At 47.2% G+C, this 144,179-nt stretch overlaps 2 protein-coding genes across 5 annotated transcripts; one reads left to right on the top strand and one right to left on the bottom strand.

Annotated features, from left to right (window-relative positions):
- Positions 1 to 50,443: 50,443 nt before the first annotated feature.
- On the bottom strand, positions 50,444 to 103,939 carry METTL6 (methyltransferase 6, tRNA N3-cytidine). Of its 4 annotated transcripts, none has more exons than XM_073569189.1 (6): positions 103,802 to 103,939; positions 84,886 to 85,196; positions 80,359 to 80,493; positions 64,855 to 65,025; positions 63,526 to 63,667; positions 50,444 to 50,645 (listed from the first exon to the last, which is right to left on the bottom strand). In XM_073569189.1, exons 2-6 carry the CDS (start codon positions 85,183 to 85,185, stop codon positions 50,506 to 50,508), a joined length of 888 nt encoding a protein of 295 aa, XP_073425290.1. In that variant the 5' UTR covers positions 85,186 to 85,196; positions 103,802 to 103,939; the 3' UTR covers positions 50,444 to 50,505. The 4 variants fall into 4 exon arrangements, with proteins under 4 accessions (XP_073425290.1, XP_073425281.1, XP_073425272.1 ...); XM_073569180.1 differs by lacking the exon at positions 103,802 to 103,939 and adding an exon at positions 103,558 to 103,724; XM_073569171.1 differs by lacking the exon at positions 103,802 to 103,939 and adding an exon at positions 102,927 to 103,131.
- On the top strand, positions 103,831 to 143,967 carry EAF1 (ELL associated factor 1). Its single transcript, XM_073569201.1, has 6 exons — positions 103,831 to 103,963; positions 107,533 to 107,627; positions 111,261 to 111,397; positions 116,706 to 116,869; positions 133,196 to 133,411; positions 143,556 to 143,967. The coding sequence occupies exons 1-6, from the start codon at positions 103,858 to 103,860 to the stop codon at positions 143,600 to 143,602; spliced, it is 765 nt and encodes a 254-aa protein (XP_073425302.1). The 5' UTR covers positions 103,831 to 103,857; the 3' UTR covers positions 143,603 to 143,967.
- Positions 143,968 to 144,179: the final 212 nt, after the last annotated feature.

Here is a 144,179-nt window from a genome sequence, read left to right as displayed (position 1 = left end):
CCCTTATCCTCTAGTCACTTTTGTCACAGCTGTGCCATCGAGCCTGTCACATAGCGCTCAGATATTCATTGGGCCTCACACAATCCAAAAGTGTCCAGTGTCCAAAAGTGTATGCAGAGATTCAAAATCTCCCTTATCCTCTAGTCACTTTTGTCACAGCTGTGCCATCGAGCCTGTCACATAGCACTCAGATATTCATTGGGCCTCACACAATCCAAAAGTGTCCAGTGTCCAAAAGTGTGTGCAGAGATTCAAAATCTCCCTTATCCTCTAGTCACTTTTGTCACAGCTGTGCCATCGAGCCTGTCACATAGCGCTCAGATATTCATTGGGCCTCACACAATCCAAAAGTGTCCAGTGTCCAAAAGTGTATGCAGAGATTCAAAATCTCCCTTATCCTCTAGTCACTTTTGTCACAGCTGTGCCATCGAGCCTGTCACATAGCGCTCAGATATTCATTGGGCCTCACACAATGCAAAAGTGTCCAGTGTCCAAAAGTGTGTGCAGAGATTCAAAATCTCCCTTATCCTCTAGTCACTTTTGTCACAGCTGTGCCATCGAGCCTGTCACATAGCGCTCAGATATTCATTGGGCCTCACACAATCCAAAAGTGTCCAGTGTCCAAAAGTGTGTGCAGAGATTCAAAATCTCCCTTATCCTCTAGTCACTTTTGTCACAGCTGTGCCATCGAGCCTGTCACATAGCGCTCAGATATTCATTGGGCCTCACACAATCCAAAAGTGTCCAGTGTCCAAAAGTGTGTGCAGAGATTCAAAATCTCCCTTATCCTCTAGTCACTTTTGTCACAGCTGTGCCATCGAGCCTGTCACATAGCGCTCAGATATTCATTGGGCCTCACACAATCCAAAAGTGTCCAGTGTCCAAAAGTGTGTGCAGAGATTCAAAATCTCCCTTATCCTCTAGTCACTTTTGTCACAGCTGTGCCATCGACCCTGTCACATAGCGCTCAGATATTCATTGGGCCTCACACAATCCAAAAGTGTCCAGTGTCCAAAAGTGTGTGCAGAGATTCAAAATCTCCCTTATCCTCTAGTCACTTTTGTCACAGCTGTGCCATCGAGCCTGTCACATAGCGCTCAGATATTCATTGGGCCTCACACAATCCAAAAGTGTCCAGTGTCCAAAAGTGTGTGCAGAGATTCAAAATCTCCCTTATCCTCTAGTCACTTTTGTCACAGCTGTGCCATCGAGCCTGTCACATAGCGCTCAGATATTCATTGGGCCTCACACAATCCAAAAGTGTCCAGTGTCCAAAAGTGTGTGCAGAGATTCAAAATCTCCCTTATCCTCTAGTCACTTTTGTCACAGCTGTGCCATCGAGCCTGTCACATAGAGCTCAGATATTCATTGGGCCTCACACAATCCAAAAGTGTCCAGTGTCCAAAAGTGTGTGCAGAGATTCAAAATCTCCCTTATCCTCTAGTCACTTTTGTCACAGCTGTGCCATCGAGCCTGTCACATAGCGCTCAGATATTCATTGGGCCTCACACAATCCAAAAGTGTCCAGTGTCCAAAAGTGTGTGCAGAGAGTCAAAATCTCCCTTATCCTCTAGTCACTTTTGTCACAGCTGTGCCATCGAGCCTGTCACATAGCGCTCAGATATTCATTGGGCCTCACACAATCCAAAAGTGTCCAGTGTCCAAAAGTGTGTGCAGAGATTCAAAATCTCCCTTATCCTCTAGTCACTTTTGTCACAGCTGTGCCATCGAGCCTGTCACATAGCGCTCAGATATTCATTGTGCCTCACACAATCCAAAAGTGTACAGTGTCCACAAGTGTGTGCAGAAATTCAAAATCTCCTCTGTCCTATAGACACCTTGTACCTTGTTTTACATTACTATATAGTTTGTTGGATTTTGTCTACATTTCTACCAAAAATGAGGAAGGCTGGTGGAAGAGGCCGTGGAATTGGGCGGGGGTTGGCAGCTGGTAATGATGGTGTTGGTGGTGGATCTGATGGTAGTGGCAAGAGCAAAATAGGACCGAATGCAGGAGGTGCTGAGCCTGCGTCATCGTCTGGCTACATAAGGCCTCGAACGCTTAGTTTTCTAGGAGTTGGCAAACCGCTTTTAAAGCCAGAGCATCAGGAAAAAGTTTTGTCTTACATTGCTGACTCAGCCTCCAGCTCTATCGCCTCCTCTTCTTCAGTTGTAAAAAGTAAAAGCACTGAGTCGTCATTGGAGGCTCATGTTCATGAACCACACCTTTCCTTATGTCCTTCACCCCAACCAAGATTGAAGGATGACGCAGGCCATACTACTGATTACTCCATGGAGCTGTTTTCACATACCATGCCTGGATTATCAAGTCAAATGGTGAATTACCCAGGCCAAGATGAATCTGACATGGAGTGCACTGATGTACAGCCACTGATGGATGATTCTGCTGGTACATTCACTCAGAGCACTACATTGTCCTCGCAGTGTACAGAGCCAGATTCTGACCCTGATGAGACTCAGGTGCCCCTTCTCGCACACTATACCACCATACACGGTGACACAGAGGAAGGTGCACATGACATAGAAGAGGAGGTGATGGATGACCCTGTTGTTGACCCAGATTGGCATCCATTGGGGGAAGAGGGTGCTGCTTCCAATAGCTCAGATGAGGAGCATCCACAGCAGACATCGACATCGCAACAGCTGTTATCTGGCAGGCCCGGAGCACTCCAAAGACAGGTTCCAAACATCAAAAGAGTTGCTGGACAGCTTGTCCAGAGGGTCAAAAGATCACAGCATGCTAGGCCGCAAAATGTCTGCCAAAGTAGGAAGAGTGCAGTGTGGCACTTTTTTGACCAAAATCCTCATGATCAGGCCAAGGTTATCTGTAAGAAGTGCGCAAAGACCTTTAGCCGAGGGAAAAATCTGAAAAATTTGAATACCAGTTGCATGCTTAGACATTTAACCAGCATGCACTTGCAAGCATGGACACAACACCAAACCTCAAGTGCCACATGTGCAACTGATCACAGCGAAGGTAGTCAGCAACGCTACATTGTTTCCCCCACTGTAAGCCCACCGGTTAGCACCGCAGCAAATGTTGAGGTGTCGTTGCAAGGCCACAGCAGTCAGGGAATCCCACTGTTATATCAACGAAAGACTGATTCTAGGCCATCAGAAAGAACACCAACTCCATCACCATCATCAACCCTCTCTCAGTCCGCCCTGTCCACCGCTACTTCCACCATATGCAGCTCTCAAGTCCAGCTCACCCTCCCAGACACTATGAGTAGGTCAAGAAAGTACTCAGTCTCTCATCCGCGTACACTGGGTTTGAACGCCCACATTGCCAAACTAATCTCGTTTGAGATGATGCCCTATCGGTTGGTGGAAAGCACAGCTTTCCACGAACTCATGGCCTATGCAGTACCACGCTATGACCTACCCAGTCGCCACTTCTTCTCTCGCAAAGCCATCCCAGCCCTCCACCATCATGTGAAAGACCGCATTGTCCATGCACTCAAGCAGTCAGTGAGCGGAAAGGTGCACCTCACAACTGATGCATGGTCCAGTTGGCATGGCCAGGGCCGTTACGTGTCCATCACTGCGCACTGGGTTAATGTGGTGGATGCAGGGTCCACAGGGGACAGCGGTGGTGGGACAGTGCTGCCTAGCCCACGGTATAGAAAACAGTTGGCTGTAGGCGTTCGACCCTCCTCCTCCTCCAGAAGCGAAAGCTCGTCCACAGAGCGCAGTCGTACGAGCACTCCATCTGCAGCTGCCACTGTTGCACACGATGTGTCCCCCTATCGAGCAGCTAGTGGAAAGCGTCAGCAGGCTGTGTTGCAGATGATGTGTTTGGGCAACAGACACACCGCCGAGGTGCTGGCCGCGTACTTGAAGCGACAAACCGAGTCATGGCTGGGCAGTGTACATCTTGAGGCAGGCAAGGTAGTTAGTGATAACGGCCGTAATTTTGTGGCAGCCATAGCCCTTTCAAAACTCAGCCATATACCTTGCTTGGCTCACACCTTGAACCTGGTGGTGCAGTGCTTCCTCAAAAATTATCCGGAGTTAACAGCCCTGCTCCAGAAGGTGCGAAGACTGTGCGCGCACATCCGCCGGTCGCCTGTACACTCCGTTCGTATGCAGAAGCTGCAGCGATTGCTCCACCTTCCCAACCACCGCCTCATTATCGACATTGCAACAAGGTGGAACTCCACCCTGCACATGGTGGAGCGGCTGTGCGAGCAGAGGCAGGCCATAATGCATTTGTGGGAGGATACACGGCCAGGCACTTTGAGAGCAGACATGGAGTTGACAGGTGTGCAGTGGTCGAAGCTGAAAGACCTTTGTAAAGTCCTTCAGTGTTTTGAGGAATGCACACGGCTGGTAAGCGCAGACGACGCCATCCTAAGCATGAGCATCCCACTTATGCGTCTGCTCATGCAAACTTTGATGCACCTTAAGGAGCAGGCGTCTGCAGCCAATGTTGAGGAGGAGGAAGAGGAGGAGGGAATCCTTGATGACATTCAGCCATTGTCTGCTCAGGGACCTCTCCTGGACGAGGTGGAGGAAGAAGAGGAGGAGGAGGATGATGATGGGGATGATTACTTAGGGGAGGAGGATGCATCTCGTGGGGCAAGTGAAAATGTTCGCGTGGCAAGGTCTGGTACAGGGTTTGTGCATGACTGGAGGGATGTGGATTTGCCAGAAAGTGCTCCTCCAACCAGCACTCGCAGTGCATCATTGACACCGGAAACATTGGCCCACATGTCAGATTATGCCTTGCAGATCCTAAAAAGGGACCCACGCATTGCCAAAATGATGAACGATGACGACTACTGGTTGGCCAGCATCCTGGATCCACGCTATAAAGGCAAATTACAAAACATCATGCCACAGGAGAACCTTGACCTAATATTGGCTAATAAACAAGCAACTCTGGTAAATCGGTTGCTTGAGGCATTCCCAGCACACAGCAGCGGTGATGGTTCTCACACGAGCCGTACGGGCCGGGGGCAGCTTGGCAGAGGTGTTCGTGGTGCACACAGCAGAAGTGGCGTTGGAGACAGGGGTTTCATGACAATGTTGTGGACTGATTTTTCAAATACCGCTCACACAACTGGTAATACTGCATCGATGGAAAGTGACAGGAGACAGCAGTTGTCAACTATGGTTACAAACTACTTTTCCTCCCATATCGATGTTCTCCCACACAGGTCATTCCCCTTTGACTATTGGGCCGCTAAACTGGACACCTGGCCTGAATTGGCCCAATATGCCTTACAGGAGCTCGCTTGCCCAGCTGCAAGTGTGCTATCGGAAAGAGTCTTCAGTGCAGCTGGATCAATCCTGACAGAAAAAAGGACCCGTCTGTCAACCCAAAATGTGGATGATCTAACCTTCATTAAAATGAACCATGCATGGGTTTCCAAGGATTTTGTCCCACCTTCCCCTGATGACACATAGGGTGACAGAAAAATGGCTTGCTTTGGTCCACCTCTTCCTGGGACTTCACCTATTTCGCCTTTTGCATCAGCTGAATGTCCAACATCAACATATGCCACTTTCTAAAACTCCCTAACTGTGCTGCCTCCCCCCCATGGCCGGGGTCACCACCTAGCGCATGACACCGTGCGAGTGCCGTTGCCCTGGACAGGTGGGTAGGCCGACTCTTGGGCGCGGGCACTGGCACAGGGTCCCTCATAGTGCAATCAAGTGTCTCTGACGGTGGTGGTGCACACCCGCCGTCAGACACACCACTGTACTATGAGGGGCCCAGTGCCAGTACCGACGCCCACGAGTGGGCCCCCCTTGCTTGGGCAGGGCCCCAGCATTTGCAATCTTTACCTCTCCCTGCTCCTCCGCTGTGTAATCTGGGCCGTCAAATCCATACTGTGCCTGACACCGTCTGAGCCTGCCTCCTGATGTATAGACATATATTTTGAATGTGTACGCTATCCATACATGTTATCCGGGGATACGGTACCCTTTCTAACCTTTGTGCAATCACGTGCAATCCATACTGGGCCTAACACCGTCTGAGCCTGCCTCCTGAGACATATATTTTGAATGTGTACGCTATCCATACATGTTATCCGGGGATACGGTACCCTTTCTAACCTTTGTGCAATCACGTGCAATCCATACTGGGCCTAACACCGTCTGAGCCTGCCTCCTGAGACATATATTTTGAATGTGTACGCTATCCATACATGTTATCCGGGGATACGGTACCCTTTCTAACCTTTGTGCAATCACGTGCAATCCATACTGGGCCTAACACCGTCTGAGCCTGCCTCCTGAGACATATATTTTGAATGTGTACGCTATCCATACATGTTATGCGGGGATACGGTACCCTTTCTAACCTTTGTGCAATCACGTGCAATCCATACTGGGCCTAACACCGTCTGAGCCTGCCTCCTGAGACATATATTTTGAATGTGTACGCTATCCATACATGTTATCCGGGGATACGGTACCCTTTCTCACCTTTGTGCAATCACGTGTAATCCATACTGGGCGTGAGAACGGCTGGCGAGCTGTCAAGCAAGCTACAGCACCTGTGGTTTGCACACGTAAGTTTTTCATTTTTTCAGGAATGACGGTTAGGCCTAATTCCGGAACTGCGGTTGACCTGCACTTACTGGGAAATCATTGTTCGCGGGTAATAATTGTAATCAGTGATCCCCATCACTAACGTTGTTCAGCGGGTTATCTGCACCTGTAAGCGACAAACGCTGGCCTTTTCAGTGTAGCGCACATGCAGCCACGGACATGTAAGGGCATGACACACCAGTTATTGGCCAATCTCATGTGCCAGAGCCTCACGTGTCCCTCTAGTAAGCCGGACTCGGACCGCGGGGCATGACGGAGTCTCGTTCGTTAACGGAATTAAGCTTGCAATGTGTGCATCTGTTCTGTAGCTGGCATGGTTGAGGTTTCCCAGGTGGAGTCGAATTTAACTGTAGGCTCCACTCCTGGTGGTGCCCTTCTGGACATTCCTTTAAGGTTCAGCTTTGCAACCATACTGCCCACGTAAAACAAACACTTTGCCTTCATGAACGCTGTTTGGAGGGTCATGACTCGTGGGAATAACGCCACCCAATCAGTTAACCTGCTAGAGAGATCCTTCGTTGCTCCCAAGCATGACATCACACTCCCTAGGAAGAAGGTAATGCCACTGTGGCGACCGTACTCCTGGGGGCGACACAAGTGCACTGATGCCCAGCCACTGCTCCATGAATCTGCTGGTACATTGACCCAGACCACTACATTACCCTCGCACGCTACCCGGCCTGAATCTGACCCTGATGAAACTCAGGTTACCCTTCCCATATACAGTTCCATCTTACACGGTGGCAAAGAGGAAGCTGCAGATGAAAGTGCAGGTTCGGCCCACCCGCCATCAGACACACCACCGTACTATCAGGGGCCCTGTGCCAGTGCCGTCGCCAACGAGTGGGCCCCCCCTGCTTGCCCAGGATCACAGCACTTGCAAAGTTGAAATACTGTGCAGTGAGTTGGAAGATGGGGACGACGAGGAGTCTAGACTAGTACAGGGATTCCCTAGCGAGGAGACTTATTTGATTGTTTTCAATGTTGGGACAGCAATTTTTGGGGAGCACTATACTCTGGAGAATGATAGATGGGGCCCACCATACACTGGAACATTCCAAAGGTGGACATCAGACACTGGAGCAGCATTTACAGGGCCCATTATACACTAGAGCATTAGAAATGGGGCCCATTATGTTTGGAGCATTATTTAGGCCCATAAGACAGTGGAGCTTCATCCATGGGGACCAACATATACTGTAGCATTATGTGGAGCTCATCATATACTGTTTCAAACATTATATGGGACCAATGATTCTGTATGGAGAAATAGATGGGCCTCGTCATGAGATGTAAAAAGTGAAGTATTTTTCATTGTACTATACGGCTATTTCTCTGCCGTATCGGAGCATGATGAGTTGTGGCATGTGTTAAAGGGGCGCTCTTTCGCCCAGGGCACATGAAAACCTGGAGCCAGCCCTCCCCCCCCACAACTTTAGCCAAATAACCCCCATTTTTCAGTGTGTAACTTGTATTATGAAGTTAATTAAGGTTGACAAGCTTAAGTAAGAAGAATTGATGCTTTTGGCATTCAAATGGGCACTGTAGGTGTGTTTCCTGTCCTCCTCTCACTGCCGACTTTTATTCCCCATTGACTTACATTGGGTTTCGTGTTTCGGGACGACCCCGACTTTTCCCTATAATCGGACGATCTTGCTCGACCCGACTTTTGGAAAAGTCGGGTTTCACGAAACGAAACGCGACCCTAAAAAACCAAAAGTCGCTCAACTCTAATTACTACCTTTATGCATTATTTGCAGTTTATTTTTTACTTTTTATTTCAGGATATTTGTGCTTTTTGTTTTCTCTGGTTAATGGTCATGTGTTAATATGCACTTACATTGTGCATACACAATTAATTTACTTTCTCAGTTCAGACTCGAGTTTTTTATTCATTTCATTGTGCATTTGTGGTGCCCCTGAGGCTCAGTCGCCACAGAGGTACTGCACCTTCTCCTAAGGTGTGGTGTCCCACCATCCAGGTAAGTTGGGGGCTCCTGACCACGCTCCAACACTCGCACCCCACACAATAGAGTAGTTCAGCAAAACCACATTGCGGCTCCTTGCTTAGGCTGTGTGCACACGCTGCGGATTTTGCTGCGGTTCCGCAGCGGTTTTGGCCGCTGCGGACCCGCAGCAGTTTTTGCTGCGGTGTACAGTACAATGATTCCCTATGGGAATCAAAAACCGCAGTGCAGACGGTGCGGAATTTTCCGCAGAGCAATCCGCAGGTAAAACCGCAGGTCTTTTGACCTGGCGTCACAAACTATTCCATTAACTACATTTCACCATTCCCATCTTCCTATTACTTGGGCGCCCAGGGCCATGGTCCGGGTCACCGCTGCTGTGATACATCCCACTGATACCGGCCCGGTACCGAGTACCCCACAGCCCTGGATTATCTGCGGTTTTCAATCCGCAGAAAGAATTGACATGTCAATTCTTTCTGCGGATTCTCCTGCGGTTTGCCATCTCCTCCATTGAGGAGATGAAAAACCGCAGGGCAAAACCGCAGAGCAATCCGCAGGTAAAACCGCAGGTCTTTTGACCTGCGGTTTCACCTGCGGATTGTACAAAATCCGCGCGGATGAATCCGCACCTTTTCCGCAGCGTGTGCACACAGCCTTAGAGAGAAGCAGAGCACCTTTGGTGGTTCCCTGCTTGGAACACTAAACGGGAGGTGGGTGGAGTTGAGAATACACATAAAAGAGCGGGAAGGTTTTAGGATTAGGAGTCAGTCAGTCAGTCAGATGGGAAGTCTGAGAGAGGAAGCCACTCGGAGAGGAGTGGGGATCCCTGGAAGAGGGATGGAGGAAGGAGTGCTGCAGCTGCTTCAGTGATCTGAGCCAGCTGGCACGGGAAAGGAAAGAAGGAGAAAGACATTGAACCGAAGCCTGAGCTTCCATAGGAGGGAAAGACAAGTACGGAACGTAGGAGTGAAAAGGAACACAGAGGACGTGGGTTAGAGGAAGAACCCTGCCTAGAAGTTCTAAGCGCAAGGCCGGGGCCTGGTCCCCGAGGTTGTATGGACACTAATGGTTCTGCAGCAGACACCGGTGGAGTAGTGGGCTGTAAATGCACTACTCCCATCTAAGGCTTGGGGGCACAACAGCAATTTGGATAGAGAACCCGGACTCAGGAGTAGAGTCCCCGAAGCAGGCTACAGCTGTCTTCCGTACAAGTAGAGTTCTTAGGTACATCTGTCAGGAGGAACTCCAGTGTAACTCAGTACTAGGAGATCTTCACACTTAAAGGCGCTATAGTGGAGACATTCAGAATAGGCACATAAGTTGGCGGAGTGTTGGAAGGGAGCATTCCATCTTGCCTGGAGGTTGACTGAGTCCCTGACCCGGAGGACACGGCACAGAAGCGGGCACTACAGACTGTGAGTAAAGCTTTGGAACTACATGCCCTGGTGTCCTCCATTCCTTCCTGTGTCCGTCCGCCTGGCACTGCTACATCCCCTGCGCCAAACACTACACCATCTAAGTGTCTCTTCACCTATCCTGCCCTGGGGCAACAGCCCTGCGTGTGGAAGGCTATAACATCATTGCTGCACCACACCATCTGTCCCGGAGGATCTGTCTGCAGCGTCGGCTTAACACCTCTCTTGCCGAACACCACAGGTGGCGTCACAAACTATTCCATTAACTACATTTCACCATTCCCATCTTCCTATTACTTGGGCGCCCAGGGCCATGGTCCGGGTCACCGCTGCTGTGATACATCCCACTGATACCGGCCCGGTACCGAGTACCCCACAGCCCTGGGAGGGTGACCCAACTTGGCATCACGAACAAGATGACGAGACCCGATGCCATCGGGTTCTGTGCGCTTAAGATTTGTTGGACTTAAAACTTTTGAGAATGTACAGAAGACCCAATTTAATACACTGCAAAATGAACATTAAAAATGGCCGTTAGCGTGGAGAAGGGCGTGACGAGATGGGAGGTCCTAGGAAAAGACCGCGAACAGTCTTGGGCCTCCCCTGCCTGAATTACTATGTGACAGCAACATGGCCCTCCCGAGGGGTTCGTTTACTGGCTTGGTATGGAGGCGTTGGAAGAAGACGCCGCCCCAAGAAGGAGGGGCAGAAGCCAGTGGCGGGAAAGGGGCCGAGAGAGGAGAGAGTAGAACGCCAGAATGCCATGATGGAAAGAGAAAAGAAGACAGAATAACGGGGGGGAGGAGAAGCCACTCGCCCCCAGGCCGCCTCTGCGGAGGCTGCGACCGCTGATACACCCTTTGCAGCGGTCGCCACCACCTCACAACCGATGTTGCCATTGGGTGAGTCCCATCCGGAGGAGATATATGAGGGCTCTGGAGCAGAATGGAGGGCCGGGACCGAGTCCCCGTCTGGACCGGGTGCGGTTGCACTGGCCTCCACCAACGACCCCGGCCGAAACCGGTCTTGCCCCTGCCCAAATCCAACTGCGGTCCACCCCATCAACAACTCCGGGAGTTGCGGCTGCCACTGTCCACTACCAGGTGCCGGGACTGGAACCTCGCCTGGAGGCACAAGGTACGACCACCGCCCCCGACCTGACCCTAGACTTGGGAATGGAGCCCACAAATAGAAATGGCCCAAATGACCTCCGCCGGCAGCCCCAGGCTGCAGTGCTGCCAGCCGAGGTCTCGATGGACACTGAAGTATCGGATTCCGAGGAACCAGCGACAGCGCCGGCTGAGTCACCAACAGCAGCAGAGGTGCCATCGGTGGTAGCGGATATGCCATCCCCGCAGGCAGTAGACATTTCCATGGCCCTTTCAATTACCCCTACCAGTCCCTATCTCTCCCTGTGGGTGGCGGAGTACATGCGCTTAGCAAGTAACCAGCAACAGGATGAAGACACCCAAAGCATCACATCTGGTAGCAGTTCCCAATCATCAGCTTCCAGAACCCCAAGAGGGGCCCACCAACATTAAAGGAAGTATCTACAACATAACTCTCGTTACCCAGGAGGGTATTTGCACAGTTGTGCCATTGTTTTCTATTTTTGTACCAGTTTTCCTATTTTTGGTTATCATGCCCTAGGTTACTTTTCCAGTGTTGCCCTGTTTTGTTGGCAGCCTTTCCATTGAACTAAGGAGATCATGAACGCTGAATGGTCCAGAACTGCAGTTGTAAATAGTTGCGCCTCTTTAGGTGCCCTCTCTTGGTTTTACATAGAACACTTTGCGAAGATAACGTCTACCTCATTTGGAGCATGACTCCAATCAAAGGACACTGCAAGACATCCCGGCTGGGAGCAGTGGCCAGCACTTACAAGAATTATTGAAAAGTTTAATGTGAAGTATTTGATAATGATGTGTCTTATGAGAGTAAATGGCTTTTATATATAGAATGTTTAAATAAAGAGATAAGAGATTTGGATAGAGAATAATAAAGAATTGAAAATGTAGATGATGAACCAGGCACCACGGTTGTCACTCAGAGTTAAGAGAAAAGAAATGTGTTGATGAAGAATACTGAAGTGGTAGTGAGTAACAGACAATAGCACTTTGAATTAAGTATTGTATAGAAAATTGCACTTTTGACTTAGGATTTTAGATAGTTAATTAAGAATTGTTTGCAACGTTCAAGAATGAGTGCCTCTCACATTGGGAAGTTTAGTATAAGAAATGTTTATTCAGCATTACAAAAAATGTTGTAAGTTCCTGTATTATCAACTTTGTTTACCTTGCAGCCCGCAGACGTGCTGTGTTTAATGGGGGGGTATGTGGCGCCCTTGAGGCTCAGTCGCCACAGAGGTACTGCACCTTCTCCTAAGGTGTGGTGTCCCACCATCCAGGTAAGTTGGGGGCTCCTGACCACGCTCCAACACTCGCACCCCACACAATAGAGTAGTTCAGCAAAACCACATTGCGGCTCCTTGCTTAGAGAGAAGCAGAGCACCTTTGGTGGTTCCCTGCTTGGAACACTAAACGTGCTGGGAGGTGGGTGGAGTTGAGAATACACATAAAAGAGCAGGAAGGTTTTAGGATTAGGAGTCAGTCAGTCAGACGGGGAGTCTGAGAGAGGAAGCCACTCGGAGAGGAGTGGGGATCCCTGGAAGAGGGATGGAGGAAGGAGTGCTGCAGCTGCCTCAGTGATCTGAGCCAGCTGGCATGGGAAAGGAAAGTCGGAGAAAGACATTGAACCGAAGCCTGAGCTTCCATAGGAGGGAAAGACAAGTACGGAACGTAGGAGCGAAAAGGAACACAGTGGACGTGGGTTAGAGGAAGAACCCTGCCTAGAAGTTCTAAGCACAAGGCCGGGGCCCGGTCCCCGAGGTTGTATGGACACTAATGGTTCTGCAGCAGACACCGGTGGAGTAGTGGGCTGTAAATGCACTACTCCCATCTAAGGCTTGGAGGCACAACAGCAATTTGGATAGAGAGCCGGGACTCAGGAGTAGAGAGTCCGCGACGCAGGCTACAGCTGTCTGCCGTTCAAGTAGAGTTCTTGGGAACATCCTTCAGGAGGAACTCCAGTGTAACTCAGTACTAGGAGATCTTCACACTTAAAGGCGCTATAGTGGAGACGTTCAGAATAGGCACATAAGTTGGCGGAGTGTTGGAAGGGAGCATTCCATCTTGCCTGGAGGTTGACTGAGTCCCAGACTGTGAGTAAAGCTTTGGAACTACATGCCCTGGTGTCCTCCATTCTTTCCTGCGTCCGTCCGCCTGGCACTGCTACATCCCCTGCGCCAAACACTACACCATCTAAGTGTCTCTTCACCTATCCTGCCCTGGGACAACAGCTCTGCCTGTGGAGGGCTATAACATCATTGCTGCACCACACCATCTGTCCCGGAGGATCTGTCTGCAGCGTCGGCTTAACACCTCTCTTGCCGAACACCACAGGTGGCGTCACAAACTATTCCATTAACTACATTTCACCATTCACATCTTCCTATTACTTGGGCACCCAGGGCCACAGTCCGGGTCACTGCTGCTGTGACACATCCCACTGATACCGGCCCGGTACCGAGTACCCCACAGCCCTGGGAGGGCGACCCACATTCAGTGCATATAAGGGTGTGACCGCCCTCTTTCTGAGCTGGAAAAGCCATCCAGTCTGGCCTATGCTTTTACTAGTGGGTCAGTCCCTCGATCCTTGTTCACATTCAAGTCACTTGGCAAGTGAAAAGGTTTTAAATACTAGAGTAGGACTGTCCCACAAGGGTTGCCGTGACGTGGCGGGATGGCTTGTACATTATTTTGATCAAAATTATGTTTACGAAATACCCTTATTATTATTATTACCTTTATTTTTTACTTTTTATTTCAGGATATTTGTGCATTTTGATTTTTGTTTTCTCTGGTTAATGGTCATGTGTTAATATGCACTTACATTGTGCATACACATTAATTTACTTTCTCAGTTCAGACTCCACAGTTTTTTATTCATTTCATTGTGCATTCAGTGCATATAAGGCTATGTGCACACGCTGCTGATTGGTCTGCGGATTTTTTATTTGCGGAACCGCAGGTAAAATCGCAGGTAAAATGACCTGCGGTTTTACCTGCGGATTGGCCTGCGGTTTTCCCTGCGGTTTATCACCTCTACAATGGAGGAGATGGTAAACTGCAGCAGAATCCGCAGAAAAGAATTGACATGTCATTTCTTTCTGCGGATTCAAAAGCGCAGCTTTTCCGCAGTTAAAAATCCGCAGCATGTGCACAGAAAATTGTAAATCCCATAGGATAACATGCTATTGTACACTGCCTGCAGAACTGCTGCAGTTCTGCTGCGGCCAAAACTGCAGCGGACCCACAGCAAAAACCGCAGCGTGTGCACATAGCCTTAGGGTGTGACCGCCCTCTTTCTGAGCTGGGAAAGCCATCCAGTCTGGCCTCTTCTTTTACTAGTGGGTCAGTCCCTCGATCCTTGTTCACATTCACGTCACTTGGCAAGTGAAAAGGTTTTAAATGCTAGAGTAGGACTGTCCCACAAGGGTTGCCGTGACGTGGCGGGATGGCTTGTACATTATTTTGATCAAAATTATGTTTACTAAATACCCTTATTATTATTATTAGCTTTATGCATCATTTGCAGTTTATTTTTTACTTTTTATTTCAGGATATTTGTGCTTTTTCATTTCATTTTCCGATACCCGTAGTGACTCCATTTTTCGTGATCTTGAGTGAGGGCTTATTTTTTGCGCGCTGAGCTGACGTTTTTAATGATACAATTTTGGTGCAGATGCAATCTTTTGATCGCCCGTTATTGCATTTTAATGTAAAAAAAACCCTTAATTCTGGTGTTTTTACATTTTTTTTCTCGCCACACCTTTAAGCGACCAGGTAATAATTTTTTTTTTTTTTTTTTTTTATAGATCTGACAATTCTGAACGCGGCAATACTAAACTTGTGTATATTTGACTTTTTTATTGCTTTATTTTGAATGGGGCGATAGGGGGGTGACTTGAACTTTTATAAATATTTTTTAAAACTTTTTTTTACTTTTGGCATGCCTCAATAGTCCCCATGGGAGGCTAGAAGCTGCCATAACCCGATCGGCACTGCTACATAGAGACGATGGTCAGATCGCCTCTATGTAGTAGAATTACTTGCTATGAGCACCAACCACCGGGTGTCGCTCACAGCTAGTCAGCAGTGACAACCATAGAGGTCTCCAGGAGACCTCAGGTTGTCATGCCAACCCACCGGTGACCTGCGATCACGTGACGGGGGTCACCGGTGGGCGGATTTACGGCCCTATGGCTGAAGGCGCGCGTTAAATGCCTCTGTCAGAGTTTGACAACAGCATTTAACGGGTTAGTAGCCACAGGTGGCTCGCGATACCACCCACGACAATTCCGGGCACATGTCAGCTGCTCAAAACAGCTGACATGTCCCAAGAAAGATGTGGGCTTGTGGGCTCACAACCAGAGCCCAGATCAAAGGGAGAGTATCCGACATGGGTGTACTTTTATGCCCAACGCTGGAAAGGGATTAAAATGCTATGTGGTGAGGAAAACTAACACTGCACATCACCCTGAAAACACAATGCCCATCGTCAAACACGATGGTGGCAGCATCATGCTGTAAGAATGCTTTTCTTCAGCAGGGATACAGATTCTGGTCAGAGTTGATGAGAAGATGGATGGAGCTAAATACAGGGAAAGCCTTGAGGAAAACCTGTTGGAGGCTACAAAAGACTTGAGACTGGGGAGTAAGTTCACTTTCTAGCAGGACAACATCCCTAATCATACTGCCAAATCTACAATGGAATGGTTTAAATCACAGCATATTCAGGTATGAGAATGGCCCCATCACAGTCCAGACCTAAATCTCATTGAGAATCTGTAGCAAGACTTGAAAATTGATGTTCACAGACATCTCCATCCAATCTCACTGAGCTAGAGCAAGTTTGCAAAGATGAAAAAGCAAACATTTCAGCCTTTAGATGTGCAAAACTGGTACAGACATGCCCAAAAGACTTGCAGCAGTAATTGCAGTGAAAGGTTGTCCTACAAAGTATTGACTCAAGGGGGCTTTAAAAAAATGCACGTCACAATTTTCAGATTTAGATTTTTGATATATTCTCAAAACCATGTATTTTTTCCTTTACAATTTTATAAATGCTTACTACTTAATGTTAGTATATTACAATAAAACACTTGTAAGTTTGTGGGTATAAAGTGGGTATAAAGTGAAAAAATGTGGAAAAGTTCACAGGGTAGGAAAACATTTTGTATGCAATATATATATATATGTATATAGATATATATAAGTGTGTGTAAAGGTATATGTATTTAGCTTCTTTGTGTATCAGCAGGAAAAAATCTTATGAACAAAGACATAATTAAAGTCTAAATTGCATTAAATCCTAGAATGATATGCTAGTTAGAGGCTAATAAGCAGTTACTAACCAGACAATTATGATAATAATAATCTCTTTATTATAAATAGCACCAACATATTCTGCAGGGCTTTACAGTCTTTTTGCACACATTATCATCGCTGTCCCAGATGGGGTTCACAATCTACATTCCCTATCAGTATGTCTTGGGAATGTGGGAGGAAACCAGAGAACCTGGAGAAAACCCACGCAAACACAGGGAGAACGTACAAACTCCTTGCAGATGTTGTCCTGCGTGGGATTTGAACCCAGGACCCCAGCGCTGTAAGGTTATAGCACTGAGCCACCGTACTAGCCACAGATAGCAGATATGCTAGTCTAAATCTTATTAGGTCAAAAAGAGTGACATTGCTAAAGCAAAGAGGGATTTGGGTTATTGCACGGCTCAAGCAGGTGACCGGAGTTTCGGTCCAAGTGCGATCCGTAACCACATCAGATATTACTCGGACCAATGTTATTCAATGAGGCAGTGCATATGTCCAATTTTTTCCTCGGACTGTAAAAAAATCCAAGTAAACAAATTGCTGAGCCATGTATCTAATCCTATCCTGTGTGATACTGACTGCTGAGCCATGTATCTAATCCTATTCTGTTTGAACTGGAAACTGGAGGCGTTTAAAATAAAAAAACAAATCAGATGGAATGAGTGGAATTCTTGGAATGAAATTGTCCTCTCCTTTGGCACATCCTGTTTCTGAGCTGTGTATCTAACCCTATCCTGTGTGATAATGTCTGCTGAGCTGTGTATCTAACCCTATCCTGTGTGATACTGACTGCTGAGCCATGTACCTACTCCTATCATGTGTGCTACTGACTGCTCAGCCGTGTATCTAATCCTATCCTGTGTGATACTGACTGCTGAGCCATGTACCTACTCCTATCATGTGTGCTACTGACTGCTCAGCCGTGTATCTAATCCTATCCTGTGTGATACTGACTGCTGAGCCATGTATCTAATCCTATCCTGTGTGATACTGTCTGCTGAGCAGTGTATCTAATCCTATCCTGTGTGATACTGACTGCTGAGCCGTGTATCTAATCCTATTCTGTTTGAACTGGAAACTGGAGGCGTATTCTGTGTTATACTGTCTGCTGAGCCGTCTGTCTAATACTATTCTGTGTGATACTGTGTGCTGAGCTGTGTATCTATTCCTATCCTGTGTGATACTGACTGCTCAGCTGTGTATCTAATCTTATCCTGTGTGATACTGACTGCTGAGCCGTGTATCTAATCCTATCCTGTGTGATACTGACTGCTGAGCAGTGTATCTAATCCTATCCTGTGTGATACCGTCTGCTGAGCCATGTGTCTAATCCTCTCCTTTGTGATACTGACTGCTGAGCTGTGTATCTAATCCTATCCTGTGTGATACTGACTGCTGAGCAGTGTATCTAATCCTATCCTGTGTGATACGACCTTTGACACACTCAGTGCAGGAATGAATGTGTCGCATGGATTTATGTCTTTTTACATCAATTAAGGAATATTGCTCCTAAGACAGTGTGGGGGCATCACAACACATTAGGAGACCCCAATCAGAGGACTATAAAACATCCGGACTCCTTATCTATGAACTGGTCCAATATTTATGTTTCTCCCTCTCCCATAATCATAAATCTGCTTCACGTCACTTGTCTCATCTATTGCATTTTTTCTGTGCTGTCTTGTGTATAAATATGTGATTCTTCGGATTTTGTATTAGTCTAGCCTGATGAAGAGACCTGAGTAGTCTCGAAAGCTTGCAATGTATTACCATCTTTTCAGTTAGCCATTAAAAGGTATCAACTACTGAGGACTCTCAATTCTAAATATTTTTCTATCTACTGGCTAACACGGTGCAAAGATATACATCTTTCCTGTCCCACAACAGTCATTTTATCACAATCTACCTATGATTAATTATTGTTACTAATACAAGTAAAATATATTTATACTATTTGTTCTATTATGACTTCCGAGGTTTATTGAAACCATGTATATACCATACGTGCTACAGAACGGACTAAATTATTGCTCTTTATTGTGGGGATGTAATGTATGACCATTTACATTTTCTTCCTGCTATGTAAATTGAATTGTGCTGCCACCTGCTGGTTTTCCTTTTTTTGAAGATTCGCGTTTAACATGTTTGTTTTGAATGCTTAATAAAATTATGTTTTTTTATACATAAATATAGAAAAAGGGTGCAATACAGTCGTGGTGGCAGTTTAGGGAGTAAGGGCAGCTGACAGGTTCCCTTTAATGGTACATTTAGGTGCAGTCAATGCAACTTAAAGGGGCGGTCCGACGCTAATAATGATTTTCATCCTAAATGACTATAAAATTCTAATAATTTAGTGTCTTTTCTAATATGCTTTAATTGAAAAGTCCTTATTATTCCCTCTCTAATCTAACTGCTTTAGTTTTAGTTTAGCCTCTGGTCCCACAGAATGACTGGTTGCAAACATGAATGTGGCCAAGTACAGAGATATCTTGGATGAAAACCTCTTCCAGAGTGCTCTGGACCTCAGACTTGGCCGAAGGTTCACCTTCCAACAAAACAATGACCCTAAGCACACAGCTAAAATAACAAAGGAGTGGCTTCAGAAAAACTCTGTGACCATTCTTGACTGGCCCAGCTAGAGCCCTGACCTAAACCCAATTGAGCATCTCTGGAGAGACCTGAAAATGGCTGTCCACCAACATTCACCATCCAACCTGATCATGGCCGGTTTTAGGCAAAGTGGGCCCCTAGGCAAAAGTTTAAAATGGTAATCACAATTTGCCAAATGGCAACTAATCCCTAACTAAAGATCATACTAAAACATAACTTTTAATGAACACAAGAACTTTAAAAAGTCAAACAACTGTGCATTTGTCGCCAAGGAGATAATTCATAGCCATAATGTCCTTCATATCTGGTTTAGGTTCATATAAGCAACCCCCACGGCGATATTCTTATATATCATAGCATTGGCACGGCTGCTATCTAAATCCCTATTGTATGATTGCACTGCTGACTTGTTAATAAAACATTTTTCTAGACCTCCCCGACATGTTTCGTCAGCTTAACTGGCTTCATCAGGATTTAAGGCTAGACTGAGCGAGCACATGGGTGGCTGGATCTTTTAAAACCTATGGTATGATGTCATTATTGTGAGTCAAAAGTGATTGACAAATCAACATGTGAAACGTCATAACCATTCATAGCAATTCTTACAAATATATGTATACAGCTCTCCTGAAGTTTAAAGCAAAATCGCTTCATACTTATACATATTATCAAAGCTATATACCAACAAGTTAATTCATTCTCATATTATTATTATACTAAAAATTGCCTCAATAGTGACCATATGAGACGTGTTATAAACAAAACACATCATATCCAGGTATTCTGATTGGCGCTTACCGTCAATGCTTACCAATTAAATCCCATTTAGATATTCCTAACGCTGATAGGGCATCAAAGTCCTTCCGGGTGCTTTCCTCATCCCGGGGATGCATGCGCTCTCACTCCATCAGCTCACAAGAAATTGCCTCCGAAGTAGTGGGTGGCGGTTCTGGAGCCATATTTAACAGGGGAACCGCAGAAGGCTTATTATGACTTGGCGTTGTAGGACGCAAAAGAATACGCCAAGTTAAAGGCTGACATCTTGGCACGCTTAGGAGTGACTTTAACTGTCAGGTCACAACGGGTGCACCAGTAGACCTATCGTAGTGACAGACCTCCCCGATCCCAAATTTTTGACCTCCTACACCTGGTCCAAAAATGATTGCAACCTGAATCTTCTTCCCCAGCACAGATGGTGGAGACAGTTGTCATGGGCAGGTTAATACACTTCATACCAAGGACGGTGCAACCCTGGGTTGCCCAGGGAGATCCCCGTAATGCGTACCAGGTGGTCGAGAGTTCTTTGGGGAAGCGAGGGGTCTGAGCATCCAAATACTGGGGTTCCCAAAGGGTGGTGGACACCCAAAACAGGGGGGGAAGTCAGCGTCTAAGTCAGAGGCCCCTTCCAATAGTGTAATTTGTTGGAAGTGTCATACCCCAGGTCATGTAGCTGCCCATTACCACCGAGCCAATGGACTGCAGCATGGGATGGCACTGCTCATATTTTGCCTAACCCATCTGCAGTGCTGTCTCTCAACCAGATTAGGGATCGCAGACATGCCCCGTGACAGTAAACAGTGTACAAATGACTGGTCTGTAGGACTCGGGGAGTTTGGCAACCCTAGTGAGGGCCACAATTCCCCATTGGCTGATTCCTGAATAGAGGGTGGGCGTCCGCTGTATCCATGGCGACACTAAGGAATACCCTGTGTCCCAAGTGGTCATAAAAACAAACTGTGGCACCGAGTCCCATGAGGTCGGCGTGGTCAAGGACCTATTGCACCCTATTATAGTAGGTGGGACATTTCATTATTTTGGGACTTGTGGGGGAAAGGGAGGACGTCTGGTTGTCCGGACAACAGTCAGGGTGCTCCTGAAGAAACCTCGTCATAGGCTGCAGCTGACAGGTTTCCGTTTTGTGTCTGTTTGGTTTTGAGGATTAGGCAGCATTCACTGAGGCCAATGGCCCTGAGCTGGAGGAGTCTGGAGGAAACGGCCCAACTCAGAGACCTAACTCTTAAAGGGGCATTTGAAAATATAACTGTGTTAAATGGTGTGCCTCAGGAACCGGGGGGCCGACAATTGGTTCTCTCATTTTGCTGTGATTGGGGATCTGCTTTATAGAGTAACCAAGCCAAGAGGTGAGGTGATAGAGCAGTTATTGGAACCAGGGCCCTATAAACGCAGGATGTTAGACATGGCTCTTTCCCATGTGTTGGGTGGTCACCTGGGGGCAGATAAGACCCAGGACGCATTCTGCAGAGATTCTACTAGCCTGGGTGTTGCAGAGAAGTTTTGAACTATTGTTGTTCCTGTCCCACGTGCACAATCCTCTGGTCCCGTTGCCCATCATCAAGTTGCCGTTTGAGCAAATAGCAATCAAAAGGTGGGACCCTTGGTAAAGTCCGCAAGAGGACATCAATACATATTGGTGGTCCTGGATTATGCTATCCGGTACCCAGAGGCGGTACCCTTAAGAAATGCCTCCGCCAAGTGTATGTCTAAGGACCTGATCCAGATCTTCTCCTGAACTGGGCTGCCGAAGGAGATACTGATGGGCCAAGGGACCTCCTTCATGTAGAAGGTCATGAGAGAGTTGTGCAAGACCCTGCAAATTTCCCAGCTCAGAACCACAGTGTACCGCTCTCAGACTGATAGACTGGTGGATAGGTTTAACAAAACCTTGAAGGCTATGCTGAAGAAAGCAGTGGAGAAGCACGGCCAAGACTGGGACTGTTTGTTTCCTTACCTGTTGTTCTCCATCCGGGAAGTTCCCCAAGCTTCCACCGGCTTCTTCCTATTTGAACTGCTCTATGGACGACATCCTCGATGAGTCCTGGATATTGCGAAGGAGTGCTGGAAAGCTGAAACCACTCCCTATAGAAGCATGGTAGAGCATGTCACCCAGAGAGGATTTCCAACATGATGCCCATTGTGAAGATGCACCTCCTCAAGGCTCAGGAAACACAGTCGAGAGTGTATATAATAGGTCAGCCAGGGTGAGACAGTTCAACCCAGGAGATCGAGTACTTGTGCTGGTGCCCACAGTGGGACCAAATTCCTGGCCAAGTGGCAGGGTCCCTATGAGGTGGTGGTGAAAGTTGGTGATATCAAGTGCAAAGTCCACCACCCGGGGAAGTGGAAGCCCTGCCAGCTGTATCACGTGAACTTGATTAAACCGTGGCAGGACAGAGAACCCATGGAAGCTCCTTGTCTGCTGGCAAAGTCCAAAGTCAGTGCGCAGGATGTTAAGGTAGCAGACACCTTGTCCCGCTTGCAGAAGGAGCAGTGCCGTTATCAGATCTTCCAGGTTGTACGAAGGTCATAGAGTATGAGGTCCTGACGGAACCTCATGTCCCGGTCAACTTGAAGCCATGTCGAATTCCCAAAGCCCACCGAGACGTGATCTCAAAGGATGGGAAATGGATGCTGAGCCTGGGAGTCATCGAGGACTCCACGAATGGCTGGTCCAGTCCAATAGTCTTAGTGCCAAAACCAGATGTGGAATGGTGGTTTTGCAATGACTATAGGAAGCTGAACGAGGTTTCTAAGTTTGATGCTTACCCAAAGCCCCATGTCGATTAATTAATTGAGAGGATAGGGCCGGCTCGATACATTACTACTTTTGACCTCATAAAAGGATATTGGCAAGTCCTCATGTCCCAAAAAGCCAAAGAGAAGACTGCCTTTTCAATGACAGATGGCTGCTTCCAATACACTAGGATGCTATTTTGGGTTACAAGGTGCTCCAGCCACGTTCCAGAGAGCCACAGACTGTATACTAGCTCCCCACAAGAGGTACGCAGCAGCCTACCTGTGCAACATTGTAATCTTCAGACAGGATTGGGGAAGTCATCTGAGCAAGGTCCAGACGATATTTGATGCTCTACGGAAGAGCATAAACCCGAAGAAATGTGCCTTGTGAATGTAGTAAGCTAAATACTAGGGCTATGTTGTAGGCAGGGGCAAAATAAAGCCCCAGATAAATAAAGTTGAAGAGATCCAGGGTTGACCACAACCCCTCTCAAAGTAGCAGTTCAGGGCGTTCTTGGGCATTGTGGGCTATTACTGCCGCTTTATCCCAAACTTCGCCATGGTAGCTGCCTCTCTGACAGACCTCCTTAAAGGGGCAAAGTCGGCTATGGCTAAGTGGTCTCTAGAAGCTGAAATGGCCTTCCAGGAACTGAAGCTGGCCCTGTGTAAACAGCCTGTGCTGGCAGTACCCGATTTCTCCAAGGACTTTGTGGTCCAGACTGACGCGTCGGATGTCAGGCTGGGCACTGTCTTATCTCAAGAGGTTGACGGGGAAGAACAACCCATAAGGTATCTTAGCAGTAAATTGTCATCCTGCGAGAAAAATTATTCCATAGTGAATATAAGGGGGTGATTGGGTACGTCACATGCCCCCCCTTCTTGATGCTGTTCACATGTTCTAATATGGCACCTTGATGGTTATTCTTGTATTGTAATTCAAATGTATTGTGTGTTGATGTAATGTGTACTGTAATGTATTTTCCATGCCTTGTAATGTGTTGTGTATTGTGCCTTAGTTTAGGGATAGATTAGTAGGAAGTGCATGATTATAGGAGATTAGAATAGAGTGGGGCACATTAGAGTTAGAATATAGGATAGATGTAAGAGTAGGGAGATTCAGGCAGCAAAGGAGTTAAGAAGATGGGAGGGGCACAGAGCACAGCAGGGGGTGATATAGAAAGAGATACTTCCTGATTAAGGTCAATTGCAGCCTCTGGCTTCCTGCCCTGAGGGCAAGGAGCATATTGCTTATGGAACAGCCTCAGACTGAGGCTGGGTTCACACGTCACGGAACTCTCGTGGAAATTACCGCGAGAATTCCGGAATTCCATTCCGCGGGAAAATCGCATTTTAAATTCCCGCGATTTTCCCCCAGAAAAACTAGCATTTTGCAAGTGTATTTAGCTTGCAGAATTGCTAGCGTTTTCCAAGCGATCTGTAGCATCGCTTGGAGAACTGATTGACAGGTTGGTCACACTCGTCAAACATAGTGTTTGACGAGTGTGACCAACTTTTTACTATTGAGGCTGCCTATGCGGCATCAATAGTAAAAGACAGAATGTAAAAAATAATAATAAAAAAAAATATATTGTTATTCTCACCTTCCGACGTCCCGCGCAGCCTTCCCGCCTCTCTCCACGCTCCCGGTCCCAGTAATCCTTTGCGACAATTACCACGGTGACATCTGTTCTCACGGGATCGCGATGTCTCGCGGTCATGCGCGAATGACCGCGAGACTTCGCGATCCCGCGAGATCGGACGTCATCGCTCGCAAAGGCTTACTGGGACCGGGAGCGTGGAGAGAGGTGGGAAGGCTGTGCGGGACGTCGGAAGGTGAGAATAACAATATTTTTTATTTTAAATTCTATTTCTTACAGGGATATGGTACCCAAAGCCCGGAGGACAGTCTCCTCTCCTCCGGACCGTGGGTACCATCCGCAAAGGTTCTGCTTACTTTTCGCATGGTGTGCACAGCCACATGCGGAAAGTAAGCAGAACAATGCATTCCTATGGGTGCAGGATCGCCGTGATTCCGCGAAATTAATGAGCATGCTGCGTTTTTTACCGCGAAGCGATTCCGCTGCGGTAAAAACCGCAACATTAGCACAGCATTGCGGAATCCCATAGGAATGCATGGGATACTTATTTTTCACATTTTCGTGGCAAAAACGCGCGAAAATACCACCGTGGAAACGCGAAAAAAAACGGTACGTGTGAATGAGGCCTTAGAAGAGAAAGCGGTTATGGAGGAGAGGAGTCCCAGGTTATTGACCAGTGTGGACGGCAACCAGTGAACAGAGGTCAATTCAAGAAGGATTCGGGGTTTCTGACCAGGGCAGGTGGAGCTGAGAGATTGTCTCTAGCACCTCTTCCTAAGGAAGCCGGACCTGGGACTGATGGGGAACTGGTGAGCCTGGAGGAGGTGTGGAACAAAGAAAGAGCAGGAGATGGAAGAAGTTGTCAGTAGGAATCAGGTCTGTCTGAAGGACAGGGAGAGTGAGGAGATGCCACTCTGTGTGAACTGTGCTGCTGATTTGATGGATGCCTTGCTGTTTATTAAAGTTCATCTATCGGAGAAAGACCCCATCTTTGAAGTGATTTGCAGAGCCTACAAGGTAGCAGCTGAAAAGAATATGACAGAGCCTGTGAGTGTGCTGTGGTGCATGTTAGGCTAATTTCACACTTGCTTTTTTTTGCAGCGCGTTTTTCCCGCAAAAAAACGCATTGAAAAAACGCATACAAATGCTGCGTTTTTTTCAAGCATTTTTATGAGCATGCATGAAAAAAAGCAGCGTTTTTATGCGTTTGTATGCGTTTTTAGTGCGTTTTTACCGCATTTGTGTTTTTTTTCCAACATTAGGTGGCCCCTCACACTAACCCAAACCATGACTTTACTAACCCTAACCCTAACCCTAACCCTGACCCTAACCCTAACCCTGACCCTGACCCTAACCCTGACCCTAACCCTGACCCTAACCCTAACCCCGACCCTAACCCTGACCCTAACCCTAACCCTGACCCTTAACCAAACCATACTAACCCTAACCCTGACCCTAACCCTAACCCTTAACCAAACCATACTAACCCTAACCCTAACCCTAAACCCTAGCTAACCCTAACCCTAGCCCTAAACCCCCTTAACTAACCCTAACTCTAACCCAAACCCCTAAATTCCATTGTCCAACTAATGGTAAAAAAAAAACGCATGCGCAAAAAAACACATACATAAGCATGCCAATGCGCACATATGCGCACCCATAGACTTATAATGGGTGTCTTGCTGTAAAAAAACGCATTGCGTGCGCATGCGTTTTTTTGAGGCAAGTCGGACGCCCAAAAAATGCAACAGGATGCATTTTGTGCGCCCGAGCGCATACCGCAAAAAAACGCATGCGCGGAAAAACGCATACAAACGCATGTGTATGCGCACATAAGCGCATCCCATGCAAAGTATAGGAAAAAAACCGCATGCGCTTTTTAGCGCTAAAATACCGCGAAAAAAAACGCAAGTGTGAAACCAGCCTTACACATGCAATACAAGGAACTTTATTTCACTTTTCATGAGCAAGATGCCGGGGTGCTCACTGACCATTGCTTAGTGGACTCACCCATGTCTACCACCCTGGGTCACCTTGTTACATGGAGAAGAAATGTTTAGCCATCAAGTGGGTGTTGGACACTCAAAGGTACTACCTCTTAGGCAGGAAGTTCAGACTAGTGTCAGACAATACACCACAGAAGTGGATGAGGGAGAAGAAAAGGAACAATGCCCGAGTGACCAGGTGGTCCCTAGCACGTCACGATTTTAACTTCCATGTGGAGCATAGGTCAGTGAAACTGCATGGCAATGCTGATGCTCTGTCGAGAGTCCACTGTTTGTTGGCAGAAGATGACTGCTCACATATCCCTACCCCAGGGGCATGGTTTGGCAGATACAATGGAGGCCGAGTGTGTCATTCAGTGTCTGGAGCTGGAGATGTGTGGATCTCCTGTGTGTTGGGCTTTGCTAAGGCCAAAGGAACCGGTCACTATCCTGAGCAGGCGGACCCGCTATATGTTGTATGGACTTTTTATTTTATACTTTATGTTTTCACTTTTTGCTGGAAAAGGCTGTGCTTTTGTTTTTCTACCCTGAGCAGTTTATGAACTTTGAATAAACTTGCCTGGACATTTCAGCAACACCACTTCCCGTGCCTACCTCAGCCGCAGCTGAGTGAGTACAAACCTCTACAAGGGTAATAGCATTTTAAAGCTCCCTGGCCACCGCACTGACAGTCCGGTGACCAGGAGGAAATTAACTGTATGACCAGACCACATATTACCACCAGTGACAGAATAATAGCACATACAAGGAACAAATACCACGGCACCATGCCCAGACCACATATTACCACCACATGGTGACCAATAATACCACATACAAGGAACAAATACTGCCACACCATGACCAGACCACATATTACCACCAGTGACAGAATAATAGCACATACAAGCAGGGCTGCCATCAGGGCATGACAGCCCTTACTGCTGTATGGGGCCCGATGAACAGCAGTACAGAAGGGGGCCCCGCAGATCAGGGGCCCCACTCCTGTGCTTACAGTCATCGGGCCCCAAGTGCTGCATGTCATGGGGCGCCAGGCAGGCCCCAAGTGTGCGCTGTGGTTGCCGGTCGGGCCCCAAGTGAGCGCTGCAGCCGGGCCTGCAGCGCACACATCAGCAGAGCCGCCACAGCGGCCGACATCCAAAGCTACAGAAGAGCTGAAGGACCTGTGGTGATGTCATCATTACCACAGGCCTTCACCATTGATCAGCCCACCCCTGATCACATAACGATGACGTCACCACAGGTCCTTTCAGCTCAGCCTCACACAGCTGCAGCTCCAACTTCAACGCAGGAGCGAGGCCATGTAAGAAAAAAGTTTTTATTTTATTTTATTATTGAAAGGGGCAATATGTTTCCCTGGCAGAATGGAGACTCGTGGACAGGACTGGAGACACACAGGGGCAAATATGGAGAAATGGGGGCAGAATGCAAGACATGGGGGCAGCATGCAGACATGATGGGGCAGAATGCAGATATTATGGGGGCAGAATGCAAGACATGGGGCAGAATGCAAGACATGATGGGGCAGAATGCAAGACATGATGGGGCAGAATGCAAGACATGATGGGGCAGAATGCTGGACATGATGGGGCAGATTGCTGGACATGATGGGGCAGAATGCAAGACATGATGGGGCAGATTGCAAGACATGATGGGGGCAGAATGCAGAAATGATGGGGGCAGAATGCTGGACATGATGGGGGCAGAATGCAAGACATGATGGGGGCAGATTGCAAGACATGATGGGGGCAGAATGCTGGACATGATAGGGGCAGATTGCTGGACATGATGGGGCAGAATGCAAGACATGATGGGGGCAGAGTGCAAGACATGATGGGGCAGAATGCAGACATGATGGGGGCAGAATGCTGGACATGATGGGGGCAGAATGCAGGCATGATGGGGGCAGATTGCTGGACATGATGGGGGCAGAATGCTGGACATGATGGGGGCAGAATGCTGGACATGATGGGGGCAGAATGCAGGCATGATGGGGGCAGATTGCTGGACATGATGGGGGCAGAATGCTGGACATGATGGGGCAGAATGCAAGACATGATGGGGGCAGATTGCAAGACATGATGGGGGCAGAATGCTGGACATGATGGGGGCAGAATGCAGACATGATGGGGGCAGATTGCTGGACATGATGGGGGCAGATTGCTGGACATGATGGGGGCAGATTGCTGGACATGATGGGGGCAGATTGCTGGACATGATGGGGGCAGATTGCTGGACATGATGGGGGCAGAATGCAAGACATGGGGGCAGAATGCAGACATGATGGGGTCAGACTGCAAGACATGATGGGGCAGATTGCAAGACATGATGGGGGCAGAATGCAAGACATGATGGGGGCAGAATGCAAGACATGATGGGGGCAGATTGCAAGACATGATGGGGGCAGATTGCAAGACATGATGGGGGCAGAATGCTGGACATGATGGGGCAGAATGCTGGACAGGATGGGGCAGATTGATGGACATGATGGGGGCAGAATGCAGACATGATGGGGCAGAATACAGACATGATGGGGGCAGAATTCTGGACATGATTGGGGCAGAATGCAGACATGATGGGGGCAGATTGGTGGACATGATGGGGCAGAATGCTGGACATGATGGGGCAGAATGCAAGATATGATGGGGGCAGAATGCTGGACATGATGGGGCAGAATGCAAGACATGATGGGGCAGATTGCAAGACATGATGGGGCAGATTGCAAGACATGATGGGGCAGAATGCAAGACATTATGGGGCAGAATGCAAGACATGGGGCAGAATGCAGATATGGGGGCAGAATGCAAGACATGGGGCAGAATGCAAGACATGATGGGGCAGAATGCAGACATGGGAGCAGAATGCAAGACATGGGGGCAGAATGCAAGACATGATGGGGGAAGAATGCAAGACATGATGGGCGCAGAATGCAAGACATGATGGGCGCAGAATGCAAGACATGATGGGCGCAGAATGCAAGACATGATGGGCGCAGAATGCAAGACATGATGGGCGCAGAATGCAAGACATGGGGCAGAATGCAGATATGGGGGAAGAATGCAAGACATGATGGGGAAGAATGCAGACATGATGGGGCAGAATGCAAGACATGGGGGCAGAATGCAAGACATGATGGGCGCAGAATGCAAGACATGATGGGCACAGAATGCAAGACATGATGGGCGTATATATATAAAAAAAAGGGGGATGGAATCCCAATACCCAAATGGAGGAATACTGAAAACCAATAAGGCATCAATAAATTTACACAATAAATATAATTGTAATAGAGTGTCCTCAATGAAATGCAAATATAGAAATTATTGAGTATGAAATAGCGCATATCATGATGAAATATTTCAAAATGTATACTATGGTTTGACCAAAATGTATACAACATAACATGATAAGCTTAAATGGTATAGTAACAAAATAATGTACAACAAATACCAGTACTAAATAATATGAGCATACATGTTTCACTGCAGACTAGTGCCAATATGATAAAAATAAGTACACAATTACATAATGCACATTTATATACTGTAAACTAATGCCCCTCTACTAAATAATATGAGCATACATGTTTCACTGCAGACTAGTGCCAATATGATAAAAATAAGTACACAATTACATAATGCACATTTATATACTGTAAACTAATGCCACTCTATATGTACCAATGTGCTGCAAGCTAAATAGCCGTGCCATATTGTATACAATTGAGAGAGACACATGTTAAAAGATAACAATAAAGTGTACAATGCCACAATGCACTTTTATATACTATAAACTAGTGCCACTCTATATGCACCAATGTACTGCAAGCAAAATAGCCGTGCCATAATGTATACAATCATGAGAAACACATGTTCAGAAAATAGCTGTAAATACCTAATGTCTGTTAGTGCCAGGTTCCCAGTACACGTCCGACCCCGACGCGCGTTTCGGCGTTTGCCTTCATCAGATGTGATGGCAGACGCCGAAACGCGCGTCGGGGTCGGACGTGTACTGGGAACCTGGCACTAACAGACATTAGGTATTTACAGCTATTTTCTGAACATGTGTTTCTCATGATTGTATACATTATGGCACGGCTATTTTGCTTGCAGTACATTGGTGCATATAGAGTGGCACTAGTTTATAGTATATAAAAGTGCATTGTGGCATTGTACACTTTATTGTTATCTTTTTAACATGTGTCTCTCTCAATTGTATACAATATGGCACGGCTATTTAGCTTGCAGCACATTGGTACATATAGAGTGGCATTAGTTTACAGTATATAAATGTGCATTATGTAATTGTGTACTTATTTTTATCATATTGGCACTAGTCTGCAGTGAAACATGTATGCTCATATTATTTAGTAGAGGGGCATTAGTTTACAGTATATAAATGTGCATTATGTAATTGTGTACTTATTTTTATCATATTGGCACTAGTCTGCAGTGAAACATGTATGCTCATATTATTTAGTACTGGTATTTGTTGTACATTATTTTGTTACTATACCATTTAAGCTTATCATGTTATGTTGTATACATTTTGGTCAAACCATAGTATACATTTTGAAATATTTCATCATGATATGCGCTATTTCATACTCAATAATTTCTATATTTGCATTTCATTGAGGACACTCTATTACAATTATATTTATTGTGTAAATTTATTGATGCCTTATTGGTTTTCAGTATTCCTCCATTTGGGTATTGGGATTCCATCCCCCTTTTTTTATATATATACACGTATGCATATATATTTTTTGTATATGTTTTAATAATAAAATTTTGGATACTAGTTCGGTTTTCCGTAGTTTGATTTGTTTAGTTTTCCGAATTATCCTCCATCTGTCCATTGGTGTGCAGAAATTGGTTTATTACAACTAATATATTTAATCAGGATAAGCACTATCGTCTTGGAATTCTTTTTGTACTTAAGACATGATGGGCGCAGAATGCAAGACATGATGGGCGCAGAATGCAAGACATGATGGGCGCAGAATGCAAGACATGATGGGCGCAGAATGCAAGACATGATGGGTGCAGAATGCAAGACATGATGGGGGCAGAATGCAAGACATGATGGGGGCAGAATGCAAGACATGATGGCGGCAGAATCCAAGACATGATGGGGCAGATTGCTGGACATGATTGGGCAGATTGATGGACATGATGGGGCAGAATGCTGGACATGATGGGGGCAGAATGCTAGATATGGGGGCAGAATGCAGACATGATGGGGGCAGAATGCAAGACATGGGGCAGAATGCAAGACATGGGGCAGAATGCAAGACATGGGAGCAGAATGCAGATATGATGGGGGCAGAATGCAGACATGGGGGCAGAATGTGCCAGTAAGACAGGATGGGGCAGAATGTGACAGTGAGACACAGGAGGGGGCAGAAAGTGAGACATGGGGGTAGAATGCAAGACATGGGGGCAGAATGTGACAGTGAGACACAGGAGGGGGCAGAATGCGAGACATGGAGGCAGAATGTGACAGTGAGACACAGAAGGGGGCAGAATGTGAGACATGGGGACAGAATGTGACAGTGAGACACAGGAGGGGGCAGAATGTGACAGTAAGACACAGGAGGGGGGCAGAATGTGACAGTGAGACACAGGAGGGGGCAGGATGTGACAGTGAGACACAGGAGGGGGCAGAATGTGACAGTAAAGACACAGGAGGGGCAGAATACATTGGGGCAGAATGGACATGGGGCAGAATGTGACAGTAAGACACAGGAGGGGGCAGAATGTGACAGTAAGACACAGGAGGAGGCAGAATGTGACAGTAAGACACAGGAGGGGGCAGAATGTGACAGTAAGACACAGGAGAGGGCAGAATGTGACAGTGAGACGCAGGAGGGGGCAGAATGTGAGGCACCAGGGCAGAATGTGACAGTAAGACACAGGAAGGGGCAGAATGTGAAAGTAGGACACAGGAGAGGGCAGAATGTGACGGTGAGACACAGGAGGGGCAGAATGTGACAGTGAGACACAGGAGGAGGCAGAATGTGACAGTAAAACACAGGAGGGGGCAGAATATGACAGTGAGACACAGGAGGGGGCAGAATGTGAGGCACGGGGGCAGAATGTGACAGTAAGACACAGGAGGGGGCAGAATGTGAAAGTGAGACACAGGACGGGGCAGGATGGGAGACACATGGTGCAGGATCATGGGGCAGGATGGATACGATGTAGACGGGGCAGGATCGGGAGATCAGATGGGGCAGAATGGATACTCATGAGGGCAGGATGGGAGAACATATAGGGCCAGGATGGGGGATATTATTACCATAGGGGCTAATTAAGGGATATTATTACTGCAGTGATGTTTTTATTTTATTTTTTGAGGATACTGTTTTAAATGGAGGAGGCGGTCCTGTTACTGTGCAGAGTGACACTATGTCGCCTTTTTTTCTTCATGTGGTGTAGTGTAGAAATTGGGAAAAAAATAAGTAATGTGTTCTGCAAGTAGTGCTCTAGATAACTGTCTTATTTCCTGCAGAGACGAGCCCCGGCTGTAAGAGGTGTCGGAAGTCTGTGCTGGATGAAGATGAAAGACTTCACCTGGAGACATCAGTGGTGAGTCAGTGTGTTACTTATACACTGACACTATACACTGTATACCATATACAGCAGTCCTGTGTACAATGTCACCAGTGATCACTGTATTACCTGTACACAGACACTGCATACTAAGTACAGATCTCCTGTGTATAATAGCACTTATGGTGATATTAGTATTGTGTTTGTTTTATTACTGATCAGTATTGTAGTATTCAGTCACTATGTGGTGGCAGTGTTGTAGTATTCAGTCACTATGTGGTGGTAATATGTGGTCTGGTCATGGTGTAGTGGTATTTGTCCCTTGTATGTGATATTATTTGGTCACTGTGGTGGTAATATGTGGTCTGTACATCGTGTTGCGGTATTTGCTCTTTGTATGGTGTATTATAGGTCACTATGTGGTGGTAATATGGTGTCTGGTCATGGTGCAGTGGTATTTGTCTGCTGTATGTGATATTATTGGTCATTTTAAAAATTGAAAAATAGATAAAAATATACCTAAATTGTATTGGATATTTTAACAAATGTTTAATAGGTTAGAGTAGAGTAGAGTTCAGCCAAAAGAGTCCACCTTGTCGTGGTGGAGGCTTAAAAACTCTTTTGGCCAAAACAAAAGCTGCTGGTTATTTGTGTGATCTGGTGATGGAAAGTGTTAATGTGTGATTGGTGAGAAGTGGAGTTTTTCCAAGAGAGCGCGGTGGAACTGTGGACAGTTCAAGAGGTAGAGGTGGGGCTGGGTTGGAGCCTGGGTGGAGTCTCAAGGGGGCCCCGAAAATTTTGCCATTATGGGGCCCCGAAATTCCTAGTGGCAGCCCTGACTAAAACGTGCCAGCTCAGACATCAGGAAAAGAAGCGAAGTATGTAGATTAGTTAAATAAATTAGCAGGTCATCAGCAAATACAGAACACATACTCAGAACACGCTATTTTGATTCCCCGTATTTTCACAATTAACACGTATGGCCTCCATAAGATGCTCCATTATCAGGATATACAACATTGGGGAGAGGGGGCAACCTTGTCGAGTACCATTCTTTATATACTGCTCAAAAAAATAAAGGGAACACTTAACCAACACAATGTACTAGGATGTGTTCCCTTTAGTTTTTGAGCAGTATAGTAAAGGGGGCAGTTAATTTTTAGCTGGGCTGAGGGGGAGTGGTAGAGGGCTAAGATTTTTGAAGTAAATACAGTACCCAAACTGATGTGGCTTAGGGTTTGAAAGAGAGAAGACCATGAGATCCTATCAAAAGCATTTTTGGCATCAAGCGATAAGATCATTAAAGTGTGTGCATGATTAATAATATCTATTGTTTTCGAAGTGTTATCTTGTGCCTCTTTTCCTGGAACAAATCCCACCTGGTCTGGGTGTATTGAGTGAGGGAGGTGGGATTTAAGTCTATTGGCCAAAAGCTTGGCATATAATTTTAAATCTATAATTAATAAAGATATAGGCCTATAGCTACTATATGAGTTGGGATCTTTCCCTGGTTTGGGAATGACTGCAATATGTGCCATTGTGGAATGGGGAGGAAAGAAAGTAGACTCTGATATGGAATTAAATGATTGTAATATTAACGGACATAATTGTTGAAAAAATACTTTATAGAATTCTGCTGTTAATCCATCAGGTCCTGGACATTTATTGCTAGGGAGATCTCGAACAGAGGCTTCTAGTTCTTGATGTGAAAAAGAATTTTCCAGAAATGTTACTGTTTCATCCTCCAATTTTTTAGAAAGGGTTGTTGTATTAATAATTCCTGTGTGTAGGGCAGATGTAGGTAAGTTATATAGCTTTGAATAATATGAATGGAAGACAGCTGCAATTTCAGGTGTGGTATGAACCAATTTATCTTGAGTATTCTTAGTCCAAAGGTTCCTTGGAAATGAAAAGGGGGTCTTGTATATTATTTTACCGTGGACCATTCAAAGTCAAGTAACTTTTCTTGACTCCTGATACCAGGAAGGACAGCCACCATCTACCTAGCATCCCGTTCTAGGAGGTAGGCCTGGACGAAATGAAGAATCAGATGAATCTGTGGAAAGACCACTAGGTGTTATGCCGCCTGTCACGCCGCTCTCACCTGGGGCGGGACCTCAGGTCCGACGTCACCACTTCCGGTGCCACGGCCGCTCCGGGGGTCCCTTCGGGTGCACACGTGCACCTCTTGCACCTAGTCCCATGGTTTCGCTGTGTTCCAGTGCGCAAGCACGCTCTTGTCAGCTCTGTCTCCAGTCTTGTCCTCTCTTTAGTCTTGGAGGACCTGACCCGGAAGTCCAAGTGCTCATGTGCTATATCAGGCCACCTCTTCCTAAGGGAGGTGCCTGATTATTGTTCTGCTTCCTGGCTTGGTCTGTTTGGTCTTTGCTTGGCTGCGTGCTGTACTCGGGTCCTCTGCCTTGTGCTCTGTGCCTGTACTCTGCCTTTTGCTCTGTGCCTGTACTCTGCCATGCGCTCCATTCCTGTACTCTGCCTTGTCGTGCTTCCTAGCACATGATCCGTACCTACGCTTTGCTCTGTGTTCTGCCTATCCTATACTTTAGCGTGCTTCCTTGCACACTCCCTGCTTTGCCCGCTCTCGGGCGTGCTCCCCCATGCGCGCCATACGTGCTCTCATATTCTCGCCTTGCACTGTCCAGTATCTAATGCACTCCCGTATACACGTCCTGTATTCTCCTGTACCCTGCGTACTCCTGTGCCCATGCTTTGTGCACTCCTGTTTCCTGCTCACTTCCAGTTGCATCCTGCAAACACACTCATTTGTGTCTCCCGTGAGCCGGCCACCTGGTTCCAGCAGTTGTGGTACCTTACCCCCTTGGGCTTGCCCCTGACACTTCCTGTATAGGGGGTGGTCTTCACTAGGTCAGCTCGCCCTAGGTGGGTTGGTGCCATGGCCCAGAGGGTCCACTCCAGGAGTCATCACACTAGGTGTTCCTTCCTTGCCTCCAGGGCCAATTCTAAAGTAGGCCAGTGGGTTATAACAACCTTAGACAAATCCAAGCTGGATAGAAATGTTGGTAGATCTTCAGGTGAGCGCAAAAAAATGACTCTTTGGACAGACAAAGAGGGGGAAACCCCAATGAAAGGGTATGGCGTGAGAGATAAGGCATAATTCTGATAGATTTGTTTTAGTATGTAAGATTTGCCTCCCTCCTTGCAGCTTGAAGAATGGATTCTTTAATGGCATAGAAATGAACACCACAAATTATGTCCCTGGGGCAAGATTCATCCGGGTTTGGGGGGCATAGGGCTTTGTGCGCTTTATCAATTTCTATTGGGGGTCCCTGGGGGACATCTGATGAGGTTGCTGAAAATAGATAAAAGTACAAATGGGATATGTTTGATACTGATTTGGTAATCCTCTGATGTGGAGATTATTTCTCCTGTTTCTGTTTTCTAAATAATCAAGGTTTTGTTGAAGTGAGTATAATTGCTGGGACTGCTTGTATAAAGTGTCCTATAAGACCTGTACAGCTGACACATACTTCTCCTGAGTTTGGGTTATTACAACAACTCTAGAATTAAGAGGTGAGAGTTCTGACCTGAATTGTGCAAACTTCTGTTTACACTCTGCCACCACCTGAGAGGTCAGGGCTGCAATGTCACTTTTAGGCTGTGTGCCCACGTAGCGATTTGTAAGCGTTCTTGCCGCGATTTTCGGCTCGAAAACGCTGCGAAAATGTTTAAAAATCGTGTACAGAACGCCCCCCATGCATTCCTATGGCATTCCGCACATGCTGTGCTAATGCTGCGCTTTTTTCCGCGGCGGAATCGCATCGCGGAAAAAATCGCAGCATGGTCATTCTTTTGTGCGGAATCGCAAAGAATTGCCGCGATTCCGCACCCATAGGAATGCATGAGAATCGCTTACTTCCCGCATGTGGCTATGCCCACCATGCGGGAAGTTAAGCGTCTCATGTGCGGTTGGTACCTACGGTGTAGAGGAGGGAAGACTGTCCTCCAGGCCCTGGGTACCATACCCCTGTAAATAAAAGAATAAAAATAAAAAATCGGGGTATATTTACCTTCCGGCGTCACGCGCTGCATTCCCGGCCTCAGCGTTCCCAGTAATGCCTTGCGGCAAGGTCCTGTAATGACGTGGTCTCGCGAGATCGCTATAGCAACGCGAGACCAACGTTATCACAGGTCTCGCAAGGCATTACTGGGAACGCTGAGGCCGGGATGGCAGCGCGGGACGTCGGAAGGTAAATATACCCCGATTTTTTTGATTTTTTTTAGCATTTTAACATTCTATCTTTTACTATTGATGCCGCATAGGCGATCATAATCGCGGTAAAATCGTGGTGAAATCGCGCGGAAAAAAACGCTCGATTTCTGGGAAGGAGTCCAGTTTTTAGTGTCCGGAATAAAACGCTACATGGGCACATAGCCTTAGTTGGGATTGTCTGGAGAAGAGCCCGGAGATTTGCTAAGGATGCAGGTCTGTCGTCATCATCCCCATAGGTGTATTTGAGGGGTAGTCGCCTTTTTGTATGAGATTCATTTTGGGTTGTGGAGTAGCCATAGTCACAGAGGGCTGATAGTGTTGATGAACTGGTAAAATGTCCACAGCATTTAAATACAGTTAAGATGTATATCTTTGTACCGTATTAGCCAGTAGATAGAATATTTAGAATTGAGAGTCCTCAGTGGTTGATACCTTTTAATGGCTAACTGAAAAGATGGTAACATTGCAAGCTTTTGAGACTACTCAGGTCTCTGAGACCTGAGTAGTCTTGAAAGCTTGCAATGTGTTACCATATTTTCAGTTAGCCATTAAAACCTATCAACCACTGAGGACTCGCAATTCTGAATATTCTTCACAGCCAGCATTTAAAGGAATAGTGTCCACATTGTTTAAACTGTTCATGACCTCCTCAGATCTTTCTGCTGAACTTGGTGATGTGTCCCCCCCCAAGACGAGCCCGTGGACCATCTTGATGGGGAAGCAGGAAGAGTCTCAGGGCCTGCATCCACTGCTGCTCTCCCCCCATTGAAGCGTTCACACAAGCCATTGGTCTGTGGGTGATACGCACTCGATACAGGTGCTTCAACTGCATTTTCTCACAGAGAGCCTCCATTAGATGAGACATGAATTGGGTCCCTTGATTGGTAAGCATCTCCCTGGGAAATCCTACCCTTGAAAAGATGGTCACCAGTGCATCAGCCACCTTATCCGCCCTGGTTGACGACAGAGCTACTGCCTCTGGGTACTGGGTAGCGTAGTCTACCACGGTGAGAATGTATTGCTTTCCAGAGCTGTTGGGGACGGCCAGTGGGCCCACAATGTCCACCGCGATTCTCTGGAAAGGCTCCTCTATCACCGGCAAAGGGGTAAGGGGAGCCTTAAGAGCAGGCCACGCCTTACCCACTCTTTGACAGGTGGTACAGGTGCGACAGTAGTTTGTTACATCTGTCCCCATCTTGGGCCAATAGAAGTGTTGAGACAGCCGTGCCTTAGTTTTGCTGATCCCCAAGTGTCCAGCGAGTGGAATCTCATGGGCAATCTGCAACAACCCAGTTCTGAACTGATAGGGGACGACCAGCTGTCTTTCCCTAAACCACTCCTTTTGGGATTCTCCGGGTACTGTCTCGTTCCCAGTACTTTCTCGTTCCCAGAACACCCTCTCCTTATCAGGCTCGGAGGTGGGCGTCTTGGCGAGGTTTCTCAATTTCTCCAGGCTCGCATCTGAGTGCAAAGCGGCCTGGAACTCCTGGCTGGAGGTGTCAGAGACACCGCACTGAACTTGCCCACTGAGCCAGTGTGCGTGTCCTGAGTAAAGCGAAAGCGTGCTCAAAGCTACCTGTGGAGCGGGCAGCAACCGAATAGATGCGTACTTCAGAGCCGCAGGACCTGAAGCAAGTGACTGCTTGAGACGTGGCCTAAACTCCACTGAGCTAGGAGCTGCAAGACAATTCCTAGCAGAGTAACTGCGAGACAAAGTTACCCAGGGGCATAGACAGTGAGAATAGACAGGACGTAGCCAATGAGTCACACACAGAGATAGCTGCAAGGTACCAAAGGGGGCGAACAGAGAGTAGTCAGGTCACAGGCAATGAGTCATACACAGATAATAACGCAGTACAAAATCAACAGGCAAATTCACAACGGGAAACAGAGCCGGGTCAGAACCATATAAACAAGCTATAGCAACAAACAGGCACACGGGGGTCAGCACACTAGGCCAAAGGCAAAAGTATAACTGGCAGGGATTGAAGCTACCCAGGGGTTTATGAAGCTCTCCCAGAACCAGAAAGAGGCCACAATCATTAACCCCAAGTGTGCAGGTCAAAACCTGCACAGAGCTCCAGACATTAACCCCCGGTGTGCAGCTCAAAAACCTGCACTGGGATCATGACAGTACCCCCCTCTCAACGGGGGGCCTCTGGACCCCCAGTCTTCCCCGGGTACTTGGCATGGAACGCCTGAACCTGGCGATCTGCATGTACCGAGCGAGCAGGGACCCATGAGCGCTCTTCTGGTCCATATCCCTTCCAGTGGACCAGGTACTGCAATATGTCCGACCTCATACTCCAATTGACCCTCCACCAGCACTGGAGGAACAACAGTCTGAGTTCTCTTTGACAGATCCTGCTGGTTTCAACAGAGACTTATGGAACACATTAGATATTTTTAAGGAGGCGGGGAGACGCAACCTATATGCCACAGGGTTGACTATCTCCATAATCTCGTACGGACCAATGAACTTTGGTCCCAACTTAACTGATGGTACCTTTAAGTTGATGTTACGCGTGGAGAGCCAAACCTTCTCTCCCACCTGAAACATGTCTCCCGAGGCTCTCTTTTTGTCTGCAAAATATTTGTATCTCCCCTGGGCCCGAGAGATATTACGCCGGACTTCAGCCCAGAGGTTTTTAACCGTTGAACGGACCCCTCTGCTCCTGGAAAACCGGAATCCACCCGAGAAAACTCCCCAAAATGCGGATTAAAGCCATAGTTAATCAGGAATGGGGACATGTTGGTGGACTGACCCACCCGGTTGTTAAAAGCGAATTCAGCCAACGGTAACGCATCACACCAATCCTCCTGTCTGGCGGAGGTCAGACACCTGAGAATTTGTTCCAGGGATTGATTGGTGCGTTCTGTCTGACCATTGCTCTCCGGGTGATATGCCGACGAGAAGGAGAGTGACATGCCCAATTTCATACAGAACACCCTCCAAAATTTGGCCACAAACTGCACACCTCTGTCAGACACAACATTCAGGGGTACCCCATGCCATCGGACCACATGCTGCACAAACAACCTTGACAATGTTTCTGCTGAAGGTAACTGCCAAGGGAATGAAATGGGCCTGTTTAGAAAACCTATCCACCACCACCCAGATCATGGTATTGACCCTGGAAGGTGGAAGGCCAGTAATAAAATCCATGGAAAGATGAGTCCATGGCCTATCAGGAACCGGTAAAGGTATGAGTTCCCCAGCCGGTCGGTTATGCGAACTTTTGGAACGGGCACACATGCCACAAGCAGAAACAAATTCCTTGACATCGGACCTTAATGAAGGCCACCAAAAACCCCTGGCTACTGCCTCTCTAGTGGCCGTGATACCTGGATGAGCACTCAGCCTAGAATCATGAAACTCCTGCAGAAGTCTAGGCCGCAATGAATCTGGAACAAACAGTTTATCGCTTGGCCTGGTTGCCGGAGCTAGGGTCTGAACCCTTAGGATTTCTTGTTCCAACTCAGTTGAGACCCCCCCAACACCACCCCTGGGGGAAGAATGGAGGACGGCGGCTCAGGGGGAGACACTGGATCAAAACTTCTGGACAGGGCATCCGCTTTAACATTTTTGGACCCCGGTCGAAAAGTAATTGAGAACTGAAATTGTGAAAAAAAAAGTGACCAATGGGCCTGTCTAGGAGTAAGCCTCTTAGCAGATTCAAGGTATGCCAAATTTTTGTGATCCGTGACAACCGTGATAGGGTGAGCCGCCCCTTCCAAAAAGTGCCTCCATTCCTCAAACGCCAGCTTGACCTCAAGAAGTTCTCTATTGCCTACATCATAGTTTTTCTCAGCTGAAGAGAACTTCTTGGAGAAGAAGGCACAGGGTTTGAGATTGGTAAGGGTGGCCGGACCCTGGGACAGCACAGCCCCCACCCCCACTTCAGAAGCATCCACCTCCACAATGAATGGTTTGGACGGGTCAGGTTGCACCAACACCGGGGCAGACATAAAACATTTCTTAATCGCTGAGAAAGATTCCTTAGCGAGTACAGACCAATTTTTTACATCAGCTCCCTTCTGGGTAAGATCCGTGAGGGGTTTAACCACTTGTGAGAAACCTTTAATGAATCTCCGGTAATAGTTTGCAAATCCTAAGAAGCGCTGGAGCCCCTTGGGATCTCGAGGCTGAACCCAGTCAGCGATCGCCAGCACCTTCTTAGGATCCATACGAAACCCCTCACAGGACACAATCAACCCCAAAAATGACAGCTCCTGTACAAAAAACGAACATTTTTCCAATTTGGCGAACAATTGGTTCTCCCTGAGTCTCTGGAGAACTGTCTTTAGATGTTGCAAGGGAGATTGACTGTCCGGGGAAAACACCAAAATATCATCCAAATAAATAATAACAAAACGGCCTATCAGATCAGAAAACACAACATTGATGAAATTTTGGAAAATAGCGGGTGCATTAGTTAACCCAAATGGCATTACCAGGTTCTCAAAGAGTCCTTCTGATGTGAGGAATGCCGTTTTCCACTCGTCCCCTTCCCGAACCCTTATCAGATTATAGGCCCCCCGCAGATCTAACTTGGAGAACCATTGGGCCCCAGCTAACTGGTTACATAAGTCTGGGATGAGGGGAAGCGGGTAAGAGTTTCTAACCGTTATCTTGTTCAGTTCCCGAAAGTCGAGGCACGGCCGCAAACCACCATCTTTTTTCTTCACAAAGAAGAACCCTGCTGCCACAGGTGACACAAAAGGCCTGATATGCCCTTTGCGGAGACTCTCAGCTATGTACTCCTTCATGGCTTGGCGCTCAGGCCCAGACAAATTGAACAATCGAGCCTTAGGTAACTTGGCTCCGGGTACTAAATCAATGGCACAATCATATGGTCTATGTGGTGGCAGCGCCTCAGCCTCACTTTCGGAAAAAACGTCTTTGAAATCTTTCAGGTACTCCGGAATACCTTCCAGATCGACAGACAACACAGACACGGATTTAACAGCGTTAACAAGATGTCCCCGGTTACCACATTTATTATTGCATCCCCATTGAGTGATTTCCCCTGTAACCCAGTCAATGGTAGGATTATGGCGTTGAAGCCAAGGCATCCCCAGTACCAGTCCTGCAGGCAAGTTATCTAGCACCAGACAACTTAGTTTCTCCACATGAGTGTAACCCACTTTTAGAGAAAAAAGTTCAGACCTGCAACAGATACCGTCTTGGGTAAGAGGAGATGAGTCAATTGCCACAATTTTAACAGGATCGTGAAGCCTGACTGTCCCTATCTTATTAAGAGTCATAACCTTGGTATCAATCAGGTTCACAGCCGAACCGCAGTCAATAAAAGCAGTAGTCTGAACAGGACCATAACCAAGTTCCAGTTCCACCTGCAGCACCATTTTTGCACATGAGGAAAATTGTACCTGAAGGTCTGGGTAGCCTCCTCAATTACTACCCAGACCTAGTCGCTTCCCGCCATCTTGGAGGATGACGGACAGGAGGGGCAGTCCTTCTTCCAATGTCCAGATTTCCCACAATAGAAGCACAACTGCTTTTCCCGGCGGCGTCTTCTTTCCTTTCCCTCACAGGTGACAGCGCTCACCTCCATAGCCTTAGGAAGAGTCTGGGTCTCATCTCCACTGAAGAATAAGGGCGTTTCCCGTTGCATAATGCCTCTAGCCCGCAGCCTGCGATCCATGCGAACCGCTTGCACCATGGCATCCTCCAGGGAGTCAGGCGGAGGATGAAGTGCCAAAGCATCCTTCAGATGTTCACACAGGCCTCTGTGGAACAGCCCCCGAATGGCGGCATCACTCCAGGAAATCTCCGCCGCCCAACGTCTGAATTCAGTACAGAACCATTTGGCCGAGTGCTCCCCCTGACAGACACTCATCACTTTGTCCTCAGCCAACCGCAATCTATCAGGCTCATCATAAATAAGCCCTAAGGCTTCAAAAAATGCATCCACAGACATTCTCTCAGGGGCAGAAGAGGAAAGCGAGAATGCCCAGGCTTGTGGGGACCCCCTAAGCAGGGACATCACCACCCCCACCCTCTGTTTCTCATCCCCAGAGGAGCGGGGTCTCAAAGAAAAAAAAAGCTTACAGCCCTCCTTAAATGCCCTGAAATCATCCTTGTTACCAGAAAATATATCTGGCAATTTTACCGGGGATTCAGGTGGGACTAAAATGACATCTTTATTCCCCACCTGCTGGAAGCCTGCGGAAAGCACCCCCTGAACTGAGTCCTCCACCCGCCGTTGGGACTGGGCCAGAGCTTTGTGTTCCAAACTAAGCTTCTGCAGTGACTGAGTCAAGCTTTTCACCTGCTCAGATAAAGCACACATTGGGTCCATGCTGCAGAAGTGAGGAGAGAAAAAAAAATTGTAGGCCAGTTATAATGTCAGAGACACCGCACTGAACTTGCCCACTGAGCCAGTGTGCGTGTCCTGAGTAAAGCGAAAGCGTGCTCAAAGCTACCTGTGGAGCGGGCAGCAACCGAATAGATGCGTACTTCAGAGCCGCAGGACCTGAAGCACGTGACTGCTAGAGGCGTGGCCTAAACTCCACTGAGCTAGGAGCTGCAAGACAATTCCTAGCAGAGTAACTGCGAGACAAAGTTACCCAGGGGCACAGACAGTGAGAATAGACAGGACGTAGCCAATGAGTCACACACAGAGATAGCTGCAAGGTACCAAAGGGGGCGAACAGAGAGTAGTCAGGTCACAGGCAATGAGTCATACACAGATAATAACGCAGTACAAAATCAACAGGCAAACTCACAACGGGAAACAGAGCCGGGTCAGAACCATATAAACAAGCTATAGCAACAAACAGGCACACGGGGGTCAGCACACTAGGCCAAAGGCAAAAGTATAACTGGCAGGGATTGAAGCTACCCAGGGGTTTATGAAGCTCTCCCAGAACCAGAAAGAGGCCACAATCATTAACCCCAAGTGTGCAGGTCAAAACCTGCACAGAGCTCCAGACATTAACCCCCGGTGTGCAGCTCAAAAACCTGCACTGGGATCATGACAGGAGGCTGCCAGAAGTGACGTCAGGGTCCCTGCCTCACTGGGACCCTCTGGAACCTGCTCTGGGTTCACCTCTGGTTCAGTCTCTCTTGTAGCAGAAGAGGGTCCAGAAGGCAGGGCGCTACCTGCGATCTGGGCACTCTGACTGCGTGTGACAGCTGTTTCCCTGGGGATTTCTACAGTCCCACCAGTCGGTGCTGCTATGGGCTCTACCTCCCCATCCACCCCCAACACTTCAGGAGCAGTGCTACTCATGGGCCAGTTACCTTCCTCGGTGGCACTGGTCGTTTGCATGGCATCACCTCTCTCACGGTTCCCATGCACCTCCCCATTTCCTTGAGCACCGACGCTTGTTTCTGTTAGGGGTTCCTCAGCCGTCTCACTCCGCAGAGCTAAGGGACTGAGCACTTCGGTACTTGTGGACACATCTACCGTTTCAAAGGAATGGTTAACAGGTTTAGTCGGAACAGATACATCATCACCAGCATCATTCCTAGGAAAAGAAGGCTTACCAGATTTCTTTGGTACATTTACATCACCATCAGCATCATTCCTGGGGAAAGAATGGTTATTAGTTGCTTCATTAATCATCAAGGCATTAGCAGGTAACACATTCAGTTTCCAATTGTCATCATCATTATCAGGGTTAACGTTACCCTTATTATCAGATTGAGGAAGGGTGTCAGGGACGTAGTAGGCAACCATCCTCCCCAAATCAGTCCCCAATAAAACATCAGCGGGCAGGTTTTCGGATACTCCCACTTCCCTCACCCCGCTCCCAGCACCCCAATCAAGAAATACCTGGGCCACTGGCAAAGGATAGCGGGTACCCTCGATCCCGGTGACAGTCAGGGTTTTCCCCTCAATAAACTCTTCAGGGGCCGCCAGTCCAGGACGGATGAGGGTTCGTTCAGCCCCGGTGTCCTTGAGGCCTGTAGCAAAACGGGCCCCCACCTGGACGGGTTGAACGTTGTCGTCAATCCTCCCAACCACACCTCCCACCAAAACAGAGGCACTGGGCCCAGAGGCCTTGGCTGGGGGGTTCTTCTGTCTTTTCGGACAGGTGGCACTGATATGACCAGTCCTTCTGCAGTTGTGACACTGGCGACTGTCAATAGTAGGCCTGGTGTTGGCAACAGGGACAGGGCCTCCGGAGGGACGGCTGGTAGGGGCACAGGGGTTGGTTTCAGGCTTACCCCCTCTCCAGCTGGCGGTGACTGGCCTCTGTGTCTCTGGCTTCCGGTTGGCCTCATAGTTGTCAGCAATCTGCGCGGCTTTGTCCGCATTCGTTCGTTCTCGGTCCAGGATGAACTATCAGACTTCAGCTGGGCAGAGATGCAGGAACTGGTCTTTGATCATCAGGTCCCTTAGCAGCTCAAAGGAATCAACTGATAGTCTATGGATCCACTGGTCAAAGTGGGTCCTGAATCCTTGCACCACATCGTTATAACTATCGTGTGGGCCACGTTGGAGGTTCCGGAACTTTTTTTGGTATATCTCAGGGGTCAGCCGGTATTTGGCGATCAGGGCCTGCTTGATGGCATCATAGTCATCATCGTCTTCTGGCCACAGAGAAGAAAACACCTCCAGGGCTTTGCCTTTTAGCCCTGGGGTCAGATACCTGGCTCATTGGTCCTTATCCAGCCCGTACTATCTGCAGGCTTTCTCAAAGGCTCGCAGAAACGTGTCCAAGTCCCCGTCCTTTTCCTTCACGGGAAAATGCTCTAGCTGGGGTCTAGGACTCTGGGCGCTGCTGGGCTCACTGCTTCGGGCTATGGAGGGTGTTCCCCCTGCCAGAGCATCTCAAGTTCATGGGCTCTCTCGGCCTCCCGCTCGGCTCTCTGCTCCTTTCTCTCCTACGCTTGCTGGATCAGCTTCAGATGTCCATCACGGTCATCGGCAGAGAGTTCGTCCAAGGCCGCTTGCAGGTAGGGGTTCAGCCTGGCCTGGTTGCATGTGGGGCCGGCGTATGGTGGTTGGACCTCAGTTGCAGCGCCACCTCTGCTGGGGCCGGCTTCTGCGCCCGCTGGGCTCTGGGCGCTGTCCAGCTGCACCAGAGCCGCGATCAGTTGGTCTTTGTTCTTGTTCGTGGCAACAAGGCCCCGGTACGTACATATTGCAGCAAGAGTTTCCTTTCTCTGCTGCTTATACCACTCTGCTCCCATCACAGCCATGGTTGCCAAATAAAAGATAGGATAGAAAAACAAAGAGAAGGGAGGAGATACTTGCAAGTACACACAAATGTCTCAGGACTAATAACCACTAAGTCTGTTCTCCAATGATGCAGGATTCCCGCAGGAACCCTGCAGGTTTTTAGTGAGAGGAATGATTGCTCAAACCAGATCACTAATGCGCTATGATTATCCCAACGCTGCCACCAATATGTCATGATCCCCACCGCTGCCACCGGTATGTCACGGACGGGGGGCGCGACGCACTGCCGACACACGGCTATCACAGGCGCAGGGGGGCTTATCTTAGTTATCCCACCGCTGGCATCATATGATTAAAACCGCAAGCTATTCTTGCCCTAACAATTTATTGCATGGGGTTATTTTGGATGTCCCATCAGTGCTCACAATCTGCCACCAATATGTCACAATCCCACTGCTGCCACCAAATATGTCATGATCCCACCACTGACACCGGTATGTCACGGACAGGGGAATGCGACGCACTGCCAACACACGGCTATCACAGGCGCAGGGGGGCTTATCTTAGTTATCCCACCGCTGGCACCATGTGATAAAAGCAACAGCAAGCTAGTCTTGCCCTAACAATTTATCACAAGGGGGTTATTTTGGTTGTCCCACCACTGCCCACAATACTTCACAAAGCTTTTCAGTTCCACTTTGGAACTTGCAGCTCTCCGGCGCCCCCTTACCCTCAGGTCAGTCAGGGAACTACACCTGGGATAATTAGTCACCGGCCAGCTGCTTCAATGAGGTCTGGCCACCCGGCACGCTGCAGTGAGGGAATTATGAATGGTTTGGCCGCAGCCACCCAATCAGCTTATAAAACCCTTCCGTCACAGCCAGCAGTACCCGGGGCCCAGATCACATTTCGCTGCCATCAGCTATGATTCACTTAATCAATGAATTAATTAAGAGGGTCCGTAGCAAACCCCCAAATTAGTAGCAATTATCCTAAAGGTGCATAAGTTCATTTCTTAGAGCATGGAGACAGAGCTAATAAGTTTACAATTTATTCCCCAAAAGGAGGGCAGTGATTACAAAGATAAAACGATTTTACAAAGTTGAGACATTAGATATGTACAATGCAAATATAAAATAAAAGGGATTAACATAGATCAACACTTACAGTTGCTTAGATGGTCTGTGGGCTAACCATGTGGTGGGGGGAGGGGCAGCAGCCACACGTCGACCTGCATCTGGGGGGTCCTTCTGGCATCAAACCTCCTGCTCGGATGAAAGATTTATGGAAGGAAATGTCTTAAAGCTTTGGATTTGTGACATCACGAAAGGGGAAGTCTGGAGAGGGTCAGCCCCCTACTCTTGGAGTTACAATCTAACTACAAAACTTATAACTATATCTCGCAGAGGGTACCTCGTATAAACACGCACATGGTATCATTCTTTTTAGCTTGTCGAATGCAATAATTCAAAACCAAACATGCAGTAGTTATGTCACACCGTTTAGAAGGAATCCATTTCTCAGTTTCTACTGGGGCTAGAACTTAGCAAGGACCACCATAGTGAAGCCGACTCAGAGTATGCTACCTTATGCCAGTTTCATATTTGTGGCACTCACTACCGTCACATTATGGCTCCACTAATATCTCCTATTCCTGTATGCAGCCGCATGGCATGAAACAAAAGAAATCCTTTTCCTGGCTGCGCAGGGAGTGGGGAAGGGGGAGAGAGAGAGCTGCTGGCACAGGAAATATCTGGTGTAGGATGACAAACAGGCACATAGCTTGTGTGTGTGTGTGTGTAAGCTGTGGGCAAAAAGAGGATGGGGGGCAGCTATGTGACAGGCTGGCTCTCATCTGCAGTGTAACAATGGGAGATTCTGGAATGTTCCAGCGAAGCAATATCTTACTTATCATTAGACCTGAGGTGAGCAAGATTGAAAGCTCAGTGGATATATAAGGGTAAGCTGTGGGGAGGGGAGCATGAGGAGACTCCTGGTGTAGGGTATTTTGGGAACAGCTAGATGTTTCACCTAGCATAGAAATGGGGGTTCCCAACGACTGTGTGTTCCCCTGATATTGCTGGCCACCAGTTACATGATTAAAGGAATCAATCCTTTGCTCACCCCGCATCCCAGTTTGCTCCATGTCCTTCTAATTGTGTGATCCAGCGCCCTCATCAAGCGTGTCAGGGTGGGCACAGCAGGCAGCCAGCAGCTCTGACTCACCAGCGTCTCCTGCATGCTGTGTGTGACACCCTGCAGTGCTGCTGCGGCGGCCAACTTGTAATGGCACCATATCCTCAAGTTTCTGCTCAGCAGAGACTTCCGGGAACTCCCTGCTGCATGCAGGATCTCACCGGGGACCCTCTTCTCTCCTCCCGGTTACCTGGTGGTCTGAAGACTCGTTCCCGGGCTCCGGTGCAGAAACTTCACCCTGCATGCGAGCCCCTCCTGACTCCATCTGTTCCAGGGGGGATGGTGGAGACAGTACCTGGTTCGGTCTCTGTGCCCTGGTGAGGAAAGGCTCAATATCGCCCTGGAGGGATGCAGAACGGGTGGGGGACCGGGTCCTTGTCTTTCTAGCCCCTGATTTCCCATGCTGAGGTACTGGAACCAATTGCTAGGTGGATGTTCAGTCATTCCCCCGGGTGCAATATATTTTTATTTTGTGATGTAAAAAAAATATTTTTACAACTTATTATTTTACTTATTCTCACTATGGGACTGTCAGTTTGCAGTCTGATCGCTATTATAAAGCAGACACAAGACATTGCACATAATCTAACTATCTTGCGAGGGCCAGGTGTTCCGGATGTCGTCATGATGACATTGAGTCATCATGGCAATGATTGCGCCTCCGCAATGACATCGCGGTGGTGCAGGTTGGAAGGCAGAGGGGGCTCCCTCCCTCTGCCTGCCTTCTAAATATAGCGATCTATCAATATTGGTCACTGCATTTTGGGGGAGTTAAAGTACCGATACTGGGACTGAGTACAGGTTGTCAACTGTCAAAATCAATTGACTCCCGACGGCAATTGCGCCCGCTATTTTAACTATCGTTACACCGAAATAGTGGGCCATGGGCCGCACCATGCTGCCCCCGCCTGCCGTCCATCTGCCGCCACTCGCATCCCTTGGCTGTAGACAGCAGTGAATACATTGGTGGCGAACGGTGCCGCTGGCTCCATCTTCCACCAATCAGCATGTGAGACAGCTGACGCGATGACGGGGTTTCAGGGACAGGAACAAGGCGAGTATGTTCTTTTTGCATGTGAATGGGATATTTGTACGTATATAGGGGGTTGTGTGGGGCTCATACTGTACATAAAGGCTAAGTGGGGCTCATGCTGTATGCAAGAGGCTACATGGGCCACATGCTGTATATCAGAGCCTAGTAAATATGCAGTGGATTCACAGTGTGTGTTCTTAGACTCGGCTACAAGGGGCACATGCTATACGTGGGAGGCTACGTGAGGCACATTCTGGACATGGGACGCTACGTGGAGGCTCACACTGTATATATGAGGCTATGTGGGGGCTCATACTCTATTTAAGAGGCTATGTGGGGGTTTGTCCTGTATACAGGAGGCTATGTGGGGCCTCTTGTGATATATAAGGGGCTGTGTGTGGGATCATATGGTATGGAGGGGGATGTTAGCATACTTAATTCTGCTCAATAATAAAATTTGAGTGTCCTCAGTGGTTGATACTATCTTTTTAGTTAGCCGAAAAAAGTTAACGATTTTCAAACTTTCAAGACTACTCAGATCTCTTCATGAGGCATAGTATAACACAAAATCTGAAGAGTCACATATTTATGCTCAATAGGACACAGATATAATGCAATTGATAACACAACGTGAAGCAGAACTATACATATGGGACAGGGAGAAAACAGTTGTGGCCATAGATATTTGAACATTTCATAGATAAGGAGTGTGAAAGTTTTGCCCTGTGATTAACGTTTGGTCCATGATTGTGATGCACCCAAATGGTCTGAGGAACATATTCCTTAGTTGACATAGAAAGGCAAATCAATGTGACACATTCATTCCTGCACTGAGTGTGTCAAAGGTTTATACTTTCAAATTTTTCTGCCTCTCTGAGATTTGAAATTACCGTAACTTTTAATACCAGTAATTTAATGTCCACGATGCTGTGATCAAGGATTCAATATTAAATCATACAATTATTATTAATTACTTTACATCATGTTAATACTAAGAGCAGAATTAATTATAGCCTAATAGTTCGGCCCTCGACAACAGTCTTGGTCTCGCAAGACCCCTTAGGGAAAATTAATTGCCCACCTCTGTATTGACAATATAAGATTTTATTTTTTTTTAAATTTACATAAAATTCCCAGACAAGCAGCAATCACTCAGGTTTATGAAATTTGCTCTGAACGAAAACCCGAGGCACACAGAGGCCTTCCTTCTTGTTGACAGTCTCTCGCAGCACGTACTCATTGGACACTTCCTTGTACCCGGCTTTTGTGAAAAGAAGTTGCAAGTATTCTGAAATAAAGAGAACAACAAGAGACAATTATGTAACATATAACTTCTCATTTTCTAAATAATAAAATATTTACAGCCAATACTTCTCTTTTTCTGAGGCTATGTATATGCATGATGCCTTTGTTTTTTGGGACAAGTAAACTTTGATATAATCAGAAAAAAAATTGAAAAATGTGTGATCATTTTTTTTTTACAAAGACAGCCATATAAAGATCTTGACGTTAATAAAGGCATTTAAAGGTACTGTGTGGATTGTTCTAAATAGATCTATTTTAAACCTCTAAGCACCAGGTCAGATTTTGCTCTTTTTTTTCCATCCCTCATATTCCAAGAGTGATGTCATTTTAATTTTTTCATAAATATACCTACAAGAGGGCTTGATTTTTTTGCAGGAAGAGATGTATTTGCAAAACCTTTATTTACATGAACTATATAATGTACTGAAACCTGTATAAACAATTTTTGTGGGGTGAAATAAAAACTTTATTTTTTGATTTTATAGAGATGTGTGTGTTTGTTTTTTTTGTGGGGGGGATATGTAATTCTTATCAGTGTCAATTTAAGTTACATAAAACTCAAATTTTCTTTTTTATGACATTTACCATGTGGAATACAATAAATAAAATATTTAAGTAGTTTTAGACTTCTATGGACACAGCAATACGAATAAATGTTTCTATTTTTGTAAATGTTTTTAATTAACAAATAGGTAAAGGGGATAAAAAAGACATAACTTTGAATTAAGTCCACCTATGGGGTTTGCACTAGGAATCAAGTGATTGCTGGTGCATTTGTTGTTTTGTTTGTATGTTTTTTGCTACAGTTGAGTTTTTAGCAGTCTTCTATTGCGCCCTTAGGGTATCACCAGATTTCACATTTACGAATTCATAATTCTAAAGAAATCTCTTAAACCTAATCAGACTGGTGTACTTACTTTGAAAATCTATGCTAGACTGACTGTATAATTCTTTCTGAAGAATATTTAGAATTGAGAGTCCTCAGTGATTGATACCTTTTAATGGCTAACTGAAAAGATGGTAACACATTGCAAGCTTTCGAGACTACACAGGTCTCTTCATCAGGCTAGACTAATACAACATCTGAAGAGTCACATATTTATACAAAACAGCACAGAAATAACCCAATACATAAGACTACAAGATCCCAGGTACTTTCAGCTGCATCACATCTACTGAAGTGTACATAATCATTTGTACTAAATGTCCAACTGGGGGTCTGTATGTGGGGGAGACCAGGCAAAATCTGAGAACAAGGATGAATTCTCATCATCACACAATAAGAGAAAAAGGAGATTTTTGTGTACTCACCGTAAAATCTCTTTCTCTTAGCCTCTAATTGGGGGACACAAGACCTTGGGTGTTATGCTTTCTGTCCACTAGGAGGCGACACTATGCTTAATCTGAAAAAGATTTGGCTCTGGCTCCTCCTCCACAGTATACCCCCCTGGGCGGCATCCGCCTTACCTCAGTTTTTGTACCCAAGCAGTAGGAGGAGATAACAAATCCAACATAACCAAGCCTATAAACAAAGGCTACTATGTACAGCTCAAGGAACAATATGAGTACCCAACATAATAACAGCCCGCAAGGGCAACAGGGTGGGAGCTGTGTCCCCCAATTAGAGGCTAAGAGAAAGAGATTTTACGGTGAGTACACAAAAATCTCCTTTACTCTGTCGCCTCATTGGGGGACACAAGACCTTGGGACGTCCCAAAGCAGTCCCTGGGTGGGAAGCAATGGACGAATATTGTGCTGACAGGTCCCTAGACTTGGGACACTGCAGCCTGCAGTACCCGTCTACCCAGACTCGCTTTCACTGAGGACTGAGTATGCACACTGTTTTGTTTTGTAAACGTGTGTAAGCTAGTCCAAGTGGCCGCTTTACACACGTGTTGTGCTGAAGCCTGGCATCGAATGGCCCAGGAGGCTCCTACCGCCCGTGTGGAATGTGCCGTGATTCCGGCTGGAATAGGAGAATTGTTTAGGCGGTAGGCGTCATGGATGGTGGACCTGATCCACCTGGCAAGGGTAGCTTTTGAAGCCGGTAAACCCCTGCGAATGCCTTCTGGAATAAGGAAAAAAAGGAATCAGACTTCCGGAAGGGTGGAGTCCTAGACACACACATACGCAATGCCCTGGCAAGGTCAAGAGTATGCAGGGACCTCTCCACTCTATGAACCGGAGCCAGGCAAAGGGTCGGTAATGAGATGCCCTCATTGAGGTGGAAATCAGACACAACCTTTGGAAGGAAGGATGGAACTGTACGGAGAACCACCTTGTCCTGGTGGAAGAATAGGAAAAGCTGTTTGCAGGAGAGCGCTGACAGCTCAGACACCCTGCGTAGCGAGGTGATTGCCACGAGGAAGACCACCTTTTGTGATAAAACTCGAAGTGGAACTTCCTTAAGAGGTTGAAAAGGAGGTGCCTGTAGAGCAGTTAGGACCAAACTAAGGTCCCACGTATCCAGTGGACGTCTGTAAGGAGGGACCAATCTGGAGACTCCCTGAAGAAACGTCCTGACTTGTGGTTTGTTAGCAATACGCTTCTGAAAGAGCACTGAAAGCGCTGACACCTGACCCTTAAGCGATCCTAAGGATAGGCCGGCGTCCAGACCTGATTGAAGGAAACCACGAACTTTCGGAAGAGAGTAAGGGAACGGAATTCGCCCGCGAGAGTCGCACCAAGTAAAATACGTTTTTATTTACGGTTGGCGAATTTTTTTTTTTTTTTTGGCAGACTGCGAAAAATGCTTATCAAGGATGTCCTGAAAGCTTGGGTGATCAGAAAAAAACTTTAGGGACTTCAGGGGCCCCTCAAAACAGATCTTATGTTTTGGGGGTTCTTGGGGAGCATCGGATAAAACCAGCACCCGATGAATAGAAGTGATAATGTCCTCAACTAGCGCTGTATTGCTAGGAGGACAAGGAGCCTGAGACTCCTATGTTTCCTTTTCTGATTCGGAGTCACAGATGCCCTCTGAATCCTGCGCATCGCTGAGGCGTTGCCTGGAGGGAGATCTGGACCGCCGCTTTTCCATGCCCGAAGATCTCTGTGGAGATCTGCTGCGCCCGTCTCTGGAACGAGACGGTCTAGGAGACCTAGAATTACGGTGTCTCTGCCTAGAGCGGGACGACCGTGAGCCATGGGAGGACGTAGCTGAATGTGACCTATGGGGCCGTTCACTACTAGCATTGCCAGGGACTGCCTGTCCGCTTATAGCTGGGATATGACCCTGCATAGCCTGAAGCAATGTGGAAGACAGCGTATCTATGGACTGTGACATAGATGCGGCCCATACCGGCATGTCAGTGGAGTTGAAACAGTGACAGGAGCCTCTTGGGGCACTGACCCAGCATTTTGGGAACAACTCTAGCAGTACGGTGCATGTTGCCACTGGGAAGATTGGCTTTGCAGGCTGAACAGACTGCGTAACAGCAGATAAACCTGTTTTTGTTTTTTTCTCCTCTTCTTCTTTCGGACCTGGAGACCGACATAGTGCACTGAGTGCCGGCAGGTTATTCTGACCAAAAACCTTACAGGGGTGGCTATGCAGAGGAGCACTATAGGGAACCTATAGGGAGTCTGCGTCCACAGCAGGATAATATCCTGCTGTGCCTTACCCCACCGGTGTGCTCCTAGATCCGGCACCAGCAGAAAAACTTCGGTTCTGCGCCCCCTGGAGACTGTGCAGCGTTCTTGAGTAATATAGCAGCGCTGCTGTCTTCCCTGAGGTAAAGAGGTGGGAGGGAGGAGGGGCGGAGAGCAGAAAAAAGGGCGCGCAGCCAGGCAAAACCGCGCCTTCCTGGCTCGATCCGGCCCCTGTATGACGCTGTGCAGCGTCATTATCATCATCCAGGGGGGCAGGCCGGGGGCGGTAACAAGGGCGGCGGCTTCGGCTTAGGCCGAAGCCGCGGACTAAAGTACAAAATCCTGCCCGGGAAGGGCTCCAGAGCGGCGCGGTAGTCCGGAGGGGGGCGGAAAACGAACCAAAACCCCCCCCGGATGAGTGCCATATCGCCCGGACGCCCCTATATACGCAGCGCAGCCCTGTGAACGGTCTTTTTGACCCCTTTAGAGGGCTGACGCTGCCGCAGGGACAGGAATCCCTGCATACTGTGGCCCAAATATGACAGCCCCCGGCCCCATAGCAAACCACAGCAGTGCTGGGGCTACAATAAAGTTAGCGCTGCGAACGCAGCTCCTACCTGTGGCGTCTCAACCTAACATCCCTAGAGGGGGTTAGGGAGGGCGCTTCACCGCCATCAGGAGGCATTCTTCCTCACCTCAGCCTCAACCCAAAAAGCCCAGGGCCTGGGGAAGGAGGGGGGTTCTCGACCTCGAACCATGCACCCGAAGGGCTGGGGAGGGAGCGACATGGGGAAGAGCCATCTCTACCTCAACCGGGTACCGCTTAAAAGAGGACCGAGGAGGGAGCCATGTCGGGAGTCTCAGAGAGACCCTCTTTTCTTCATCTGTGTCAAGAAGAATCTTCTTATGGTGTGCCTCCTTGCGACACTAAGCAAAAACTGAGGTAAGGCGGATGCCGCCCAGGGGTGTATACTGTGGAGGAGGAGCCAGAGCCAAATCTTTTTCAGATTAAGCATAGTGTCGCCTCCTAGTGGACAGAAAGCATAACACCCAAGGTCTTGTGTCCCCCAATGAGGCGACAGAGTAAAAGAATGGATCTACCTGTGTCAAAACAATTTTGTATCCCTGGTCATAGCATGATGGACAATAAATTACTTGTATTAAAAGGTAACTTCAAGTCTCAGAGAGACAGAAGAGTCTAGGAGTATAAATTTATGACAAATTTTGACACACTCAGTGCAGGAATGAATGTGTCGCATGGATTTATGTCTTTTTACATCAATTAAGGAATTTGCTCTTCAGACCTGCTAGGGTCATCACACAACACAGAACCAGACCCCAATCAGAAGGCAATAAAACTTTCACACTCCTTATGTTAGGGTCAGCGGAACGCACCAGATATAAATAATGGAAGGCGCGTTCGCCGCCCGGGGTCCACCGTGCGGTAGATGACAAGACCGCTGCTGGACAATGGCAGATACGCTAGAAGTGCGAAACAGCGCTCGGGTTAACGTCACCCGAGAGCCTGAGAGCGGACTCTGTTTAGTCACAGAGACGCCAAAGTATGAACTAGACGTAAAGGCTGAACCTGTTAGCTGCACAGGTCAGCCGGCGTGTGGCGTCGCAGCTGCGAACACCAAAAGCTGCTACTACTGCAGCGCGGCCGTAACTGAAGCCGCTAAGCGACGATGCCGGAGGAGCCGGGCACCGACAGACGCTAGTGTAGGTGAGGAAGGCTCAGTGGCGTGTAGCCTGCCACAATCTGGAGCTGACTAACCCAACATACTGTCACCATTCGTAATATCCGAGGGAAGGGGTTTCATAATAAGTCAGACACCAGTCCATGCATCCATCACCATACACACACAGCATAATATGCTACACTAGCGCATGGCCGAGCCGCCATGCAGGCTTTTTATAGCCATGCGCTTCCGGGACCTTCCAGTACTATAGGAAGGACCAATCAGATCCGACATAGGACCTTCACATGTGACCCCTGCTCTCCACTGAGAGGACAAGTTGCGGGCATGCCCAGTCACACGGCGCGAGGACTTAGCCTCTAGAGCAGTTCCCTGCAAAGCAGGTTGCGTTATCATTGCTGCACCAGAGGTGGCAGCAACATCCAGGCTCACAGAACGAGTCTGCGGGGAATGCCTGGTTCGCCGAGTTATTGCTGAGCAGGAGTCCGAGCGGTCGGAGGAGAATGGGAGACCGCAGGATGTCTGGCTCTGGATTCCTGCTGTGCAGTGCCAGGAATCCGACGCCTAACATTACCCCCCCTCCTAGGGCCCCCCCCCCGCTGAGCCTCACTGCGCTCAAAGGCCGCGATCAGGAGCGGTGCGTGAATATTTTCCACCGGCTCCCAGGTCCGAGCCTCGGGCCCATGACCCTTCCAGTCCACCAAATAAAATTTTTTGCCACGGACAAACCTGCGCCCCACGATGGCGTTAACCTCAAACTCATCAGACGATAAGTCTGATGACCCGGCAGATGACTCAGAAAACCGGACCATGTGAACTGGTTTGAGGAGGGACACATGGAACACGTCCGAAATGGCCAAATGTGGAGGTAGAGCCAGGCGGTAGACCACCGAGCTAAGTCGCTCGAGGACCTTGAATGGTCCAATGTATCGCGGTGCGAACTTGGGAGACTCAACCCGCAGTTTAATGTTTCGGGTGGAGAGCCATACCATGTCGCCAGGGGAGAAGCTTGGCGCAGGCCGCCGATGCATGTCGGCGGACGCCCTCATCCTTTCTTTAGATGCCCGGATAGCATCCTGAGTGCGATCCCAAATGTCCCGGGCCTCCACTGCCCAGTCTGCCACCCTGGAGTCAGTGGAGGACACTGGCATCGGGACAGGGACACGTGGATGTTGGCCATAGTTTAGGAGAAAGGGCGTCTGACCAGTGGAATCAGCCACCGCATTGTTTAGGGCAAATTCTGCCCAAGGTAGCAAGGATGCCCAGTCATCCTGCCTGGCAGAGACAAAATGTCGTAAATAGGTGACCAAGGTCTGATTGGCTCTCTCGACCAAGCCATTCGTCTCGGGATGGTAAGCGGAGGATAGATTTAGCTCGATGCTGAGTAAACTGCAGAGCTCCCTTCCAAAACCGAGACGCAAACTGGGGACCACGGTCACTCACGATTTTGTCCGGCATGCCATGTAGACGGAATACGTGTTTAATGAACAAGGTGGCCAGACCTCGAGCGGAAGGCAGGCGTGCGAGTGGCACCAGATGCACCATTTTGGAAAAATGGTCGGTGACCACCCAGATGACCGTACTGCCACCAGACTTGGGCAGGCCAACTATGAAGTCCATGCCAACCATCTCCCATGGTCTATCCGCCACTGGCAGGGGAAACGACAGCCCCGCCGGCCTCTGTCTAGAGGGTCTGTTCCGAGCACACGAAACACATGCCTGCACGTACTCCTTGACATCTCGAGCCATATGTGGCCACCAATATGACCTTGCCAGGAGTTCAGCGGTCCGTTTTTTACCAAAATGGCCACCCACTCTGGAGGCATGTGCCCAGGCGAGGACCTCCGGCCGTAGCTGAGGAGGCACCAAGGTCTTGCCCGGTGGTACCGACTCGAGCGCAACTGGAGCCACGGTCGTAAAACTCTCCGGCGGGAGAATTAACCGAGGCTCAGCTTCTCCTTCCTCCGCTGAGACCACTGAACGTGAGAGAGCATCCGCACGGACGTTCTTCTCTCCAGAGAGGTAGTGGAGGGTGAAGCGGAATCGTGAGAAGAAGAGCGACCACCTGGCCTGACGTGAATTCAGGCGTTGGGCTGTCTGTAGATAGACCAGGTTTTTATGGTCCGTATATACCAGAAAGGGAAACCGGGCTCCCTCCAGGAGATGTCTCCATTCAGAAAAAGCCAACTTCATGGCTAGCAGCTCCCTGTCGCCGATGGAGTAATTTTTCTCCGCCGGTGAGAAGGTCTTGGAATAGAAGAAGCAGGGGTGCTTCCGACCTTGAGCATCCTTTTGATAAAGGACTGCTCCTGCACCGACGGAAGAAGCGTCTACCTCAAGGATAAACGGCTTATCCACATCGGGACGATGTAATATGGGAGCGCCAGCAAAATGTGATTTTATAGCCGAGAAGGCCTTGGAGACATGTTCTGACCAAGCATTGGGGTTAGCTCCTTTCTTGGTGAGAGCAACCAAAGGAGCCACCAGTGTGGAAAAGTGTGGTATGAACTGGCGGTAGTAATTCACGAACCCCAAAAAGCGCTGCACCGCTTTGAGGGAATGGGGTTCCTGCCAGTCCATAACCGCTTGTAGTTTGGTCGGATCCATGGCCAGCCCCTGGGCCGAGATGATATAGCCCAGGAACGGCAAGGACTCCTGCTCAAACTGGCACTTCTCCAGCTTGGCAAATAACGAGTTCGCCCGCAGACGGTCAAAGACCCTGCAGACGTCTCTCCGGTGGGTGGTCAAATCTGGCGAAAAGATGAGTATGTCATCCAGATAGACCACCACCGAGGTAGAGAGCATGTCGCGGAAGACGTCGTTGACAAAATCTTGGAAGACAGCTGGGGCATTACAAAGGCCAAAGGGCATAACCAGGTATTCGTAATGGCCATCCCTGGTATTAAAAGCTGTCTTCCATTCGTCTCCTTCGCGAATGCGGATCAGGTTGTATGCACCCCGCAGATCTAGTTTAGTAAAGATCCGGGCCCCCCGCAACCTGTCAAATAACTCCGAGATCAACAGTAGGGGGTATTTGTTTTTAACCGTGATAGCATTGAGACCTCGGTAGTCGATGCAGGGGCGTAGCTCTCCGTTCTTCTTCTGTACGAAGAAGAACCCGGCACCAGCCGGTGACACCGATTTTCTGATGAAACCCCTAGCCAGGTTCTCCCGGATATACTGGGACATAGCCTCCGTCTCAGGGAGTGATAAAGGGTAAACACAGCCTCGGGGAGGCTCTGTGCCTGGCAGGAGATCAATCGGGCAATCATAGGAACGGTGCGGTGGGAGCGTCTCCGCAGACTTCTTAGAGAAGACGTCCGCGTAATGGTGGTAGGGTTTGGGGAGCGAGGAGAGATCCGCAGGCACTTCTGTGGAAGCCACCTGAACGCTGCCCCTCAGGCACCTTCCCTCACAGTCCTTGCCCCAGCCCAGTATCCTCCCTGAAGCCCAGTCAATATGCAACGAAGCCAGGGAACTCCGAGGAGCACCTGATCGATGCCATTGGGCATAATTAGCAGGGACAGAGTCTCCCGATGTGAGGGTGAAATAGAGAGTCCGAGTGGGGCTGTCTGATGGGTCACCTGAGATGGTAACGGTGCCCCATTTACCACCCTGATGGTCAGAGGTTGGGGGAGTATCACCAGAGGGATAGCGTGTCTCTGGGCAAAAGTCGAGGACATAAAGTTCCCCTCGGCCCCGGAATCCAGGGTGACCTCTGCCTCCCAGGAGGAGGACCCACTATCTAATGTACCCCGGAACACCGGTTTGGGTGAAAAGGGTCCCACCTTGGATTGACCACCACCTACGGCCACTGAACGTGGTCGTCTTTTCGGCCGCTGAGGGCATGTGCCAGCCGAGTGGCCCAACTGTCGGCACTGATAACAGCGCACAGAGGTTCGCATCGGACGCAACTTAGTGCCGGTGCGAGACACCTCCATAGGCTCAGAGGAGAGGTGCTCCTGTGCGGGAAATTTCAGCGGCTCAGAAAAGGTGGGAGCCAAATTAACCCTACGTTTGGATTGCGCTCGTTCCAACCCGCGCTCCGTGTAGCGGAGATCAATGCGGGTGGAAACGGCGATCAACTCCTCCAAACTGGTGGGAATCTCCCTAGTAGCTAGAGCATCTTTTACGTGCTCAGCCAGGCCTCTCCAAAACACCGGGACCAACACTTTGTCCGGCCACTCTAACTCGGAAGCCAGTGTCCGAAACTGGACAGCATGATGGCTAACCGAAAGTGACCCTTGTGTTAAAGATAACAGTTGGAGAGCCGTATCGTGGGTGACCCGTGGTCCCAAGAAGACTTGCTTCAGAGCCGCGAGGAACTGAGCAGCCCCCTGTACCACGGGATCACCACGTTCCCACAATGGCGTGGCCCACTGTAATGCCCGGCCAGACAACAGAGAGACAATAAATCCCACCTTAGCACGCTCCGTAGGGAACCGTGCAGCCAGCAACTCCAGCTGGATGGAGCACTGACTAACGAATCCCCTACAGGAGGCACTATCACCCGAAAACTTATCGGGGAGCGGGAGGCGAGACATTGTCGGCAGGGGCAAAAGTGTGGGCGCACGTGAGACAGCCTCAGCGACTGTCTGAGCAGCAGCTAGCGCAGCATTCGCAGCTGAGTTGGTGCTCTCAATAGCCGCCAACCTGCTCTCCAGCTGCCGAATGTAGCGCTGCAGCTGCTGCACGTCTGCCATTGCCAGCCAGACCCTGGCGCTAGTGTAATGTTAGGGTCGGCGGAACGCACCAGATATAAATAATGGAAGGCGCGTTCGCCGCCCGGGGTCCACCGTGCGGTAGATGACAAGACCGCTGCTGGACAATGGCAGATACGCTAGAAGTGCGAAACAGCGCTCGGGTTAACGTCACCCGAGAGCCTGAGAGCGGACTCTGTTTAGTCACAGAGACGCCAAAGTATGAACTAGACGTAAAGGCTGAACCTGTTAGCTGCACAGGTCAGCCGGCGTGTGGCGTCGCAGCTGCGAACACCAAAAGCTGCTACTACTGCAGCGCGGCCGTAACTGAAGCCGCTAAGCGACGATGCCGGAGGAGCCGGGCACCGACGGACGCTAGTGTAGGTGAGGAAGGCTCAGTGGCGTGTAGCCTGCCACAATCTGGAGCTGACTAACCCAACATACTGTCACCATTCGTAATATCCGAGGGAAGGAGTTTCATAATAAGTCAGACACCAGTCCATGCATCCATCACCATACACACACAGCATAATATGCTACACTAGCGCATGGCCGAGCCGCCATGCAGGCTTTTTATAGCCATGCGCTTCCGGGACCTTCCAGTACTATAGGAAGGACCAATCAGATCCGACATAGGACCTTCACATGTGACCCCTGCTCTCCACTGAGAGGACAAGTTGCGGGCATGCCCAGTCGCACGGCGCGAGGACTTAGCCTCTAGAGCAGTTCCCTGCAAAGCAGGTTGCGTTATCATTGCTGCACCAGAGGTGGCAGCAACATCCAGGCTCACAGAACGAGTCTGCGGGGAATGCCTGGTTCGCCGAGATTGCTGAGCAGGAGTCCGAGCGGTCGGAGGAGAATGGGAGACCGCAGGATTTCTGGCTCTGGATTCCTGCTGTGCAGTGCCAGGAATCCGACGCCTAACACCTTATCTATGAACCATTCCAATATTTATGTTTATCCCTCTCCCATAATGACAATTCTGCTTCACATCATTTGTCTTATCTATTGCATTATTTCTGTGCTATGTTATGCATAAATGTGTGATTCTTCAGATGTTGTATTAGTCTATGCCTGATGAAGAGACCTGAGTAGTCTCGAAAACTTGCAATTTGTTACCATCTTTTCAGTTAGCCATTAAAAGGTATCAACCACTGAGGACTCTCAATTCTAAATATTCTTCTATCTACTAGGCTAACACGGTACAATGATATATCTTTCCTAATTCTTTCTGATAATTTTTTGACTCTTACTTACATGGACACTAACATTCCAGGTCTTCAAAAGACCCTTAACAGCCATTAGGGTATATAGGTACCCCAAGATAAGTTTATGAGTGGACCTGGTCTAACCGCTTTCATGCCAGTCACTACGCTCAGTGGCATATAAGGGGTTATACTGTTGCAAACAGAGCTAGCTATATATTTTTTTAATAAATATAGTAACCCCCGTATATGAAGCCCCATTCCCCCAGAACACTCGCCAGTGATAGCTTCTGGAGGGTTAAAGAAGCCGGATCTGCAAAGATCAATTCATAGAAGACCAACGTCTATCCAAAGAAGCCCTCCTCCCATCAAAATTTTTATCTTCTTAATATATTGCAGTCATTATATTGTATAGCACTGTGTACTTACATTTTCTCATTTACCTTTCTAGCCAGCTAATTCTTCTCTTTTCTATTAGGTCTACGACATCATATGATTAAAAATTGACAAGCTGAAGGTTTCTAAGCTCTATGTAGAAACAGGAGATCAATTTTCCCTGTATGAGTCATTATTCACTGCAAAAGTCCCTGGCAGGGGGAGGAGGGGAGCAGCTGGGTCAGGAGGTGAATTGGGGAATGATAACTGCAGGGAAAAGAGACTTCTTGTTTCTACATAAAGCAGTAACTATAGAAGAATTAGCTGGGTAAAAAGGCAAAATGAGCAATTGTAAGTACACAGTGATATATAATATGATGACTGCAATGTATTAGGAGGATAAAAACTTTGATGGGAGGAGTGTGTATTTAAATAAGGGACTGCATTTGTGAGACAAACACTTTAATAACTACTATAATGAAATTTTTGCTCACTAAATTTTGTGATATCAGAGCAGTACTGTATCTTCTGAACCATCAGATGACTTCCCTGCAGCTGCATCTCCCTCCTCTGCCACACCATTATTTACATTTTCACAGTTTTTTAGTAAACTCGGGCATAGAGAATCTGTATGCAGAAAAAGAACTACTGGTTTCTGTATGAAGATGATGCTACTTTCCAATAGTAACATATATTACAAATTTGTGTACGGTAATAATTAAAAAACAAACAAACATCAATTTGTTAGTATTTTGATAAATCCTGAATAACCCACTAGATACAAAGTATTCAGTTACCATCACAACTTGCATTTCCATGTATGAGTTCTGCATGTATTTACAGTATATGTATACATGTAAGTATTCCTACATAAAAACAATATTGTTAATGTTTCCACAGATTACTTGGTGCAAAGATAACTTTTTATGTGAAATAGTTACAGCAAATGCTTAGTACACCATCATTCATGGATGATGAGGCCTTCTTATTACACTACTTCCAGGCAGTAATGATGTGACCTTCAAGATACCAGCGCCTGAATAATCTTCCAGGAAAATTGCTGACACAAGGAATATCTAATGAGGGCAAGAGCACATAAAGAATTCAACCATTTCAGCTAAGGAATCAATATGGTAATGATACCAAGCTTTTTTATATATGAATACATGAACGGATGGTATTCCTGACATATATTTTGCTATTTAGCTCCCATTTGTCATTGTAGTTCAGCGTAAAAACTGGGGCACAGAATACTTATGGTCTAAAGCAAAAAAAAAATTATCACAACTCACCTGTAGTAAAAAAATAAGACCGTGTTCCATCTTGTCTGACGTAAAAGTTTTCTCCAAGTCTGTTTCCTGTTTTAAAGCGTAACATGGCATGGTCATTCAGCCCATAGTCACGGAATAAAACGCAGCCGCCTGGTTTTAACACCTGCATAAGCATATATTAGAATATATATGCAGAGGAAAAGGGAACTTATCAATGTTTGTACGACAGATCCCCTCCTGCACACCCCCCCTCCAAACTAAAAATCACAGTTCTGTGCAAGCAAAAATGTATCGATTTTTTTTTTAGATTTGATCAATTTTGCGCTGATCTTGCTACTTTTTGGAGATTTCAGATTTGCTGGAGAAGAGAAAAAAAAGAATTTAAAGGGAATCTGTCACCCTTTTTAGCCCCTATTGGCTGCCGTAATAGACATTGGGGGCTTATCTACAGCATTCTGTAATGCTGTAGATAAGCCCCCGATGTAACCTGAAAGAGAAGAAAATCACGTTATATTATACTCACCCGGGGTGGGCGGTCCGGTCCGATGGGTGTCGCCGTCCCGTTCGGCGCCTCCCTTCTTCATGCGATGACGTCCTCTTCTCCCGTCGTGTAATGGCTCCGGCGCGGGCGCATTGCTCTGCCCTGTTGAGGGCAGAGCAGAATTCTGCAGTGCGCAGGCGCCAGACCTCTCCCGACACCTGCGCACTGCAGGACTCTGCTCTGTCCTCAAAAGGGCAAAGCAATAGCCATTACAAGACGGGAGAAGAGGACGTCATCGTATGAAGAAGGGAGGCGCCGGACGGGACGGCGACACCCATCGGACCGGACCGCCCACCTCGGTGAGTATAATATAACGTGTTTTTCTTCTCTTTCAGGTTACATCGGGGGCTTATCTACAGCATTACAGAATGCTGTAGATAAGCCCCTGATGTCTATGCCAGCAGCCAACAGGAGCTAAAAAGGGTGACAGATTCCCTTTAAAAAAAAGGAATTAAAAAAAAGTGTGCGTTTTTTTCCAGAAACATTGTCTCTCCTGTGCATGGCCAGTGCCCGGTAGTGCTGCTGAGTTCCATTAAGGCAAATGGGGTTAAGTAACAATATCAAACACGGCCCAAGGACACGTGTAGTGTGGCATAACAAGAGATTTTCTTCTGATCTTTGAAAATTTTATCAATTATATCCACATGTTAATACACTAATTGCTTTACTAGGATTAGATCTAGACTGGGCAGCTGATTGGATAGAAAAAAAAAGCTGGCGAGACAGGTCTGGAGAACAGCCTTTTTTATAGAAGAGTATAATATATTTAGCATGAGATAGCAAAAGTTATTAACTACTCAGGCAAATACCTTGTAAATATTTTCCACGGCAAGGTGCATTTTGTCTGGATGGATAGCAGAGAGGACAAAGATTAAAGTTGCCACATCCACACTGTCTGCAGAGATCTCGTCTGTCAGATTGTCTTTGGTCAGATCACACTGGAATGCTTTGCAGGTATCTGGATTGTAGCATGAATTTTGCTGCCAAGGTAAAAAAAATGTATTCTGTTAAAGTTATTGTTTCATTTTGCATTTATTTTTTATATTTTGCTTTCCACATAACAAAAACAAAGGGTATGTGAATGCATTAAAGGGGTTGTCTGGCCTCAGGGTAAAAGTCTGCAGTTACTCTATGTGACTGCAGACTTGGCAATCCTCACAGCGAATGCTATGAGTATTCACTGATGCCGAGAGCAACAGGCACATGGCCACGAATATGTGATTTGCATACGTGTTTTTTTTTTAACACTCCCAAACCTGTCAGGCTAGTTTCAAACTAGCGCTTTTGAGCGCAGCGACGGCCTGCGCACGGCCGCCGCTAAGCCCCGCCCCTGCCGGGCCTCCACCGGTAGCTCCGCCTACCGGCGCATGACGGTGCATGCGCCCTGCGTCCCCTATCTTTATCACTGGGGGCGCAGGCCGTGTGCAGTATGCGTTTGGCGGCGCATGCGCCTTTTTGACGGTGCGCCGGAGCAACCAAACTGCAGCAGGTTGCGTTTGGCGCAGGTCGGCGCACCGTCAAAAGGACGCATGCGCCGCCAAACGCATACTGCGCACGGCCTGCGCCCCCAGTGATAAAGATAGGGGACGCAGGGCGCATGCAGCGTCATGCGCTGTAGGCGGAGCTACCGGTGGAGGCGCGGCAGGGGGCGGGGCTTAGCGGCGGCCATGCGCAGGCCGTCGCTGCGCTCAAAAGCGCTAGTGTGAAACTAGCCTCACTTCCACTTTTTGTCTCTTGCCAAAAGTTAACATGTCTCTATCTAATCCCCCTGGTTGACCCATCGTGGCCGGATTTGGTGGTCTCAGCGAACGTATATGTGAATATCTGGACTGCTATCTTCAGCCGATGGTTACCAATCTGGATTCCCATACTCGAGATACAATACATTTGCTGGAGATCTTGGAGAAAACCACCCTGCCACTCAGAAATATACTGGTATCGCTCAATGTGGAATCTCTCTATACTAGTATACCGTGTAGTGGCAGTCTTTGGGAGCTGCAGCCGTTCATTGGCTGTGCAGCTCTGTGCTTTGATTGGCTGCCAGGCTGCAAATGGCCTGACGCTGATTGGTGCATCAGGGCAGCGTGGGGCAGGCGTAGAAGATAGAAGGTGTGCATTCCGTACAGACTCGTGCACCTGTGATAACTGCTCTATACTGTAAAGGTGAGCATCTCTGTCCTGAGCTATATACTGTGAACAGAGCTGAGCAGGTGAGCATCCCTGACCTAAGCTATATACTGTGAACAAAGCTATATACTGTATAGGTGAGCATTCCGGACCTAAGCTATATACTGTGAACAGAGTTGTGTAGGTGAGCATCCCCGTCCTGAGCTATATACTGTGAACAAAGCTATATACTGTATAGGTGAGCATCCCTGACCTAAGCTATATACTGTAACCAGAGTTGTATAGGTGAGCATTCCCATGCTGAGCTATATACTGTGAACAGAGCTATATATTGTGTAGGTGAGCATCCCTGAGCTAAGCTATATACTGTGTATATGTGTGAGGCCATCATACTGTATATAGGGGATTACAAGTGTGGGGCAATCATACTAAATATGGGGGATTATAGGTGTGGGGTCATCGTACTCTATATACCCAGCTCTCATATGACCAAATCCCTGCCCCTGCCCCAAACCCCCACCCTGCCGGGCCATAGAAAAATGGTCTTGCTTGAAGCCGGTCCCTGGTGCTAAAAAGGTTGGGGACCACTGTTATAGACGTCTCTCCATTACTAAACCGTGGGCTTAATGTCACCTGACAATACAAAGGTGACATCAACCCCACAAATATCACCCCACTTGCCACCACTATAGGGCAAGTGGGAAGAGCCAGGCAAAGTGCCAGAATTGGTGCATCTAATAGATGTGCCTTTTCTGGGCGGCTGTGGGCTGCTATTTTTAGGCTGGGGGGGGCAATATCCATGGCCCCTTACCAGCCTGAGAACACCAGCACCCAGCTGTCTGCTTAAGCAAGGTTGGTTGTCAAAATGGAGGGGACCCCACATCATTTTAAATTATTTATTTAAATAAGTAAAAAATACGGCATGGGGACCCCTCTATTCTTGATAACCAGCCTTGCTGAAGCTGACAGCTGAGGGTTGATGCCCCCAGCTGTGAGTTTTGCCTGGCTGGTTATCAAAAATACACGGGAACCCACGCCATTTAAATAAAAATAAAATATATATATATATATATATATATATATATATATATATATATATATATATATATATATATTTACTAACAGCGCAGGAGGCGGCTAATGAATACACCAATCAGCCACACCTGCTCTCACTGTTATTAGCAGGAGCAAGTTCGGGTGATGGTAGCTGTAATCCCATCAGCTGACACCAGTGACCGGAGGTAAACTTTATACCTTCAATCACAGCTGAACACTCACGTTGTCTTTTGACGGTGTGGGAAGGTTTCACCACCGTTCAGAAGCGGTGTTTGCCGCGCTGTCATGTACACGACAGTGTGACAAACACCCAGTGTTCGGGCAGCCAAACCCGAACAGTAACACGGACTTCTTGGTGAAGTCCATGTTCGGTGTCCGTGCCCGAACAGTAGGTGTTCGGTACGGATGCCAAACTTTACTGTTCGGATTCGCCCATCTCTACAGTGCCTGTAGTTTTCTGAGCAAAATCCTGCTCACAGGTGCCCTTTAAGTATTTCCAGCAAGAAAAATGCATCTCTCAGCAGAAAAAAAAATGCTCCAGATGTGGTTTTGATCCTCTTTCCCCATTTATTTGTAAAGGTGAAAAAACGCTGAAATAATCTTGAAAGAATTAACATATATTCTGCAGATACTGTTCCAATTCAACAAAGAAAAATAAGCAAAATATGCATGAGGTGCCAGAAATCTCATTCATTTTGTTGGTAGTGTAAACTGTAGCGTTTTAGTACAACATCTGTTTACTATGGATACCAGTACACCCTGTTAGCTCCTCAAACAACAGACCCCAGTGATTATCGTGGAGTCCATAATTCTGACAGCAACAATCCCATTGCATGCTGAATATTCCAGAAATACATGGATTTTTGTGAGTACTCACCGTAAAATCCTTTTCTCCGAGACGCTCATTGGGGGACACAGAGACTGTGGGTGTTTGCTTCTGCCGTCTGGAGGCTGACACTAAGTATACAAAAAAAGAGTTAGCTCCTCCTCCGCCGCATACACCCTCGCCCCCAGACCGGGCGTAACTCAGTTTAGTGCATAAGCAGCAGGAGAATGCGCCTTAAACTCAGGCAAGAAATTATACGTCTGAAAAAGGGACCACCCTGATCCTTACATAAGGATTTGTATAATTCAAAATAAACAGATGCCAACTGGCTAATAGGGTGGGTGCTGTGTCCCCCAATGAGCGTCTCGGAGAAAAGGATTTTACGGTGAGTACTCACAAAAATCCATGTTTCTCCTTCGTCTCATTGGGGGACACAGAGACTGTGGGACGTTCTAAAGCAGTGCCTGGGCGGGATCTTAGCTCACCCAATCCATGCTATTTTGCGCCCCTGATTAGAGGTGCGCAACTGCTGCCTGGAGAATCTTTCTTCCCAGGCTTGCATCCGAGGATGCCTGGGTATGTACGTTATAATGTTTGACAAACGTATGCAAACTGGACCAGGTAGCTGCTTTGCACACCTGTTCCGCTGAAGCCTGGTGTCGCAGTGCCCATGAGGCACCCACTGCTCGAGCCGAGTGTGCCCTGATCCCTGCCGGAACCGGCGTGGCACTGATTTGATATGATTCTTGGACTGTCAGACGAACCCATCTGGCCAAAGTCGCTCTGGACGCAGCGAGTCCCTTCCGCCGCCCTTCTGGAATCACGAATAGAGAGTCTGTCTGGCGGAATGGCGCTGTCCTTGTCACATATCTCCTAAGGGCTCTTACCAGATCCAGGGTGTGCAATGCCTTTTCTACCCTATGCACCGGTGCCGGGCAAAACGAGGGTAAGACAATGTCTTCGTTGATATGGAATGCAGAGACAACCTTCGGCAAGAAGGGGGGAGCTGGCCTTAAAACTACTTTATCCTTATAAAAAGTCAGGAACGGCGGTTTACAAGATAAAGCCGCCAGTTCCGAAACCCGCCTAATAGATGTTATCGCTACCAGAAAAACGACCTTCCTGGACAGGTAAGGTAAGGAGACTTCTTGTAACGGTTCGAAGGGAGGTTCCTGAGGGGCCCTGAGCACTAAGTTCAGGTCCCATGATTCCATCGGTGCCTTATAGGGGGGTACTAAATGTGCGACCCCTTGCATAAACGTCCTAACCTGCCAGACCGAAGCGACCTTTCGTTGGAAAAGCACCGACAGGGCCGAGACTTGCGTTCTGAGCGAACTCGGAGCCAATCCCGCGTCCAGCCCTGCCTGCAGAAAAGCCAGTACGTTGGGGATCGAAAAAACCAGAGGAGCCACTCCGCTATCCCTACACCAACGGAAAAACACTTCCCAAGTCCGATGATATACCTTCGCCGAGGAAGGCTTTCGGGCACTCACCATCGTGGCCACCACATCGCGCCTGAATCCTGCCTGTGTTAACAGCCAAGATTCAATGGCCACGCCGTCAAACACAGGGCCCCTAAGTTCGGATGGCAGATCGGCCCCTGGGACAGTAAGTCCGGCCGATCTGGGAGACGCCAGGGTACGTCCACCACTAGTTGAACCAGATCTGCATACCAGGCCCGCCGAGGCCAGTCTGGGGCCAGCAGAATTGCTGGAACCCTCTCTCTCCTTATCTTTCTGATGACTCTTGGAAGCAGAGGTAGCGGGGGGAACAAGTACGGGAGCCGAAACTGGCTCCACGGAAGCACCAGAGCGTCTGCTGCGATTGCCTGCGGGTCGAGGGATCGAGCGACGAATCTTTGAATCTTGGCGTTCTCTCTGGATGCCATAAGGTCCACGTCTGGTGTCCCCCACCGTTGGCAGATCTGTTGAAAAACCTCGGGGTGCAGGGACCACTCCCCTGCCGCGACCCCCTGTCGGCTGAGAAAATCCGCCGCCCAGTTTTCGATTCCCGGAATGTGAACCGCTGAAATTACCACGTGGTTTTTCTCGGCCCAACGCAGTACCAGCCCGACCTCGCGCATGGCTGCCTGGCTGCGCGTGCCCCCCTGATGGTTCACATACGCTACCGCTGTAGCATTGTCCGACTGAACGCGCACCGGCCGGTTTGTCAGCCAACGCTGAAAATGTTGCAGGGCCAATCGTATTGCCCGTATCTCCAGAATGTTGATCGGGAGAATTACCTCCCGAAAGGACCACCGCCCCTGGGCTGTGTGACTCTGGAAAACTGCACCCCAACCCTGCAGGCTTGCATCGGTCGTCACCACCAACCACTGTTCCGGGGGAAAGGGTTTCCCCTGAACCAGAGACGAGTCGCGAGTCCACCACTGGAGTGACCGTCGGACCGGTGGAGACAAACTGCACCGATGATTGAGGGAAAGCAGCCTTCGGTCCCATGCTGACAAGAGCGCATGTTGAAGCGGACGGAGATGGAACTGGGCAAACGGGATTGCCTCCATCGCCGCCACCATTCTGCCCAACACACTCATGCCGTACCGGATGGATCTGAAGCCCGGCTGAAGAAGGTTCCGTACCCCCTGTTTGATCCTTTGCGCCTTGTCCTGAGGGAGGATCACCAGCCCCTGGGAGGTGTCGAAAATCATGCCTAGAAATACGATTCTCTGAGCCGGAACCAAGGACGACTTGTTCCGATTGATCAGCCAACCTAGGCGGGCCAGGGTATCCAGAGTGATACCGACATTCTCTTGGCACGCCTGAAACGACGGCCCCTTTACCAAAAGGTCATCCAGGTAGGGTAGTACCGTTATGCCCCGAGCATGCAGGATGGCCATAACCACCGCCATTATCTTTGTAAAGACTCTGGGGGCAGTGGCCAGACCGAAGGGCAGAGCAACAAATTGGAAATGTCGCCCTCCGATCGCAAAACGCAGGAACCTCTGGTGTGGAGGAAAAATCGGGATGTGTAGATATGCATCCTGCACATCGATCGAGGCCAGGAATTCCCCTGGATCCATGGCTGAAATGACCGAACGGAGGGATTCCATCCGGAATCGCCTGACCCTGATAAACTTGTTCAGGATCTTTAAATCCAGTACTGGCCTTACTGTCCTGTCCTTTTTGGGGACTGAAAACAGGTTGGAGTAAAAACCTTGCGTCTCTTCGCTTTTCGGCACTGGGACAATGACCCCGTTGCGCTGTAGCGTCATTATAGCCTGCAACAGACCTTCCGCCTGCGATTCTGTTCCGGAGAGCCGGGAACGGAAGAAACGCCGTGGCGGGAGTCCGACAAACTCTATCTTGTACCCGGACGATATCAGTTCTGCCACCCAAGCGTCGCGTGCCACTGCGACCCAAACGTGGCTGAACCTTAGTAGGCGTCCGCCCACTCTGTCGTCCGTAGGTACGAAGTGCCTCGAGTCATTTTGCTGGAGGCTTTTGTGATCTGGCCCCCCTCGCTCTGGGCAAACGGCCCCGGCCTCTACCCAGCGGATTGGCCCTGTAAGAAACTTGCCTTTCTCTAATCTGACCATCATTTGCGGAGGTGGATGCCCTGGCCGAAGTCCACCTCCAGGAGCTACGAAAGGGCCGAAAACGCCTCTGCGTCTGCCTGAATGCCGGCCAACTCTTCTGCTGCGGTAGAAAACTACTCTTCCCCCCTGTGGCTTCTGAGATAAGTTTATCAAGCTTTTCACCGAACAATCGATTGCCTTGAAAAGGCAATGAGGTCAAGGATTTTTTAGAGATAGAATCCGCTTTCCATAATCTCAGCCATAATGCTCGCCTTACGGCGATCGCATTTGCTGCTGCCACAGCAGAACACTCGGCCGCATCCAGAGCGGCGCCGACGAGATAATCACTCGCTCCTGATATCTGATTTGTCACCTCCAAGATTTCCGCGGGCAGATCCCTGTCTTGGAGGGCCCTATGCAGAGTGTCTGCCCATGAAACCATGGCCTTAGCCACCCAGGTAGCCGCAAAGGAGGGGGCCAGAGCCGACCCTGCTGCCTCATACACTGAGCGGGCAAGCCCCTCTATGAGGCGATCAGTTGGGTCCTTAATAGAAGAACCGCTGGGTATCGACAATAGCGATCTTGATGCTAAACGTGACACCGGTGGGTCCACTACTGGCGACTCCACCCACCCTTTATGGAGTTCAGGAGGGAACGGATACTTTGCTTGCAGCGCCTTTTGCATTGCAAAGCGCTTATCCGGGTGTTCCCTATGTTTCTGGACTAGCTCCTCGAACTCCGGATGTGTGGCAAACCTTCTATGCGGACGCCTGGTTTTCTTGAAGGAGACCTTGTGACCTGAGGCCGTGGACACATCATCCTCGATCTCTAAAGTCTGGTTGACCACCTCAATGAGGCTGTCCACCGAGTCCTGGTATCCCAGGCTTTCTGGATTCCAGGCTTCCTCTTCCTCCTCCTCGCCCTCGTCCTGATCGCTTCCTGAGCTTGGCGACAGGGAACGAGATGCCCTAAAAATCGCCGCCGACTCCCCAGAGGGCCCGGCCGACGGAGAACAAGCTCTCTTACCATGAGCTTGTCTGGTGCTGGAGCGGCCCCTAACGGACGAAGGGTCCTGAGACGTGGACGAGCTGTCTTCCGCTGGCAGACCACCATCCTTGACCCTGCCCGGGCCCCGAAGGGACTCAATTGCCTTCGTAAGGGACATCATAGAATGCGATAAAGACACTGCCCATTCTGGGGGGTCCTGACCCCTGGGCTCTGCAACAATGGGGGGCTCCTGGGCTCGCTCCAACTCACAGGCTTCGCAAAATTTACCCGGCTGCGCCTTAGGCAGCCTGACCCCACAGGAAACGCAAACAGCGTATAGGAAAGAGTGAGCTTTCCCTTTGCCAGACATATTGCAGGGTAGGGTAGGAGGAGGAGGGTAACCCCTTCCTTGACAACCAGTGTGGCACTCGAAACGGGGTTGCACTCACCCACCGGTAACGTCCCCCCTCTTCCACGGGGTGCTCTGGACGCAGCGAAAACCCTGAGACGTGGAAGAGCTGCTTTGCACACCTATTCCTTCACGTGCCGTTACTCGCCGGGGGCACTGCGGTGCACTTTGGAGAGAGGCGGCGGGGTTTCCGACCGCACTCCGGCGAGGAAATGCGAGGAGGGGGAGGAGGGCGGGAGCCTCTGGTCACTGTGCGCGCCCGCCGCGCTCCCCGTGCCGCCGGAAGTCAGTGGGCAGGGCTTCCGGCCCCCACCGGAAGCGGCGGGCGGGCGCGGAACTCGCGGCCCTCCCCATACAGCGGGGACCGCGGCCGCCGGCGGAGCTTCAGCCGTACTCCGGCGGGGACCTGCGAGGAGGGGGAGGAGGGCGCGCGCTCCCCGGACACTGCGCGCCCGCCGCGCCCCCCGGGCTGCCGGAAGTCAGTGGGCGGGGCTTCCGGCTACCACCGGAAGGGGCGGGCAGGCCTCGCGCGGCCTTGCGGATCTCCCCATACCGCGGGGACCGCGGCCGCCGGCGGGACTTCTGGCCGCAGAGCGTCTGCTGCCGCATGTGGCACTACTCGCACCGGGTTCCACCGGGGAGAGAGTCGGGCCCCGTGAGAAGAAGTAACCCCGTCGGGCGGGGGAACAGACAGCCCCGCGGCGCCTTCTGGAGGGTCCCGTTCCGGGGGGTGACCCTACAAACAAAGGTGAGCCTGCCGCCGGGGGGCTCTCTTGGGGTGCTCTCAACCCCATCCCTGGGCGGGGAGGGGGAGGCTACTGGGGGTGGATGCTTCGATCCCCTGGCTCACCTGCGCCTCCAACTGCACCCCTGGTGTCACTACCTAGGGGTGGAAGGGGCCAACCTGAAATCCTGCGTTGCAGGAGAGGAACAAAAACGTGGAGTCCGTTGGGGATCGCCCATCGCTCACACGTGCTCGCCCGTTGTAGCTCATGGGGAAATCGAATCCTCTCATCAGGATGCGTTGCCCCTCTTTACAAAATAAAAAAGAAAAATGGTTGTCTGGGGAAAAGTCCCAGATGTGTCCCTCGGTGCGGGAGAGAAAACACGTGGAGGACTACTCACACGTGGTCGCCCGTTGGTGATTTGGGGAGATCGGACCCTCTCTATAGGATCCGTCGCCCCTGTCTTATCTTCAAAGAAAGGGGAAAAAAAAAAAAAAAAAAACCTAGTCTGGAGCTCCAGACTGCGTGTGCCTCCATCAGACACTAAGCAAAAACTGAGTTACGCCCGGTCTGGGGGCGAGGGTGTATGCGGCGGAGGAGGAGCTAACTCTTTTTTTGTATACTTAGTGTCAGCCTCCAGACGGCAGAAGCACACACCCACAGTCTCTGTGTCCCCCAATGAGACGAAGGAGAAAAAATGAGACAGAACATTTAATGGAGGCAGTGAGACCAGAGGAAATTCTGTGACCTTCAAGGTATACTCATGTATAGACAGAAAACATTCAGCTAGGTCATCATTCGTAGTCATTATTGTGTCACTAACTTTAACCTCTTTACACTGTATGAGATTATATATATATATATATTTATTTATTGTGGTGTAGTAACCACTGTGTCCGCTAGGGGGCGCTGTGTGGAAGTCCCAGGAGAAAGGATGAATGGCAGAATACTGAATGGCCATTATGTATCTCAAAGTGGGTGGCTTTGAGATGGAGACTTATGTGTTGATCAGCAGTGATACTGCTGAGGTGCTGCTTTAATATGACAGGGAGAAGTCTCCAGGTAACAAGGGAGATGGGCGGGCCAGTTAGCTACAAACCCACCCAGGGGGTGTGTTTAATGAACACTGTTGTAAAGAGTGTGTAAATGCTTGAAGGACCTGTGATGAGGTCATAGTCATGTGACCCGGTGGGCGTGGCTATGGACCATATAATGTGGCCAGGGTAGGTCACATGTGGTGAATGCTGGGACCCGATTGGCCCAGTGTGGATGGTCCCGCTGAGATGGAGCTTCCTGGCTAACAGCCTGTGAAGTGGCTGTGGTGAATGGCTGCACGTGTCTGAGAGTTCCCAGGGGAGGGAATGAACGTTTTCAGTAAGCTGAAGCAGCCATGAGGAGACCCGGACGTGGGTGAGATAAATGAGGCTAAGAGAGCCTGTATGCTGGACATTGTACAACCTGTGTGAACACAGGGTTTACAGAGTGAAGCTATAATTGACGCTCTGCTGTTTATATGAAGTTTTGTTGCATATTGCTTTGGTTTATGCTGCTGAATAAACCACATGGACTGTTATGTCTTTATGGAAAACCTGTGCTGGATCTGATTTTGTGGCTGCTGAGCGAGTATCCCCTACTTAGATGATAGCGCTACCTCACAATATATATAACCAACAGCATGAACCCCACTATTATATACCGTCAGGCATTTTGCTGTAACTGCTAGAGGATCCCTCTAGTAATGAGTATAATGGGAATCAATGGGAAATACTCTCTACAAGGAGGTCTGGGGGATAGTGAAAATGTTGAAATGGATGGAAAAAGTGTTGAACGGAAGAACAACATGGGGAGGACCCCTGGAAGCATATCTGACTCCCAGATTGCTGCTGAGAACAATGATATCATACTTTTAGTCCACTTTAAGGACCGACAACAAAACAATCGACAAGAAATTGGAATTTTCAGGAAAAAAAATGTTAAGAAAAATCCTTTCCTGTATAAGGACTTGTACAGATTAAAGAAAAATAATTTAAGAGAACCAAAATTTATTTTTTTATTAAAAAACTGGAAATTTCAGTGTAATTTATGAAGGAAGCAAGAATGGACAAAAATTAGATGGAAGAGGGAGTCAGATACACTCTATATTAAACATAAAGGAGGGCCTCCTAGACATTCTGTTCAAATTGTCATGTAGTGGTGCTCCTAGACTTATAAAGGCAATGCACTAAGTACAAAGACTGCCAAAAATTACAAGCAGGGACATCCATCCATTGAATGCACCAACTTCATTCAAATATTATGAACAAAATTTAGTTATGGTACTCCTACACTCATAAAAGCTATGCACACAGTGCAACCAGAAGCAAATTAGAAGGCTGGTCATCCATACATCTTTGAAAGCACCAAATAGAGTAACTCATAAAAGAAAATAAGAAAGTGTAGTTGCAGCACTTCTACACTCATAAAGTGCAAAGCCAGGAAAACTTGATAAGGAGCACAGTCATCCATAGACCCTTGAAGGCAACAACTTGCAGGCCTCATTCAAATATTTTGAAAGTATGGCTGATGTACTCCTACACTTATAAAGGCTTTGCACAAAAAAAAAGAAAAAAAAAAAGAAAAAAAAAAAGAAAAAAAAAAAAAGAATGCGTTCACGTGCAATAGCTATGCATTTAGTAAAGGACTGAAAAGCTCTGCCTAGATGCTGTATTCTGTCACTCTCCCTGCTTCTGCAACTGTCCCTAAGCTAAATGAAGAATACAAATAGCAAAGCACAAGATTAGCCCTTAAAAGGAGTGTTAGCATGATGGTTCAGCATCAGCACCAGTATCAACACTAGAGGACTCTGATTAGTTAATCTGTGAATAAACAGGCCTGGGTATCTTCTCTCTCCCTCCAATCATAACTGTCCCTTAGCAGTGCAATGACTTCAGTGTGCCGAGCATGGCGGCGCCTGTCCTTTCATAACATCTAATGAGGCAATGTGGCCAGACAATCACAGTAATGCCACCACCAAGATGGCTATGGCATTACAGTGACTGGCAGGCAATCCTTGCATGCTTATTGGCTGTGTAACAGGCGCCAAACATGCTTGACGGGGATTCGAGCTTCAAATCCAAGCACGAGTCAATGCTCTTCGAGTGCAGAGCACATCCGGGCACCCAGATACTCGAGTGATGTCTGAGTATCACCAAGCACATTCGTTCATCCCTAGTAATGACCTGTTTTATAAAATTAAATAATTACTTATGCTGTAATGTGAATATTGTTGAGCGAATTTGTTCGGGTTCCCTCTTATTCAGCAAGCTACAGCGCTTACTGAATAAGCTGCAGAGGGATCCCAGCTTCCTGGAGCGTGTCAGGCTGATCAGCGCCACAGCTGCATGTGCTGTGACTGTAGGTTGATATGTTTTGCATTTGTGAAAATATTGGACGAAATTTTAATTCACAATTTTAAAACTTTCAACTGTTATATCCTTAAACCAGTTTGACATGCTGTACAAAATAATTAATAAATAACATTTCCCACTTGTCTACTTTACATCTGAATCATTTTTCAAATGTCATTTTATTTTGTTAGGATGTTAGAAGGGTTAAATTTGAGCAGCAATTTATCATTTTTTCAAGACACTTACAAAACCTGATTCTTTAGGGACCTATTCAGATTTAAATGGACTTTGAGGGACCCATGTATTAGAAACTTCCCAAAAGTAACATCAATTTCAAAATCGCAACCCCTCAAATACTTCAAAACTGCTGTTAGAAAATATTGTAACCCTTCAGATACTACACCGGAATTAATGCAACACAGGAATTAATGCAAAGTTGAATGAAAAAAAAATATATAGAAAGAAAACCTAAAAATCTTGGAGAAATTCAGCTCTCTATGGGCACTACCGATCAATGCAAAGAAAACCAACATCATAGTGTTCCAGAGGAGAAAGCCAAGATCGAACCAGCACCTTCTCTTTGTGCTAAACAACTGCGTTCTTACAGAAACGGACAAATACGCCTACCTGGGTCTGGAAATTCACCAGTCAAGGAGCTTCAAACAAGCCATAGAGACCCTGAAGAACAAGGTCTGCAAAACCTTCTACTCCATCCGAATGAAACTCTACCATCTGAAGCGGCCAGTGAGGGTCTGGCTAAAAATCTTCGATGCCATAATCACCCCAATCCTTCTGTACGGCAGTGAAGTCTGGTGCCCTCACACATACCCAGACTGGTCAAAGTGGGATTCCAGTCCAACAGAAATATTCCACCTGGAATTCTGTAAACACCTCCAAGTCCATCGGAGCACCACCAACAGTGCCTGCCGGGCTGAGCTGGGCAGATTCTCACTGCACCTATGAGTCCTGAAGAGGGCGCTGTCCTTCCAGGCTCACCTACAGAGTAGCAACCCAAGTTTCCATCACCATAACTACATATCGGTGGTCCCCACAAACCAGGATCCCTGGAACAGCTCACCCAAACCCAACCTGACCGAACCGTCAACCAAAGCAGCCTGACAAAAGCCAGAATCAGGAAGATGGTAGACGAGGGGCAGGAGAGGTACACAAGTGACTGGACAAATAAGATCAGCAGCTCTCAGAAACTAACCATGTACCAGAGTCTACAGAGAGGCTACAGACTGGCTCCATATCTGGAGAAACTCTCGGACGCCAGAGACCGCCAGATCCTAAGCCGGTATAGAGTCAGTGCCCACAATCTGGTCATCGAGGTTGGCCGGCACAGAAAGAGCTACAAGCCCAGGGAAGACAGACTGTGCCTACACTGTGACCTGGAGGCCCTGAAGGATGAGACCCACTTCCTTCTACACTGAACCAAATACTCAGCAGTGAGGGATGCTCACCTCACGAGACTATCCGATCTCCTCCCGAATTTCAGCTCCATGAAGGAGGAAGAGAAAACAAATCCTGCTGGGGGAAGAAGAGAGCGCGGTGGAGATTGCAGCGCAGTATGTGAGCGCATGCCATAGGCTGCGAGAAAGGCAATCATGATATGCCATGGACTTCCTTAGCCCCCACCCTGTACCCCATCCATCGTTCCTTCAGTCCCCACCCATTATCCTCACAGTTCCCACTCCCTATTCCCTACTGTACATGTTCTTTGGCAAAACTAATGTTTAATTGGTCCTGCCAATAAAGCTTCTTTGAATTGAATATACTGTGTGTGTATATATATATATATATATATATATATATATATATATATATATATATATATATATATTTTTTTTTTACTCTCAAATGTTGCATTAGCCCCATTTTTTTCACTTTTACAAGGAATAGCACGAGAAAGTGGACCCCATCATTTTTTACCCAGTTTCTGCTGAGCAAACGGCAGGGCTCAGAAGGGAAGGAGCACTATTTGAATTTTGGAGCATAAATTTGGCTGAAATATATTGTAAGCGCCATGTTGCATTTGCCCGGCAAATAAGGCAGCCAAACACCAGAAAACCCTCACAAATATACCCATTTTGGAAACAAGACTCCTCAAGAATTTTATCCAGGGGTATAATGAGCATTTTGAGCTCACAGGTGCTACACAGAATTTGATAACATTGGATCGTCATACTGAAAATGTTCATTTTTTTCCAAAGAAATGTTGCTTTAGCCCTAATTTTTTCACTTTTTCAAGTGGTAACATGAAAAAGAAGACCACACAGTTTGTTACCTACTTTCTTCTGAGCTTGGTAATACCCCTCTTCCCAGGTGACCCCCATATTGGAGACTTCATTGCTTAAGGATTTCATCTAGGGGTGTAGTGAGTATTTTCAACCCACAGGTGCGTCAAAGAATTTTCTAACATTGATGCATGGAAATAACATTTTAGTGGTAAAAATGTCATTTTTTCATTTGTGATCAGCCTTGTTCTGATTTTTCAGAAGGTGGAATGAATAAACAGAGAGCAGTCCAACAATAGTTCTTATTTTTATTTTTGTGCGGTTACCTACCAGTATAAGTGTTAAGACGGCTTTACTCTTAGGGTCGGTGAGAAAAAAATAATAATTATCTTGTCGCCATATTATTAGAGTTGTAACTTTTTTATTGATTTGTGAACAAAGCTATATGACAGCTTAATTTTTGAGCAACAAGTTGGAGATAATTTTGGTACCATTTTGGGGTATATAAAGTTTTTTGATCACTTTTTGTTCATAGTTTTCTGACACAGAATGAATAAAAGCCAGAGATTATCACCATCCTGATTTGGATACACCTTACCAAAAACGGATTTACTAAGTACCCTATATTAGTTATATGCACTATTGCTTTTACTTATTTACTTACAGCAGGGTATATGTTCATTATGTTTTCATCTTAGGTTTTGTATTTTTAATGGCCAGTGTGAATATGCTCCTACATTTTGCATGCATACCAACTTATACTCCAGTTCATTTTTTTTTCTGGTTAAGTCTCTAAGAAAGTGTAGTTTAAAGGCAAAGAGAGAAACTAGGATGAAAGTTCAGGATGTAAATACAAACCTCACGAATAGCTGCAGTGGGCTGAAGGGGACTTAAAAAACAAAAAAACAAAAAGGTAACAGGGTGGGTTTGAGGACTCATTACATGGAAGCCAGACATTTTTTTCTAGTCCTTGGAACACCTCTTTAACTTAGCAACCTATGTGACTGACTTAGGAAATGTAACGTACAAACCTTTACAAACTGTATGGCTCTAGGAGAAAAGTCACATGCGTACACAAAGAGGTTAGGGTCTTCCTCTAATAGTGGAAATAAACAGTTGCCAACGCCACATCCAGCTTCTAACATAATCAGTTGTTGATTTTCAAACTGAAAAAAAAAGGGCATAATTAGTCATCGCCTTTAAAAAAAAAAAAAAAAAAAATTTTTTTTTTGCTTTTACTCCTTTGTTAGCAATCATAAGTGCACATGTAATGAGTGCAGTAGCACACTCAATGACTGCCATTTTCAGCAACACTTTGGTGTAACGTGACCGCATTTGTGACCTGCTGAGTCACACAGTGTCTGCTACGTGGAGCCAAGGTCACTTTTTAATTTTCTCAATGTAAGTTTAGGGATTTAGAGTGTGGCTAGAGAGCCTTGTTGTGAGTCTCATAGATGTACAATGAGAGCGTGACCTCCACTAGTCTCAACTCTTTAATACAGCCAACACTGGCCTCTAACAGCTACCTCTGACTGCTGCTGTGTAACCACTTTAATGCTACCTTTCATTTATAATACTGGCATTAAAGGGGTTGTTCACGACTTAAGGGGGTTGTCTGGTTTGCCTTACATACTGGCCCTATTTCAGAAGTGCGGGTCCGGGTCAGCTGCAGTTCTCGAGACATTGTTATGCCACATGAGTCCTGCGGCCTATCAGCGGCTGCTATTGGGCTACTGCGCTCTTACCTCCCTCGGATGAATTTCAGAAAAGCGTAAGTGGCGAATGTGCAAAAGCCTAATGGCGGCTGCTGATGTGGCATAACAAACTCACACGAAGCTCGGCCGACCCAGCGCTGACATAGCCAGAATTGCACCAGTGTGGGAGGTGATTATATGTTTTTTTTCTATTACAAGGGGGACTATTTCATTTAAAAAGGGGTTGTCCTGATAGTAGACAAACCTTTTTCATCAAAGACCTCTCCATAGCATAGATCTTCAACATGACATCGTTGGGAGTCTGACGCCTGGCATGTCGCCATTAAACTGAAATTCACTCCAGCAGCAGCCAGATATAAAGCACTGAGCTCTATCTGCTATTCGCTTAAATGATGATAAACAGTAATGCTAAGCAGCGGCTATAGTACGAGGATGCCATGTTCTTCCCCATACAGCGCGTATATGGCTGTAAAAGCACATTATGGCTGATACTGGTGGGAGTGCCACAATCTGGGCTTCATAGTGTGGCGCCCCTGAGGGTTCAGTCGCCACAGAGGTACGGCACCTCCTCCTGAGGTGTGGTGCCCCACCATTCAGGTAAGGTGGAGACACCTAACCACACACAACATAGTAGTGTAGCAAAGCACCTTTGATGGCTCCCTGCTTGGAACACGAAGAGTGCTGGGAGGTGGGTGGAGCCTAGTCTGCACCAAAAGATTGGGAAGAGTTTAGGATTTAGAGAGTCGGACTCAAGGAGTCTGTGAGAGAAGATACCCAGAGAGGGATGGACAAAGGAAGTGCTGCAGCGGACCTCAGTGACCTGGGTCTGCTGGCACAGGAAGGAGACATTGATGGAAAGCCTGACTCTTCATAAGAAAGATAGATTTGAACGGAATGTAAGGAGAAAAGGAGGACTGAGGATTAGGGTTAGAGCAGAACCCTTCCCAAGTTCACAGCGCAAGGCCGGGGTCCGGTCCCCGAGGTTGTACGGATACTAATGGTCCTGCAGCAGACACCAGAGGAATAGAAGTTATCACCACTTTATTCCCACACAAGACTTGGGGGCACAACAGCAACGTGAGTGAGCTGGGACTTGGTAGCAAGGAGTCCCCGAAGCAGGCTACAGCTGTCTGCCGTACAAGTAGAGTTGATAGGAACATCTGACAGGAGGAACTCCAGTGTAACTCAGTACTGAGAGTACTTCACTATAGGCGCCAAAGGGAGACGTTCAGAAAAGGCACATATGTTGGCAGAGTGTTGAAACGGAGTACTTCATCTTGCCTGGAAGTTGGCTGGGCTCCTGACCCGGAGGACACGGCACGGATGCGGGCACCTGTATGCTCAACAGACTGTGAGTAAAGCTTTGGAACTACATGCCCTGGTGTCCTCCGCTTATTCCTGCGCCAACACCCTCTGCACTGCTACATCTCTGTGCCTGACACTGCACCATCTACGTCTCTCCCCTATCTCCTCACCTACACTGCCCTGGGACAACTGCCCTACCTGTGGAGGGCCACATCATTGCTGCACTACACCATCTATCCCAGAGGATCTGTCTGCAGCGCCGGCTTAACACCTTTCTTGCCGAACACCACAGGTGGCGTCACAAATCATTCAATGAACATTTCTGCTATTTACAATGGGCGCCCAGGGCCACGAACCGGGTCATAGCTGCCGTGACAACAACCTCACTCGTGGAGATCCGCGGGCCCGGTACCAAGTACCCCGCCGCCCTGGGTGAGAGGGCGACCCATCAGGAAACCCTGATTTTCATTATATGCTGCAATATTGAAGTATTGCAGTATATAGTACAAATGCAGGATCTAGTCCCTTATGGAGAAAATACAATAAAAAAGAAACAAAAATAAAGAAAAACACACAATTTTGAATCCTTTTTCCCATCCAAAAATAAAGAAATTTAAAAAAAATGAAAAAAAAAAAATACAGCGATACCGAATCTGCTTATTTATGGATCTGTAAAAGTCTGATCTATCAAAATATTAAATTATTTAACCCATAAATTACATTATATAGATAATCCAAAAATACCAATAAAAGTACCAAGAAAAATTGCAGCTCAGCACTCACAAAACAATATGGCTCCATTATCGAAGGTAATACAAATCCAGACAAGTGTGAAATCAACTTAATTGCACAGACCTGAAGAATTGTTGACAGGACATTTTACTGCACAATGAACACTGTAAAAAGAAAACCCTAAAAATAGCAGAATTGCGTGTTTTTTAATATTTCATCTCACTTGAAACGTTTTCCCACTTTCCATTACATAGCAAAACAGTCGGTGTCATTCAAAACTATAACTCTCCCACAAAAAATAAGGACTAATGAGTTATTTCTTTCTGTACTCAGACTCCTAAAATGTTCATCTTATCAGGATTATACAGCCATTCTGACATGGATTTTAAAAGTAAATATGCCAGTCTAATCAGGCGTTAGGCTAGTTTCACACTAGCGTTTATTCCACGCAGCGCACGGCGCCGCTAAGCCTCACCCCCTGCCGGCTCCCTGCCCGCCCCATCCGGTCATCGCCGCCTACTATCGCACATGGACGCTTGCGATCTGCGCACCCTATCTTTTGCATAGGGTGCGCTGGCCGTGCGCTAGTAGGATTTTGGCGTGCGCTGTGCACTTTTGAAGGTGCGCCGAAATGCAACATGCTGCTAAAGATAGGGTGCGTAGATCACAAGCGTCCATGTGCGATAGTAGGCGGCGATGACCGGATGGGGCGGGCAGGGAGCCGGCAGGGGGCGTGGCTTAGCGGCGCCGTGCGCTGCATGGAATAAACACTAGTGTGAAACTAGCCTAAGAGATCTATCTTATAATGTACCAGTGAGTGCACTCCAATTGGGCAAATATTAATAATGTATGCAGTTTGTATAGTGAAATCTGCTGACAGATCCACTTTGAGACCAAAAAATATCTACTATCCAGATGCCAGGAAACACCACAAACAAATTGACTGATACAGAACAGGGGTGTGATTAGATGTACATAAAAAGACAATTAAAGGGGTTCTCCAAGAATGTAATAAAATGGCGCCGTCACATATTTCATATGGCAACTCGTCTTAGTCGTGTATTAGGATGGGCTGCAGTCTCAAAAAACACAGCTCATGAGAACTATATCTCAACTGACAGAGGAGTTGTATTGTAAGCATGGATACTGTAGAGCTGTCGAAGAGGGGCTCTGACAGGAAAACAAATCTTTTCATTGACTGAGCAGAAAGCATTTTTTTTTCCTCCAGACTTACTGTCTCATGCACAGTCGGTCAGCTGAGAAGCTTGATTTTCCTATCACACCCCTTCTTCACTCAAGGAGGTACCTGTGCTTACGGTACAGCTCTGCATCAGCTGAGATACGGGTCTTGGGAGCTGTGTTTCTTCAGACAGAAGCCGGTCCTGATATGTCACTATGATTGGCTGCCTTTTGAATTGTGTGACGGGGGCTATTTTATTAAGTTCTAATAGAATGAATTTGAAGACATATCCTCTCATTGTTTGGGGGACAACTTAAAAAAAGTTCATATACAACATCTCAAGAGAGGATAACTTTTAACCATTTATGAGGAAGAGATCACAGTAGCAAGCTGTAAGCTTTCCTTCTACAGTCACTTTCCCAGCAGCCTGTTTTGCTACCGATCATACATTTCTACCCTATCCTGTCTCTTGTTTGTGAGATGTTCCCTTCATGCCATTCTAAAACATTGCAATCCATTTTTCATTTCTTAACACCATTTGTAAAATGACCCAGTTTTCTTATGGGACAACTAACTGAATCAATGCAATAACTAAAAAGACCAAAGTACACTATCTTGAGGCCCACCTCCCTGCATGCTTTAAGTTCCTCAAACTCCCTGGTTGTCCAGTGTCTGTCCTTGAAGAAATTGGTGCTATTTCTCTTGTAGAAAAGGTCCCAGTTCTTCTGTGCTTCTTTTTCCAGCTTTAGTTGCTTGAATTCGGACACCAATGTAACATCAGTCTGGACGCTCGGGGCAACATAAGTGGATGGAAGTTCTAATTTATCGGCCTTTTTCTGAAAAGGTACTCCTGATGAAGACCATCTTCCACAAGTCGAGTCCGTGTCCCCCGCTGACTCGTCCACACAAAGAGTACCGGATGCCATGTTTTTCCAATCTGATGAGAAGAGTAGACAAAATGTTCATATGTTATAAATTTATAATTGTCTGGGGCTCAGAATCTTCTACTTTTTCAATAATGGACCTCTTTTTTTCCATGGTGAGCTGTACAGTTTTTATTGGTCCTATTTTGGAGTACATATGATTTTTAGCACTTTGTATATTTTTTTATTTTGGGGAGAAGTGAGTTGACTTTTTTCTATAGCGTTCACAATGCAGAATTATTGTAATAGTTTGGACTTGTTTTTTTTTTCCTTTTAGAGGTTCACCTATCCAATGGGACAAACAAAGTGAATTAGCATCTTATTTAAAATATTTTGAAAAATGTTAATGTTTTAATCTCCCTGATTGCTCAGACAATATACTGAAATAGTTCTGTCAGCCTAATAAGATTACTAACATTCTGCGGCATCTAATGAGTTAAATCAGGTTTTGACTACAATTGTGGTGGGCTTTTTATTTATCTTTGCTTATAGTGCTTTACAGACATTGTCATCACTGTGCCCAGTGGGTCTACCAGGAGGAAACCTACCCAAACTCGCGGAAAACATACACACTCCTTGAAGATGTTGTCCTTGGTGGGATTTAAACCAAAGACTCCAGTTCTGCAAGGCTGCAGTGCTAACCACTGATCAGGGTTGCCGACCATTCCGAAATTCCAGGACAATACATAAAAATATTATTAAACCTATAAATTACGAAAAGTATATGCCAAATAAATTTAAAATTCAATCTTTATTAACATTATTAACAAACAACTGGTAAAAATTAATTCTAATAATATAGTGGGTAGACACACAAATGGACCTGAGAACACAGGATCAGTAATACCCAATTAATGAGCTAATGATCAAAGTAAATAAAAAAAAAAAAGAGAAAATAAATACTTATACAAAAAAGTACTATCTGGTACAATTGGTGCTTACATGGTTCAATATATATGAAAACAGTTATTTTCCAAGCAATGTGTGGATAATAGATTAATCCTAAGGCCGGGGTCACACTAACCGACGCAAAATACGGTCAGTATTTTACATGCGTAATACGGATGAATGACCCCTAAACAGTGCTCCGTATGTCATCCGTAAGCAAGGTGTGGTCGCGTATTTTGCGCATGTAAGCATCCGTATGTAATCCGTATGGCGAGATTTTCTCGCAGGCTTGCAAAATGGACATATAATGGAGCCGTATGACAGGGTTTCTGACAGAAACCAAAGAATAGATATAGACACCTAGAATGCATATATATATATGTGTGTCTCAATGACGTGTATATATATATATGTATTCTATGTGTATATATCTATTCTTTTGTTTCTTTATTAAACCTGTCAGTGTGAGTTTACTGTATAGCGCACTGAATTGCCGGCTTTGCTAAAAGACACTGGGTGCGTATTTCTCGCAAGTCACATGTGTGGTCCGTGTGTAATCCGTATTTTTTGCGCACCCATAGACTTGCATTGGCGTACTACGGGCGTAGTACGCTGATAATCACAGCATGCTGCGATTGGCACGGACCGTAGGATACGGATGAGAAATATACGTCTGGTGCGAGGGACCCCATAGAGAATCATTTGTCCGTGTCTAATGCGTGCTGTTAGCGCCTCTCACTCGGCCGTATTCCTCGTTAGTGTGACCCCGGCCTAAAGTTCAAACTGAATTAGAAAGCATCTATAAAATTTCAGGACATTATATCCATAATATATGAGCACTAATGCTAAATTACACTATAGATACTTAAATGAACCATATTAATACAGGAAAGATGTATATCTTTGTACCGTGTTAGCCAGTAGATAGAAGAATATTCAAAATTGAGAGTCCTCAGTAGTTGATACCTTTTAATGGCAAACTGAAAAGATGGTAACACATTGCAAGCTTTCGAGACTACTCAGGTCTCTTCATCAGGCATGGACTAATGTATTAGTCAATGCCTGATGAAGAGACCTGAGTAGTCTCGAAAGCTTGCAATGTGTTACCATCTTTTCAGTTTGCCATTAAAAGGTATCAACCACTGAGGACTCTCAATTCTGAATATTTTTTTAAATGAACCATAAGAATGATAAATTTATTTTCTCATGAAAAAGCTAAAATTCTTGTTAAGCAGAGCTCATAACAACATAGAAAATAGAATAATATATTTATGTATACCACTCCTCAAATGAATTACAGAAAAAATAACAGATAAACGAATTAATAAAATGCAATAGTGCTAAAAGTGTCTTAGTGTATTCCTGACACAAACAATATATATATATATCTCCTCTTGAAAGATCATAATTATTTATTATGGTTTTCCAATGTGTTAGTAAAAAATATTTATATTTCACGAGCGGATGGATCACGGTGTTCTGTGCATACTGGACTCTATGTGGTGAGCTAGCAACTTTTTTTTTATTTTATTCTTAAAAAATATTGTCTGTCTGTGATTTTTTTGATAAGTTGTCCAGAAAAAAAAATTAAAAGTCAGATTGAAAAACCTGCCACTGAGCCAGGTGTCAACTTTTTAACACAACACCTGCCACGAATGGAACATGTGTTAGGAGTCGGATTCCTGCATTCACTCAGCAGGGATCCAGATCCTTACATTCTGCACTTTCCTCCTATTTCTCCACTGCAAAAGAGATTGCAGAGGAGATTGTCTTGCAGCAAATCTCTCCTGAGGCTAAGTCCTTCTGTCCTCTTACTGGGCATGCTCATGGGACGATCTCCCATAGTCATGTGCTCAGGTCCCGCTCCAGTTCTCATTGGTCCATCTCAGAGATCTGGAAGCGTGCAAAAGGTCCCGGCTGCTATAAAAGGTGCGCATGGCTGTTCCGCCATGCGCTAGTATAGTCATACTTGCTGCTGTGTGTATGAGGACAGATGTATGATTCTGGTGACTGGCTCATTTGAAACCCCTTCCCCGATATTACGCATGTGGATAGGGACTGAGTTAGTTTCAGCGCCAGCGCTCCTCTGCTTCAACTTGCACAGCTGCTAGCGTCCGACATTGCGCTTGCGCCTTGCCTTTTGTCGTTTGGCGGCAGTGTCCACGCCGCGCTACAGTAGCAGCCTCCTTTGCGTTCGCAGTTGCAACGCCGAGCACACGCTAGGTCTAGACGGACGTAGTGCCGCCGTCTTGGGCTACTCCTGTGACCGTATACCGTGTGTGCGTTTTTTACTGAGTACTGTGACTACAACAGGCTCAGTCATTTGTGTTTGTACTTTGGCATCTCCGTGAGTTTAACTGAGCTTGCTCTGCGCACCTGGGTTGAGTTTAACCCTGTGTGCAATTCCGCCATATTGCTCCTGCCACCACTTAGCAGCGGTTATTTCACCTACTGCACGGTGGACCCCAAGCGGCGAACGCACTTTATTTATATTTTTATTTAGTGCGTTCCGCCGATCCTAACATTATGCTTCAGAAGTGTAACAACAAAAATGGTGATATTGGTAGTTGTCTTCTACCATATAGATCAGGTAGGATAGAAATATTATAGCATTACACTGGCTCATTGGTTAGCACTGTTTCTTTGCAGCACTGAGGTCCTGCCAGTCCTGGGTTCAAATCCCACCAAGGGGACATCTGTAAGACGTTCGTATGTTCTCCCTGTGTTTGTGTGCGTTTCCACCCACAAACCAAAAACATACTGATAGGGAATCTAGATTGTGAGCCCCAATGGGGACAGTGATGATAATGTATGTAAAGTGCTGTGGAATATGATGGTGCTATATACAGTTAGGTCCATATATATTTGGACAGAGACAACATTTTTCTAATTTTGGTTCTAGACATTACCACAATGAATTTTAAACAAAACAATTCAGATGCAGTTGAAGTTCAGACTTTCAGCTTTCATTTGAGGGTATCCACATTAAAATTGGATGAAGGGTTTAGGAGTTTCAGCTCCTTAACATGTGCCACCCTGTTTTTAAAGGGACCAAAAGTAATTGGACAGAATAATTGTAAATAAAGTGTTCATTTCTAGTACTTGGTTGAAAACCCTTTGTTGGCAATGACTGCCTGAAGTCTTGAACTCATGGACATCACCAGACGCTGTGTTTCCTCCTTTTTGATGCTTTGCCAGGCCTTCACTGCGGTGGTTTTCAGTTGCTTTTTGTTTGTGGGCTTTTCTGTCTAAAGTTTAGTCTTTAACAAGTGAAATACATGCTCAATTGGGTTGAGATCAGGTGACTGACTTGACCATTCAAGAATATTCCACTTCTTTGCTTTAATAAACTCCTTGGTTGCTTTGGCTTTATGTTTTGGGTCATTGTCCATCTGTAGTATGAAACGACGACCAATCAGTTTGGCTGCATTTGGCTGGATCGGAGCACACAGTATGGCTCTGAATACCTCAGAATTCATTTGGTTGCTTCTGTCCTGTGTCACATCATCAATAAACACTAGTGACCCAGTGCCGCTGGCAGCCATGCATGCCCAAGCCAACACACTGCCTCCGCTGTGCTTTACAGATGATGTGGTATGTTTTGGATCATGAGCTGTACCACGCCTTCGCCATACTTTTCTCTTTCCATCATTCTGGTAGAGTGGTTTCATCTGTCCAAAGAATGTTCTTACAGAACTGTGCTGACTTTTTTAGATGTTTTTTTTTTTTTAGCAAAGTCCAGTGTAGCCTTTTTATTCTTGATGCTTATGAGTGGCTTGCACCGTGCAGTGAACCCTCTGTATTTACTTTCATGCAGTCTTCTCTTTATGGTAGATTTGGATATTGATACGCCTACCTCCTGGAGAGTGTTGTTCACTTGGTTGGCTGTTGTGAAGGGGTTTCTCTTCACCATGGAGACTATTCTGCGATCATCCACCACTGTTGTCTTCCGTGGGTGCCCAGGTCTTCTTGCATTGATGAGTTCACCAGTGCTTTCTTTCTTTCTCAGGATGTAGCAAACTGTAGATTTTGCCACTCCTTATGTTGTAGCAATTTCTCGGATGGGTTTTTTCTGTTTTTGCAGCTTAAGGATGGCTTGTTTCACCTGCATGGAGAGCTCCTCTGACCGAATGTTTCCTTCACAGCAAAACCTTCCAAATGCAAGCACCACATCTCAAACCAACTCCAGGCCTTTTATCTGCTTAATTGAGAATGACATAACGAAGGGATTGCCCACACCTGTCCATGAAATAGCCTTGGAGTCAATTGTCCAATTACTTTCCTTTAAAAACAGGGTGGCACATGTTAAGGAACTGAAACTCCTAAACCCTTCATCCAATTTTAATGTGGATACCCTCAAATGAAAGTGTGACGACTCCTGGAGTGGACCCTCTGGGTCGTGACACCAACCCTCCCAGGGCGAGCTGACCTAGTGAAGACCACCCCCTATACAGGGAGTGTCAGGGGCAAGCCCCAGGGGGTGAGGCACCACGACTGCTGGCACCAGGCGGCCGGCTCACAGGAGACACGAGTGGGTGAACGTATCAAATATATAAAAGAAAAAAGGCGAAAGAAAGTCCAATACAAGAAATGTATACAAAATACAAAAATAACTTTATTAGCATAAATCCAAGGTACAAGAAGCAGTGAGATAAGAGTCAATATGACCATAAAAAGCACATGGGCAAAAAATGGGGCACATGCAGGTATGTGACCACAGGGATAATAGTGAATACAGCAATAAACAATACAAAGTTAGAAAATCCTACATCATCCCTTAGTAATACAAACAGCCAGTCATAATGTATATTGAGGCCCATAGGTATCATTACCCCCTGTGGTGGAACCTACCACCACGCATACTATGCACTGAACATGTCAACATCCAGAGAAAGAATTTAAACTACATAATATTACCTCAGACTGGTCGATAGTAAAGGTCCTACCTGGTTGTACCACCCCCAACGCACGTTTCGGCCAGATAGCCTTTGTCAAGGGGTGGGTGAATGTGTCTGCAGGAACGTGTAAAGCGTGGACACGGGAACACGTGGTATACTGAGACTTCGTTCATCCGGGTGTGAGTGAAGCAGGATGCGTGCAAGGAGCACATCAGAGCACTGAGTCAGGCAGCAGGTGTGCCAGGAGGTGTAACAGAGTACAGGAGCAGGGTGTGTGCCAGAGGGCACAACTGAGCATAAGACAGAGCGCAGGATTGGTACGTGTGCCAGGAGGCACAACAGAGTAAGAGACTGAGTACAGGATCAGAGCATGTGCCAGGAGGCACAACTGAGTATGAGACAAAGCACAGGGTCCGAGTGTGTGCCAGGAGGCACAACCGAGTACGAGACAGAGCACAGAATCAGAGTGTGTGCCAGGAGGCAGAACCGAGTACAGGTATGGGAGCCGAAACTGGCTCCACGGTAGGACCAACGCATCCACCGCGATCGCTCGCGGGTCCTGAGACCGAGCGACAAACGTGCTCACCTTGGCGTTCTCCCTGGACGCCATCAGATCCACGTCTGGAGTCCCCCACCGTTGGCAAATCTGCTGGAAGACCTCGGGGTGAAGGGACCATTCCCCGGCCGCAACGCCCTGTCGGCTTAGGAAATCTGCTGCCCAATTTTCCACACCTGGTATGTGAACTGCTGAGATTACCGAGTGGTGCCTCTCGGCCCAACGGAGCACATGCTCTATCTCGCGCATGGTTGCCCTGCTGCGCGTGCCTCCCTGGAGATTCACGTACGCCACTGCCGTGGCGTTGTCTGACTGACCTCGGACTGGACGTCCTGCTAGCAAGTGCTGAAAACGCTGCAGCGCCAACCGCACCGCTCGAATCTCCAACAGGTTGATCGGAAGACGAGCCTCCTGAAGGCTTGTTTCAACGACTGGAAGGCCTCTTCATCCTCAGAGGGCCAAGCCTTTGGGTTAGCTCCCTTGCAGATAAGGGACGAGATGGGGCGAACCAATGAGGAGAAATGAGGAACGAACTGTCGGTAGTAGTTCGCAAAACCAAGGAAGCGTTGGATTGCCTTCACCCCATGGGGCTGTGGCCAATCGAGGACGGCAGACACCTTTGCCGGATTTATGCGTAGACCTGATTCTGAGATAATGTACCCCAAGAATGGCAGGGACGTTTGCTCGAAGGCACATTTCTCGAGCTTGGCATAAAGGCGGTTCTCCCTCAGGTGCTGGAGGACTTGACGCACGTTCTTTCTTTGGGCGGAGAGGTTTGGAGAAAAAACGAGGATGTTATCCAGATAGACTACCACGCAGGAGTACAGCATATCCTGGAAGACGTCATTCACGAACTCCTGGAACACCGCTGGGGCATTGCAGAGGCCGAAGGGCATGACCAAGTACTCGTAGTGACCGTCTCTGGTGTTAAAGGCGGTCTTCCACTCATCCCCGGAACGAATGCGGATCAAGTTGTAGGCCCCACGAAGATCCAGTTTGGTGAAAATTCGAGCTCCTCTAAGTCGGTCAAAGAGCTCCGGGATCAATGGCAATGGGTACTTGTTCTTGACCGTGATATCGTTCAGGCCTCAGTAGTCTATGCAAGGACGGAAGGAGCCGTCCTTTTTTACAAAGAAAAATCCAGCTCCCGCGGGCGAGGAGGACTTACGGATAAAACCTCTCGCAAGGTTCTCCTGGATATAGTCAGACATAGCTTGGGTCTCAGCAGGGGATAGTGGGTATATTCTACCCCTGGGTGGCGTAGAACCAGGAATGAGGTCAATCGGACAGTAATATGGCCGATGGAGGGGCAGAGTCTCGGCCTCCTTCTTGTCGAAGACATCTGCAAAGGACCAGTAAGCCGAAGGCAGACCTGTAGGTGCCGGGGATGGACCGGCAGAGTTCATCGGACGGACGGGCAACAGGCACTTCTCCTGACAGAACGGTCCCCACCGGAGTATCTTGCCCGACCGCCAGTCCAGGGTTGGCTCATGAGTCCGTAGCCAAGGGAGGCCTAGAAGAAGCGTGTGAGACGTGGTAGACAAGACGAGGAAGGAGATCTTCTCCAGGTGCAGGGCTCCGATCTGCAGCTCGATCTCTTCGGTGGCCTGGGTAACGGTCTCCTGCACGGACGTACCATTGACCGAAACAATCGACCGAGGAGTCTCCAGGGATCTGACAGGAATCCGGTATTTTTTAACCGCCTCGAGTGTGATAAAATTCCCCTCTGTGCCAGAATCCAGAAAAGCCTCCTCAGAATAACGCTTGGCACCGAGATTCAATAATACGGACACGAGCAGGGGGGAGAGGAATCACGTATACCTAGGGAGGCCTCTCCTATCAACCCTAGGCGGAGAAGTTTCCCGGCTTCATGGAGCAGGAACGGAGGAGGCGAGAGGAGCTCCTCTCTCTGGCTAATTCACGGGCACGTTCCTGAAACCGCAGGTCAATGCGTGTCGCCAGAGAGATCAGATCCTCTAAAGAGGTGGGAGTATCCCGACCTGCCAGTACGTCTTTGATCCGACCGGACAGGCCACGCCAAAAGATCCCTACGAGAGCATCGTTGTTCCAACCGAGTTCGGAGGCCAAGGTACGAAAACAGATGGCATACTGTCCTACCGGTAGCGTACCCTGATGGAGGTTAAAGAGGGACTCGGTGATAGAGGCCAGCCGACCCGGCTCGTCGAACACCTTGCGGAAGGTGTCCAAAAAGGTGGAAAGCTGAGAGACGAGTGGGTCATTGCGCTCCCAGAGGGGGTTCACCCATGCTAACACCTCCCCCTCTAAGTGTGAAACAATAAAGGCAATTTGGGCGCGCTCAGTGGGATAGTGCTGCCGCAAAAGCTCAAAATGTAACCGGCATTGGTTCAGTAATCCTCGACAAAACTTAGGGTCCCCGCTATATCGGGGTGGCTTGCCGAGGCGCGGCATCGGGTGCAGGACCGAGGACTGGGCAGAAACGGATTGTGTGGCCGACAAACGGGACTCCATGGATTTCAAAAAGGCCATAATCCTGGTCTGACTCTCCCGTAGGAACACCAGTTCCTTTTGGATGGAGGCCTTTTATCTGCTTAATTGAGAATGACATAACGAAGGGATTGCCCACACCTGTCCATGAAATAGCCTTGGAGTCAATTGTCCAATTACTTTTCCTTTAAAACATGGATTTTTGTGAGTACTCACCGTAAAATCCTTTTCTCCGAGACGCTCATTGGGGGACACAGAGACTGTGGGTGTGTGCTACTGCGGTCTGGAGGCTGACACTAGGCATACAAAAAACAAGTTAGCTCCTCCTCCGCCGCATACACCCTCGCCCCGATAGCGGGCGGAAACCAGTTTAGTGCAAAAGCAGTAGGAGAACATCCAAAAATTAGCCTTAACGCAGAAAATCATATGTCTGAAAAAGGACCACCATACATTAAATAAGGAATTATACTAATTAAATAAACAAGAGCCAACTGGCTATCAGGGTGGGTGCTGTGTCCCCCAATGAGCGTCTCGGAGAAAAGGATTTTACGGTGAGTACTCACAAAAATCCATGTTTCTCCTTCATCTCATTGGGGGACACAGAGACTGTGGGACGTCCTAAAGCAGTCCCTGGGTGGGAGGACAACTCACCGATCCAAGCCGCATGCCCTCCTGTCTAAAGGTGTGCCACTGCTGCTTGGAGAATTTACCTACCCAGACTCGCATCCGACGAGGCCTGAGTATGCACATTGTAATGCTTACAAAAAGAGTGCAGGCTGGACCAGGTTGCTGCTTTGCATACCTGCTCTGCCGAAGCCTGGTGCCGAAGCGCCCAAGAGGCGCCCACTGCCCGAGTAGAGTGCGCCCCTATTCCTGTTGGAATCGGTGCGCCTCTAATATGGTAAGCCTCCTGACTAGTTAGGCGAATCCATCTGGCTATGGTTGATCGTGAGGCTGCGAGACCCTTCCTGCGCCCTTCCGGAATCACAAACAACGAGTCCGTCTGGCGAAAAGGTGCTGTCCTTGACACGTACCTCCTGAGAGCTCTTACCAGATCTAAAGAGTGGAGCGCCCTTTCCACTCTGTGTACTGGCGCTGGACAAAACGAAGGCAGAACAATGTCCTCATTAATATGGAAAGAGGACACGACCTTCAGCAGAAAAGGCGGCGGTGGTCTAAGGACTACTTTATCCTTAAAAACGGTCAGAAAAGGAGCTCTGCAGGATAATGCTCCTAACTCCGAGACCCGCCTAATGGAAGTTATGGCTACCAAGAATACCACCTTCCTGGAGAGATATGACAATGAAATTTCCTGTAATGGTTCAAACGGGGCTTCCTGTAGGACACCCAGGACCAGGTTAAGGTCCCAGGCGTCTATAGGTGCTCTATAGGGGGGCACCAAATGAGAAACCCCCTGAATGAACGTCCTGACCTGCATATTGGTAGCGATCTTTCGCTGAAAAAGGACCGACAAGGCCGAAATCTGCCTCCTAAGGGAACTTGGCGCCAACCCTGCGTCCAGGCCGGACTGCAGAAAAGCCAGGATGTTGGGGACCGAAAAGGATAATGGCGCAACCCCGTGTTCTCGACACCAATGAAAGAAAACCTTCCAAGAGTTATGATAAATTTTCGCCGAGGCCGGCTTCCGGGCGCTAACCATTGTCGCAACCACTTCACGCCCAAATCCCGCCTGGGTCAGAATCCAAGATTCAACGGCCATGCCATCAAACACAGGGCCCCTAAGTTCGGGTGGCAGATCGGCCCCTGAGACAGTAAGTCTGGCCGTTCCAGTAGACGCCAAGGCACGTCTGCGAGGAGCTGCACTAGATCCGCGTACCATACTCGACGGGGCCAGTCCGGGGCCAGCAGAATTGCCGGGACCCCCTGTGTCTTGATCTTTCTGATGACCCTTGGGAGAAGCGGCAGTGGGGGAAACAGGTATGGGAGCCGAAACTGGCTCCACGGTAGGACCAACGCATCCACCGCGATCGCTCGCGGGTCCTGAGACCGAGCGACAAACGTGCTCACCTTGGCGGTCTCCCTGGACGCCATCAGATCCACGTCTGGAGTCCCCCACCGTTGGCAAATCTGCTGGAAGACCTCGGGGTGAAGGGACCATTCCCCGGCCGCAACGCCCTGTCGGCTTAGGAAATCTGCTGCCCAATTTTCCACACCTGGTATGTGAACTGCTGAGATTACCGAGTGGTGCCTCTCGGCCCAACGGAGCACATGCTCTATCTCGCGCATGGTTGCCCTGCTGCGCGTGCCTCCCTGGTGATTCACGTATGCCACTGCCGTGGCACTGTCTGACTGTCCTCGGACTGGACGTCCTGCTAGCAAGTGCTGAAAACGCTGCAGCGCCAACCGCACCGCTCGAATCTCCAACAGGTTGATCGGAAGACGAGCCTCCTGAGGCGACCATTGCCCCTGGGCCGTGTGATGCCGGAAGATTGCCCCCCAGCCGAAAAGACTTGCATCGGTCGTGATCACCAACCAATGATCTGGGGGAAAAGGCTTACCCTGTCGAAGAGAGGAGTCGTGTGTCCACCACTGCAGCGACCGTCGAACCTAAGAGGGCAACCTGCACTGATGATCGAGGGAGAACGGACTCCCGTCCCAAGCCGCTAAGAGAGCATGCTGCAGGGGACGGAGATGAAATTGAGCAAACGGAATTGCTTCCATCGCCGCCACCATCCTTCCTAGAACCCTCATCCCGAACCGGATAGTGTGAGGGCCCGGTTGTTGAAGACTTCGGACTCCCTGCCGGAGCGCCCGAGCCTTGTCCTGAGGGAGAATTACCAACCCTCGGGAAGTGTCGAAAATCATCCCCAGGAATAAAATCCTCTGAGCTGGGGTAAGGGAAGATTTCTTCCCGTTGATCAACCATCCTAGGCGAGATAGGGTATCCAGTGTGATGCTCACATTCTCCTTGCATGCCCGAAAGGACGGCCCCTTTACTAAGAGGTCGTCTAAGTACGGCAAAACCACTATGCCCCGAGAATGTAGAACGGCCATGACGACCGCCATCACTTTCGTGAATATCCTGGGTGCCGTGGCCAACCCGAAAGGTAGGGCCACAAACTGAAAATGCCGGCCCTCGATTGCAAACCGAAGGAACCTTTGATGCGGGGGAAAAATAGGGATGTGCTGGTAGGCATCCTGGACATCGATCGAGGCCAAATATTCTCCGTGCTCCATGGATGATATGACCGACCGGAGAGATTCCATGCGAAAACGCCTAACCCTGATGAACCTGTTCAGGAGCTTTAAGTCCAGAACCGGCCTTACTGTTCCGTCCTTCTTGGGGACTGCGAACAGATTGGAATAAAATCCTTGGGCCTTCTCGCACTCTGGTACAGGGACAATGACCCCGTTGCGCCGCAACACCTCGATGGCCCCTAGCAATGCCTCTGCCCGGGATTCTGTTTTGGGAAGCCGGGAAAGAAAAAAATCGTCTTGGCGGATCTTTGACAAATTCTATTTTGTACCCGGAACACACTAATTCTGCCACCCATGTGTCGCGCACCACCGCGACCCAGACGCGGCAGAACCTGCGCAGACGTCCGCCTACTCTGTCCTCGGGTACTGGATGCCTCGAGTCATTTCGCTGAGGGCTTCTGGGACCTGGCCCCCCTTGATCTGGGCGGGCGGCCCCGCATCCTACCCAGCGGGTTGGTTCTATACGTGACCTGACGCTCCTTGTCTTGGTTATAGCAAGCTGGGGTGGAGGTACTGGCCGCTGCCATCCACCCGGGGGTGCGAAATGCTCAAAAGCGCGCCTGAGGTTGACGAAAAGGCCGCCTAATCTTTTGCTGTGGAAGGAAGCTGCTTTTTCCCCCTGTAGCATCTGAAATGAGCTTGTCTAATTTCTCCCCAAATAGCCGATTACCCTGAAAAGGCAGGGAAGTCAAAGACTTCTTAGAAATAGAATCATAACCTTAACCACAAGGCTCTCCTAATGGCGATTGCATTTGCTGCCGCTACAGCCGCGCCATTAGCCGCATCCAAGGATGCATTAATTAAATAGTCACCCGCCATCGCGATCTGACTTGCTATCTCTGCCACTTCTGTCGGCAAATCTCTATCCTGTAGGACCTTGTTTAAAGAATCTGACCATGACATCATGGCTTTGGCTACCCATGTTGCCGCAAAAGGAAAGAGCGCTGATCCCGATGCTTCATACACCGAGCGAGCTAAACCTTCTATGAGTCGATCCGTGGGGTCCTTAATGGAAGAACCGCTAGGTACTGACAACAAGGACCTTGAAGCTAGGCGTGACACTGGGGGATCCACTACCGGAGATTCCGCCCATTTTTTACAAAATTCCGATGCGAACGGATATCTCGTTTCCAGCGTTTTTTGTCCTGAAAAACGTTTGTCTGGACGTTCCCTATGCCGCTGCACTATATCCTCGAACTCAGGATGAGTGCTAAATACTCTATGTGGTCTCCTGGTCTTCTTAAAGGATACCTTATGACCTGCGGTTAGGGAGACATCATCGTCAATACCCAGAGTCTGATTGACTGCTTCAATAAGACTGTCTACCGTCTCCCGGTACCCCGGGGTATCCAGGTCCAAGGACTCTTCCCAGTTATCACCTGAACTCTGTTCGCTCCCAGAAAATGGTGACGGTGAGCGAGATGCCGCACTCACGGATGCTGAGGCACCGGAGGGGCCAGGAGACGCAGTACGGGCTCTTTTCCTGTGTGTCTGCCTAGAGAGTGTGCGGCCCCTGCAGGCCGGAGGCTCTTGTGAGGTGGATGACCCCCCCCCAAACAGGCGAGTCGTCATCTCTACCCCTATCCGGGGCCTGAAGGGTCTCAATCGCCTTCGTGAGCGAAACCATGGACCGAGAGAGTGATAACGCCCATTCTGGGGGATCCAGACCCCTGGGCTCTGTCGCAGGGGAGGGCTCCTGGGAGCGTTCGGAGTCGCAGGCTTCACATAACTTAATAGTTTGCGCTCGTGGGAACATCACCCCACAGGAAACGCATGCGGCATAAAGGAACGTGTGCGTTTTTCCTTTCCCAGACACACTGCTGGCGTCGGCCCACACACAAAAAATCCCTTAAAGGTTTGGGGGGGGGGGGTAGGCGGAGGGGGAGGAGGGTACTGTGTAGTGCCTTAGTGTGGCTCCGGGACGGGGTCGCACTTACCCGCTCCTGCGCGTCTCTCCCCGTGCTTCAGTTCGCGCCTCACTCCTGGTAAGCTGCGATTCCTCCGAAGCCGCGGGCTAAATTTAGAAGCGGTCCGCCCGACCGCTACCCTGGCCGCCCGCCTCCCCATGCCCGGCTGACGACGGGGGGCGGCGCCGGAAATGACGTGCGCCCAGGGCGGCGCTTCCGCCCGCGGCCCAGGCCGAAGCCGCGGGCTAAATTTAGAAGCGGTCCGCCCGACCGCTACCCCGGCCGCCCGCCTCCCCATGCCCGGCTGACGACGGGGGGCGGCGCCGGAGATGACATGCGCCCAGTGCGGCGCTTCCGCCCGCAGCCCAGGCCGAAGCTGCGGGCTAAATTAGAGGCGGTCCGCCCGCCTGCGGCAGACCGCTACCTTGGCCATCCGACTGCAGCTCCCCACAGTCTCCCGGACCATGCCAATACCCGGAGGGAGGCGAACCAGGTTAGAGGGGGGGGAGGGAAAGGGGAAAGCGTGCCTTTCCGAAAACGCTGCCCTCCACTCGCTCCAGCACATACCTGAGGTACTCTGTTTAAGACGGTGCAGGCACCCTAGCTCCGACCGCCTTGCCGGGAAGAGGAGAGGGACCGTCTGCCGCCATGCAGCACCGCCGTCATGCGTTGGTGGAGTCATGGGGGCCGCACAGACTAGTGTTGTGCCTCTGTGCAAGCCCATGTTTCAATACCTAGGGGTGGACAGGGTTAGGCTAGTTTCACACTTGCTTTTTTTTGCAGCGCGTTTTTCCCGCAAAAAAACGCATTGAAAAAACGCATACAAAAGCATACAACTGCTGCGTTTTTTTCAAGCATTTTTATGAGCATGCATGAAAAAAACGCAGCGTTTTTATGCGTTTGTATGCGTTTTTACCGCGTTTGCGGTTTTTTCCAACATTAGGTGGACCCTCACACTAACCCAAACCATGACTTTACTAACCCTAACCCTAACCCTAACCCTGACCCTAACCCTTAACCAAATCATACTTAACCCTAACCCAAACCCTAACTAACCCTAACCCTGACCCTGACCCTTAACCAAATCATACTTAACCCTAACCCAAACCCTAAACCCTAACTAACCCTGACCCTAACCCTAACCCTGACCCTAACCCTGACCCTTAACCAAATCATACTTAACCCTAACTAACCCTAACCCTAACCCTAACCCTAACCCTTAACCAAACCATACTTAACCCTAACCCTAACCCTAACCCTTAACCAAACCATACTTAACCCTAACCCTGACCCTAACCCTTAACAAAACCATACTTAACCCTAACCCTGACCCTAACCCTAACCCTGACCCTAACCCTTAACCAAACCATACTTAACCCTAACCCTGACCCAAACGCCAACACTAACCCTGACCCTGACCCTAACCCCCCTTAACTAACCCTAACTCTAACCCAAACCCCTAAATTCCATGGTTAACAAAAAAAAACGCATGTGCAAAAAAACGCATACATGAGCATGCCAGTGCGCACATATGCGCATCCATAGGCTATAATGGCCATTTTTAGCGCAAAACGTGCGCATATGTGCGCATGCGCTTTTTTGCAGGGCCAAAAAATGCAACATGCTGCGTCTGGAAAATACAAACGCACACCCCAAAAAAACGCAGCGCATGAAAATCGCATACATGCGCTTACCAGCGCGCAGGTATGCGCACCCATGTTAAATATAGGGGAAAAAACGCATGCGCACATATGCGTTTTTTTCCAGCGCTAAAAAACGCAAATGTGAAACCAGCCTAAGTCTGGCCTAATGTCCCACGTTGCGGGAGAGGAAACGTGGAGGGACACTCGCACGTGGTCGCCCGTTGCTGGTTTGGGGAAATCGGATCCTTTCAATAGGATGTGTTGCCCCTGTCTTATCTTCATAAAACAAAAAACCAAGAAAAAAATAGATGTCTGGGGAAAAGTCCCAGACATGTCCCTCGGTGCGGGAAAGGATACGCGGAGGCGATACTCAACGCGTGCTCGCCCGTTGTTGGTTTGGGGAGATCGGACCCTTTCTATAGGATCTGTCGCCCCTGTCTCATCTTCATGGTAAACTAGAAAAAAATAGTCTGGAGAGATCCAGACTGCGTGTGCCTCCATAAGACACTAAGCAAAAAACTGGTTTCCGCCCGCTATCGGGGCGAGGGTGTATGCGGCGGAGGAGGAGCTAACTTGTTTTTTGTATGCCTAGTGTCAGCCTCCAGACGGCAGTAGCACACACCCACAGTCTCTGTGTCCCCCAACGAGACGAAGGAGAAAACAGGGTGGCACATGTTAAGGAGCTGAAACTCCTAAACCCTTCATCCAATTTTAATGTGGATACCCTCAAATGAAAGTGTGACGACTCCTGGAGTGGACCCTCTGGGTCGTGACACCAACCCTCCCAGGGCGAGCTGACCTAGTGAAGACCACCCCCTATACAGGGAGTGTCAGGGGCAAGCCCCAGGGGGTGAGGCACCACGACTGCTGGCACCAGGCGGCCGGCTCACAGGAGACATCCGGGTGTGAGTGAAGCAGGATGCGTGCAAGGAGCACGTCAGAGCACTGAGTCAGGCAGCAGGTGTGCCAGGAGGTGTAACAGAGTACAGGAGCAGGGTGTGTGCCAGAGGGCACAACTGAGCATAAGACAGAGCGCAGGATTGGTACGTGTGCCAGGAGGCACAACAGAGTAAGAGACTGAGTACAGGATCAGAGCATGTGCCAGGAGGCACAACTGAGTATGAGACAAAGCACAGGGTCCGAGTGTGTGCCAGGAGGCACAACCGAGTACGAGACAGAGCACAGAATCAGAGTGTGTGCCAGGAGGCACAACTGAGGATGAGAGAGTACAGGGTCAGAGCTTGTGCCAGGAGGCACAACCGAGTACGAGACAGAGCACAGGGTCAGAGCATCTGCCAGGAGGCACAACCAAGTACAAAGCAGAGTGCAGATTCAGAGCGTGTGCCAAGAGGCACAACAGAGTGCAAAGCAGGGGACCTGAATACAGCGCACAGCCAGGCAGGGACACGGCAGACCAAGCCAGGAAGCACAACAATAATCAGGCACCTCCCCTAGGGGGAGGTCGTCTGATATAGCACATGACTACTACTGGTTCCGGGTCAGGACCTAGCCAGAAAGCACATGACCACTACAGGTTCCGGGTCAGGTCCTCCATTACCATAGAGAGGACTGAGCCCTATACAGCACTGACAGGAGCGCGCAAGCGTTACATGTAGAAGGAGACCGGGGATGAGAGCTGCGCGTGCGCACCCGACGGGACCCGCGGAGTGACCGCGGCTCCAGAAGAGATGACGTCGGGACCGAGGTCCCGCCCTCAGGTGAGCACGGCGTGACAGAAAGCTGAAAGTCTGAACTTCAACTGCATCTGAATTGTTTTGTTTAAAATTCATTGTGGTAATGTCTAGAACCAAAATTAGAAAAATGTTGTCTCTGTCCAAATATATATGGACCTAACTGTAAGTGAGCAACATAAATAAATATTAGTCCTCACATGTCCTGAATTACAGCCACGCCTCATACAAATGTGACAGTGATGTCGCCATCAGCTTTGAACTTTTGATCATACTCGCCTTTATCTTTTCCAAGCCCATTTCCTGGGTGTGCACCCACCTAATCATAAAGTGTTTGGTGCCATGCACATGCAGCTCAGTCTGCACGCGGTCAGTAAACGCTGCGGGCACTTATGCAGCATCCAGATGTTACAGCATAGTGGATGGGACTTCAGGAAATCTCATATCCACTGTGTGCACCGACACCCGCGGCTTACCTGTGGAGACGGGCATGTGGCGCGTCTCTCCAAACCGCAGCATGTCAATTTTTCCTGCTGAGACACGAGTCTCTGCAGGATAAATCTCACCCGTCCAATGTATTGGATGCGGTGAATCCGCACGGTTCAGTGAATACATGCGGATTAACCTGCGTTCAATAGCCGCCAGCGCTTTGGAAGCAGAGGACATGTGCTGCTGCCAAATCCTGACCGTCTGCACATACCCTTACACAGGCTTCTGTGGGCCCAGATTTGCCCACTCTTCTGAGAGATCCCCCTTTATCCTGGATGTGCTGGGAGAGTTGACATATATGAAGTACAATAGTTCTATCTCAGCATAAAGCTGTTACAATGAATAGTCCCCCTCCCCCCGTGTTTTTATTTATTCGGGTCCATTACACTATTTTACCCCCTGAACAACGGCCCACACTGCTGACTGTATACTGATTTGTCATTTTTAATTTCTCCGCTTGCTGTCAGTGGATGAGAAAGGTCACTCTCCATTGGTCAGATGTAACCGTGTGCACTGGGGGAGAGCAGGGAATCAAGAAGTAATCGCCATGCGCTTATTTCATGTGTGAACATGACCTGAAACGTAACAGATATTGTAAATGGTAATAAAGAGCCAAACCGTAAACATGAAAGTGACATCCAGGAGGCTAGGAACAGACACGCTGTGGAACCACCGAGAACAACGTCAGGCTTCTCCGGAATACTACGACTGCTGCACACACTGACGCTCTGTACTGTAGCACGCTCTCTATGATGTGCTGCAGCGCGTCACTAGCTCTACATTGTACGCCCAGGTAGGGAACCCTGGTCTCACGTCGTTACTGCGCCTGCGCAGCCAGAGCGCTAGAGGAAGACGCACTTACCGATTTGTTTATGTGACTACCGACATAACCTGTGCATAATCACTAGCGCTGAGGAAATGAACGGGACGCCGCCCCCACCGCCTCTGGACCGGGAGGAACACGGGCTGAGATTAGGGGAGAGCTTCGAGAAGAGGCCGCGCTCCTCATTCCACACTGTGCGCTGTGAGTACCGGGCAGTGACGTCACGTAGTTCCTGCCAATCACGCGCTGGCTTTCCCGATGACGTCATCCACGGCTGTTGACTGCTGTCATGTTGCTGACGTCATTCTCCGTTGAACTTTTGTATTGTTTGGCACGGATGGTATTATTATTATTGTTGTATTTCCCTGCGCCCCGAGATTGTAGTGTCCTGGGATTTGTACGCCATTACTATATTGTACCGTCTCCAGATGTGCCAGCTGTAACCTGACACTGTTCACACTGAAGGGAGAGTCTCTGGTCACAACACTGCATTATTCCCAGTTATGCGCACCCCTGATTGATATAATCTGTCAGAAGATTTTTACCCCTTAAAGGGATCTGTCCCCAGGTTCTTGCTTCCCCATATGTGCGCAGCATAATGTAGATATAGACCCTGACTCCAGCCATGTGTCACTTACTTTGCTGCAGAGCTAGCAGTTCTCTAAATACTGACCTCTGTATAACCCCGCCCACACCACTGATTGGCAGCTTTCTGGGTACTCTGTGCATAGGCAGAAAGCTGACAATCAGTGGTGGGGTGGGGTTATATAGAGCTCATGAATATAGAGGACTACATGCAAGGCCAGCGTCAGCACCCGGGCAAGTGCCGGGGCCCTGAGCAGGCAGGGCTTTAAAGTGCCCCTGTCAGCAGGATTGTGCACAGTAACCTACAGACAGTGTCAGGTCGGCGCCGTTATACTGATTAATACCTGGGTTGATGAGATCCGTCTTGTGGTTGTTGTTTAAACTGTTTTTGTAGTTTTCATTTAATGAGATTCTCGTGCTCCAGGGCCGGGCTGTGGGGGTCTTTATGTGGTGCTCTGCTTACATATTCATCCTTATGGTTTCTGACAGGACACTGATCCCTCACTGACCTGCCCCCATTGTAAAAACTGCGTTTGCGCAGTTCATATTGTGGTCTTTCCCCCAAAAAATGAAGTTCAGCAAAATGGTGTCGGCGACTGCGCAGTAGCACCTATCGCTTGCTAATAAATGCTACTTGGCATGCGCTGGCGCCATTTTGCCGGAACCATTTTTTTCTGCTCCAACAAATTGGTGGCTGCGCAATAGCATCTATAAGCAAGCGATGTTCTCAATCTGCGCAAGCGCAACTCACTTCAGGCAGCAGAATGCAGGGCTGTGGAGTCGGAGTCGTGGAGTCGGAGTCGGAGCTCATTTTGGTGGAGTCGGAGTTGGAGTCGGTATAAAATGGACCGACTCCGACTCCTAAAATATATAATAAATTGGGTACAGTAACTCAATGCAGGATGTGCTGAATATTTTTTCATAGGAGTTTGGGAAAGTTATGAAATGTCCTATAAATGGCTGTTCTATTCCTGATCTAAGGCTACATTCACACACAGCGTTTTTCCTGTGTTTTTTGAGGATATGTTTTTCAGCTGCAAAAGTTGATCATCTTTTTAAAAAACTGCATCACCTGAAAGGTTTTTGAGCTCATAGATAATGTTTTCAATAGCAAAAGCAGATTAGAAATCTGCTCTATATATCCATTTATCCATATCTGTCTATCCATATCGTATCTGTACCAAAAAGAATGAAAACCGGGTAGTACACCAATATATATTCTGTTCTATCTAAATATCTTGATTATTGGATCATAAAAATGATTAAATGTCTGAGGTTCACATTGTACTACAATAAATTTTTCACTTAAATATAAGCAATATGTGTGGGAGTCGGAGTCGTGGAGTCGGAGTCGGAGTCGGTGTAAGGGAAATTGAGGAGTCGGAGTCGCAGGTTTGGCTTACCGACTCCACAGCCCTGGCAGAATGTTCTCCACGGCGTCTCCAAATTGTCACGTCTGTCACATGTGCTCAGTGTGAACCTGCTCTCATCCATGAAGAGCACAGGGTGCCATTGTTGAATCTGCCAATCTTGGTGTTCTCTGGCAAATGTCAATCGACCTCCACGGTGTTGGGCACTAAGCACAACATCCACTTGTGGACGTTGGGCCCTCATACCACCCTCATGGAGTCGGTTTCTGATTGTTTGAGCAGACACATGGATGTTAGTGGCCTGCTGGAGGTAATTTTCTAGAGCTCTGGAACTGCTCCTCCTTGCACAAAGGAGGAGGTAGCAGTCCTGCTGCTGGGTTGTTGCCCTCCTCTGGTCCCCTCCACGTCTCCTGGTGTACTGGCCTGTCTCCTGGTATCTGCTCCATGCACTGGACACTGTGCTAACAGACACAGCAAACCTTTTTTCACATCTCGCATTGATGTGCCATCCTGGATGGGCTGCACTACCTGAGCAACTTCTGTGGGTTGTAGATATCGCCTCATGCTACTGTAAAGTACCTCTAGGGGTGAGAGCAATGACAAAATGCAAAAGTGACCAAAACAGCCAAAAAGGATGAGAACAGAGAAATGGTCTGTGGTCACCCCCTAAAGAACCACTCCTTTATAGGGGTTGTCTTGCTAATTGCCTATCATTCTACCTCTTATTTGTTCCATTTGCACAACAGCAGAAGAAATTGATTCACAATCGGCGTTTCTTCATAACTGGACAGGTTGATTTCACAGAAGTGTGACTGACTTAAGCCCCCGTCACACATAGCGAGATCGCTGCTGAGTCAAGTTTTGTGGCGCAACAGCGATCTCACCAGAGAGATCGCTGTGTGTGACAGCGATCAGCGACCGGCCCACCTGCTGGGTATCGCTGATCGCTGTTGAAAGGTCTGGACATTTTTGGGGTCGCTGGTCTCCCGCTGGTCAGCATGCATCGCTGCATGTGACAGGCGGGAGACCAGCGAGCAGGAGATGGTAACCAAGGTAAACATCGGGTTACTAAGGGGCGCGCAGCGCCTAGAAACCCGATGTGTACTTTAGTTACCAGCGCGCTGATGCAGGGAGCTGGTAACCAAGGTGCACATCGGGTTTCTAAGTGACGCACGCCCCTTAGAAACCCGATGTGTACCTTGGTTACCAGCTCCCTGCATCAGCGCGCTGGTATCTAAGATACACTGCGGGTAATTAAGCAACTTGCGTCGCTTGTTACCCTCATGTCGCTGGTCCTGATCGCTGGTGAAGCTGCCTGTTTGACAGCTCACCAGCAATCACATAACGACTCACCAGCGATCCTGACAAGGTGATATCGTTGTCAGGATCGCTGGTGAGTTGCTATGTGTGACGGGGCCCTTTTTGAGCAGTGTGTGTGTGTGTGTGTGTGTGTGTGTGTGTGTGTGTGTATATATATATGTACAGTATATTGTGCAAAGCATCTCCTACCCATTACAATGTTAAAAACAGACCACTCAGATTGCACAGCGATGGCATCTGTGTTCTCTTCGTGATTTTCACAACCCATAGACTTATATGGGTGATTTTAATCTGTGACTCGAATCATAAACTGACATGTCTGCATGAATTTTTTGGCACACATTGTAAAAAAAAAAAAAAATTGGAGTGGTACCACCTCCATAGACTACAATGTGTACGTGATAAAACACGTAAATGAATAAGGCGATAATGTGAATGAGGCCAACGCTGTGGGAGAAATTACAACTGTCATGAACTATCTTCTTTTTGTTGTAGATGATTTTAAGCCAGCGTCCATAGACACATCTTGTGAAGGAGAACTTCAGGTTGGAAAGAAAGATGAAGTTACAATTACTCTGCCGCACATCCCAGTAAGTGAAATGCTTTAGTGCGGACGTTTGTTTTGTGCGGCCCGGTGCTCACGGGTATACATCGTATCATCTGTGCAGTCAGACCAGGTTTCAGCTAATTTACGGACACCTCCCATTGTAATTCCTCAGCGTCGTTATTCCTAAGGGAGTTATTCAGACTCTCTTGGAAATAATTGCCTATCTGTTTTGCCTGCTAGTCAGCTCCATGTGTTAGTTCAGGTTATTCCTTAGCAGCTGAAGGTGTGATTTACAGATTACAACACTGGAACCCCACTCCGTAAGTAGGCCTGGTGCTGGATGATGGATTTCTGGGTAAGCCTTCATTTTACTTTCTATATCATAGTTGTGGACAGGGTAACCAGAGGCTCAGGAGAGAGTAAGAACTCCCTGCCTCTGTTTCTTGAGACCATGGGTAGCACCTGTAATCTGTCCTGTTGTCTTTTGCTGCTAGAGACGGATGATGGATTACACTTGACAAATGGGAGACACCTTTTAGCTGTTCAATTCTTGTGGTAAAGAAAGTACTTTTTAGTTTTGGCCATCAGTTTATTAAAATAGAAAATCCAAGATTTCTACGCACCAGAAAAAAATGGGGATATAACATAACCTGGAGGGATGGCTCTACACAGGCAAGGAAACTGAGGCGTGTTTCGCACTGGCTTCTTCCTGAGGGAGAAGTGATTGTGAAACGCGCGTCAGGGTCCTTGCCTATGTAGCTCCATCCCTCCAAGTTATGTTCTATCCCCCTTTTCTCTGGTGCCTAGGAATCTTGGATTTTCTATAGCTTTGGACCTTGTGGGGGGTCTAACCTAATTAGCAAGGACTCTTGGACTAAATACATTTATTGAAACTTTTATTACCTTTGTCAACACAAGTTAGGTGGTCTTCTGATCTCTGGGACCCTACGATTTCCAAAAGGAGAGTACTCCATGTCCTTGTGTAGGAAGATTAAACCATGTATTTTCAGCCACCCTCCAATGAAATAGAGCTCTTACATTCAGCTGTTCCTGTACATGAGACGTCAGTCAGGCATATTGGGGTAGCACCAAGTGGGAATAATTCAGGGGATCAGTACACTACTTGGGGTCCAGTCTGCCCTCACAGATCATTTTCTCGGCATTTGCACCCAGTACAGTACGTTGGAGCTTGTTTTCTTTACAACCCTTCCCAGCAGTGTAATCCTTCTGGTGATCCTAAAGCTCCTTAGGGGATTACTATTAGACATCTTTATTATCTCCTTATAATGTATCAGTATGTTTCTGTATAACACTTTATGTCACATTGACTTGCTGCTGTGCCCTAACTGCAGGCATTGTGTGCAGACAGCTTTGGGATTCTTTCTATCTCCCCAGGGCTAAATGAGGACCTGTCTGTCAGTCCCTGATTTAAAGGGGATGTCCTCTTTGATCATGTTGCAGTCATTCTAGCAAAGGATCCACCACCAGTATTGAAGCTTTCTCTAGTCCTGGCCAGTAGACTGGGATCTCCACATATAGGATTTATTTCACATTGCTGTGAAATCACTTGTGGGAAGTCGTTGTGGAGATTGCTGTGACTCTGTGGCCGATATTACCACAGGATACCTGCACCTCTGTCCTCACAATAGTTTCCACAGCACTTTTCATGTTAATATTTTTAAGAGAGTATTGCGTTACAAGCAATTAACCTATAATATAAAGAGCCTGTGAGGCAGTGAGGGGGATCATATGTGAGGGTCGATATGTATCCCCCAGGACACGGACAGAGTCCTATTAGACCTGCTGGAGTGTCTTTTGTTCACAGCAGGACGCCTGTGAGTCACAAGGCAAAGTAAAAGTAAATGTGGACCTTGTCAAGCTATTTGGCCAAGGCAATGTTCAGGAAAATCCGTTAAGGGCTTTTATTTTAGAAGCGGACTACAGGATGGTAGTGGGGCGGTCCACTTCCTCCAAGCCGGGTCTTACAAGTGGCCCATGGCCACAGATTCCAGTTAAAAACCCTGCAGTATAGGGTTTGGGTGTATCAGTGTTTCTTTGCAAGTAGCAGAGCAGGTGACCCTGCAGCGTCCAGCCTATGTGAGGGAACACAGCACCAAGCAGAGTGAACTACTGGCACACCGCAGCATTATACGGTGGGGTGCAGTCGCCCTCGGCAACCGGCCGCATTTACGGACTGTCTTGTTTCCCGGCTGCGATCCAGAGGATGCCATGTGCTGTGTACTGTGTGAGTTGTTTGGACATTAAACACGTTTGCTGTGAACTTTCCTGTGGTCCCTGCCTATCTGTCACACTGCACCAACCCTGCTGCAGTACAAGCCTAACAACCAAACCTTATAGAGGTTGTTCCCTTCCTGAAAACCTACATTCATTGGCTGTGGCAGCTATAAAAAACACAAACCGAGTATTAGGCCGGAGTCACACTGGCGAATAAAACGGCCGAGTCTCGCATGGTAATACACGGCGCTGCCGCCGGGACTCAGGAGTGGAACGTGCGGCCGCATAGCAATACATGGAGCTGCACGCCCCGCTCCTGAGTCCCGGCGGCAGCGCCGTGTATTACCATGCGAGACTCGGCCGTTTAAATCGCAAGTGTGATCCCGGCCTTACTCACCTTCCCGGGTCCAGTGCTAGTTGGCTGCCACAAGAGGTGGTGAGTTGTCCTTTAATGGAAGTCTTCAAACAGAGGCTGGACAGACATCTGTCTGAGATGGTTTAGGGAATCCTGCATTAAGCAGGGGGTTAGACACAATGATCCTGGAGGTCCCTTTCAACTGTAACATTCTATGATTCTCCGCCACTGCCAAAGTCTCTGCCATTTGTCTTCAGCGGTGTTGTCACATCACAGCGCATGTAGACAGCACGAGTCGCTGAGCTCAGCAGAGCTGTTGATGCAACATCAGTGCTGCAGACAGACAAAAGAACCTGGGACAATGGTGGAGACTGGACTCGGGATGGGTAAGTAATACTCGGTCTCTTTTCTTTTATAGCTACCAATTGAAGTTTTCTGAGAGAGGACAGTCCCTTTAATTTTCCCTTTGTCCTGGAATGAGTAATTCTATAAATCGGCATTGTGAAGGTCTCTGATATCAGCTTCTATTTCTTCTCTGCACCTGTGCCATGTTACCTTTTGTGCCCAGTAAGTAATGTTCCCTGCGGGTTTCTAGCCCCCGGCTTTGTCTCTGATGCGTTGTGTTCTTGGATGCCTAGCGTAAGGTCATTAGTAGCTGCATGTATCCAAGGTGGATCAGCCCAGAGCCTGGCAGACAGCAGGTCCCTCATCACACATGGACATATCAGCTTCTTCTCTCGAGAGGCAAAAATGACAATTATATCCAGTACAGAAATCAGGAGTGATCGGATAATTGTGTATGGACCTGCTGGAAAATAGAAAGCTTTCCTGCTTCCTGTGAGCAGACACTGGCTGCTTTTCCTTGGCATGAAATCAAATGCAGACTGCTGTAAGTGGTAGTGTGCATTCTGCTGATACATGCCCATGGTAGGGAAAATAACTGGAATTACGACAGCCTTGCTCTATGTTCCTAAATCAGAAATATTTGTATGAAAACCACTTTGTTTTACCATTTTAGGACAATGTGTGAACATGGGTTCATATTTTGTATTATCACATCCGTGAGGTACCTGTTCTGTGTTTCAGGGCTCAACACCTCCCATGACTGTATTCAAAGGAAACAAGCGGCCATACCAGAAGGACTGTGTGCTGATCATCAACCATGACACCGGGGAATACGTTCTGGAGAAACTGAGCAGCAGTATACAAGTGAAGAAAACACGGTACAGCTAATTTGTCCTGTCTGGTGTCATGACGGGTGTATTCCCTAAAGGGAACAATGGCCATTACAATAATGATCTCTTTATATCATTTTTATGCTTATTTTTGTCACTGACTAAATAAATTCTAATATATTTTCATTTCATAGTGAAATTCATCTTGGTTTATGTTTTTATGAAAGCAAGTCTGTCGCCAGATTTTTAAAATACAACTTGTACTCATTAGTATCTAGACCCATTAGACCTGGTGAGGCTAATGTACTTACTTTGAAAGTCCAAGTCAGAATGTGCATGTGTAATCCTGATATTAAAATGAGCGTTTTATGAGGCCTGCTCTAGAGTAAGAGAGATCATGAATCCAAATGTATTAAGTTTCTCCACTCAGCCTGACTGACAGCTGCAGCTTATACTGAGTAGTGCGAGATCTCAGCCAAAGGAGGGACGCTGAGGAGCTCTCAATCAAGATATGTGGGCCCAGAATTAACTGAAACCTTGAGTCAGGCATATATGGCCAACCTGACGTATTTTCAAAGTTAGTGCACCATTAAGGCGAGGAAATCTTTTTAACACCTTCACAATCTTGGATGTATCCATACGTCCAGGACCGACCTTGGACATATGGATACGTCCAGGCGATTTTGCCCGCACAAGAGCTGTTGCGCTCGTGATCGCTGCCGGGTGGTCAGCTGATATAACCGCTGACACCAAGTACACACTACCAGTAGCAGTGCCCGCATCGCTCCCAGCAGTTTAACTCGATAAATGCTGCGATTGATAACAATGGTAGCATTTAGAAGGCAGGCAGAGGGAAGGGGACCATCTGCTCTCTAGTCGGCGCACCAGCAAACCATAACAGTGAAATCTGCACTATAATATGGCACTCCTTCCCTTTTGAGCTTTGCACTTTGCCTGAAAAGTATTTCTTGATTATATATAGGATATTGGCACACTCAGGAGAAATTTTTACAACAAGCTGAGGTCCAACATTTTATTGGTGAAAATATAATTCTTTTTTCATCACCCAATGGTATAAAATTCTGTGAGGCACAAGTGGTATCAATATGATCACTGCACCACTAGATGAATTCATTGGGGGGCATGTAGTTTTTAAAAAGGCAGGGTTTCTGCTGTTCTGGCATCTCAGGGGCTCTGCCAGTGTGAATTGGCACCCTCAAACCAGTACAGCAAAATCTGTACTCCCAACTTCCCTTCTGAGCTTTGCACTCTGCCTCAAAAGTAATTTTTGACCACATATGGGGTATCGGTGTACTCAGGAGAAAAGGTATAGCAAATTTAAGGTTCCATTTCATTTTCTTTTTCTATCCTTGTGAAAATAAGAAAATTTGGGGCTAAAGCAACGTTTTTGTGAGAAAAATAATATTTTTTCCATTTTCACAGATCGACATTGTAAAATTCTGTGGAGCACCTGTGGGTTCAAGCTGCTCAATACACAGCTAGATAACTTCCTTGAGGAGTCTAGTTTCCAAAATGGTGTCACCTGTGGGGTTTTCCAATGTTTAGGCACATCAGGGTCTCTCCAAACGCGACATAACTGTCGAAGACTCGAGTCTACTGTGCTCCAGCACTTGCCATCACTCTACAGTGAGGAGAGCAGATGGTTTGTCAAAGTTATTTTGGGGGCCTCTTCTTCTCTCCCAGTGCAATGCTGCATGTTTTTGTTCGGTCAGCGTCAGAAGAGAAAGAAGTACCTACATCGAGTGAAATTTCTGGTAATGCCCATTTGGACTTACACAGTTGTTTTATTTTCATTTTTTTTAAGAGCCAAATATTTTTTTTTTTTTAATTAGTTTATTAACCAAGAAAGAGAAACCACATGTACTGTACATTTATGCATACACCAAAATAATACATATGCATTTTGCCAAAATAATTGTAAGTGAATAGCAATTCACACATTAAATTGTTTATACAATTTAGTTTCACAGGTCTATGAGTTATTGCTTAGATAATGAATTATTAAACAGGTGAACAGAAGCATTGTCAAGCTCTATATCTTTGAAAGTACATAACACAAAAGCACTACTAATCTAATTAAACTACAACCTAACACGCTGCCTAGTACATTATATAATATTAAAAAAAAATTATGTGATGCCATAAGTACTTCTCGATAGATTTCAACTATAACAGTCACGGTGGTGCCGAGCCTCCATTCCCCGATATAGTGAGATGAGAGGAATTCTATCCCAGATTTTATCAAATTTCCCCATACAGCCCCTGTTTTGATAAAGTGTTCGCTCATATGGGATGACCGAGTTTACCAGGTCAATCCAGGCTCTGAGAGAGGGGCTTGACCCTCCCATCCAACGTCACGCCAGCACCTTCCTAGCCAAGAAAAGTGTTTCGCATAGAAAGATCCTAACATAGTGTCCCCAATTCTCCTCATTTAGCACCCCGAATAAACAAACTGATGGACTAAGAGGAACAGGAATTTGCACTAAGCATGTTAACAGTGATGTTACTTCAGAGCAGTATGAAAGGACAATGGGGCATCCCCACACCATATGTACAAAGTTTGCTTCCATTGTATGACACCTCAAACATTCCAAGGATTGGAGACGACCCATCCTGAAAAGTCGCGATGGAGTTAGATATAACTGGTGTACGATATATAATTGAGTCAATCTATTATTGATAGATGGAGATACTTTAGTTGGAGATTCAAGAGTCTCCTCCCAATCCTCAGCCTGAGCATCAGGAATGAGATCCTCCCACTTTACCCTAATTGTCGTTATAGCAGAGTCAGTTCCTGCCGACAACATGTACGTGTAAAGAGTAGAGATAAGACCCTGAGGGCCTTGGGATTTAAGGATTCCTATTAAAGGGAGAGATGAGATGGGTTGGGTCGTACTTGAATACCGTAAATGCGAATAGACAGCTGATCTGAGTTGAAGATAACGGAAGAATTGGGATCTAGGGACATTATATTTATGTTGGATTTGTTCAAAAGACATAAAGATATTACCTTCATATACACTCACTGGCCACTTTATTAGGTACACCTGTCCAACTGTGTGTTAAGACTTAATTTCTAATCAGCCAATCACATGGCGGCAACTCAGTGCATTTAGGCATGTAGACATGGTCAAGACAATCTCCTGCAGTTCAAACCGAGCATCAGTATGGGGAAGAAAGGTGATTTGAGTGCCTTTGAACGTGGCATGATTGTTGGTGCCAGAAGGGCTGGTCTGAGAATTTCAGAAACTGCTGATCTACTGGGATTTTCACGCACAACCATCTCTAGGGTTTACAGAGAATGGTCCGAAAAAGAAAAAAAATCCAGTGAGCGGCAGTTCTGTGACTGGAAATGCCATGTTGATGCCAGAGGTCAGAGGAGAATGGGCAGACTGGTTCGAGCTGATAGAAAGGCAACAGTGACTCAAATTGCCACCCGTTACAACCAAGGTAGGCAGAAGAGCATCTCTGAACGCACAGTGCATCGAACTTTGAGGCAGATGGGCTACAGCAGCAGAAGACCACACTGGGTACCACTCCTCTCAGCTAAGAACAGGAAACTGAGGCTACAATTTGCACAAGCTCATCGAAATTGGACAGTAGAAGATTGGAAAAACGTTGCCTGGTCTGATGAGTCTCGATTTCTGCTGCGACATTCGGATGGTAGGGTCAGAATTTGGCGTAAACAACATGAAAGCATGGATCCATCCTGCCTTGTATCAACGGTTCAGGCTGGTGGTGGTGGTGTCATGGTGTGGGGAATTTTTTCTGGGCACTCTTTGGGCCCCTTGGTACCAATTGAGCATCGTTGCAACGCCACAGCCTACCTGAGTATTGTTGCTGACCATGTCCATCCCTTTATGACCACAATGTACCCAACATCTGATGGCTACTTTCAGCAGGATAATGCGCCATGTCATAAAGCTCGAATCATCTCAGATTGGTTTCTTGAACATGACAATGAGTTTACTGTACTCAAATGGCCTCCTCAGTCACCAGATCTCAATCCAATAGAGCATCTTTGGGATGTGGTGGAACGGGAGATTCGCATCAGGGATGTGCAGCCGACAAATCTGCGCCAACTGTGTGATGCCATCATGTCAATATGGTCCAAAATCTCTGAGGAATGCTTCCAGCACCTTGTTGAATCTCTGCCACGAAGAATTGAGGCAGTTCTGAAGGCAAAAGGGGGTCCAACCCCTTACTAGCATGGTGTACCTAATAAAGTGGCCAGTGAGTGTAGGTCTTTTATTAAAGAAACACCATGTGAGATTGAAAAGCCAGCGGACGGGTGGTTCAGCAGCATCGGGAAATAGTTATTGTTCCATAGTGGCATTTCAGCAATGATGCCCTCAATGCGGATCACTTTTTTGATCTGTCTCCAGACAGACCTCGCTAAACGGAGTAGAGGTAACAATCGGGGGGGTAATAAGTTTATCTGTTTCCAAAAAACCTAATGGAAAGTTAATTTCTGCAGCATGAATGAGACGATGTTCCAAGTTAGGTAGATTATTTTCCGGCATCCTCTTACTCAAAGCTTTAATTTGTCCTGCCAGATAGTATAAATAAAAATCCGGCAGTGCCGCTCCCCCCATGCGTTTAGACCTCTGTAGAGTGGATAATTTAAGTTTGGGTCTAGATTTCCCCCATATAAAGGACGTGGTCAGGGAGTTCAGATTAGTGAAGATGAATTTAGGAACCAGCATCGCACTGTGCTGGAGGGAGTAGAAAAGTTTGGGAAGTAGAATCATTTTAATTAGATTAATACGCTTGGCAACAGATAGGGGAAGTTTACTCCATGAGGCGAATTTGAGTTTGACCAATTCCAGTAATGGGAAGATATTAAGTTGTAAGTCAAGATCACTGCTTTTAGATATATTAATTCCTAAACATTTAAAGTGAGACACTACGGGTAAAGGGGACAGAGAGCTAAGATGGGCTGCAGGGCCATGAGAGAGGGGCAAGAGAGCGGACTTGTTTCAGTTAATATATAGGCCGGAGTATTTACTAAATTTATCTATGGTAGTAATCACATGTGGCAACGTCTCGTCCGTTTTATCCATGAACACCACCATGTCTCCGGCGTGTAAACCAATAGTATAAGAGCCAAATATTTTGATTGCTAATTTGATTTGCAGTGTCATTTATGTAATGTCTCTTGAATTCCTTAAAACCTAACTGCTCATGTCCCTAGCAATTAGCCATGTTTGCCAGGTTGGGCAGGCTTTGCCTAATTATTTCTCTAGTACCAATACTTTACACAGAATCAGCTGAAATATAAGGGATGTAACATAAAATCACATGTATATATATAATTTTTATTTCTTCTTTTTAGGGCTGAAGGCAGCAGCAAGATTCAGGCCCGGATAGAGCAGCAATCTGCCCGATCCTCACAGCCACCCTCACAGTTTAAAACGCCATCAAAACCTGCAGGACCTAAAACGTCACCCCTGAAGGATCATCCTTCTCCTGAACCTCAGCTTGATGACATCAAAAGGGGTAAGGTGGCATATTTGTGTATTGTACTGTCTTCTCAGGCAATTGGAGAGGCTTGTATCTTACAGATTTACACATTACTTTTTTATAACTAACATTAGTGACATACCGTGTTTCCCCGAAAGTAGGACCCCCCCGAAAGTAAGACAGGGTGGGGGTTACGGGGGGGTCCTTCAATGTAAGGCCTCCCCCGAATGTAAGGCAGGGTTGGGGGCCGCTGTGAAATGTAAGGCCCTTACCTTTGGGCCGCCGCTGTCCCCCATTGGGTCCCCAGGCTCCAGAGGTGTCCTCAGGTGCAGCTGGGCGGGTCCAGCGCTCATGGGGTTAACTCGCCGTGTTAACCCCGCAATCCGCCCAGCTCAACAGCTCATTGGCCGCCCCTGTTCCCCACGTCACCGCCGGCCCCCGGCTCGAGCACTGATTGGTCCAGCAGCTCGGGCTGTAATTGGCCGCCCCAGCCCCACGTCACCGCTGTTTCCCTGCTGATTGGCACAGCGTTCCCTGCAGCACAGGCCTTCCGCACCCACAGCCGCACCGCAGAGGAAAACGTCCAGCATTTAAAAACCAAGTAGGGAAACATGTACTGTATAGGGTATGGGGCTGTGTGCAGTGGGATACGGCACTGTTATGGGGTGTGGGGCTGTGTGCAGTGGGATACGGCACTGTTATGGGGTGTGGGGCTGTGTGCAGTGGGATACGGCACTGTTATGGGGTATAACAGCATGTTAATAAATGTTAATTTATTGGTTAAAAAGAAATTGTCATTTTTTTTCGGCTAATGTAAGACCTCCCCCGAAAGTAAGACAGGGTGGGACTTTTTGGGGTAAAATTAATGTAAGACAGGGTCTTACTTTCGGGGAAACACGGTATTTAGTACAATGTAGGTTTATACTAATGTAAAAGTCAAACTAAATGTGAGTATTAAATATATTATACCGTATAAGGTACTTTAGTCTAAATATAAGTATGAGCCAAGGTCACAAAGGAAAATGCACAAACAAGATGCAGCAGACCCCCTCTTACTAATCGAGGTAACACCGGTGCAATGTGCTGGTGACACAATCCCTCTCAGTGTACCAATCCATGGAGGGAGTGATTGTCTGGTATTAGAATTGCACACAGATGAAGCTTGCAATCTGTCACAAGTCACACACAATGCCCAGCTGACCGCCTATTACATGCCCCTACTATTTGATTAGGCAGGCTTCCCGACACTCCACCAGTGCATCACAGCGGTACAAGCACCTAGTTTACAGGACCACCATTGATGGTCCTGGCTGGACCCTGTAAAGATAAAATGTACAAAAAACATATATAATAATATTAGGAGGTATTGGTTAATATTTTGGCCAGAATACACAAACTCGCAACCCACGTCAAGGGTCCTCACAGTCCTGCACTACAGTAAAATAAAAAGCACTGCTAATGGTATAAAAGGAACTTTTAAAATTAAATATTCAATTTACCTCTTGTTAAAGGGAATCTGTCACCTAATTTTAGCCCTATGAGCTGCTGCCATCTTCATCGGGGGCTTATCTACAGCATTCTGTAATGCTGTAAATAAGCCCCCGATGCAACCTGAAAGAGAAGAAAAGCGAGTTATATTATACTCTCCCAGGGGTTGTCCGGGTTCGGTTTGGGTCCAGAGGGTGTCACGGTCCAGTCCGGCACCTCCCATCTTCTAGAGATGACGTCCTCTTCTTTGTTTCCCGCCGCGGCTCCAGCGCAGGCGCACTGCTCTGCCCTGTTGAGGGAGAGGTCCACCTCTTTGTAGACAGCAATCACATTGTACATCTTCCTGTGGGTACCACAATACAAGCTTTATAATACACACTACTATCATAATGTACAGCTAGAATAGGGATCCTGCCCAGGATTCTGTAGACAATCTCTAGTACAGCTCGAGAGTCTATATACCCTTTACTTTACCTCAACCATGATGCCCAAATTTGTTCGAACTTTTTCACAGCATTCCTTCTCTTATAGATACTTTCTTCCATACAAACTGCATAGTCCACTTGTTGAATATATTCTTTTCTAGAAGGCGGCTCGTCCCTGATCCAACAGCTCGCAATTAACTTTCTGGCCACAAATAGCAGCCTAGCCACGGCCACCTTCCTTGAATTATGAATTCCAATTTCTTCAACATACCCCAACACACACACTAACGGAATCCTAGGCACTACGCATTCATACCTCCCTTCAATCAGACTAATCACCACAACCCAAAAAGCTTGCAATCTCGGACATTCCCACAACATATGCAGAATGCCCGCACCCTCATTCCCACATCTTGGACATTCAGAAGTACTTCTCACCCCAACCCTGTGAAGAAACAGGTGTTCTGTAAGCTCTATGAATGATATACAATTGCGACAACCGCCCAGGCTCACTTAATGACAATTTCGGAACATATTCTAATATAGACTCCAAAACTTCATCATCCAATCCACCCAATTCCTCCTCCCGTTTGTCCCACGCCAGGATAGGATGCTGCAACAAAAAGGTATGTAACAGGTCCTCATAGATCGTGGAAATAACCCCTCTTGTGGTCCCCTCCATACAAATATAGTCTAATACAATATCTTATTGCACCCTTAGACCACTTACCCGCCTCTGCTGCCTAAAAGCATGCTGGACTGTTATGAATGAGTCACCGTAGGAGGCAAAAGCAGAAATACAAGCTAAGTCCAGAAAACCAGAGAAGTTGGCAACTATCAGATTGCAGACCCCTGAACCTATCAACACTACTAGCAGTAGCCGTGGGGGGTTCCTACGATGCCCTACACCCCTCGATCACAGCCGGAGAAATACATAGGCCTAAAGAAAGAAAGGGTAAATCTAAACTGCCCCAGAGCAGACCCCAAAGCAATAGGCAGCCCCCAACATATAATGACGGTGAAGCAAGATGAAAATACTAACACAGACAGAAAGATAGACTGAGCAAAGACGGGGCCCCAAAACTACCTAGATAGGAAAGGACAGGAAGGCTGCTGTCTGCAATCTGCCAAAACCCTATCAAAGACATAAGCCAACCAGCTGATATGAAAAAGGCCCTGAAGCAGCTAGGCTTCAAAAACTGAATCAGCACTCAGGTATTTTCAGAAGACAGAGCTAAATGAATTCAGCACACCCCAGCAGGGAATGGCAGAAATCCAGAAAAACAAAGCAAAAACAAAGTCAAAGCACAAAAGCAAATGGCCAAGCAGCAAACTTGGCTTTGGAGGAGCAGGAATTCAGACTGGTCTCCAAGGATCCCACAGAGAAGTCACCCGCAGGGCAGAAGGGCGTCGGCAGCCTTATATCCAGTCAGTAACTCCACTCAGCCAGTCCTCATCATCAGCCTCAGGTGTTTGACAATCAGGCTCACTACCTTTCTTTACCAGAAGAGGGAGTTCCTCGGGCCTCAGTAATGAAGGGGAAAATGAACTCACAACAGTACCTCCCCCTTGAGGAGGGGTCACCGAACCCTCAACTACGCCACCAGGGCGATCAGGGTGAGCCCGATGAAAGGCACGCACCAATCGTTTGGCATGAATATCAGAGGCAGAGACCCAGGAATTATCCTCATGACCATAACCCTTCCACTTAACCAAATACTGGAGTCTCCGTCTAGCCAGACGGGAATCCAGTACTTTCTCTACCTCATACTCCATGTTACCTTCAACCAATACAGGGTCTGGAGGTGCCACCCCCGGAACAACAGGTTCAACAAACCTCTTCAACAAAGATTTATGGAACACATTATGGATTTTAAATGTGACAGGAAGAGCCAAACGAAAAGAGACCGGATTAATAATCTCCACAATCTTGTAAGGTCCAATAAATCTAGGCTTAAACTTAGGAGAAGCCACCTTCAAAGCAATATTTTTTTATGATAACCACACCATATCACCAACCTTAAACTGGGGACCAATGGTCCTATGTCGGTTGGAAAACCGCTGGGCCTTCTCCTGGGAGAGAGATAACTTATCCACCACTTGGTCCCAGATCTGGTGCATTCTCTCCACCACAGTGTCAACACCTGGGCAGGCAGAGGGCTCCACCTGCCCTGAAGAAAATCGAGGATGAAACCCAAAGTTACAAAAAAAAGGTGACATCAAAGTGGCAGAACTAGCTCTATTATTCAAAGCAAATTCGGCCAAGGGCAAAAATGAAACCCAATCATCCTGATCAGCAGAAATAAAACATCTCAAATATGACTCCAAGGTCTGGTTTGTTCTCTCTGTCTGCCCATTGGTCTGAGGGTGAAAAGCAGAGGAGAAGGACAACTGAATTCCCAGCCTGGAACAGAAAGTTCTCCAAAATCTAGACACAAACTGGACTCCTCTGTCAGATACAATGTTCTCAGGAATCCCGTGCAGACGAACCACCTGTTGTAAAAACAGGGGCACCAACTCAGAGGAAGACGGCAACTTAGGGAGTGGTACAAGATGAACCATCTTAGAGAACCTATCACAAATCACCCAAATAACAGTCATCCTCTGAGAGACAGGCATATCAGAGATGAAATCCATTGAAATATGGGTCCATGGCCTCTTGGGGACAGGCAAAGGCATCAACAACCCACTAGAGCGAGAACACGATTTAGACCGGGAGCACGTCCCACAGGACTGCACAAAATTCCTGACATCACGAGACAAGGAGGGCCACCAAAAAAACCGACTCACCAGATCTCTAGTACCAAAAATACCTGGATGACCAGCCACAGCAGAGCAATGAACTTCAGACATCACTCTCTTCTTCCACTGGTCAGGAACATACAACTTTCCACTGGGACAACGCTCAGGTTTGTCCTCCTGGAACTCTTCCAGAGCACGTCTCAAATCGGGCGAGATGGCAGAAAGAACTACCCCTTCGACTAAGATGGTAGCAGGCTTGGTCACCACAGGAGAATCAGCAAGGAAGCTCCTAGAGAGGGCGTCTGCCTTGACATTCTTTGTTCCAGGAAGAAAAGAAACCACAAAATCAAAACGTGTAAAAAACAAGGCCCACCTAGCTTGTCTAGGGTTCAAGCGCTTAGCCGACTCTAGGTAAATCAAATTCTTGTGGTCGGTGAGGACCACGACTTGATGCTTAGCTCCCTACAACCAATGTCTCCACTCCTCAAATGCCCATTTCATGGCCAACAGTTCCCTATTCCCCACATCATAGTTACGCTCAGATGGAGAGAACTTTCGGGAACAGAAAGCACAGGGATTCATTTTAGATGTTACAGGATCCTTTTGGGACAAAACAGCTCCTGCACCAATCTCTGAAGCATCCACCTCTACCTGGAATGGAAGTGAGACATCAGGTTGCCGCAAAACCGGGGCGGAGGTGAATCTTCGCTTCAACTCCTGAAAGGAAGAAACAGCCTCCGGAGACCAATTTAACACATCAGCACCCTTTTTAGTCAAATCAGTCAATGGCTTGGCAATACTAGAAAATTTTGCTATAAATTTCCGATAAAAATTAGCAAAACCCAAAAACTTCTGGAGGGCCTTCAAAGAAGTGGGCTGAACCCAATCGTGGATGGCCTGTACCTTGGCCGGGTCCATTTCAATAGTTGACGGGGACAAAATAAATCCCAAAAAAGAAATCCTCTGTACTCCAAAAAGGCATTTAGATCCCTTGACATACAGGGAATTCTCCCTCAAGATCCGGAACACAGTCCGAATATGTTCCACATGAGAATCCCAATCCTTGGAGAAGATCAAAATATCATCCAGATAGATAATCAAAAATTTATCGACAAAATCTCGGAAAATATCGTTCATGAAGCACTGGAAGACAGAAGGGGCATTAGTGAGCCCAAAAGGCATCACCAGGTACTCAAAATGTCCCTCCGGAGTATTAAACGCCGTCTTCCATTCATCCCCATGCTTAATGCGAATAAGATTATACGCCCCCCTGAGGTCAAGCTTGGTAAACCAGCAAGCACCTTTAACTCTGGAGAATAGATCAGAAATCAGGGGTAACGGATACTGATATTTAACAGTAATTTTGTTGAGGGCACGATAATCAATACAAGGTCTTAATGATCCATCCTTTTTGGCTACAAAAAAAAAACCGGCACCCAAGGGTGACGAGGATGGTCTAATATGACCCTTCTCCAACACCTCCTTAATATAGGATCGCATAGCCTCGTGCTCGGGTACAGATAAATTGAAGAGCCGACCCTTGGGAAATTTACACCCCGGGCTCAGTTCAATTGCACAGTCATAACTCCTATGAGGAGGCAGAGACGCAGACTCATTCTCACTAAATACATCATAAAAGTCCGCCAAATAATCAGGAACATCATGCGACTGAGGAGAGGTGGAAAACACCGGAGCCTCACTAAAGGCACACCGACAACCCCAACTCACCACAGACACAGATTTCCAATCCAAAACTGGATTATGAATCTGTAACCAGGGAAACCCCAGAACAATAGTATCATGCAGATTATGCAACACCAAAAATCTGCAATTTTCTTGATGGTCTGGGGCGACCCGCATTACCACCTGGGTCCAAAACTGGGGTTTATTTTTAGCCAAAGGAGTAGCATCAATTCCCCTCAAAGGGATAGGCGTCTGCAGAGGTGTCATCGGAAATCCACAACGTTTAGCAAAATCCAAGTCCATTAGGTTTAGCGCTGCTCCCGAATCCACAAACGCCTTGGCGGAAAATGTGGACAGGGAGCAGATCAGAGTAATAGCCAGAAGAAACTTAGGTTGAACACCCCCAACAGAAAACGTGTGTACAAAGCGTTTCTCTCGTTTGGGACAGACAGAAATAATATGCGAGGCATCTCCACAGAAAAAACACAACTTATTACGCCTTCTGAACTCCTGACGCTGCTCTCTGGAAAAAACTCTATCACATTGCATAGGTTCAGACATTTGTTCAACAGGTGGCAACAACTCTCGTACAGCTTTGCGTTCGCGCAAACGCCGATCAACCCGAATGACTAATGACATAGAATCGTCAAGACCAGAGGGAACAGGAAATCCCACCATAGTATCTTTTACGGCTTCTGACAACCCCTTCCGAAAGAGAGCAGCCAAGGCATTATCATTCCGGGTAGTAAGTACTGCCCACTTTCGGAATTTTTGACAGTACAATTCTGCAGAATCACGACCCTGGCTCAATGCCAGCAGGGTCTTTTCAGCCTGATCAATGGCATTAGGTTCGTCATACAACAACCCCAAAGCTTGAAAAAATGCGTTCACATTAGTCAGAATAGGATCATCTGGTTTCAAAGAAAACGCCCAATCCTGGGGATCGCCACGCAGCAAAGAGATGACAATTTTAACCTGCTGCGCGGAGCTCCCTGACGAGTTAGGCTTCAAGGCAAAAAATAATTTACAATTATTTTTGAAATTCAAAAATTTAGACCGATCCCCAAAAAATACATCATGTGTAGGAATCTTTGGTTCAGCAGCATGTGAATGAGCAAGGTACGCGGAAATTCCCCGCACTTCCGCGGCGAGCTGCTCCACACGATCAGACTATTGCTTTATCTCCATTGAGAGAGAAAAAAAAATTCCCCCTACGGCCTCAGAGATATAGAGGAAAAAATATACACTTTTTTTTTTTTTTTTTTTTACAATTCTTTCCTGCTATTGAGTACCCTAGAATCTGCGGTAGGGCGGGTGATTCTGTTATGAATGAGTCACCGTAGGAGGCAAAAGCAGAAATACAAGCTAAGTCCAGAAAACCAGAGAAGTTGGCAACTATCAGATTGCAGACCCCTGAACCTATCAACACAACTAGCAGTAGCTGTGGGGGGTTCCTACGATGCCCTAGACCCCTCGATCACAGCCGGAGAAATACATAGGCCTAAAGAAAGAAAGGGGAAATCTAAACTGCCCCAGAGCAGACCCCAAAGCAATAGGCAGCCCCCAACATATAATGACGGTGAAGCAAGATGAAAATACTAACACAGACAGAAAGATAGACTGAACAAAGACGGGGCCCCAAAACTACCTAGATAGGAAAGGACAGGAAGGCTGCTGTCTGCAATCTGCCAAAACCCTATCAAAGACATAAGCCAACAAACTGATATGAAAAAGGCCCTGAAGCAGCTAGGCTTCAAAAACTAAATCAGCACTCAGGTATTTTCAGAAGACAGAGCTAAATGAATTCAGCACACCCCAGCAGGGAATGGCAGAAATCCAGAAAAACAAAGCAAAAACAAAGTCAAAGCACAAAAGCAAAAGGCCAAGCAGCAAACTTGGCTTTGGAGGAGCAGGAATTCAGACTGGTCTCCAAGGATCCCACAGAGAAGTCACCCGCAGGGCAGAAGGGCGTCGGCAGCCTTATATCCAGTCAGTAACTCCACTCAGCCAGTCCTCATCATCAGCCTCAGGTGTTTGACAATCAGGCTCACTACCTTTCTTTACCAGAAGAGGGAGTTCCTCGGGCCTCAGTAATGAAGGGGAAAATGAACTCGCAACACTGGACCCCGTCTGTATCTGGCACCCAAAACTCTTCTTGCAAAGATTCAAACGACTTCAACTCCTGATTTATAAGTATCTGTGACATGTAACATATCCCCCTGCGTGACCAAGCCCTCTGTTCCCCCAGTTTATAAAATTCACCCAAATTCTCATTTAACCAGATGGGAGTATAAATTGTCATTGCAGAGATCTCTCTAATCTTTTAGATCTTAGACCACGTCTTCTGCACCAAACCCAGGGTGGGGAATCTTCTACCATTCCTACCAAAACTCCCATCCTCCAACCCTTGCACTAAAGGGATCCTCTGCACCACATACTCAAGCATTGCCTGCACTGAGCTCCCCGCTCCCCTTGATACCCATCCTCTGATATGTTGGCCCTGGGACGCCAGGACATAAATCCAAGGAATGGGCAGAGCAAGTGCCCCCTCCTCCTTGGGTCTCTGCAAGATTTCTAATTTTATCCTGGGCTGACGTCCACTCCAGACCAATTCTCGGAGCATGGAATTAATTCTCTGGAACAAACCCCACGGAAGCCATATTGGCGAATTATGAAGCACATATAGGAGCTTCGGCATAAGTATCATTTTGGACAAGTCTGCCCTACCCACCACCGAGAGACGCAGCTTGCACCAAGTCTGGACCTTTATGTTTCGCCAGGAGCGGTACCACATTCAATCCAAAATAATCCGTAACCGGCAAAGCAATCTGTATACCAGGATACTTAAACTGATCAACAACTCTAAGTCTAGTACATTAGAACTCTCCCAGCTCACCCAATCTATCCCTATCTACCATCATAAGATTGGATTTATCCCAGTTTATCTTTAGATCAGACATTTCCCCAAACCGCTCGACAATTGCTACCGCCTGACTCAAGGACTCCAAGGGATCCTGCGGAAACAAGAGGACATCGTCGGCATATAGTGCAATTTTTTCCTCCACTGGGCCATATTTAAAGCCTTTTACCTCCGGAGATCTCCAGATATGTGCAGCAAGTGGCTCAATTGCAAGAGCGAACAGCAATGGAGAGAGGGGACAACCCTGCCGAGTCCCCCTGGTAAAATCAAATTTATCAGATCTCTCTCCATTTACCCTAATTCTTGCCATCGGGGAGGAATAGAGCAACTTTACCCAGGAAGTGAATACCGGCCCAAAACCCATTTGCCCAAGCACCGACCACAGATAATCCCACTCCACACTGTCAAACGCCTTATGCACATCTAAGGATGCCACCGCCCTGCGTCCCGCATTATCCGCAGGCAATTGAATATTCAAGTACAACCTTCTCAGATTAATGGCTGTTGATTTATTGGTCATAAAACCCTACTGGTCCGGGTGAATCACACTAGTAAATACCCTCGCCAGCCTACCTGCCAAAACTTTCGCTAAGAAATTAGCATCCACAGACAGGAGTGAAATGGGCCTATACGACTCGGATCTCCGAGCATCTTTATCCTCCTTGGGCAAAACCACAATCGTTGCCTCCCTCATGGATTCCGGCAGCCGTCCCTCCCTGAGGGCCCCCTGAAAGACCTCACACAGTCTGGGTAGCATAACATCCTTAAGCTACTTATAGACTTCAACTGGTAGACCATCTGCCCCGGGGGCCTTATCATTAACCATAGACGCCAACACCTCCTCCAGCTCCTCTACCGTTAAAGATTTTTCCAAACTATCACTATTCTCCCCACTGAGCTGCATCAAGCCTGCCCCCTCCTGAAAACTTAAAATCTCCTCCCCAGCAACCAATAGCTTGGAGTTGTACAACTCTCCATAGAACTTCCGAATACATTCAGAATATCCTTTGTCTCCACTACCAGGCTGTCATCCTCATCATACAGACTATACACATAGGACAACTCCCTCTGAGCAGCTGCCACCAACGACAAGAGATGGCCAACCTTTTCACCATCCTCATAGAATGACACCCTCTGGAACTCCTGCCTTTTTTAGCATTGTTTAAATAGATCTTGTCCACTACCTCTTGGGCTCCCTTTAATCTCCTCTGTGTCTCTGGGGTGGGCCGACTCACCGCTTCACTCTCCGCCCTTTTCAAATCCTCCAGCGCCTGGCGTTCCTCCCTCCTAGATTCATTCTTACGTCTAGAAATATCCCTGATGAACAATCCTCTAAGAAATGCTTTCATGGCATCCCATATAATACCCACAGATGCACTCCCTTTATTTTCCTGGAAACACAATTCCATCTCCCCCTTAATTTTCCCTAAATCAATTGAGTTTAACCAGGCTGGATGAACATTCCACTCCCCCTTTTGTCCTCCACTTCCCGACCCAATCTGAATTACCACCTCTACCGGTGTATGATCTGAGGCCACCCTGGGTAAATACTCCACCTTCCTAACCCATGCCTCCAGGTGTCTATCTGCAAGTTCCATATCAATTTGTGACATCGAATTATGAGAGGCCGAAAAGCACGAATAACAGACAAGGTTGCAATATTTTTGCAATACAGCAGAGCTGTGAGACCTGCAGCAAATGTGTTGTAAGAAGGCAAAGCTCAGTTCTACTGTCTTGTGTAAAGGTACTGTCACACTTAGCGATGCACCAGCGATATGACGTTGTCAGGATCGCTGGTGCATCGCTAAGTGGTCGCTAGTGAGCTGCCACACAGGCAGATCTCACCAGTGACATCGCAGGGGTCGGGGGTCGCTACTTACCTGTCAGATGAGGCGATCCTGACGTCCTCCCGCCCGCGTCCACGCGTCGCTCGTCTCCACAGCAGGAAGCTGACGACAAGAAACGGTCCAGGACGTTCTCGCGCGATGTGCGATAACCAGCGGGGGAGCGGTCGGAGGTAAGTATCAGACATAGCGATATCGTTAGCAATATCACTATAACGTCACAAAAACCAATGACGTTATAGCGATATTGCTAGCGATATCGCTTAGTGTGACAGGCCCTTTAGTTACATGTCTCACACTGGTAACTCCCCCTGCCTGCATGAGAGGCGGATTCTCATGCAGATTATTGTCCGTCCCATAGCCTGCGACAGCTCATTTACATATAAGAAAAACATGTATTTCTCTGGCATAAGATATCAGATCGCAGATTTCAAGGTATCATTTTATTCAGCTTCCTTTGACCTTCTTGTTCATATAGGCGGCTTAGGAGGGTTGATTCTACTGACAGATTCTCTCTAAAAATGTTCTCCATTCTCAAGAATGAGGGGATTTAAATGTTATAGTTTTACAGATCGTTGACAGGGTTATCAGTTCATCAGTGGTGGCTGCTCTTCTAGGCAAGGAGTTTTTGCAAGCTCTTAAGTCTACAGCTTGCATGGGCTGTTCTGAAGCTGGCTGCATCACTGTAACATGCCAGTTTCAGTCCCTATACTGTTCTCCTCCTGCTGCTGCAGAGGCAAAGCTATCTTTGCTGGCAGTATTGGACAGTGCACAGTTTTGATAAAGTCAGTTTTCTCGTATGTAGATCTAGCAGAGCCCAGTTGTTGAGCCGTGTATAACCTGCCCACAACTCAGCTTTCTGTGTACATTATATCCTAAATAGTGAGGTCTACCAAAAATGGCACTTCAAAATAACACAAATATCATAACAGACAAAGAAGTAATGCCGTAAAATATATTTTATTTTATTAAGGCACACAGGCCAAACATTAAAAACCACAATAAAAGGAGATTCCGGTTCAAACAGGCCAGAGAAGGTAAGTATACAGATAAGTATAACCGATACAGAAAAAATTGTAAATGGCAAAAATGTTCTACCAGTAGGAAATATAAAATAATAATATCTCATGTAACATCATAATGACTAACAGATATCTCCCTACAAAATTATTATACTCTTACTGCACAGGTTATAATATACCGAAGACAGGTAGAGCATGCCTAGTAACCACCTAAGATGTAAATCATCCTGTAATATAGCCCAAGTGGTATGTCAATACAAATGAAGGTCATATAGTAATAAAGATGCTGTGGTATACCAGACATGTAATCTCCCCTGCACAACAGAAAAAAGTCAAGCACCAATGCACACATAAAGTGCATATAATGAGCCCACACAGTATCTACATAGAGTGAACTATCGTATAACTAGTGTCCACCCACTCGGAACCCCCAAGGGCTTCACAGAAGTTTATAACGCCCGGGCGTGAAAATAAAAAAATCATATTTTTTCCACGAACATGATCATTTCGTCCCCAATTTTTTTATTTTGCCAAGGGTAACAGGAGAAATTGGACCCCAAAAGTTGTTGTCCAATTTGTCATGAGTACGCTGATACCCCATATGTGGGAGAAAACTACTGTATAGGCACACGTCAGGGCTCGGAAGGGAAGTACCGTAGTCACGTTTTGGAATGCAGACTTTGATGGAATGGTCTGCGGGTGTCATGTTGCCTTTGGAGAGCCCCTGATGTACCTAAACTGTGGAAACCCCCCACAAGTGACCCCATTTTGGAGACTAGACCCCCCAAGGAACTTATCTAGATGTGTGGTGAGCACTTTGAACCCCCCCCAGTGCTTCACAGAAGTTTATAACGCCCAGGCGTGAAAAGAACAAAATCATATTTTTTCCAAAAACATGATCTTTTTAGTCCCCAATTTTTTTATTTTCCCAAGGGTAACAGGAGAAATTGGACCCCAAAAGTCGTTGTCCAATTTGTTCTGAGTACACTGATACCCCATATGTGGGAGAAAACTACTGTATGGACACACGTCATTGCTTGGAAGGGAAGTAGTGACGTTTTGGAATGCAGACTTTGATGGAATGGTCTGCGGGTGTCATGTCGTGTTTGGAGAGCCTCTGATGTGCCTAAACTGTTGAAACTCCCCACAAGTGATCCCATTTTGGAATCTAGACCCCCCCCCACAGAACTTATCTAGATGTGTGGTGAGCACTTTGAACCCCCAAGTGCTTCACAGAAGTTTATAACGTCCGGTCGTGAAAATAAAAAAATCATATTTTTTTCCATAAAAATGATATTTTTGCCCCCAATTTTTTATTTTCCTAAGGCTAACAGGAGAAATTGGACCCCAAAAGTTGTTTTGCAATTTGTCCTGAGTAGGCTGATGCCCCATATGTGGGGGTAAAACACTGTTTGGGCGCATGGCAGAGCTTGGAAGGGAAGGAGCACCGTTTGACTTTTTCAACGCAGAATTGGCTGAAATTGAGATCAGACGCCATGTTGCGTTTGGAGAGCCCCTGATGTGCCCAAACAGTGGAAACCCCCCAATTCTAACTCCAACAATAACCCCAACACACCCCTAACCCTAATCTCAGCCCTAACCCTAGCCCTAACGCTAATGGGAAAATGGAAATAAATACATTTTTTTTTAAATTTTATTATTTTTCCCTAAGTAAGGGGGTGATAACGGGGGGTTTGATTTACTATTTATAGCGGGTTTTTATTTTTGGCAGCTGTCACACGCTAAAGGACACTTTTTTATTGTAAATAGTTTTTGCATCACCACATTTTGAGAGCTATAATTTTTCCATATTTTGACCCACCGAGTCATGTGAGGTCTTATTTTTTGCGGGACCAGTTGACGTTTTTATTGGTACCATTTTCGGGCACGTGACATTTTTTGATCGCTTTTTATTCCGATTTTTGTGACACAAAATGAACAAAAACCAACGTTTCATGAATTTCTTTTGGGGGGTGCGTTTACACCGTTCCACGTGTGGTAAAATTGATAAAGCGGTTTTATTCTTCGGGTCAGTATGATTACAGCGATACCTCACTTATGTCATTTTTTTATGTTTTGGCGCTTTTATGCCATGAAAACAATTTTATATAAAAAATAATTTTTTTTGTATCGCTTTATTCTGCGAGCTATAACTTTTTTATTTTTTCACTGATGACGCTGTATGGTGGCTCGTTTTTTTGCGGGACAAGATGACGTTTTCAGCGGTACCATGGTTATTTATATGCGTCTTTTTGATTGCACGTTATTGCACTTTTTGTTTGGCGGTATGATAATAAAGCATTGTTCTTTGCTTTGTTTTTTATTTTTTAAGGGGTTCGCTAAAGGGGTTAACTAATGGGACAGTTTTATATGGCAGGTCGTTACGGACACGGCGATACTAAATATGTGTACTTTTATTGTTTTTTGTTTTTTTTATTTCCAAAAAATGAATTTATTAGGGAATTTTTGTTTTTTCATTTATTTTGCGATTTTTTTATAAATTATTTTTACACTTTTTTTTTTTACTTTTACTTTATTGCATTGTCCTGGGGGGGGACATCACTGTCATGTGTCAGATCGCTGATCTGACACATCACACAGCGCTGTGACAGATCAGCGATCTGACACAGGCACTCCAGCAGGCTTCCTCATGCCTGCGCTCTGCAGGCATAAGGAAGCCGCCTCCCTGCAGGCCCCCGAAGGCCCCTGCGGCCATATTGGATCCGGGGACCTGCAGGGAAGGAGGCCCCCGCAGCAGCGCTGCACATCGCGCTGCTGCGGGGGTCTCAGGGAAGCACGGAAGGAGCCCCCTCCCTGCTGATGCTTCTCTAAACCCCCGGTACACTGCGATCGTGTTTGATCGCAGTGTGCCAGGGGTTAACATGCCGGTGGCGGTCCGTGACCACCCCTGACACATAGTGCCGGGTGTCAGCTGTGATAATCAGCTGACACCCGGCCGCGATCAGCGGCGCCGCTGATCGCGATGACGTACTATCCCGTCCCCGGTCATAGTTGCCTGTGGATGGGACAGTACGTCAAATGTCAGAAAGGGGTTAAATGGTCTGTACTCATGCCCTGAATAGTGAGGCAGATTCAGAGCTGCAGATAACAATAATGGACAAACAAAGTATGACATAGGCACATGAGAGGAAAAGGCTGAGGGACACAGGGACATGGTCACTACTCCACAATATCTGTCTCAGCCAAACGAGACCTGAAGACAATCTTAAGTATGACAAAAGGCTGTTAGGTACTTATGATAAATAAAGTGGGGAAAAAAAATATTTAGTCAGCCACCAAAAGTTCTCCCACTTAAAAACATGAGAGAGGCCTGTAATTGACATCATAGGTAGACCACAACTATGAGAGTCAAATCAGAAAATCACCTTGCCTGTCACCAAGTGTCCTGCCTCTTTTAGCTACCACCTGGCAGCCACCCTCAATTATGGACGCAGATGTCCTGGTTCACCACAGGTAGATATTTTAAAATGATGCTCTTAATAGAGTGAAACTGACAGCGATAAGAAGTGGAAAAGGTAATGGAGGATGGAGAAAAGGAACTGACTCTTTCCAAGGCCGCATAATAAGTTCTTACGTGGGATAATTCTGGCCTGTTCAAATGCACGATTAATGGTGGATGTATTGTACCCTCTGTCAGTCAATCGACTTTTGATGTTTTTACTTTCTGGCTCTGATGAAGTCTCCCTTGGGAATGGCATTAATGGGATGTCTGGGATGTGAACTGGATGATAAAAGGATTGTATTTCGAGCAGTGTCATTTCTATATAGAGCTGAATCCACCTTGTTGGTGATGTTATCATCTAATTTGCTTGGCTGGACAAGGAGCTACATGCTAATTTGATATACAATCCTCTGCCCTCACAAATGCTTGAGGTATATATGACATACCCATGTGACTGGCGGTAGTGTTACATATTCACATAAATGCAGTATATATAATGCTACACACACTACCCCATACATTCAGCTGTGGAGTAAATAGAAATAACGCTAGGTTATTGCCCATTATTTTGATATTTATACTATTCATAGCAATAGGAGGGTGAGGATAACCCCTTCCTGATGTAGGACGTAGTTATACATAGTACTTCAGGTGCAGGTGTATGGAGCTGGCTCAGAAACTGAGTGTACCCAGACAAATCCAGCTTTCTTTAGGCACAGAAATAATGAGACTCTCTATCTCACAGGCTGTCCTGACTGTTCTCTCTTTATGTTAGAGCTGAGGGCGGAGGTGGAGATTATTGAGCAGATGAGCAGCACCAGCGGCAGCAGCTCCTCTGAGTCGGGAAGCTCCTCGGGGAGTGAGGACGACTCCAGCAGCGGTGGAGAAGATGACACACGCACATCGCCCTCCCAGCAGTGCACCAACAGAACGCCCATCTCCAATGGCACCAACAGACCCCAGGGAAGTACCCAGCTGATGAACACTCTCAGTAAGTAGAACCCCCCCTGCTGTTCCATCAGTGAAATCAGTCATGTGAAATTTCATAAATAATACTGGTGTCTAAGTGCATCAATGAAGCGACCATTGTGTTTCCATTCATCGTGCACCTGAAAGACAATCAAAAGTACAACCAAAGGTAGTTTTTAATAGCAAACATTATCATTGTATTGTCATAATAAGACGAAAAAGTTAACATGAATCTGTCACACCCTGGGACTTTTTTTAACCCCTTAGCGACAGAGCCAGTTTGCAGCTTAATGACCAGGCCAATTTTTACAATTCTGACCACTCTCCCTTTATGAGGTAACTCTGGAACGCTTTAATGGATCCCGCTGATTCTGAGATTGTTTTTTCGTGACATATTGTACTTCATGTTAGTGATAAAATTTCTTTGATAAGTCTTGTGTTTATTTATGAAAAAAACGGAAATATGGCGAAAATTTTGAACATTTTGCAATTTTAAAACTTTACATTTTTATGCCCTTAAATCAGAGAGATGTGTCACACAAATTTCTTAATAAATAACATTTCCCACATGTCTACATCAGCACAATTTTAGAAGCAACATTTTTTTTTGTTAGGAAGTTATAAGGGTTAAAAGTTGACCAGCGATTTCTCATTTTTACAACAAAATTTACAAAACCATTTTTTTAAGGGGCCACATCATATTTAAAGTCATTTTGAGGGGTGTACATGACAGAAAATACCCAAAATTGGCACCATTCTAAAAACTAGACCCCTCAAGGTGCTCAGAACCACATTCAAGAAGTGTATTAACCCTTTAAGTGCTTCACAGGAACTAAAGCAATGTGGAAGGAAAAAATTAACATTTAACTTTTTTTTGCAAAAAATTTACTTCAGAACCAATTTTTTTTATTTTCACAAGTGTTAAAAGAGTAAATCAACCACAAAATTTGTTGTACAATTTCTCCTGAATACGCCGATACCCCATATGTGGGGGTAAACCACTTTTTCAGCACACGGCAGAGCTCGCAAGGGATGGAGTGCCGTTTGACTTTTTCAACACAGAATTGGCTGGAATTGAGATCAGATGCCATGTTGCGTTCGGAGAGCCCTTAATGTGCCTAAACAGTGGAAAACTCAAACAAGTGACCCCATTTTGGATACTAGACCCATTAAGGAACTTATCTAGATGTGTGGTGAGCACTTTGAACCTCCAAGTGCTTCACAGAAGTTTATAACGTAGAGCCGTGAAAATAAGAAATCCATTTTTTTTCCACAAAAATGATCTTTTTGCCCCCAAATTTTTATTTTGACAAGGGTAACAGGAGAAATCATACCCCCACAGTTATTGTGCGATTTGTCCTGAGTATGCTGATACCCCATATGTGGGGGGGAACCACTGTTTGGGCGCATGGGAGAGCTTGGAAGGGAAGGAGTGCCATTTTGGAATGCAGACTTTGATGGAATGGTCTGTGGGCATCATGTTGCGTTTGCAGAGCCCCTGATGGGCCTAAACAGTGGAAACCCCCAACAAGTGACCCCATTTTGGAAACTAGACCCATTAAGGAACTTATCTAGATGTGTGGTGAGCACTTTGAACCTTCAAGTGCTTCACAGAAGTTTATAAACGCAGAGCCGTGAAAATAAAGTCTTTTTTATTTCCACATAAGTGATTTTTTAGACCTCAATTTTTAGACCCCCAAAGTTGGTAAATAGTGGAAACCCCTCAATTCTTGCTCCAACCCTTACCCTATTCCCAACCCTAATCCCAACCCTAATCCTAATTCTAACCCTAATCCTAGTTCGCCCTAACCCTAATACTAACCCTAGCCCTAACCCGAGCCCTAACCGTAGCCCAACCCTAACCCTAGCCCAACCCAAACCCTAGCCCTAACCCTAACCCTAATGGAAACTGAAAAAAAAAATATTTTCTTTATTTCATTATGTTTGCCTATATAAGGGGGTGATAAACGGGGGGGTTATGTACTATTTTTTTTTATTTTGATCATTAGGATCGTTTATCCTAGTGATCAAAATAATGAATGGAATCTGCCAGCCGGCAGCCCCCAAGATGGCGGCGCCCATCGGAGGACATCGGCGGGACGCGGGACCACCGGGAGGGAAGTGAGGACCACAGAGAGGTACCGGGGGGGATTGGGGGGATCGGGGACCCTATTTCTCTCTCCTCTGATGTGCGATCACATCAGAGGAAAGAGAAATTTAATTCATAATCGTGGATTTTTTTTTTTTGCGGTCGCCGTTATAGGGTTAATAACGGCGATCGCAAAAGCGGGGTCGGTAAAAACTGACCGATTCATGTTCTCTGGGGTCTCGGCTACCCCCAGCAGCCGAGACCCCGGAGAAAATCCGACACTTGGGGGCGCTATATACTTTCTCCACAGCGCCGTCAATTAACGGCGCTGTGGTTTTAGTACCCTTAATTACCGCCGTAATTAATAAAGGCATACAGGTGATAGAATTGTTCAAATTGTCCTACCTGTATGCTTCATAGCTGCGGTCTTATTGTTGAGAAATCATCTTTTAATCCTTTATGTTAATGAGTTCTTCCAGGTTCTGGGGCCTGTGGTGCCTGGAAGAAAACTCCTGGCACCTGTGTTCATTATCATACCACCCCCCTCCCATCAGTGTCCTGTGACGTGTACTGGTGGTCCCGGAATCCCATGCCTGCACCCTGCAGTAGCTCAATTATATGTACCTTTTCCTCCCTGCTATGGGCATTGGCTTCATTGTTCTTCTGCGCAGATGAGTCACTGCTACTTCATCAGGCACTTGCCGGCACCTGGACAGAATAACAATGGAGCCAATGCCCATAGAAGGGCAGAAAAGGTATGTATAATCGCGCTATTGCAGGGCGCAGGCACGAGATTCCGTCACCACAACTGCACATCACAGGTCACTGTGACACTGATGGGAAGGGGGTGGTATGATAATGGACACCTTAACCCCTTCACGACCTTTGACGCCACATAGGCGTCATGAAAAGTCGTGCCAAAACGACCCATGACGCCTATGTAGCGTCATGACTTTAAAGCCCCCCTGCGGGTCGGGTGACCTAGGTCACTGAAAGGTCACCCGACCCGCAGATACAGGGGGCTTTGTTCTTCACCATAGGGGGCGTGGCTTTGCCCCCTCGTGGCTACGATCGCTCTGATTGGCTGTTAAAAGTGAAACAGCCAATCAGAGCGATAGTAATATTTCATCAATGAAAATTGATGAAATATTACAATCCAGCCATGGCCAATGCTGCAGTTGCATCGGACATGGCTGGAGACCGTCATCCGACCCCGATCGGCCCCCGATACCGACTGACGGCGGCAATGTGCCGCCGCCGTCATAATCTGCTCCCCTCCCCCTTCTCTAGGCTCCCACCACCTTCCGACCCCCCCACCCCCCGGTACCTCCGATGTCCCTCTCCTGCTCCCGGTGTCCCGCGGTCCTGCTTTATGGGCGCCGCCATCTTGGAAAATGGCGGGTGCATGCGCAGTGCGCCCGCCGGCTGCAATTCATTCTATTTTGATCACTGTGAGAGTTTATCACAGTGATCAAAATAGAATGAAAAGTAAATAAACACCCCCCGTTTATCACCCCCATAGGCAGGAACAATTAATAAAATAAAGAAATTATTTTTATTTTTCCATTAGGGTTAGGGTTGGAAAGAGGGTTAGGGCTAGGGTTAGAAATAGGGTTAGGGTGGAATTAGGGTTAGAGTGGAATTAGGGTTAGAACTAGGTTTAGGTTGGAATTAGGGTTAGGGTTGGAATTAGGGTTAGGGGTGTGTTGGGGTTAGGGTTATGGTTAGGGTTGGGATTAGTGTTAGGGATGTGTTGGGGTTAGGGGTGTGTTGGGGTTAGGGTTGGAGTTAGAATTGAGGGGTTTCCACTGTTTAGGCACATGAGGGGGTCTCTAAACGCGACATGGTGCAACCATTGATTCCAGCCAATTTTGCGCTCAAAAAGTCAAACGGTGCTCCCTCCTTTCCAAGCCCAGACGTGTGCCCAAACAGTGGTTTGCCCCAACATATGGGGTATCAGCGTACTCAGGAAAAATTGCACAACGACTTTGGTGGTCTAATTTCTCCTGTTACCCTTGGGAAAATAAAAAATTGGGGGCTAAAAAATTATTTTTGTGGAAAAAAAATTATTTTTTTATTTTCACGTCTCTGCGTTATAAACTTCTGTGAAGCACTTGGGGGTTCAAAGTGCTCACCAGACATCTAGATAAGTTCCTTGGAAGGTCTAGTTTCCAAAATGGGGTCACTTGTGGGGGTTTCTACTGTTTAGGCACATCAGGGTCTCTGCAAACGTAACGACGACCGCAGACCTTTCCATCAAAGTCTGCATTTCAAAACATCACTACTTCCAGTCTCAGCCCTTATGTGCGCCCAAACAATGGTTCCCCCCCCACATATGGGGTATCGGCGTACTCAGGACAAACTGGACAACTTTTGGGGTCCAATTTCTCCTGTTATCCTTGTGAAAATAAAAATTTGCGAGCTAAAAAAATCATTTTTTGAGGAAAAAAAATGATTCATTTTCACAGCTCTGCGTTATAAACTTCTATGAAGCACTTGGGGGTTCAAAGTGCTCACCATACATCTACAGTAGATAAGTTCCTTGGGGGGTCTAGTTTCCAAAATGGGGTCACTTGTGGGGGGTTTCCACAGTTTAGGTACATCAGGGGCTCTGCAAATGTAACATGCTGCCCGCAGACCATTCCATTAAAGTCAGCATTTCATAATGTCACTACTTCTCTTCCGAGCCCCGACGTGTGCCCAAACAGTGGTCCCCACCCACATATGGGGTACCAGCGTACTCAGGACAAACTGGACAACACTTTTTGGGGTCAAATTTATCCTGTTACCCTTGTGGAAAAAAATTGCTGGCTAAAAATAATTTTTTTTTAGGAAAAAAAATGATCTTTTGTTTTCACAGCTCTGCGTTATAAACTTCTGTAAAGCACTTGGGGGTTCAAGGTGCTCACCACACATCTAGATAAGTTCCTTTGGGGGTCTAGTTTACAAAATGGGGTCTTTTGTGGGGAGTTTCCACAGTTTAGGTGCATCAGGGGCTCTGCAAATGTAACATGATGCCCGCAGACCATTCCATCAAAGTCAGCATTTCAAAATGTCACTACTTCTCTTCCGAGCCCCGACGTGTGCCCAAACAGTGGTCCCCCCACATAGGGGGTACCAGCGTACTCAGGACAAACTGGACAACTTTTGGGGTCCAGTTTCTCCTGGTACCCTTGTGAAAATAAAAAATTGCGCACTAAAAAATAATTTTTTGAGGAAAAAAAATATTTTTTATTTTCACGGCACTGCGTTATAATCTTTTGTGAAGCACTTGGGGGTTCAAAGTGCTCACTATGCATCTAGATAAGTTCCTTGGGGGGTCTAGTTTCCAAAATGGGGTTATTTGTGGTGGTGCTCCAATGTTTAGGCACACAGGGGCTCTCCAAACACGACATGGAGAGGTATTTTTCATTCCAAAAAGTCAAATGGCGCTCCTTCCCTTCTGAGCCCTGCCGTGCGCCCATTGGTTCCCCCCCACATATGGGGTATCGGTGTACTCAGAACAAATTGCACAACAACTTTTGTGGTCCAATTTCTCCTGTTACCCTTGTGAAAATAAAAAAATAGCGTGCTAAAAAATCATTTTTGAGGGAAAAAAATGATTTTTTATTTTCACTGCTCTGCGTTATAAACTTCTGTGAAGCACCTGGGGGTTCAAAGTGCTCACCACACATCTAGATAAGTTCCATAAGGGGTCTAGTTTCCAAAATGGTGTTACTTGTGGGGGGATTTCACTGTTTAGGCACACAGGGGCTCTCCAAACGTGACATGGTGTCCGATAACGATTTGAGCTAATTTTCCATTCAAAAAGTCAAATAGCGCTCCTTCCCTTACGGACCCTGCCGTGTGCCCAAACAGTGGTTTATGACCACATATGAGGTATCGGTGTACTCAGGAGAAATTGCCCAACAAATTTTAGGATCCATTTTATCCTTTTGCCCATGTGAAAATGAAAAAACTGAGGCTAAAAGAAAATGTTTGTGAAAAACAAAGTACTTTTTTTTTTACCGATCAATTTGTGAAGCACCTGGGGGGTTCATTATGCATGAAGATAAGTTCCTTGGGGGGTCTAGTTTCCAAAATGGGGTCACTTGTGGGGGAGCTCCAATGTTTAGGCACACAGGGGCTCTCCAAACGTGACATGGCAACCGCTAAATATTCCAGCATGTTTTCCATTCAAAAAGTCAAATGGTGCTCCTTCCCTTCTGAGCCCTGCCATTTACCCAAACAGTGGTTTATGACCACATATGAGGTATCTGTGTATTCAGGAGAAATTGCCCAACAAATTTTAGGATCCATTTTATCCTGTTGCACATGTGAAAATGAAAAAATTGAAGCTAAAATAAAATTTTTGTTGTAAAAATTAAAATGTCCATTTTTTCTTTCCATGTTGCTTTAGTTCCTGTGAAACACCTGAAGGGTTAATAATCTTTTTGAATGTAGTTTTGAGTAGCTTGAGGGGTGCAGCTTTTAGAATGGTGTCACTTTTGGGTATTTTCTGCCATATAGACCCCTCAAAGTGACTTCAAATGTGAGGTGGTCCCAAAAAAAACTGGTTATGTAAATTTTGTTGTAAAAATGAGAAATCGCTGGTCAACTTTTAACCCTTATTACTTCCTAACAAAAAAAATTTGTTTCCAAAATTGTGCTGATGTAAAGTAGACATGTGGGAAATGTTATTTAGCAACCACTTTGTGTCACATAACTCTCTGATTTAACAGAATAAAAATTCAAAATTTGAAAATTGCGATATTTTCAACATTTTTGCCAAATTTGATTTTTTCACAAATAAACGCAAAAATTATCGACCTAAATTTACCACTAACATGAAGCCCAATATGTCACGAAAAAACAATCAGAATCGCTAGGATCAGTTGAAGCGTTCCTGAGTTATTACCTCATAAAGGGACACTGGTCAGAATTGCAAAAAATGGCCAGGTCATTAAGGTCAAAATAGGCTGGGTCATGAAGGGGTTAATCCTTAAAGGGAATCTGTCACCCATATTTAGTGATATCATGTAAAGAGATCACCCAATTGCGTGTCCCATAAGGATTCTATTAGGGCTTTTGACTCCCCCCGACCCCGCACCTTTGAGGCATAAATACCTTTTTTATCTTGTTGGGGATGTATGCAAATCGCCGTGGTCCACTCCGATGGGCGTGGCTTAGTCACTTTCTCCCCCCCCCTTCCTCCTCGGCTTGCTGCACGTAATCTTCATCTGTGATTAGCACAGATAACATTGGTTTCCGCGCTTGCGCATTGTAAAGGCCACCAGCGCCTGCGCAGTATGCTTTGCCCAACTGTGGGCGAAGCATATAATCGCTACTGCGCATGCGGCCGGTATTTTCCAGCGCGGTCAATGCCCCGGAAGTCTTCACATGCAGGACACACTTCCGGGGCATAGACTGCGCTGGAAAATACTGGCGTATGCGCAGTAGCGATTATATGCTTCGCCCACAGTTGGGCAAAGCATACTGCGCAGGCGCTGGTAGTCTTTACAATGCGCAAGCGCGGAAACCAACGTTATCTGTGCTATTCACAGATGAAGATTACGTGCAGCAAGCTGAGGAGGGGGGGAGAAAGAAGGCGACTAAGCCACACCCATCGGACCGCGGCGATTTGCATACCTCCCCAACAAGATAAAAAGGTATTTTTGCCTTAAAGGTGCGGGGTCGGGGGGAGTCAAAAGCCCTAATAGAATCCTTATAGGACGCGCAATTGGGTGATATCTTTCCATGATATCACTACATATGGGTGATCGATTCCCTTTAACATAAAGGATATGACATTTTATATGACAAAAAATGTAATTTAGTCTTGTTCTGAAATGTCATTAGGACAGGTCACAAAACACCAGTGGTGACTTGCTGTTGTCTTCCTCCATTCAGATGAATAGGAGGTATATAAGTTGCACCGCGCTGAGTTGTCACTGCACAAGGTTAGCACATACACACTTCCACAGCGATGCATTGAGTCACATTTATTGTGTCTGTGGCAGCCTAACCTAACACTTCTCCTACAGTGCATCATACACATGTTGCATTGTTATGCACCTTTTCTGTGTCTGTAAGAATTTATGTGTTTAACACACTCCTATTGAACTAGTTGATAGTGACTTGTTTGCCAGCAAATGTAAGGGTACCGTTACACTAAGCGATGCGCCAGCGATCCCGACAAAGATATGGATCGCTGGTGCATCGCTAAGTGGTCGCTAGTGAGCTGCCACACAGGCAGATCTCACCAGCGACATAGCAGCGGTCGGGGGTCGCTACTTACCTGTCAGATGCGGCGATCCTGACGTCCTCCCGCCCGCGTCCACGCGTCGCTCGTCGGCGCCGCAGGAAGCGCCTGACGAGAAATGATCCAGGACCTTCTCGCGCGACCAGCGATGAGCAGCGGGGGAGTCGGTGGCAGGTAAGTATCAGACATAGCGATATGGCTAGCGATATCGCTGCTGCGTCACAAAACCTGTGACGTTTCAGCGATATTGCTAGCGATCTCGCTGTGTGTAACGGGGGCTTTAGACATGCTTATGTGATAGTATTTTTGCAGAAGAAAAAATAAAAGTGCAACTTACATGAGATGCTCTATTCGATGGAACTGTGCGCCATGACTAAAGTTATCGTCAAGTCCTCACCTAAAGGTGAAAGGGTTGTCCACTACTAGGACAACCCCCTTCTTACACTAAGTATTTGACCCCCATAAAATAATAAAGCCTATACTCGCCTTCCATGTCGGTGCCATTCCCGCGGTCTTGGCACTCTCTTTCCTCGGGGCTCTCGTGACATTTGTGGTCTCGGGGCTGTGATGTGGCGTTGTGACACGTGACGCCCAATCAGCGCTGGCGTCACTGTCTCCTTCTTCATACGAACTGAACATGAATAGGAAGCCAGGGCTGCAGCTCATCCCGGACTTCCTCTTCATGTTCCGTTTGTCCGAAGGCGGAGACAGTGACGCCAGCCCTGATTGGCCGTCATGTATCCAACGCCTCATCACAGCCCCGAGACCGAGAGTGCCAACACTGCTGGAACGAAGCTGGAGGCGAGTATAGGCTTTATTATTTTATCGGTGCCGAACATCTCGTTTAAGAAGGGGTTATCCTAGTAGTGGTCAACCCCTTTAAAGAAACAATACCGTTAAAATGTTGCTGTTCTAAACCTGTGTGAATATGTATGTACTGTAGTGTAGGTGTATTAATATACAGTGGGGCAAAAAAGTATTTAGTCAGTCAGCAATAGTGCAAGTTCCACCACTTAAAAAGATGAGAGGCGTCTGTAATTTACATCATAGGTAGACCTCAACTATGGGAGACAAAGTGAGAAAAAAAAATCCAGAAAATCACATTGTCTGTTTTTTTTTTCATTTTATTTGCATAGTTGAGGTCTACCTATGATGTAAATTACAGACGCCTCTCATCTTTTTAAGTGGTGAAACTTGCACTATTGCTGACTGACTAAATACTTTTTTGCCCCACTGTACTCACCAATCATCACCTTCTCAGTGTCCAGGGTCATGTGATCACTTTTCCCATTTGACAGCTCACACTTGGGTTTATGTGAGAGCCGGAAGTAGTTATTACAATGTAAGTCTATGGAGCCTTGTTCTGATGAGCAGTAGACTTACTTACATTGTAAAAGCCACTTCCGGCTCTCACATAGACCCCTTTGTGATCCGTAGAGTGGGAACTTCAGTCAGAAGGGGACCAGATTGGCACTGAGCCCTGGAGAAGACAGTGATCACTGGGTATATTACTACAACTACACTTCACTACATATACTCACAGGTTTACCCCATAAAAATGTTAATGTGAGCACTTCTTTCCATTCATTTTGATGGAGTCCACCTGCACATTAGCAATCTTTGCTCTCCGTGTGGCCCAGCTGGAAATTGTCCCGTTCTTGGGTTTAGTAAAGCGACTCCGTGTATCCTACAGTGTTAGAGCCTGTCCTAGTGGTTTACATGTCGGAATTTGTTCCGTTTTGTGCCCTTAGTATTTGTTTATTGAGAAAGTACACTGTGCCAATATGTGTCTTCCTCATAATTTTTCTGTCTTTTTATTTTCTTATCTTATTTTAGGACATGACCTACAGCTAAGTGAATCTGGAAGCGACAGCGATGACTAAGAAGAGATGTTCGTTTTGAATAGATCTTATGTCATTGTGTACATAGAAGCACTGATGCACCCAAATACTCAAGCACTGCAATAGTATATATGGCAATAGTTCTCTATTAGAAAGTAGGCGACTAAAGTCTTATTCAGACTTCTGCCCTCATACATATGCGTACGTATGGACATGGAAATCATATCATGGCAGCAGGATTATGATGAGACCGTAATCTCTAGACAAAGGGTAAAATCCTCTTTTCATATTGTATGCTTAAATGTAAGGGAAAACTAGTACGATAAAATTATTCATGTGTGTTAACATTGTGTTAGCTTCTTGTATGTATATATGTATTGACAAGGTATAAAGCGTTTTTAAATATAGTAGGATTTTTCTTTCCGTGATACGTCTCTAAAGTTCAGAGTTTACCATCAAAATAGTACGAGCAGCACTTTCGGTAAGGGTTTGGTCTTTCCAGTTTAATGGCGATGGTACAGGATTTCATGAACTATATGCCCCCATGACCCAGTCCGACCGTGGGCTCGTATTCTACGTCTTCACTCATCGTACATTTTAATTATTTATTAGTTTGTTG

Source organism: Dendrobates tinctorius, unplaced genomic scaffold (genome assembly GCF_039654945.1).
Source record: "Dendrobates tinctorius isolate UK_male_01 unplaced genomic scaffold, ASM3965494v1 ptg000005l, whole genome shotgun sequence".
Classification (NCBI taxonomy): Eukaryota; Metazoa; Chordata; class Amphibia; order Anura; family Dendrobatidae; genus Dendrobates; species Dendrobates tinctorius.
Note: the sequence above shows the minus strand (reverse complement) of the source record. Positions and strands in the feature narration are given on the sequence as shown.

Coding starts and splice junctions, on each gene's coding strand:
- EAF1 (XM_073569201.1), top strand. CDS start 103,858: ATGAACGGGACGCCGCCCCCACCGCCTCTGGACCGGGAGGAACACGGG. Junction 103,964..107,532: donor CTCATTCCACACTGTGCGCT/GTGAGTACCGGG, acceptor TTTTTGTTGTAG/ATGATTTTAAGCCAGCGTCC. Junction 107,628..111,260: donor TTACTCTGCCGCACATCCCA/GTAAGTGAAATG, acceptor TCTGTGTTTCAG/GGCTCAACACCTCCCATGAC.
- METTL6 (XM_073569171.1), bottom strand. CDS start 103,116: ATGTCCTCTGCTTCCAAAGCGCTGGCGGCTATTGAACGCAGGTTAATC. Junction 80,494..84,885: donor AACTTAAAGCATGCAGGGAG/GTGGGCCTCAAG, acceptor TTTTTTTTTCAG/TTTGAAAATCAACAACTGAT. Junction 50,646..63,525: donor GTCTTATTTTTTTACTACAG/GTGAGTTGTGAT, acceptor TCTTTATTTCAG/AATACTTGCAACTTCTTTTC.